The sequence below is a fragment of the Schistocerca nitens genome, chromosome 5 (assembly GCF_023898315.1).
Source record: "Schistocerca nitens isolate TAMUIC-IGC-003100 chromosome 5, iqSchNite1.1, whole genome shotgun sequence".
NCBI lineage: Eukaryota > Metazoa > Arthropoda > Insecta > Orthoptera > Acrididae > Schistocerca > Schistocerca nitens.
Window position 1 is genome coordinate 251,671,500 of NC_064618.1, and position 144,179 is coordinate 251,815,678.

At 42.0% G+C, this 144,179-nt stretch overlaps 1 protein-coding gene across 2 annotated transcripts; it reads right to left on the reverse strand.

Moving 5' to 3' along the window:
- Positions 1-36,801: 36,801 nt before the first annotated feature.
- LOC126259809 (histidine-rich glycoprotein-like) lies at positions 36,802-109,524 on the reverse strand. Of its 2 annotated transcripts, none has more exons than XM_049956840.1 (2): positions 109,485-109,524; positions 36,802-37,211 (listed from the first exon to the last, which is right to left on the reverse strand). In XM_049956840.1, exons 1-2 carry the CDS (start codon positions 109,497-109,499, stop codon positions 36,960-36,962), a joined length of 267 nt encoding a protein of 88 aa, XP_049812797.1. In that variant the 5' UTR covers positions 109,500-109,524; the 3' UTR covers positions 36,802-36,959. The 2 variants fall into 2 exon arrangements, with proteins under 2 accessions (XP_049812797.1, XP_049812796.1); XM_049956839.1 differs by lacking the exon at positions 109,485-109,524 and adding an exon at positions 42,093-42,163.
- Positions 109,525-144,179: the final 34,655 nt, after the last annotated feature.

Sequence of the window (144,179 nt, forward strand, 5' to 3'; positions counted from 1 at the left end):
TTAGAACCGCTCGGTCACAACGCCCGGCAAACAGCATTGGGAATTTATTTCGCTTCTCATAACTTCTACCTAGCCTAAGAATGAAAAATTAATATTTTCAAAATAATTTCTCGTGTCTGGATAACATATTTGCATACACTGATTTAAGATATACGCAGGTTTCAAGCGAATTATCCGAACCCATCTCAAAAAATCAGAAAAAAGTGTCGCATTACAGGAAACCTTATTCAGAGAACAGTCATGGTCACGTCTAAACGCAGTAACTCCTTTCTGTTACCAGCTGTCGAAGGTCACATGACCTATCATTACCTGTTCTACGCCAACAACAGCGCTCCAAAGCGACCAGTTTGCTATTCTAAAGGGGTGATTAATTTTTTGTCCCGTGGGTTTAATTACGTCGGTGAAGAGTTTGGTCTGTGTCGGTTCTGGACTAAAATTTTGATCCGTACGTAGGAAAGGAATGGTTCATTTTTATATTCTACATTTGCATTATAGACCGCAAGCCACCTATTGTTACGTAGCGTAGAGTATTTCTGGTCAGTGGTGGTTCAATGGAATGTGTGTTAAAGAGGCCGTCAGTTAAGTCACTTTCCTGAGATGGGCCATTTTTCTCTGCTCTCCAGTGACAACGTTGCCCTTGTAAGTCCACGAAAAGTGAGCAAATTTTGAAGGAGGGTGTTTTTAAATCTAAAAGAACCAACAGAAGGTCATTAATAAAACTTATAGAAAAAACTTCTGATGGATCTTCATACTACGTTGTTTTTGGATTCTCGAAAGCCACAATTTTCACCTGGTTACTTATAAACCTGTGAATAATTTTGTGGAATTTGTTGAATTACGTAGGTGTGGAGAAGGAAAGATAATATCTGGCAATATATGAGAAATGACATGAACCAAATGAACAACTACGAAAGTGAAAAGCGTGCATCTGCGTGATCTGTAAGCTTTTGACGAATATTAACAGTAAAATGGTTCACTACCAAGCAGCACAGTACGAGATTCGGCTTTAGAGGACTTGTCAGATTATACCAAGCAGCACAGTACGAGATTCGGCTTTAGAGGACTTGTCAGATTATACCATCATGCCGCTAAATATATCACCTATCGAGATATGCGGAAACTTACAGCGTTGATGAAGTCACACTTTTAACCTTTAGCTAGTTCTTCGCATATGAGGAACATAAAGTGAAGAACTACTTTCACTTAAAATAAATTAAAAATAGAAATGTATGACTAGTTTCCATCCTTGTACTGGTTTTATTTGAGGTTCTCTGCAAAGTAGACAGCCCAAGGAAATACATCCTTAAGCGGTATCACAAGAGCACACCCGGAGCGGTGGTCATAAACGTGCTTTAGATCTGACGTGACTTCTGCCCACCTGATATCACTTACACACCTTACACGACTAATAGTTGTTGTTTTAGAACTGACATACTAAATTTACACATACCTTTCAGAAGAGAAGCAACAGCTAAGAAAATAATCAAACGTAATTTTCGTTTAACTCTCTGAATATCACCTCCACAAACCAAACAACCTGTTTGTTCGTTATTTTTATTGATTCCACTGGAATCGACTCCACCTGCACTTAAATAATGTTATTTCTGCCTACGAAGATATCGTATTCGTCTATTATAAGTTTTATAAAATCGTTTTTCAGTATCTTAGTGATTCAGAAATAAAATACACCTGTGAGCCAAAACATTATTACCACTTGTTTCGTGCGGTAGCGTTCTCGCTTCCCACGCCCGGGTTCCCGGGTTCGATTCCCGGCAGGGTCAGGGATTTTCTCTGCCTCGTGATGGCTGGGTGTTGTGTGATGTCCTTAGGTTAGTTAGGTTTAAGTAGTTCTAAGTTCTAGGGGACTGATAACCATAGATGTTAAGTCCCGTAGTGCTCAGAGCCATTTGAACCATTTGAACCACTTGTTTGATAGTTGTTTGTCCGTCTTTTGAACGAAATACATCGCAGATTCTGCGTATCAGGGATCCGACAGTTTGTTGTATGTTTGTGGAGGTATGTGGCGTTAAATGTTTACGCGCATCATGTATTTCTCGTAAATAACAGGCCGCTGATTAGCGAATGCGGTGACGACGCCCAACACCGACCCAGCTGGATTTCATATGATTTGCATGAGGTGAGCTTGGTCGCCAAAACTATAATGCTCCTCAGACCACTTTAGCACGGTTCTGGCTCCAAGGCACGGACAATTACACTGCTGAAAAATGACATCGTCGTCCAGAACACATGAAGCATGAAAGAGCGCAGGTGGTTCGCAGCTGTCAGAATGTCTTTGATTACTACCACAGCATACAAACGCAGGAGAACGTCTCCCATAGCATAATACTGCTCCCACCAGCCTGCGTCCGTAGCGCGCTGCACGTTTCGAGCTGCAGTTTACCTTGATGACGGCATTTATGCAGACGAACAACGATCTAGCGTAGCAAAAATGTGATTCACCCGAAAAGCCGACACGTTTCCATTAACCGCCGGTTGAATACCGATGGTTCCGTTGGGTAAACACGTGAACATGTACGATCGTCTGCTTCAGAGCACCATGTTATGTACGATGAACGATGTGCTGCGAAACACTTGTGCGTGCACCAGAATTGTGCTCTTTCGGCAGAGACGCCACAGATCACCATCTATCCTATTTTACAGAGCGAAAAAGCCTCTGAAACTCACGTTCTGTAAAAAGTCTTTTATGTCCAACCATTTAGCGCCTGGTCGTATCTTCACTATCTTTCTACCTCTTTCTGTAGATGCTCACGAGAGTAGTAAGTGAACATTCGACCAGCTTCACTTTTTGAGAGACCCCTTTACAGGCTCCGTGTAATAATAATCTGTCATTTGTCAAAACAGCATATCACAATGGATTTCCCGACTTGCGTCCCATATCCTCGCTAGGGTGATCAGCTGTCCGTGTATGCCCCAGTTACATTCTTTCCTTACCGCGTCAATTGCCCGCAAAGTCGTAAGTCGCGGTGGGCAGTGGTCATAATGTTTTGGCGTATCAGTTTAAACGGGTTACATTGAGTTCATGAGATGATTCTTTCTATACTTGTAGATTAGCAGCTGTTGAACATTAGAATCTACACTGTCTGACAGAAAAGGAAAGTACGCAGAAAACGTAAACTGATGTCAATGTTAATTTGTAAACATACAGACCATCGACGCGTATATAAACGATTAGAGTAGCAATTCTTTGTGATAGGAATAACGGCGTTGATCAGTGTCATATTTGAATGATCACTAAGAAGAACATCCAGATGGCGCGAACTAGTCTGAGATAGCATTATCAGGACCTGACAGACCTTGAAAAGGTCCTCATTGTGGTTCTACATTTGGACGGCTGATCAAATGGCACAGTATATAAATTTATGGGGTATTCGGATGTGACAATGGCCAGATGCAGGGCTGCATGGTAACGTAAGGGCAGGCATACTGGCTGTCAAGGTTCTGGTGGACCGCACCTGACGAGGATCGTCGTGTCCTGCACCAAATACATTGTAGTCTCTTCATATCTGTGCCTGTTGTCTAAAGACAAATAATTGACTCCCTGCAATATTCTGTGTCGCCTCGCACGATTGGTCGATTCCTAACAGCAGGCGATATAGAGAAATATCACTCCATTTGTAGGCACCCTTTTACCCCACAACAGCAACGGCGGCGTTTGTAGTGATGGTATGATAGAGAAGTATGGACTGCTGATGAATGGCATGTGTTCTGCTCTACCCCAGATAACTGTCGTCATCACATATGGCGGCGACCTGGGAAGAGACCTCTTTCTTTCAATGTTTTGGAGGTGCAAAGCGGTGTTCCACCTGAATTCACAGTTCATGGTGTAGCGAGCTGTCGTGTATTACTTCAGATCACAGCTGGTAGTGATTGAGGGAACTGTGACAGTACAATGGTACGTCACGGACATTCTGAATTCTCATGTGTTACGTCTCACACGACAGCATCGTGGTGCCATGTTTCATCAGGACAATGCTCTTCAGCACATAGTACGTATCTCTATGAATTATCTGCCTGATGTTGACATTGTATGGCCAGCATGAGACACAGAGCTGCCTCCAGTACACTATCAGTGGTACCTGTTCACACGTCAACTCGATCCCATTGGCAGTATCCCGGATACCGAGAACGAGTTAAAAGAGTTATGGATCAGCTTGCCCCATGAGCGGAAACAACGGCTTTATACACCCTTCCCAACGGAATCAGTGCGTGCATAGGCGCCAGAGGTGGTGCAACATTATACTGATAACTGTTTCCTTACTGGAAAGTTATTTGTAAGTATGACTCCATTTTGTAGACACTGAAATAATATCATGTATCTTCTCAATCCGTGAAGTTTCAACACCCCTTCTGGGTGATTCACTGTTTTTGTTAGGCACTGTATTTGCAAGAAGTGACGCAGTTACACAGCTTACTTAAACCGATACAATGAGCGTCGTCATATATAAAATAAATTTCGCTTACTGAATAACGCGTCAACTAGAAACGAAGTACAGGAACTATTTTAAACGTCCTTACTTCATGTGGCGTAAATAATTAAAGCCGATGTCCTACTAAACTTTTTGTGGCACTGTTATACACGCGTGTGATGTATGGCCAACATGATACGGATACATGTAGCGCGAAACATGTGTTTTCAATAGCCAGAAATACCAGTCACATTCATTATGTTCTTGGTTGTTTGTCGAGTAACACTGGTCCGTGCGTATTTGCGTAGGGATGTTTTCTTTTATTTTTTTTTAAAACTGACATTCGGTCCGTGAACATACAGCCATCACACCAGCCGAAACACGATACGACAATGTGCTCTGACAATTCAAAATATTCACTAGTGTCAGGCCATACCCTGGTATGAAGTTAAGTAGGCTTAGACTTGTCGTGTGGCGCTATACAGACGATATTTGTGTCTGATACGATCATGTCAAAAGAAGGACTACACAGCTCCAAATTCCCAAACGGAGAAAATCTCCTTCCCAGCAGGGAATCGAACCCGGGCTCCTTTGGTTAGCAGTCTGCTCCGCTGACCCTGTAGCGGATGGGTGTTAAGGAACTGGAGTAGTGATCTGGAAAAGAGTACTTAAAATCCCAGTCAACCCATGGAGTTATCGGTTCCTTAAATCACTTTAGATAAACGCTGGGATGTTTCCTTTAGACTGACTTTCGTTTAGACAGACTATGGGCGATCTGCTATCCCATCAGTTTTACATACGAGTTTCTCCGTTGTTTGTGGTGCACCCGTGGGAAAGTGGTTATTAACTCGCTTTCCTTAAAAGCTACCGTGGTAGACTGAGGAGTGAATGGAGCTTCAAAGGTGTCATAATTTCTTATAAACTGAATCATCCAGGCTTGCACGTCAGCTTCATCATGATGTCATCAAAGGCAATGACTCGCTAACGAGTGTACCTCTTTGTCTTCACGTGTCCGTGAGCGTCTGAGGAGACCTATTCTGGAACCACATTTTTGCTAAGTTAGGTCATGTTTCGTCCATGCCAACCACGGGTTATTGCATATTGTTTGTTGCGGGCTTTTCTTCTCTTTCCTGCGCTTCCGCTTAGTCTTCGTCATTGCTGTTCAAAGTATTGTGAGCTGTCGTAAACTATCGGACACCGTGTTGGACGGTTGAAGGCAGTGGTTTCCCTGTTGTCCATGAAGACATCCCACGATTCTTGCCACGGTCGGCTTTACTCCCCGTTTTGAACATAGTTAAAATCAAAACATCTCGTAAGTTAGAGAACTCTGCAAGTATCCCGTCTTTACTAGATGCACTGTTGTTCTTCAGCTGATGAACAGTCTCTTCGACTTCCTGAACAGATGGAACGTAGCCGAGTTGACACTGAGTAGGCCTTTGACAAATTATATTGAATATGGAATCTAATCTGCGTTAGTAAGTGGTCTGAGCTCTGAAATGAACGTGCGAGCGCTACCAACTCAACAGCACAGTTAATGCATTTGCATATTACGCTTTATTCCACTTATTATTTGGCCACTACGCACAACGAAAACACTGTCACACTGAGACAACAGCTTAGTTACGTCTCCATTCAGCCATCCGATTAACTTGAATGGTTCGAGAATTTCCTCTAGATGGACATGGATGATTTCCTTACTCGTCGTCATCTGTCCTGTCCGAGCTAATGACCCCGTCGCTAATGACCCCGTTGTGACGGGACGTTAAAAACAAACCTTCCTTCCTTTGAAATCGTAGTAGGATTGAGTGACGTGTAGAAAGTGCTATATGTATAGGGGGTTTCCTATGAATGTGTTGACTATTTGCACAACAGTAATATAAATATAGAGCAATCAAATGGTTCAAATGGCTCTGAGCACCATGGGACTTAACATCTGAGGTCATTAGTCCACTAGAACTTAGAACTACTTAAACCTAACTAACCTAAGGACAACACTCACATACATGCCCGAGGCAGGATTCCAACCTGCGACCGTAGCAGTCACGCGATTCCGGACTGAAGCGCCTAGAACGGCTCGGCCACCGCGGCCGGCTATTATTGGTAGACATAGCGCACACAGTGTCTGGAAGGGAGGGGTGGGGTGGGGGGGAAGGAGATTGGGAGACGGGGGGGGGGGAGGCAGTACCCAGGATTGGATAGACAGAAATTCTTTGACATAGTACGAATTTTTTCATGCTTCAGGGAACCGAGAAGACGGGGTTCTAGTTGACATGCATGGTGAATAGGTACTTGTCTTAGCTGAAGCCAGGCACTTGGGAGCTCAGACACCTTGTGGTCGCACGTAGCGATCTGCGCAACGAAACAGCTACTTCAGCATTCGGCGAGTGGGCTCTGAGAACCTACCAAGACTGTCATCGATGTCTTGAGGAAATCTTTCCTGCCACAACTGTAGGAATCCGCTTTGTTAGGTGGGATTATTTCAACCACCTCCCACCAATTTGTATCGCCCGCATTTATTTGTGAAATAAGCGACCTGTACCAGTCATTCTACAGTTTACACGCTTTGGACAAAAATATGGAAACAGCGTGAGAAATGTATGCTTGAACATAAATGAAGACGCTAGCCAAATCTGCAGGTTGCGCTGCTCTATTTGACCACAAACGGCACTTGTGCAATGTGCTCATCAAGTTGCACATGTCAGTTCTAGTCACAACAGTTTGTAGTTGTGCGTGCATTATATTGGAGATCAGTGCATTCGAACATGGGCAAATTGTTGGCGCTCGGATGGTGGGTGCTTCCGTAACGAACGTAGCCGAGTTTTTGGCGCTTCAAGAGGTACCGCATCGAAGATTTATGCCGCACAGAAAGCGAATGAACATCATCCGCTAAGTGTAAACGCGACGAAAGTATGTGTTGAGTGATACTGACAGACGATAGTTAAAGAGGATTATGACGAACAATAGAAGGGCGACTACTGCGAAAGTCACTGCAGAACTGAATGTGGCACTCGCCAGGCCTGTCAGCACCAAAACACGACGAAAGGAACGCCATAAGTCTGGAACTGCAGAGCGAGCTGGAATCCCAAAACCATACGTCAGTGATGCAAATGGCTGTAATAGGAAAATGTGGTGGTGAAGCCATAAAACCTCTACTGTGGAGCAATGGAAGAAAGTTATTTGGTGGGACGAGTCTTGTTTAACATATTTTCCAATTTCTAACCGAGTTCACATGAGAAAAACATGGCGACGGCGGGGGAGGTTGAGCCCATTTTGGCTGATAGACTCCATCCAGTGGTACAATTTTGGTTCCCCATTGACAAAGCTGTGTCCGAAGACATCAGGGCCCCTGCTCACATAGCTCGCACCGTCCCGGATTGATTTTGCGAGCACGAGGATGAATAGTCAAATCTCGCCTCGCCACGATAATCAGCAGTCATTTGTGGTCTGTTTGCGGGAGACGGGTAGGTGATCGCTATCCATCTCCATCAACATTATCTGAAGTTGCCACTAGGAAGAATGGTTTAAGATTCCCTTAAAAACCATACAGGTCTTGTATTTATCCATTGCGTGACGACTGGAAGCTGTTTTGAATGCCAACAGTTTTTCTACGCCATGTTAGGCATGGTACTACGCTGTTTTTCTGGTGATTCCATATTTTTGCCAATCGCTTCTATTCTCCTCAACCTACGTGTCCTTTTTCAGAAGTTCATGAAAGTTGCTTTCCAGTGAGGGTTGATGGAGTAACCGTCTTTTCGGATTCTAGTACGAGATTTGGATAATAAGGAATTCTGACCTTTGGTGGTCGGACCACAGATAATTTTCGTGGAGCTGAAAAATGCTCAAATATTCTTACTATCAGCTAGTTTCTTCACTTCAAGTGACGTTCTTTTCCACTGTTCATTCTTAAGACCAAGTTATTCTTCGACTTCAGCGTTCACTGCTAGGTATCATAGTTTCTTGAGGACTGAATTGGGATCGTTCTGCGTGGCAATGCGATGTTGCCTCTCTTGGTCTATGAGACTGAATTTTAAGGTCGTTTCCATCGAACCAGTAGGAAGTCTCCTTCGAGTGTAGCAAACTTTTTTAGAAGACGAGAGAAGTACTTACTTGAACATAGACTAGTGCTGTTCACTTTCCCCCTGGTGTTTATCTGGAAGAGGATCTGACGAAACTGTGTTAGCACTTGTTTGTCTTTGAGCCATTGTGATCCGTTTTTGTGTGTTTGGTTCCTCAGTCTACTTCGTTTTGGAGAGACTTACAACGACATTACGGACCATATCAGCGTATGATCAGTACAACAATCATCAACACTGTCAAAACTCTAGCGACCATCATATAGCGCTGATCGCAGGCTCAAGAAATAGCATAATTAATCAGTTGCCAGTATTTCTATCTGAGGTGTTTCCAGGGCGTTTTGAACTCGTCCTTTTCTCGGAAGAGAATGTTTCTAATGACAAGATCAAGTTCCGAGGATTTAGATAGCATCACAGTTCTACTGGAACTACTCTTACTCCTCCTTATTTTCCAATGGTACTAGGCCACATGGTGCTGTCCTGGCATCCCCTAAAAATTGAAAATTTGTGGCAAGTTCCTATGGGATCAAACTGCTGAGGTCATCTGCCCCTAGGCTTACACTCTATTTAATCTAACTTACGCTAAAGACAACACACACACCCATGCCCAAGGGAGGATTCGAACCGCCAACTGGGCGAGCCGCGCGAACAGTAGCAAGGCGCCCAAGACCGCGTGGCTACCCCGCGCGGACTAAATCCCCTAAAAGTATGATTCTATTTCATTGGGGTATATTCCTTATCAGTATGTCAAGTTGAGAATAATATTTCTCCTTGTGATGGTCATCTGATGAAAGCGCTCGAGCATGAGCGATAACTGAGGTAGCTCGTTGATAGTTAATGAGTTTAGGGCGATGCGTCATGAGCCATTCACTTATTTCAGAGAGATGTTCGTGAGGGACATCAATGAATTCATCTTTTGTGGAAAATCCAGCTCCTCATATGCGATGGAACTTTTTCAGGGAGGACCGTTAGGTATTTCTTCTGAACAAATACGCTTATTAAACCTCTCAGCGACATTTGTTGAAAAAAATTAAAACTCTAGGCAAGTTCACATTGATTTTTTTTCTTTCGTAGGAGTATTGTTCATCGTTCTTCTCACTGTTCTGACATAGATCGCAATGAATACCTCAAATTTGCGTATTTCCTTATATCGAAGTAGATCTTGCAGCCAACGTCCTCAGTTAGGTATTGGATATTTTACAGAATTTTTGTCTTCTCCTAAACCTCCCTCTAGTTCCGTGGAAATTATTCTATAATGTCTTAACACAGGTCTTATGATCCTTTCTTCTTGACTTCACAGAAGGCAAAGGTTTGTCGTTCAAATTCCGGTCCGGGGTACAGTTTTAATCCGCCAGAAAGTTTCATATCAGCGCTCACTCTGCTGAAGAGTGAAAATTAACTCTGTAAACAATCTCATGCGCTGTGGCTAAGCCATGTCATGAAAGGCAAAGGTCCCAGGTTCTAATTCCAGTCTGGTACACAGCTGTAGTCTGCCAGGATATTCCACTACGATTGTTTTCATTTGAAGTTTGTCTACAGCCAATGGCTGACTTCCATACAACGTTGTTCCTCCGCGGTACATTCTCAGAAAATTCTTCCTCAATTAACGCCAACTTTAAATACCAATAGACTTCTCTGGATAGAAATGCCCTCTTTGCCTTTGCCAGTCTGCCCTTTATGTCCTCATTCCTTCGCCCACTATATGTTATTTTGCTTCCAAGGTAGCAGAACTGCTTTACTTCCTCTACTTCGTACTCCCGAATTCTAATGTTAAGTTTATCGCTAACCTTGTTTCTGCCACTTCTCATTACATTTTTCTCTCAATACATTTTATTCTATACGTCCTGCAGTCCTTCATTACTTGTCCTGAATACAACAATATCATATAGCAATGTCATCAGCGACTGTTACCATTGATATCCTTTTATTTTAATCCCACTCATTTATCGTTCTTTTAGATCTGTCGCTGTTTCTTCTGTCGACAGACTGAACAGTAGAGGTCAAAGACTGCATCACATTCTTACATACTTTTTAACCGGAGCAGTTCATTCTTGGTCTCCCTTTCTTATCTTTCCCTCATGGTTCTTGTAGATACTGTATATTACCCGTCTTTCACTGTAGCTTACACATATTTTTCTGATGATTTAGAACATTTTGGACCATTTGTCTTCAGTGTTATTAATGTAGAAAACTGAGAAACGTTGCAGCCACTCTGTACTGAAGCTAGAGGTTAGCTTGTTTTGTTGGAAAAAACGAATGCAGGAAGAAACCATAGTATTTCTCTAGACAATTCAAAATACAGAATCAATACAGTTGTATTTATCTACCACTCACGAATGGATTGTCTATTATCACATAACTGCCAAACTTGGAACTCATTGGGCTTATTTACTGACGTTATCGTTTCTTGAAGTAGGATATATTCACTATCATAATAGGTATGAATTAATCTGTGAACTTGAGAAGTAATAAAATCCATCGGATAGGACAAGTAATAAGAGTCATTGTACAGCTTTGTTTGGGCACAGCATGAAGTCACCATTTCTCACTAGTAACGATACAAGATTTGTGATTTTGACTTAGAGCATGCGGTACTCATACAACCGGTTTCTGAATCTTTCTCATCGCATGCAAATGTCTCATGATGGTGACGTTATCACAGTGAATCACATTTGCCAGTTCTCGAGTACACTGATGTGCATCATTGTGGATTGATGAGCTTAAAGACTTCATCAAACCCCGAGGTCATCCTCGATGTGGAGAGTCACTAACGTCAAATCGATCCTCCTTAAACCCTGGAAACCATTTTCTTGCCGTGGTCTGTCCGGCGGCATTATGCACATACATGGAAAAAATGTTTCTCGCTGCTTCCGTTGCTGCCATTCAGAAAATATGTCGGAAATGTTCCGATTTCTCCTCTTGGCACTCCAATTTCTAACGTCCACAGCTCCACTCACTATCTCCAAGTGTCAAAATGACGATACGTATGCTCAGGTAGCAACACTGAACCACAAATAAAAATGACATTCGACAAATAAACCCATAGCAACCGCCCCATAACAACATGCAAAACAAAAACGCTACGAACCTACATATCACCCTAATAATTTGTTCCATAGCAAGCGCATTAACAAATGATCTTGACATTGTAGCTTGTACCGTGCACTGAATGATGTAACGGTACACTACAGTGCCAGTTGTAATGTTATCCACTCTGGTGGCGGCTAAAACGACACATGCGTATATCTAAAAAACAAGAATACAGCAACGAGGTGTTCAAGTAGAGGTTTATGTCTCCATCCATGAAGTAACACCAAGATTGGGTTTTCCCAGCATGAAAGTAATACAATGGAAAGATTGGAGAATAATTTTATTGGAATCGTTATAATGAAGTGATTCAATACAAAAAATTTGAAATTCTTATTAAAGCAATTGGTAACATGAAATGTTTCAGAAAGTCAGTCCTATGCACACACAAATGTTGTGCCACGGATGTAATGGTTTCGAAAGTGCGTCTGTAGATTTACTTGTCATCGGCAAAATAAATTAACAGCCCCCCCCCCCCTTCCCCCGCCATGAATCATAGACCTTGCCGTTGGTGGGGAGGCTTGCGTGCCTCAGCGATACAGATAGCCGTACCGTAGATGCAACAGTAACGAAGGGGTATTGTTGAGAGGCCAGAGACAAACGTGTGGTTCCTCAAAAGGGTTATCAGCCTGCAGCTGCAGGGACAGCAAACTGGATGACTGATTGAACTGGCCTTGGAAAAAAAAAAAAAAAAAAAAAAAAAAAAAAAAAAAAAAAAAAGCGCGATGCTGTGCTGGTACTGCAAACGGCTGAAAGCAAAGGAAAACTACAGACGTAATTTTTCCCGAGGGCATGCAACTTTACTGTATGGTTAAATGATGTTGGCGACTTCTTGAGTAGTATATTCCTGCGGTAAAATAGTCCCCAGTTCGGATCTCCGGGCGGAGACTACTCAGGAGATCGTCGTTATCAGGAGAAACAAAACTGGCGTTCTGTGGATCGGAGTGTGGAATTTAAGAGCCCTTAATCGTACAGGTAGGTTAGAAAACTTAAACAGAGAAATGGATAGGTTAAAGTTAGATACAGTTGGAATTAGTGAATTACTGTGGCAGGAGGAACAGGACTTTTGCTATGGGGAATGTAGGGTTATAATTACAAAATAAAATAGGGGTAATGCAGGAGTAGGTTTAATAATGAATAAAAAAAAGGACGCGGATACGCTACTACGAACAGCATCGTGAACGCATTATTGTACCCAAGATAGACACAAAGCCCACGCCTAACACAGTAGTGCAAGTTTATATGCCAACCAGCTCCGCAGATGATGAAGAGACTGAAGAAATGTATGATGAGATAAGAGAAATTATTCAGATAGTTAAGGGAGATGAAAAATTAGTACTAATGGGGGACTGAAATTCGGTATTTGGGAAAGGAAGAGAAGGAAAAGTAGTGTGGACCGGGGGTAAAGATTGAAAGACGAAGCCGCCTATTAGGATATTGCACAGAGCACAATTTAATCATAATAACACTCGGTTTAAGAATCATGAAAGGAGGCTGTGCAGGTGGAAGAGATTTGGAGACGCCGTAAGGTTTCAGATCGATTCTATAATGATAAGGAAACAGGTTTAAACTGTGAGACATTTACAGGGGCAGATGTGGACTCTGACCACAACTTATTGGTTATGAACTGTAGATTAAAACTGAAGAATTTGCGAAAAGGTAGGAAATTAAGAAGACGGGACCAGAATAAACTGAAAGCACCAGCGGTTGTACAGGGTTTCATAGGGACGTTAGGGAAGGATTGACAAGAACAGGGCAAAGGGATACAGTAGAAGAAGAGTGGGTAGCTCTGAGAGATGAAATAGTGAAGGCAGCAGAGAATCAAGTAGGTAAAAAGACAAGGGTTAGGAGAAATCCTTGGGTAATACAAGAGATATTGAAATTAATTGATGAAAGGAGAAAATATAAAAATGCAGTAAGTGAATCAGGAGAGCAGGAGACAAGGAATGTAAACGTCTCAAATAACTTATCTTTGAAGAGAGGTTAGGGAAAGACAAACCTACATTTAAAGCATTTGTAGAAGTGCAAAATGGCAAAGCAGGAATGGCTAGAGATATGTAAGGATGTAGATGCGTATATCGCTAGGGATATGATACCTGTCCCCTATAGGAAAATTAAAGAGACCTTTAGGGAAAAGAGAACCACCTGTATGAATATCAAAAGCCGGCCGAAGTGGCCGTGCGGTTAAAGGCGCTGCAGTTTGGAACCGCAAGACCGCTACGGTCGCAGGTTCGAATCCTGCCTCGGGCATGGATGTTTGTGATGTCCTTAGGTTAGTTGGGTTTAACTAGTTCTAAGTTCTAGGGGACTAATAACCTCAGCAGTTGAGTCCCATAGTGCTCAGAGCCATTTAAACCATTTTTTGAATATCAAAAGCTCAGAGGGAAAACCACTCCTAAGCAAGTAAGGGAAAGCGGAAAGGTGGAATGTGTATATAGAGGGTCTGTACAAGGGCGATGTACTTGAGGGCAATGTTATGAAAATGGAAGAGGACGTAGATGAAGATGAGATGGTAGATATGATACTGCGTGAAGAATCTGACAGAGCACCGAAAGACGGAAGTCGAAACAAGGCCCCGTCTCTTCCGTTTGGTGAGCAAGACGTATGAGACAGGCGAAATACCCTCGGACTTCAAGAAGAATATAATAATTCCAGTTCCAAAGAAAGCAGATGCTGACAGGTGTGAGAATTACCGAACTATTAGTTTAATAAGTCACGGCTGCAAAATACTAACACGAATTCTATACAGACGAATGGAAAAACTGGTAGAAGCCGATCTCGGGGAAAATCAGTTTGTATTCCATAGAAATGTAGGAAATACTGACCGTACGAATTATGTTTGAAGAGAGGTAAAGTAAAGACCTACCTACATTTATGGCATTTGTGGACTTAGAGAAAGCTTTTAACACTGTTGACTAGAAAATTCTTTTCCAAATTCTGAAGGTAGCAGGGGTAAAATACAGGGAGCGAAAGGCTATTTACAATTTGAACAGCAACCAGATGGCAGTTTTAAGTGTCGAAGGGCACGAAAGGGAAGCAGTGGTTGGGAAGGGAGTGAGACAGGTTTGTAGCCTAACCCCAATGTTATTCAACCTGTATATGGAGCAATCAGTAAAGGAAACGAAAGAAAAATTTGAGTAGGAATTAAAATCCAGGGAGAGGAAAATAAGAACCTTGTGGTTTTTCGATGACACTGTAATTCCGTTAGAGACAACAAAGAACTAGAAAGAGCAGTTGAACGGAATGAACAGTGAGTTGAAAGGACAATATAAGATGAGCATCAACGAAAGGTAAACAGGGACAATGGCATTTAGTCGAATTAAATCTGGCGATGCCGAGCGAATTAGATTAGTAAATGAGACACTTAAAATAGTAGATGTTTTGCTATTTGGGCACCAAAATAACTGATGCTCGTCGATGTAGAGAGGATATAAAATGTAGACTGGTGATTTCGAAGAAGAGAAATTTGCTAACACCGAGTATAGATTTTAATGTCAGGAAGACTTTTCTGAAAATATTTGTATGGAGTGTAGCCATGTATGGAAGAGAAACATGGACGATAAACAGTGTAGACAAGAAGAGAATAGAAGCTTTTGAAATGTACTGCTACAGAAAAATGCTGAAGATTGAATGGGTAGATTACATATCTAATGAGGAGGTACTGAATGTAACTGGGGAGAAGAGGAATTTGTGGCACAACTTGACTAGAAGAAGGGATCGGTTGATAGGATACGTTCTGAGGCATCAAGGGATCATCAGTGTAGTACTGGAGGGAAGCGTGGAGGGTAAAAATAAGAGGGAGTCCAAGAGATGAATACACTAAGCAGATTCAGAAGGATGTAGGTTCCAGTAGTTACACCAAGATGAGGAGGCTTGCACTGGATAAAGTAGCGTGGACAGCTGCATCAAATGAGTCTTTGCACTGAAGACCACAGCAACAACAACAAAGCAACAGAATAAACATTAAAACTATAATAAATTAGAGTAAACGAGGCATTTACACCAGTCTTATCCAAAAGTACTAAATGAGGGTACTATTGACATCGATGTAGTTTTGGCAATTATCTTGAAACTAAGAATGGTAGCTACAATACTAATTTTCATTTGCAATCAACGAGTACCAATATTCTGATCATTTTGGTACTGTTAGTTTAAAGCTAAACTGTTAAAATCGAAGTGACGCATGTCTGAAGCAAGCAGATCTTTTATACTTTATAGTGTTATCTGCTGACACATCAGTATTCTGTCGAAGTCTGTGTGTGCTAAAGGAAAACTGACTAAGAGGTTCTTGAGATGCGCTGTTTTCTCTCGACGTCATACATTCTCGGTAGCCGCTCACTGCTGACAAACATTGCCTCAAGATACTGTTGTTGCCCAATGTAAACCACGGCTACCCTCTGGAGCAAATAGAAGTGCCTCTTGACCTATAGCAATTGCGGTGCCATTATGCAGAGCACACATTTTGCAATTTTTCCTCGAAGACGCCGGTGATGTTTCCTTTTCCTTTTTTAAGATCTAACCAAAGAATCTGTGGTTAGATAGCATAGACAAACAAGTTATTGCACAATGTTCTCCTAGCTAATGTGATGTCAATAAGTTTTCCATATCGAGTACCACTGCCACAAATTTATTATAAGGTATTGCCATTTGCACCTCTGGTGTATTTTGAGCACAGTAATTTATTATCACACTGTCAGTCGGATTTCAGCAATGAACCGTTTTCTGTATGTGTTTGTACATAACTGATTTGTATCGAAAAATCTGGTTATGAGCGACTCGCGCACCGAGGCCTCCTTACAAAATTAGTTATGTATACAGGTAGTTCATCCATCCCGGGAATCGAGAATTTCGACGATATTTTCCTTTTATCGGTACTGGCAAGATATCAAAGTATGTGCCATGAACGGCCGTGTCTTTTTGTTGCATTGACGTAGAAGCTTAACTTTTTCACACCGCTTGACCTTAGTATGCGACATAAATATCAAATGTCTCTAAGGACTACGAGGTTTAATATAAGAGGTCATTAGTTCCCTAGATTTAGAACTACTTAAACGTAACTAACCTAAGGACATGCCCCCGGTAGCTGAGTGGTACAGTTCGGCGCTAGCAGCCGTGCGAAGCGGAGGTCCGATACTTCCGCCTGTGCGGCGTGTGCGAGTGTTTGTTTACTTGTGGACTTAGTCTGCACGCGGGCTAGTAACACCGATCATGGCGAACAAGTACAGGAAAACTACATTACGATTCAATTTCTGCAAAGACTACGAACGACCAAAGGCTTTAGCAGTGGAACGATTCATTCGAGAGGACGTCAAGATACCGCCAAACGATATTATCGGAATTCACCTATCCATCGTTAGTCCCACGGTGTATGTTAAGATGGTAAATGACGCGGCGTGTGAGAGAATTCTACAGGCGACAAAAGCAGGTCTCCGATTTTGCCATAGTGACGGGAATGTCGGCACGGTAACTGTAGAACATGCTGGTCTGGGTATACGGACAATACGTGTTTTTGAGCTGCCATTTGAGCTCCCGGCTGACGAAGTTATCGAGGCTTTTAAGCCATATGGCACAGTACATGGTCACACAGCAGAACGCTGGACACAATTCGCCACATACCCCGTTCTTAACGGAGTGCGGCAGATCACTATTGATCTTCAGAAGCATGTACCGTCCTATCTGACAATTGGTGGTTGTCGGGCGGTGGTGATTTACGATGGTCAACCACGTACATGTTCTGGATGTGGCCAGGAGGGACACCTCAGGTCGAACTGTATGCAACGGCGGATTACGCAACTGCCTTCAGATGTGCGGGAGCCGTCGCCGGCGATGACAGTACTACCGATCACCTATGCCAAAGCCCTCACTGCGTCCGCTGATGACCGAAAGGACACAGCCCAGGTGGAAGATCAAGATGGCACTCTCCGAAACCTTGTCGCAGACGTCGGGATGACAGAGCATGCTGCTCCGTCGAGCATACAATCTACGGCGACAACATCAGATGAGACCGAACTCCCACCAAGCACACCGATAGTACAAGAAGCAGTTCCAGCCACTACGGATGCTGTTCCGTCTGAAACGCACTCTGAGACGACATCATTAGTTTCGACCGAACTCCCGCCAAGTTCAACGATGGGACTCGAAACACTTCCAGTTCCTACGGATGCTTTTCTTTCGGGCAGCCGTGATTCCCTGCAATCTGAAGACACGGACGGAAGATCACGCAAACAGCGTTCCCCGAAAAGGAGTAAACGGCGGCGTCGCACGACATCTCCTCGGGATGACTCCCCTTGCCCCGACGACGATGTGCCTGTGGACCAAGACGACACAACAGCCTCTACGAAACAGGATGAGGCACTGGGAACTATTCGATCCGACCCACAGCGGTCTGTCACATTGACGGTACCGGTACGTGGTGATGCTGAAGAGAAATCACAGCCAGTTGGCTCTCCAGACGCAGATGCTGTGGCTATGGACACGAATATATCACAGCCTGAAAAGATGTGGTATGAGGATATTGAGGAGGCGCCGGACGTCATACAGAGGCAGCCGGCACTCACGAAGACGGACTAATAATTGCTGAAGGTGAAGGGAGAGGGGCGAGAGAACGTCTTCTAACTCAACCCCCGGCGCCGGTGCAGGGAGATGTTTTTGCGCCTCGACAGAGTGGGATTCAACGCCATGCGAACCGTATTGCGACATTAAATGTCAATGACGTGCGTTCACCGGCCAAAATACACCTATTGAAGGAAACGGTTTGGGCATCTGATGTGGATATTGCTTTGCTGCAGGAAGTCCACATAGCTGCACTCCCATACATCGCAGGCTACCAATCCTATTCGTCACATGGAGATCACAATGGGAGTGGGGTGGCAGTTTACGTGCGAGATGGCTTCCCCGTGGAAAACGTGTGTTATCTTCCGTCGGCCAGGGGAATGGCTTTCACGACGTTTGGGACACGCATCATCAATCTTTATGCACCGTCGGGAAACAATCGGCGGCGGGAAAGGGCGCGATTTTATGCAGAAGACATTGCTCCACTATTCCATGGACGTTCTGAATGTGTAATAATTGGTGGAGATTTCAACTGTGTTCTCAGCCAGAAAGACCAATGGCCGCAAGCAAACATCAGCCAGGAGTTGCGAATCGTTGTCAACGACCTTGTACTTAGTGACACGTGGTAATTACGACATGGAGCTGCACCGGGATACACCTATGTGACAAGTCATTCGGCGAGCAGATTAGATCGCATTTATATCTCACGGGCTCATGCAAATGATGTCCAGGACGCGGAACGCTGGCCATTGGCATTTTCCGATCACAGCGCTTACATATGTACGGTGCTTCTTCCCCGTAGAGAGGTGTGGAAGAGTAAGGCCCCGTGGAAACTAAACATTCAACATCTACATGATCCTGAATGCCGTCAACGGATCCTTGAGACATGGACGATGTGCGAGCGAAGGGTTGGAAGGTATGCGACGAAGCTTGATTGGTGGCTGACTTGTGCTAAACCGGCACTTCGCCGTACGTTCATCTCATATAGCAGGGAAATGGCAGAATGGCGCCGCCGTACCACCGACTTTTATTTTGTAGCACTGCGCGACTTGGATGATGGCCCGCCGGGACAGGACATCTGGATCGAACGCAAAAGGATAAAAGCTAAACTAGTGGCTTTAGCTCGGAAACATCTTCAGGGAACCATGGTGCGCGCCAGATGTCACGATACGGTAAGGCACGAGATTCCTTCCATGCACCACGTCGTGAATGAACGAAAGCACCGACGACGCGTTTTGGTACGGGAGTTAATCACCCGCGAAGACCGAAGAGTGACGCGTCAAGCGGACATTGTCTCTGCATTCGTCGACCATTACCAACACATCTATCGGGAAGAAGCAGCCTCTTTCGATGACCTCGACCGTATAGCCACGTCCGTCTCCCGTACACTGACGGTGGAAGCCGCGGGAACCTTACTGGAAGCCATTAGCTGTGAGGAAGTACATGATGCGATCGCACAAGGTGCGTTGAATCGGTCCCCAGGCATTGATGGGCTTCCTGCTGAATTCTATCGCGAATTTCGCAACGCAATGGCACCGCGATGGACGGAAATGTACAACGAGATGTTAAATTCCGATGCGCCTATTCCACCGGCTTTTATGGAAGGCCTCCTGGTGCCAGTACATAAACCGAAGCCAGGAATTACGGTCACACATTATCGCCCCATCACCCTGCTTAATGCCGACTATAAGATCTTTGCACGGTTGCTAGCGTCCCGATGTCGTATGTTAATTCGTAGCGGTGAATGTGCAAACAGCTACTGGCGAATGCCGTGATGTGATAGCGCTGGCGGAGGAGTGCCGGCTTAAAGCGGCGATGGTGGCGGTTGATTTTGACAGTGCTTTTGATAAGGTGCGCCAGAACTATCTGTATGCTGTACTGGAACAAATGGGTTTTCCAGACCGTTTTACTGGTCTCATTACAAGGATTTACGGGGGCGCACAATCCTTGGTACAGGTTAATGGGCGTATAGCAGGGCCCATTCAAATTCGACGATCCATTCGCCAGGGCTGCCCTCTTTCGATGCTGCTGTTCGCGATAGCGTTGGAACCATTAATTGGGAGGCTCACCAATTCTCTTTCTGGGGTGGAGCTACGGGGCTACACCTTCAAATGTCGTGCCTATGCGGACGACCTCCTGCTGCTCGTTCGTTCTGAGGAAGAGGTGAAGACGGTCCTTGAACTGTTGTTGGACCACAGTGTGACGGCGGGTAGTGCAGTGAACATGAACAAATCGGCGGCAATGCCGGTGGGAAGGGGCCTTACGCCGGAAGAAATCAGTCCGTTTCCTTATGTGCAACGATTCCGCTATCTCGGCATAGACTTTACCTCATCTGTAAAACATACTCCAGCAGTTAACTACCGACGTATGTTACAGACAACACGTACCATGGTCCGACAACATCTCCTACGGCGCCTTGATCCTTTGCAGCGAGTCGAGTACCTGAACACTTATGTGGTTTCTCAAATGGTGCATATTTCGCAGAACCTGCCCCTACCACTCACGCTCGGACGTCGACTTCAATCAGCACTAGGCTATTTCGTGATGATTGCATCGCCCCTCAAGGTGCGATACGAAACGCTCACTCTCCCTACGGACAAGGGGGGACTCGGACTTACGAATGTTCACTGCCGTGCGACGGCGCTCCTTCTAGCCACAATGTATAAGCAATGGCGTAGCGGGCGTGATTCCCTTACATCCCGCCTACTGGATCTCCTGGTTCCAGCGTCCCTCACACCTCCGGTGGCGGTGGGCAACATTACGCCACATTTTGCGCATGTCTCAACATTTATCGTGGAACTTAGTTATGTCAGAGACGAGCTTCCGCGCACTAGACCGCCATGCGCGAAGGATTTTTATGTTTGGCTGCTACGACGGATAAGTTGTAATGTAATTGAACTGAAACACCACAGGTTGCATTGGCCGAAGATTTGGAGACATGTGCACCAAAAATTCTTTCCTACCTTCGTTCGGGCACTGTGGTTCTCTGTCGCCTGTGGCAAATTCAACACCCACCAACGGCTCCATGCAATTGGACTAGTGGACACTCCACTATGCCCGAAATGTCACCAAGTGGATGACGACCATCACCGCTTAACTTGTATCGCGGTGGAGGACGTCTGGCTCCTAGGAAGACAGATGGTGGCTTGCTACCTCCGTGTGACCCCGCAACATATTACACCTGCTTCCTTCTTACATCCGGAGAGTGACTACTTTCCGGCGACTAAATCACAGTCGATCATCTGGATCAAAGGTTGGACGATCGCGTACCTCTATGGGGATACTGCCACGTCGCGACTTGATTTTTGGTATTTCTTGCAGCAAGCCCACAGTGAGGTTCATAGATGGTCCCACTATCGGAAAACCTTTGCCAATTATCTTCAGGCAGTCTTCCTTAACCCCCCACGCAGTTGGAATGTGCCGGGTGCAGTCGGTGTGCACATTTGACAGCTGATGATGAACCTCACGCTTCTCTCACCACTCACTATGTAATGCACATACTATACGATGAAATGGTCTATATGTTCCTTTTAACAGAGTGATCCTTCTTGAAAATAAAAAAAAAAAGTGGTCAGCGTGACAGACTGTCAATCCAAAGGGCCCGGGTTCGATTCCCGGCTGGGTCTGAGATTTTCTCCACTCAGGGACTGGGTGTTGTGTTGTCCCAATCATCATCATTTCATCCCCATCGACGAGCAGGTCGCCGTAGTGGCGTCACATCGAAAGACCTGGACCAGGCGAACGGTCTACCCGATGGGAGGCCCTAGCCACACGACATTTCATTTAAAAAGAGGAAAAAGAAACAATAAAATAAAGGGGAAAAAAATTTAAAAAAAGTGGTCAGCGCGACAGAATGTCAATCCTAAGGGCGTGGGTTCGATTCCCGGCTGGGTCTGAGATTTTCTCAGCTCAGGGACTGGGTGTTGTGTTGTCCTAATCATCATCGTTTGACCCCCATCGACGCGCAAGTGATCAAAGTGGCGTCACATCGAAAGACTTGTACCCGGCGAACGGTGTACCCGACGGGAGGCCCTAGGCACTCGACGACCTAAGGACATCACACACATCCATGCCCAAGGCCGGATTCGAACTTGGGACCGTAGCAGCAGCGCGGTGCCGGACATAAATATCAGCTTCCCACACTCGTCCCAGAGAAAAAGGGTTTTTAACAGTCGGACAGACAGACAGACAGTGAGACGAACAAAAAGGTGGTCCAATAATTCTCTTTTTACCAATTAAGGTACGGATCATTAAAAATTAAGAAGTTATTTTGATACCACAGAGCTATGCTGCTCACCGCATCACCGCAAACAATAATGAGAAAATTAGAAAATAAATACTTCATTGAGAACTTTCTAAGTGCCATAGCAGGAAACGCACTGATATCAAGGCCAATAAAGTTCTTACAAATTGATTCTTGCGAAGAGGAAAACAGCGGTCAGCAGTTACAGCCTATTTTCTCTCAACAACTGTTGTGGACAACAGCAAATGTAATATAAAAATGAACAGCCACCTGAAGATGAAACTGTCGTTTCGAAACCGGTAACGGTTCTGTTTGTTTTAATAAATTAGTAGCAACTGCTTGCTGTTTTCTTTGCAAGAGTGAGATTGCATTTTGTACACGTCCACAGTCTGAAAAATGTCGATTTTCGACTAGCAGAGAGTAAAATTTTGTTTCAAGTGCCACTAATGCTGAACCGCTACGTTTTATTTGTGACAATACGCGGGGCGTTCAATAATAGTGTAACACATTTTTTTTCTGGAAAGAATATGCGTTCATTCAGGATTGTAATACACCATATTAGGACTTGTGATTTTGTTGCAGGATAATGCTTGCCTTCATACAGCTGGGAAAACAATCCGAATTGTACAGAAACCTAGTTTTTGAGCTGCTGATCATCCACCGTACAATACCGACCTAGCCGCAGCTGAATTTCAGCTTTTTGATCCGATGAAGGATCATCCATACTTTCGGTAGATGATGAGGTTGTGGAGCCGGCGGAAGAGTGAATGGGTGGCTTATAGCAAAGCTTGTCAAGAGTTGGATCAGCTGCACAGAGTTTTAGGAAGAGTGCCGGCCGTTGTGGTCGAGCGGTTCTAGGCGCTTCAGTCTGGAGCCGCGCTACTGCTACGGTCGCAGGTTCGAATCCTGCCTCGGGCGTGGATGTGTGTGATGTCCTTAGGTTAGTTAGGTTTAAGTAGTTCTAAGTTCTAGGGGACTGATGACCTCAGATGTTAAGTCCCATCGTGCTCAGAGCCATTTGCATCATTTTAGGAAGATTACGCTGAGAAATGATACTACTTGAAATTTCGTTTCCACAATAAAATATTTCATAAATATCTTGTGACTATTCCAGTGGTTATTTCCGTGCTTGCTAAGAAGAGTTGGAGAGGAATTCCGCCTTATGCAAGACTCCGTTTTGTAGTTTGCTTTTCATCCAGATATGTTTCAGCGGTTTTTGTACTTTCTTCAGTGGGTTTATTTATTTATTTTCTATCTCACATTAAGCTATTTATAGTTTAAGCTGGTACCTTTAGATTTACTCATAACTTACATCTCGTCCGAGTTTCTTGGTGTTGTGCTGTTCTTTCCTTTGTGTCGAGGTAAAACGCTTATTTCTTCCGCTGTTTTCGTTACACATGCAGTCGTCCTATGATGGAAACGCAGTGCTTGGCAGACAGATATTGGAATATGCATGTGTAATGATAACAACAAAACAAATCGTATTACCTGGACACGAACAAAGGAAAAAAAAACACAATAACATAAGAAAACTATGATATACTGTAAACTGTGTAGCAGATCTACAATTATCAGCAAAACCAATAGCTTCATGTGAGAAAGAAAATAACAAATAAATCTACTGAAGATAGCACAAAAAGTACTGCAACTTCTTGGGGAAAACAAAACCACAACGCGGTATGTTGCCTAAGGCGGAATTCATCTCCAAAATATTTCTTTATAAAAAATTGCTTTTCTTTTTTTTACTCGTTGCACTAATAACACGAAGTTTCGTAAGAGAGTTTTCGAAAATGTTCAGAAAACCCGATGTCCACTGACTCATTGACTTCCACTCATATTACACGGGGTCGTAGGTGACCGAAAGGGTGTAGGTGGGATGGGGGTGACAAGAAGGGGGAATCTACCCCCTTCTGCAATCTAGAGCATATTTGTTTTTATTCATAAGAGAATTCTCACGAATTTCTGCAATGCCTGTTTGCGACTCTCTGTGCATTCAACGTACCCGAGAGCAAGGGGAAATACTATGTTTATCGAGATCTTTTGATTGCCACTTCTCTTTGCGGGAAGTTATGTCGATTGTTTTATACGGCAGTGATTTCGTGCTATTATTGTGTCCTCCTAGTTCAGTCCGTCAATTCCTACGAGAAAAAAAGAAGAATGTGAAATTTCAAGGTCCAAAAGACGTCCACTCCACTTTCTCAAAGTAACTGGTGTACAACAGAGCACCACGTGCAGTCACAGAGCTATGAATTATGCATTTCATATGGCATGATGCGCTAACTGTAGATAGGAGGGGAGGCCGATTTGAGGGAGGTTTTGGAGACTCCGCACATTCATCAAGTCGCATACTGACCCTGAGACTCGATGCAAACGAGCATTAACCACGCTTGCTCGCTGCGAGATTGCGGTGTCAAAAATCGTTTCAGTGCACACACGACAGCGCCTCGTCGATAATCGCGCTGCAGTACTGAATCCAATGAGTCTGCAAGCAAGTGGAAGAAAGCAGGCAGTTTTTACTGTTTTCGTTTATCAACACATTAAGAAACTCAACACGAGGTTTTTCACTCAAGCTTCTGAAAGGAGCATTCGTAACACTGTTTATGGATTTAAGACAAGATGAAAGTAAACTCTTTGTTTTAGAATGCACGTACAGTCGTTTGATGAACACTGTAGCATCAACTGTTCGTCTTGTATCTGGGTGGTGTCTGCAGTCTAGTTAAACTGCATTATCAATACAGAATCGACCACAGAACAGTTTGTAAGATATGGTTGTTTGTAAATATGTGTGGGAATTCCAGCACTTACAGAAACTCACAGAAGGAAGATGGTTAGAAAATGCCAGGGGCTTTGAAAAGCTTGCTAAGTGATGTGGACAGTGAAATGCCATAACCCAAAAGCAAGTTCACGCAACACTAGAAGGAATTTTTTCACTGATCCCTTTATAGACAATCCTGGCAAAGTACCATGGTAAGACAAACGGATCTAAATTTGGCCGGTAGCAGTCATTGTGAATACAGAATCTATTTATTCCCGAACGTCAAAGACTGTTCAGTTTATTCCAGTACTGAGATGTGGACAATTATGTATTTTGTGGTAGCAATACAATAAATCATTGATTACTTTGAACCAGCTAAGATAACAGAATTTATTTTAAACTGTTCGTGATAATTGAAGATTTGTTCATCCAGATAAAAGAGTTCTCGCGAGGGAGCAAAGCGCTATTCCAAGTTTTAAAAGATCATGTGGTGTCACCGCCAGACACCACACTTGCTAGGTGATAACCTTTAAATCAGCCACGATCCGTTAGTATACGTCGGACCCGCGTGTCGCCACTATCAACGATTGCAGACCGAGCGCCGCCACACGGCACGTCTAGTCTAGAGAGACTCCCTAGCACTCGCCCCAGCTGTACAGCCGACTTTGCTAACGATGGTTCGTTGTCTACATACGCTCTCATTTGCAGAGACGACAGTTTAGCATAGCCTTCAGATACATCATTTGCTACGACCTAGCAAGACGCCATATTCAGTTACTATAATTACTTCAAGAATGTATTCTGAACAGATAATATTGTGAATCATGCACCGTCAAAAGCGACGTTCATCATTAATGGATTAAAGTTAAGTATGAAACTAATTACGTCCGCTTTCTGAATTCCCATTCCTTGTCACGTTCCAGACCTCACGTCAGTGTAGTTCTTCCCTCCTCACGCCAGCATGCGTCAGCTAAAACGCGTCCATTTCGGCCTCCACTCGCAACACGGTGTTGGCTTTTCTGCTAATACAAAAGATCACATTCGAGTAAAAACGCCAGTTGTAGAACACAAAAACGAAATAGTTTACAGTGATGTTTAGCTACATCATTTCTTCCCTGATTCGGTTTCGAAGCAAATCCCTTTCAAAACAATATACCACTTGAAACCATGAGAAGCTCTTCTCAATCATATCACGACAGCTCCTAGCGAGATTTGTCACATATTTCAGGGTATTTTTTCATCCCTTCGATGAACAGTTCCGCTCGGAACCGGCTGCATCCAAGGTAGACTGGCGGCAGCTATTGCTGGAGTTGAGAACCTCTGTGTGCTGTGTCCCATTCACCTACGACTGCTGCTTCGCGCCGATCGGCAAGATCTCGGCGATGTAAGAGTGGCGGGCGAGCGCAAGTCTCTCGCCGCATTAACGTGTATTCTCCATTGTTCCACATGTAATGCTAAAACGCGACAGAAAATGACACTGCGAACTCGCTATAGTAAATAGCTCGTTTGCATCCAGTCTGAATTACATTTTATACAATCAACCTAAAACACGTAGCTGACAAAACACAATTTGTTCAACTCTAGTTATACCAGTCTACATTCGGGAATAGAAATTACGAAAGTAACGTAATAAAATCATTAACATGATCGTCTGTAAAATTCTGTATGCAGCGAAGTGTCATCAGAGTTGAATAAGCGTGTTTGGTGTTTTTTCCACCTTCCTCCAATTTGAGGAGTATTAACGGGCATTTTGCTGGTTATTTTTTGTTCAGATTAAACAAGATTTTCTCGAGCGTTGTAACTTCCGTAATTTTAGATTTTTTAAATTTTCACTGTCAATCTAACATTATTAGAATACAAAAAACACTTCTGTGACCATCTTAACTAGTTGGATGCCGTAAATTTGTCATATGAGAATTGAGTTCGTTAAATCAGAAAGGTGGCATCCATATTCACACAAACAATCCGATAGATACATTTCGCATATGCTATTGAAATAAGCTCACCGTTTAGTTATCACAGCAGACTATCTTAAAACTACCAAGTGGGTAACCACCAATAGGTAGGGATAGAATAATTTGATCCATATCCTGTCAATATTACGTAGTTCTCGAGGCAGGACACGTTTTCCAACCTATCCGAGCCATATTTGAAAAATGGCTGTTCTAGAATCTTGAGGTGTCTTGGAAAAATTACTGCTACGTCCATGCGCGGTATGATCCTAAACAACCTGTACAAATACTCTGAGGTGAGTCTCCTGTCAATATAAGTTGGAAAACTTTATAGTACCTGAGTCATTCAGTATTCCTCAACTGCTCATATCTCAATTGGATTTAAATCTAAGCCTGTATATGATTAGAAATATACTCACTGATCGAAGGAGAAACATTATCGTCTAAAACCTCGTTGACGAAGAAGTCTGCATGACAGAGCAAGTAAGGGAAGGTAATCTGTCGTCTTCAATCAAAATTCTCCGTCCCGGCATTCGTCATATCCTATTTGCGAAACGACGGAATATTATATCTGGATGGATGATTGGGGTTTTGAACTTCGGGTCTCAATCGTGTGAATCCAGTGCCTTTACCATTGCGCCTCTTGGTTCGGTAGGCACTGACTGCGATGCAAATATATCCGTGTAGTAATGAAACCCAATCACTGTGCGCTGACGGCTTTTCAGAAGTTGCAATCACAACCAAATTTTAACGCTAGCGTATGCATATGCAAAAAACTTACACTGAAAAATAACAATGTTTCATTCTTTAAATTAGTTTAAGGGGGGTAACCAATGCTCGATTTGTCCGTCCTTTAAAAATTAAACTCCTTAAAATTACACACCGCCAAGGAATACTACGCTTGTTTCATCTAGCTGTGAGTGGCAGAACACTTGGTAATGACTTAAGCTGTAGCTGAAGTGAAACAAGCGCCATACCGGATATTCAGCGCCAGTTAACGTTTAGAGATGTCAGAGAAATATAAATTATAGATGAAAATATATAGCCGGCCGGAGTGGCCGTGCGATTCTAGGCGCTACAGTCTGGAACCGGACGACCGTTACGGTCGCTGGTTCGAATCCTGCCTCGGGCATGGATGTGTGTGATGTCCTTAGGTTAGTTAGGTTTAAGTAGTTCTAAGTTCTAGGCGACTGAAGACCTCAGAAGTTAAGTCGCATAGTGCTCAGACCCATTTGAACAATTTTGAAAATATATCTATGGGTAATCAAAGAAGGGTTGCAGACAAAATCGCCCCTTTCTTTTTTAGGCATGGAGATGATAGTCTATAATTAAATTGCTTTTTGTAAAAATTTTTATTCTGGTACGTAAGGAATTTAATTACTGAACTCGAGGGATTTAATGAAACTGTTACTACGGTTTTGCACTATCTAACTTGATTGTGAAGACTGAATTATCTGTAATTCGCTGGAAAGTGTCCATATACTTTCCCATTATATAGGAAGAAACGGTCCTGAATAATTTTTAATTACATTTAAATTCAACAAAACGTTGTAATGTTCTTACACGTATTTGTTTTATTCCGTCCTAACGACAGCAGACTAAATGTTCAACAAACTGATTTTCTGGGATTATGTACAGTATTCTGGGGGACGTGGCAAGAAGTATTGCTGGTGAAGATTCAAATGGTATTTTCCTGTAGAGTGAATATGAAAAGAATTGACTGTACCAGAAGTTGTGTTATACGGATACGCTCACTTGTAGCTGAGAATGTGGAAACGTACACGTATATTTCATTATGTGTCGGAGTACCAAACTGCACGTGTAGGGGTACGTCTGTCTGCAGGTTACGAGATTTTCAGGAACTGCGTTTTTTTCTGCCAGTGGTGGCATAAGATTCTGTCACAGATGCAAGAAAAAGTGGACGTCTTTAGTTTTGCTTGTCAATACAGAACAGACCCATGCATTTCCGAAATTCGAAGGAAATGAAGTTTTGTGGAGGGAACAATTATTTCTCTCTTGTGCCATCACTCTTTCAGCAAATAAGCGCCCGTTTTGTTTCTCCATTTCAGCTTTCTGTTGACAGAGACGCCCATTGATTTCCAATACAAGTTGATTGGCCACAGCTATCTTGGAGACGATAATGTCTACTCTTATTACGTAGGTTATGCTTCACGGACCAAGTCCGATCGTACTCCGTTGATCTTGTGACGTTACGAAATACATAATACCACAGCGTAAACATCGCTCGGGCAGAAGCTTCCTCCTCTAGCTTGTCTAACTTAGTCTTCTAAACGGCGTTAGGATTGTGCGAAGATCTTCGCTGGTTACATAACTACTCGTAATTCTCTTCATTGCACCCTAGTACCAAGCTAAAACTACTGTCAAAGTTTAAAAGGAAACTATCGGAGTGGGTATTTTCCTGAAGGCCTTTCTCTCAACTTCCGGCCCTATTTATCGACCCTCCCCCACCATAGACTGGCCATATTCTACGTACCTTCTGCAAATTTTTCATGAAGGAGACGCTTGGACGGTTGCTCACTCACTGCGATTCTGGCAGTCAATTCTGCTACAGGAGGGGGCCTTGACACATTCCTCAATACCCTCCCTGCTACCTGCTACGTACCGAACGAGGTGACACAGTGGCTAGCGCACTAAACTCGCGTGCGGGAAGACGACATTTCAAAAACCCGTCTGTTCATCCAGATTTAGGATTTCCGTAATTTCACTAAATCATTCCAAATAAATGCCGGGCTGGTTCCTTTAAAAGGGTACCGCCGATATCCTCCGCTGTTTTTTCATAATCCGAGCTTGTGCTCAATCTCAAATGCTTTCGCGGTCAATGGGAGATTTAAACTTCCTTCCCTCCATCCTCCTCCCTCTCCCCAACCCCCTGTTACATTCGTCTCAATGAAACGACTTCCTATGTACCACAGTAGTCATGACTCGAAAAAAGTAGCTATATTTCTGATTCTTGGTGAAAATTTACAGTTTTTGTGTAACTCTAACGAAATAAAGTAAGTTTCACACAAAAATGCCATGCTACAGACATTCAGGTACATATTTAGCTTACTTAATTCAAACACGAAAAGTTTCTAAGAATATTTTGCCTAGTAATACCCATTTCTAGAACGATCAATGTAAAGTCCCTAAGGTCTTGTTTTCTTATCAATCTACAAGTAAAATACATCAAACTACGTAAACTTCCACAATTATTATGCTCGTCCAACCATGATTTCCTGTCAGAAAGGCCACAGTTCATAATAATAGACGTAAAATAGAAAGAATATCTGGCGTTCCCCACGGGAGTGTCAAAGACCCTCTGTTTTTCCTGAGCCACAGAAACTATTTAGGAGACAATCTGAGTAGCTTTCTTATATTGTTTGTAAATAAAACTGTCATTTAGCGTGTTATAAAGTCACCAGATGATCAAAAGTAATTGCAAAATGATTTAGACAATATATTCATATGGCGCAAAAAGTAGCAATTGACTCAAAATAATGTAAACTGTGAAATCATCAGCACGAGTACTCAAAGGAATACTAAATTTATGTTACACCATGAATCACACAAACTTAAAGGCTGTAAACTCAGACAGATACTTAGGGATTACAATTACGAATAACTTTAACCGGGACGACCTTATAGATAATATTGAGCCGAAAGTAAACCAGAGTGTGTGATTTAGTTGCAGAGCACTTAGAGAGTGTAACAGGTTTTCTAAGGAGACAGCGTACATTAGGCTTGCCCTCCGTCCTCTAGAGTATTGCTGTGTGGTGTGCTATCTGGATCAGACAGTATTGACGCAGGACATCGAAAATGTTCAAACAAGGGTACCTCGTTTAGTACTATCGCGAAATAAGGCAGACAAATATGTTTCGAGTAAGTTCTTAAGGGATGGGAAAGACTCGCCATGGTTTAATTGCCGTGTTATAAACTGCTACGTAAACGAAGAGCACTTCATCTCAGATTCAAGAGAAGTATAAACCTAGATGATAAACAAAAAGTGAACGAAGCGAAAATGAGCGTTAAGAGAGCAATGAGAGATGACTTGGAAAGTAAAACTTTGTCGACCAATCTGAGTGAAAACCATAAGAGGTTTTGGTCGTACGTAAAATCAGTAAGTGGCTGAAATTCATCTATTATTTACTCAGTGACTATATTGGCACTGAAACGGAAGATAACAGAGGGAAGGCCGAAATACTGAATTCGGTCTTCCGATACTGTTTCACCGCGGAAGATCGTAACAATGTCCCTACTTTCAATCGTCGAAATGGCAGATATTGAGATAACCGATCGCGGAATAGAAAAACAACCACAATCGCTTAGTAGCGGAAAAGCGTCAGGACCAGATGACATACCTACATGATCCTACAAACATTATGTGAACAAACTTGAACCCTCTTCCAGGCACTTAACTGTAAATTGCAGAGTAATCGTGTAGATGTAGATGTAGACCACATAACGTTAAGAGCTTCAAGAGGGAATTTTAGCACCGAGAACATTCCTCAAACTTCTTCATCGGCCACTGAAAAAAATATTTCTTCAATAGCGAAAGCATCAGACCCCTAGACTATTTCCAGCGCCTGTCGTTAATATCAGTCTGAAGGGTAATATCAAAATCAGCTTTATTCTGTATTGGTTCCATTCTTCTCGGCAAAAGAACGAGTAGCTGATGTCCGTTGGTGGGGTTTATCTCGTTGTGTAAGTACGATAGCTATTGGTGGGAAACCTTGATATCTTACGTTTGTTACCGGCCAGACAGCTGACAAAGAAGCGGATGTTTCACGCAATGATGTATCTATTAAAGTCCGAAAAGCACTATAATAATGGGAAACTTCCTGTAGCCCTGATATTATCTTGTGAGATATTTCATCGAGTACTGAGTTTCTTTGGGCATGGGGTATCGTATGTAGAGGAAATATGCAGCGCATGTGTTGACATCCGAACATGTTTTCTTTCTGGAAGACAGGTCAAGCACACAAATTTCAAAGACTGTGTCGGTAACGGTGTTCATGATAGGAGCAATCTGATTAATTTTCAGGAAATACAGGTGCTGATGGGCTGAAGTCAACATTAGGATACGGCCACAAGTGAAATAGCCAATACGTATCTATTTTTATGTAGTTTTGCCTTTCTTACCTTTGTGCAATGACACTGCTATGAGAAATTCACATGGACGAGTGGCTGTAAATGCTTTCCATGCAATGAAGATTCTTGTGTTAAGATATGTCCAACGATGAAGGTATACAACCTCGAAACGCCTTGAATTATTGCTGTTGCATTGTCTGCGGCTGTGCGTGTTTTATATATATATATATATATATATATATATATATATATATATATATATATATATATATATATATATATATATATGGTTGCATATTGCTTCTCTCTCGGTGACGCACTTGCAGTGCTCTGCGGAATTCACTGATGTTTCGTCGATAATACAAGGAACATATCTGTCACCAGATCGAATGTCATCTATCTTCTGGCATGGGAAATTATAATCCAATTTGTTATCATTATTGATCATTCAAACATCATTCCTCCCACGCCCTCATCCTTAGCAGTGATTCCTATAAATATTTCCTTACATCATTCCTTACTAACCACCACCTCATGGTACTGATCAATTACATACTACACTGTAGAGTTAAAGAAACTGGTACACCTGCCTAATATCGTGTAGGGCCCCCGCGAGCACGGAGAAGTACCGTAACACTACGTGGAATGGACTCTACTAATGTCTGAAATAGTGCTGGAGGGAACTGATACCATGGATCGTGAAGAGCTGTCCACAAAATCGTGAGAGTACGAGGGAGTGGAGATCTCTTCTGAACAACGCATTGCAAGGTATCCCAGATAACTTTAATAATGTTCATGTCTAGGAAGTCTGGCGGCCAACAGAAGTGTTTAAACTGAGGAGAGGATTCCTGGAGCCACTCTGTAGCAGTTATGGACATGTGGGGTCCTTCCGGAATTGCCCAAGTCCGTCCGAATGCACAATAGACATGAATGGATGCAGGCGATCAGACAGAAAGCTTACGTACTTGTCACCTGTTAGAGTCGTATCTAGACGTATCAGGGATCCAATATCACTCCAACTACACACGCCCCACACCATTACAGAGTCTCTACTAGCGTGAACAGTTCCCTGCTGAAATGCAGGGTCCATGGATTCATGAGGTTGTCTCTGTGGTGTCACCGCCAGACACCACACTTGCTAGGTGGTAGCTTAAATCGGCCGCGGTCCATTAGTACATGTCGGACCCGCGTGTCGCCACTGTGTGATCGTAGACCGAGCGCCACCACACGGCAGGTCTAGAGAGACGTACGAGCACTCGCCCCAGTTGTACGACGACGTTGCTAGCGACTACACGTACGAAGCCTTTCTCTCATTTGCCGAGAGACAGAATAGCCTTCAGCTAAGTCCATGTCTACCACCTAGCAAGGCGCCAATTGTCACAGTGCATGTATCTTATGAGTCTCATTTGTATAGTCAAGAGAGATGTATCACAAGGAGTGATTAAAAGTTAAGTATATTCCAAAGCTACGTATTTTCTTTATAGCAGTCATAACGTATCCTGTTCCAGACTTGACGCCAGTCGGCGTGTGTGTACGTGTGCCTTTCGGCTTCCTTCTCAGTGTGGCGTAGCTCGCTTGTTACGCCACAACAGTCTCCATACCGGTACACTTCCATCCCCTCTATACAATTTGGAACAAGACTCGTCCGACCAGGCAACATATTTCCAGTCACCAACAGTCCAATGTCGATGATGACTGGCCCAAGTAAGGCGTAAAGCTAAGCTTTGTGTCGTGCGGTCATAAGGATACACGATTGGGCCCTCGGCTCCGAAATCCCATATCTATGATGTTTCGTTGAATGATCTGCATGCTGACACTTGTTGATGGCCCAGCATTGAAATGTGTAGCAATTTGTGGAAGGATTGCACTTCGGTCACACTGAATGTTCTCTTCAGTCGTCGTTCGTCACATTCTTGCAGGCTCTTTATACAGTCGCAGCGACGTCGGAGATCCGATGTTTTACCGGTTTCCTGGTGTTCACGGTTTAATGGTCGCACGGGAAAGACCCCACTCCACTGCTACCTCGGAGCTGCTGTGCCCCATCTTTCGTGAGGCCCACTATAACACCAGGTTCACACTCACTTAAATCTTGAATGTCTGTCATTGTAGCGGCAGTAACCGATCTGACAACTGCTCTGGACACTTGTCTTATATCGGCGTTGCCAGTCGCAGTGCCTATTCTGCCAGTTTACATATATATGTGGCCGTGCGGTTCTAGACGCTGCAGTCTGGAACCGCGAGACCGCTACGGTTGCAGGTTCGAATCCTGCCTCGGGCATGGATGTGTGTGATGCCTTTAGGTTAGTTAGGTTTAACTAGTTCTAAGTTCTAGAGGACTAATGACCTCAGAAGTTGAGTCCCATAGTGCTCAGAGCCATTCGAGACATACATATATACAGGGTGTTTCAAAAATGACCGGTATATTTGAAACGGCAATAAAAACTAAACGAGCAGCGATAGAAATACACCGTTTGTTGCAATATGCTTGGGACAACAGTACATTTTCAGGCGGACAAACTTTCGAAATTACAGTAGTTACAATTTTCAACAACAGATGGCGCTGCAAGTGATGTGAAAGATATAGAAGACAACGCAGTCTGTGGGTGCGCAATTCTGTACGTCGTCTTTCTGCTGTAAGCGTGTGCTGTTCACAACGTGCAAGTGTGCTGTGGACAACATGGTTTATTCCTTAGAACAGAGGATTTTTCTGGTGTTGGAATTCCACCGCCTAGAACACAGTGTTGTTGCAACAAGACGAAGTTTTCAACGGAGGTTTAATGTAACCAAAGGACCGAAAAGCGATACAATAAAGGATCTGTTTGCCAAATTTCAACGGACTGGGAACGTGACGGATGAACGTGCTGGAAAGGTAGGGCGACCGCGTACGGCAACCACAGAGGGCAACGCGCAGCTAGTGCAGCAGGTGATCCAACAGCGGCCTCGGGTTTCCGTTCGCCGTGTTGCAGCTGCGGTCCAAATGACACCAACGTCCACGAATCGTCTCATGCGCCAGAGTTTACACCTCTATCCATACAAAATTCAAACGCGGCAACCCCTCAGCGCCGCTACCATTGCTGCACGAGAGACATTCGCTAACGATATAGTGCACAGGATTGATGACGGCGATATGCATGTGGGCAGCATTTGGTTTACTGACGAAGCTTATTTTTACCTGGACGGCTTCATCAATAAACAGAACTGGCGCATATGGGGAACCGAAAAGCCCCATGTTGCAGTCCCATCGTCCCTGCATCCTCAAAAAGTACTGGTCTGGGCCGCCATGTCTTCCAACGGAATCATTGGCCCATTTTTCAGATCCGAAACGATTACTGCATCACGCTATCTGGACATTCTTCCTGAATTTGTGGCGGTACAAACTGCCTTAGACGACACTGCGAACACCCCATGGTTTAATGCAAGATGGTGCCCGGCCACATCGCACGGCCGACGTCTTTAATTTCCTGAATGAATATTTCGATGATCGTGTGATTGCTTTGGGCTATCCGAAACATACAGGAGGCGGCGTGGATTGGCCTCCCTATTCGCCAGACATGAACCCCTGTGACTTCTTTCTGTGGGGACACTTGAAAGACCAGGTGGACCGCCAGAATCCAGAAACAATTGACCAGCTGAAGCAGTACATCTCATCTGCATGTGAAGCCATTCCGCCAGACACGTTGTCAAAGGTTTCGGGTAATTTCATTCAGAGACTACGCCATATTATTGCTACGCATGGTGGATATGTGGAAAATATCGTACTATAGAGTGTCCCAGACAGTAGTTACAACGACAATTGTAACTACTGTAATTTCGAAAGTTTGTCTGCCTGAAAATGTACTGTTGTCCCAAGCATATTGCAACAAACGGTGTATTTCTATCGCTGCTCGTTTAGTTTGTATTGCCGTTTCAAATATACCGGTCATTTTTTAAACACCCTGTATGTATTTGAATACGCATGCCTGAATCAGTTACCCTGACGCTTTAGTGTAGATTGTATCAAACTGGTTGGAGAGGGAACCCTACACATCAGATATTGTAACGACGTTCATGTTAAAACTGTGAACATCTTTTTCGTTGACAAGAAAGTTACTTACATATGTAAAATGTCCCCGAAAACTCTTCAAATGTTTCGTCAAACATATGAGGTCTACACCACTCAAGTCAAAGATATTTTGAAATAATTAATTATAGTCACTATGTGGAGCGTATTAGTAATTGATACTTCAACCCAAAAAGTCGATATCATCGCCTGAATTTCTACTGACTGAATCTGTTAACTCTAGCGATGACTGACGAATAAGTAACTCAAAATAGGAAACGCCAACATCAGCACAGAAAATTCCTCTTCCTTCCATGAATTGCAGCTGTTCTGCTAACTGATATCACCTCTTTTCAAACGAGCTCAGTAATTTCTTACTGAAAGCTCCTTAAGCACACTTATTTGTGAATTTAATGTTGGATTCAAACGTTAGAGACTTCGTATAGCTATACAAATTTATAGAAATGTAGTTCTGTACTTCATAATGAATGCTCTATTGTAAAAATGCATTAATAAACTCACATTCTAAAGAGTACTGAAGCAATACAATGCATTTTGCATGAACAATTTCACATAAAAGATAACTCTGATTTGTAATTATTTATTGTAAACAATAATCAATTTGTACACATACATCGCATTGCCTAGCCAAGAATTATGTGGCCACCAGCAAGGTACTTCTGACCATCGGAATGACGAAATGCAGGTGAATGACACTGCGACAGCAGCTACTGGTCAGTCACTCAACCGTGATGGTGAGGAGGTCCATGGTGAGGAGGCCCATGGTGTGGTGGTCCATGGTGCGGTGGTCCATGGTGTGGTGGTCCATGATGTGGTGGTCCGTGGTGTGGTGGTCCATGGTGTGGTGGTCCATGGTGTGGGGGTCCATGGTGTGGTGGTCCATGGTGTCCGAACTGCGGTGCTGCGACAGCTACAGCCTCCGATGGTGAAGAGAATATGGCTACGACCAGCAACAACGCAGCGCCGAGAAAGACCTGAAGGAAATCGTTACGCTATAGTCTGAACATATTTTAGGACCAGAGTACCTGAAGAGTTTGGAAAGAGACGGAGTACTGTTATTTAATGTCGCTTATATATATATATATATATATCAAGTGGTCCACACTGAGAAGACCTGAACTTCGAGTAAAATGGAAAAAAAGAAAGGAGAAAAACAGTTACATTCTCAAAATTTCTCTTAAATTTTTGAAAAAATCTATCCATTATTACACTCATCAGTATACTTATTAAAATTTCCAAATATTACTTGATCTTCAAATATTAACTTAGTGCAGTTGGTAAAAGACATCGACTGTGGACTTTCTACATGATATTATATCTTCTGAGGAGATTTTATAATTTTTGCCTGTATTTCCGTCAGAAAACACATAAAAACGCAGAATTCTAGAAGATGTGGACCACAGAAATTGACAGTGTATTGTTAGTTATTTCACTTAAATACAGACTGCATTGTGTAACATTATCATTAACACCGTTCTATATTTACACGGTCTAAGAAATTTCTGGTTGCCGAACATGTCATTTATAATCATGTTGACCTTTTGTGGAAATACATTAGTCCTTTCGTTTGAACCCATAAGCTTATAGGAATAGGAAGTTCGGCCCTCCCGGGCGGGAAGGAGCGCCTGGTCCCCGGAAGGAATCCGCCCGGCGGATTTGGTTCGGGTCCGGTGAACCGGCCAGTCTGTGGATAGTTTTTAGGTGGTTTTCCATCTGCCTAGGTGAATGCCGGCTGGTTCCCCTTATTCCGCCTCAGTTACACTATGTCAGCGATTGCAGCGCAAACAAGTTTTCCACATACGCGTACCACACCATTACTCTACCACGCAAACATAGGGGTTACACTCGTCTGGTGTGAGACGTTCCCTGGGGGGCGGGTCCAGCGGGGGCCGAACCGCACAATAACCCTGGGTTCGGTGTGGGGCGGCGGAGTGGTGAAGTGGACTGCAGTAGTCATCGTGGGGTTGTGGAGCACTGCGGCTGTGGCGGGGACGGAGTCTCTCCATCGTCTCTAGGTCCCCGGTTAACATACAATACAATACAATATAGGAAGTTCATCATAAGATTCGTTATACTCTTCAAGTATGTGAGGAAAAACTTTTCTTATAGCACTCAATGGACTTTAGTGGGACAAATTCAATTGGACATGTTAGTCTGGAAGGTGGACTGGGCACAGGTCGTCCGGACTGAACCACATGGAAAGAATCTTGGATGATAGAATAAATGAAATCTCTGAGAATAATGCTAAAACACAGCTTGGCATTATAGATAAAATGCTTGAAGCTTCTGTGGTTAAATCGCATTTTGTGGCCTCATTGAACGCTTCTGTTAGCACTTTCTTCTGGTAAAGGATTTGGGACAAAGTTGTAAAATCAAAAAAGTTCTATGTCTACATTCCTTTGACAATAACCTTGTTGATTTTGTTGCAGTTTTCAATAATCTCTGAAGTCAGATGTACAGGGCTGACTTAGCCACACATCCTTAGCGACTGCCGGCCGGAGTGGCCGTGCGGTTCTAGGCGCTACAGTCTGGAACCGAGCGACCGCTACGGTCGCAGGTTAGAATCCTGCCTCGGGCGTGGATGTATGTGATGTCCTTAGGTTAGTTAGGTTTAATTAGTTCTACGTTCTAGGCGACTGATGACCTCATAAGTTAAGTCGCATAGTGCTCAGAGCCATTGGAACCATTTGAACCTTAGCGACTCCTTTACAAGACCAAAGCTCCTGTCGTAAGGAAGGGAAGAATTACGGCTGATTACAATGTTCTTCCAATTAGTGTACTAGTCGTCCTTCAGTCTTGCACGGTTCATGTCCGTTATCTTCCTATGAGCTACATTTCTAAGTCTCTTTTTAGGTTTTTAATCATTTTCTTCCACTAATAAGCAATAGTCTGTCATTCCTAACAGTTCTTAACAGATAAGTATCAGTGAGAAGGCATAAAGTGAAACCAGTCTTCGCGATTACAGTTGCTGGATATTCTCAACTTACTTGTGGATGTCCACACTCAGAAAGATTTGTCATCAGATATGTGTGCTAGACGAATGTAAAATTTCTAGTTTGAGAAAATCAGCAGTTAGTTAAAGACATAAATGAGGTTTTTGAAATAATTAACGTTGAAACTTCACAATATTACAAGGTGGAATGACTTTATGAATTTGATAGCCATACTGTTATTCACAGCGACGGGACTGGAGAAGTGTAGTTTCTTAGAAGAGAAAGTACTTTCAGTACACTCACATAGCAAATCTAAATATCGTTTGCACATGAAAAATGCTGTGTTGGCAGAAGAGCCAACACCGTGTTGCTAGAGGAGGCCCAAATGCACTCGTTTAATTACACGCAGACTGGCGTGAGGTCTGGAACAGTTAAGGGAATTTTTAGTAGCAAATAAAGTACGTAGTTGATGTAATACTTAACTTTAATCCATAACTGTAGAACATCGGTCTGACGGTACAGTAATAAGAAGCTCAATATAAATTGGTAATGGCGCCTTGCTAGGTCGTACCAAATAACGTAGCTGAAGGCTATGCTAACTATCGTCTCGGCAAATGAGAGCGTATTTGTCAGTGTAGCATCGCTAGCAAAGTCGGCTGTACAACTGGGCGAGTGCTAGGAAGTCTCTCTAGACCTGCCGTGTGGTGGCGCTCGGTTTGCAATCACTGACAGTGGCGACACGCGGGTCCGACGTATACTAATGGACCGCGGCCGATTTAAAGGCTACCACCTAGCAAGTGTGGTGTCTGGTGGTGACACCACAAAAAATTATTTCTCCCATTAAACTCGAGATGTAAAATACGTGTAGTGTTGGTTTTAGTGAACCTGTGTAAGTGAAATCTCTGGGTTAAGACTGTAAAAGGTAAAAGTCGGTGAAGTTCACGTTGTGGACCTAGACGTGTCAGCCGGTCCCGACCGACCACCGTGTCACCCTCTGTCATTGGCGTTATTCGATGTGGCATGGAGGGTATAGGGGCGTATAGACGGAATACGGCTCTCTCGGTCGTTGTACGGTTTCTCGACCTTGGAACTTCTACTAATCGGTCGAATACCTGCCCAGTTGTCTTCACAAAGGTGAGCGCACCCGCTGTACCACGCCTTCTACCAGGGAAAAATCTCCCCGTATAGCAGTCAACCACAGTGACCACGGAGGCGGACGGTTAATATAGTACTACACTGGTGTCCTAAAGCAGCTGAGTTAAATGTCCGTTCATTGATCGTGATTATTTCACGACAATGCAGAGTCTTCCTTAATAGAACCAGAGACGACTTCCGTCTTCATTCTCGCCTAAACCGAGTTCCAGCTCCGTCTCTAATAATCTCAATTTTTCTTTCTGGTTGTTTGTCGGGCAACGTGTACGTTAAAATGAATTAAATTGTTCAAATACATTTTCGTACAAAAAGCTCACTAAATAAGAAATAAAGAAAATTCCAACAAGGAATAAACTGATTGCATTCATCTCTTTTATGAAGATGAACAGAGTTGAAAAAGGAAATTACTGTAACACATGAGTGCAAATATAACATATGTTCAAAAGGAAATCGCATCTTTAAGTTTCAGTCACCACACGTCTAGAAAAAATAGTGAAATGTAAGCTGTTAAAGCGTAATGGATATATGTTTAGCCTTCATTTTTCAGCTGTGATATGATCGCCAGAGGAAGATATGCCACATTACTTATCTCTGACGGGTACCTCTGTCAGGTTTGAGCAACAGGACATTTCCTGCAGTAGAGGGTGTGTCAAACGTTTCTATTCTCTTCTGTACCGGTTTTCCCACTACCATACAATGGTGTGCTCAAAATGTACAGTGTCAGAAATTTTTTCCTTCAAATTTGAGCCTATGTTTGGTACTAGGGGACTTCTGTTGGCCAGCGAAATAAATAATCTCCATACGAATCATATACGGAAGAAGCAAAATCGCCCAACCATCGAGAAGACAGTTACAAATTTTCTTTTGTAAATACGAGGGAGGAGTCACGTCTGATAAATTTGTCATATTATTGTGAAACCATGCACAGGATCATTTAGTAATCGCGAAAGCGTTACGGAGATGATAGATAAACTCCAGTGGAAGACTCTGCAATAGATAACGCTCAGTAGCTCGGTACGGGCTTTTGTTGAAGTTTCGAGAACATACCTTCACGGAGGAGTCAAGCAGTATATTGCTCCCTCCTACGCATATCTCGCGAAGAGACCATGAGGATAAAATCAGAGAGATTAGAGCCCACACAGAGGCATACCGACAATCTTTCTTTCCACGAACAATACGTGACTGGAATAGAAGGGAGATCCGATAGAGGTACTCAAAGTAACCTCCGCCACACACCGTTAGGTGGCTTGCGGAGTATGGATGTAGATGTAGATGTAATACCACCTCTACAGACTGCACTGAAAAGAAATGAATAGTGTGGCTAGATTTACACATCTACAGAGAGGCATGAAATTTACGTACCCAGTAATACGGACTTAAAAAGTAGAATACTAAACTTATGTGTTCGTTCTTTAATAGGAGGAAGCAGGAAAAGTGACTTGATTATTGAATGAACAATATGAAAAATAATATTCACCTGTGACAAAATGTACGGCGATTACTGGGTATGACAAGTCATAGCAACGGAAAAGTTAACGTGAAAAACTTCAAAGTCTGTGGTGCTACTAATGGAGTACAGTTTAAGACACCAAATATTTGTTTGAGGCAGAGTTACATTAACTTCTATCTACATTTACTGTTTATAGCTTAGTGCAATATTTTACCGAAGAGATACCGATTTTCGTGACAGTGTGAGCACTTATCAATGCTGATTTGACATATGGAAATTAATAAATATCGGAAATTGCTTACAGCTCGACGAAGACTTACCAGAAACCTGTTCATATTTCAGCAGGTAGTCGCAAGCAGAACGGTAGGCACGACTGTGAGCCTCGTCTGGAACGCGGGTGTCTTTTATAGAGCGACGAGTTTGGAAAATGGAGGTCAGCAACCAGCTAGCTTCGCAGAATTATTCCGAGAGTCGCGAAGTACACATTCGGTGAAAGCGGTCCTCGCACACACTCAACGGTTCTGACGTCATGCGCTCGTTCTCAGCGCCCAGCCATTGACCTCGACAAACATTGGGAATTCACCGACAGAACGTACTGCCCACTGACATGCGCTGGCTTCTGATATTAGCGGGGAGCGACCATAGCACTCGGTCGGACGTTCTTACCTCCAACTCCAAGATGAAGTCACGAAGAACAAACGAAAAAACATTGTTTCGTCGGTACATGATGTATTATACAGAAGCGCCAGTTGTTCGGTATATGTATTAATCTTAAGCTTTATTAATAATATAAGAACCTGTTGTTATTATTCCACTTGTCGTATAATATTCACATGACCCTGTTTCTGACAGCAACCTGAAGAAAATGCATGTCACTTATTTCCGATCGAATGAAGCATTCATCATACGCCGCTGAATCAGACCATGAGTTCAGCATTACTATTTATTGTCCGCTGCTCGTGGTCGTGCGGTAGCGTTCTCGCTCCCCACGCCCGGGTTCCCGGGTTCGACTCCCGGCGGGGTCAGGGATTTTCTCTGCCTCGTGATGACTGAGTGTTGCGTGATGTCCTTAGGTTAGTTAGGATTAAGTAGTTCTAAGTTCTAGGGGACTGATGACCATAGATGTTAAGTCCCATAGTGCTCATAGCCATTTGAACCATTTTTTTACTATTTATTTCCAATGAATTTGCGCAGGTGTAATGTCCAGAAGAGGTATTTACGCAGTTACGTGTTGTGCAGGAGGGTTTTGTGTTACTCAGTTGCACTACACCAACGTGGTGTAAGGGAAAAACATGAAATTTAGAATAGAAGTTGCATAGATGGAGCTAACACGAATTCATCTTTCGTGTACCAAAGGTAAGGTGTACAACAACCATTCACAATGAAGATTCACGCAGAGCGAAGCAAATTGCCCAAAACGAATTAAAGTCTTGCTGTACTGGTTAGTATTTTTTTTCCCCCTACTGGCTCCAGTTCATTGTTCCCTTCGTTTTTCATTGCATCGCTAAAAAATTCGTGTCGTGTCTTCTCGAGGATTGTAATGTGACTCTAATGTTAGCTGTACTTTATTAAGGGATACTGGATGCTGAAGTATATGTCGAGTGGTACCAACGTGTAATCTTCCTTTAAAGGAAAAAGTGTGTTGTTCCTCAAACAAACAGTACAGCGAATTTCAACAATCTGATTACGGCATCGTGTCGAATATTTAGTACTGTTAAGAGTTCGTCAAGCGACTCTATTGCGCAACGATAATGATGGAAGCAAGAGAAATGAATTAAAATTTGTGCCACAGCCGGGACTTGAATCCGTGTTTTATTGCTTACTAGGTGGAAATGCTGACCATTACACGACCGATGCACGAATCATTATTATCAACATGATCGTAGATGAAGATGAGACATAAACGTCTCGGGAAAAATTTAATTTTAAGATCTATTGCGCTAGTTTGTCTAATGTGATGAACGTTTCGCTAGGGTGCTGTGTAGCCCAAATTTTCACTTTCACTTCACTCTCTCGCAAAACATTGGATGTTGACCCCTACCCTTTCCTAAAATACGATATTTTTTGGCGTTTTTTCCAACTAATTAGAACGTGAGCGACAAGCAATTCAAACAAAGAGAATAGAGCTTTTGAGATGTAGTGCTTCAGAAGAAGGCAGAACGTTACGTGAGTAGGACGACTAACTCATGAGGAAGTGCTGAATCAAATTTGTGAAAAACGTTTATGGAACAAATTGACTGAAAGAGGGCATAGGTTAATAGGATATTCCTGGGGCAACAACGATTGTTTATTTGGATAATAGAGGCAAATGTGGACGATCTATTAAAATTGTTGGAAGAGAGCTAGTCATCAATACAGTAAACATATTCAAATGGATATAGATTGTAGTACTTCTTCCGACACGAAGAGGATTTCTCAGGATATATCAGCTTGGAAAGCTGCATCAAACCATACTTCGGACAGAAGACCGCAACAACCACAACAAATTACTCATAAACTGTTTACAGAGTACCATTTACACCCAGCACCTTAAATAATACATTATTTTGTGTATTACAGTCCGTATACTTCTCTAACATTCAAGCCATTCCCAGTCCAAGATGCATACTTTCTAACACATGTCCTTCCAACGTGTCTCCCTTCTAACCTGGTGTTTCTGGTAGACTTGATTCAACACCTTACTTACACACTACGACTTTATGTGTTTGGCCTTTGCTCTTAGCTGTGATCATCCATCTGTACTGATGTATCCAAATTCTCTCAGACTGCGTGGTTCTGATTAATCCATTCTATACTTTTTCTGTGCACTAAATAGCATGTACACTTTCAGAAAATACTTCGCTTGTCTAAAAGCAACTGGTACTTTTCTCATTTACGTGCTTTCTTCTCTTATCCATTACTGCGATATCTCAGTGTAGAAAAAATGTGTGTAAATACGGGAGCATACGACTGCCATGTCTCTTGATAAAGTCGATAACAAGGTGGTCCTGACCCCTAAACACAACATAAGGAAAATGTTTGTATGACTATAAAGTATGTGACACTTCTGTTGCGTCTGTTTTGAGAGAAGCACTTCCTCGTAGCTCATGTCACACTGTCGCAGTTCAATCTAAGCACGAGCAGGCAGTGAACTGTGAATTTGTGAATTGTGGCTTATTTGTCTCATAACGTACATAATCTAAATCATTTGATTCAGGTACAGGAGACCCGTCAAAATTGCGGTATAATTTCACTGTATATACAGAACTGCTGATGTTAACAAACATCATCATAATAATAAACAATTTTTTTATATATACATACAATAAAATCTAACACTTAATTATGTCCCGCTCAAGTTATCATTTCATCCTCTATGAATTCTTCTATTGAATAGTAGCATTTCTCCCACAGAATCTGCTGTAGCCTAGTTTTTAAAATTTCTGGCTTCATGGTAAATATGTTTTTGCCCATTAACTTCTTGTATATTGTCATTCCCATACAATGTGTTGTCTGCGCATGCAATTTCAACTTGTGTGTGGGTAGCATGAAATTATTTTTATTTCTCGCTTTATATGTGCGGTTAAAATGCTTCTCCTCAAATAATCTTTGTCTGCTGTGTAGGAAGATTATAATTTCATGAATGTATATGGAGGAAAAGGTTAGGATTTTTAGTTTCCGAAATAATGGGCTAGAAGAATCTGTTTGCTACGCAGTATACATGTGTCTGACAATTTTCCTAGCAGTTTCAGTATTAGATATAGATTATTTGAACTTCCCCAGAAAATTATACCATATCTAATAACAGTTTCAAAATTACTATGATAAGCAACTTTTCGTGTTTTCAAGTCAGTGGAATTTGCTAATATCTGCACTGCAAATGCAAAACCGCACAGTTTTCAATTGGTAGGAAGTCAGCAAGTGTGCCGCTAAAGCTCAGGAACGAGTCTCGGTACGATGAAGGGAGATATGTGCTGTGGTAGCTCTCTATCCCAATCCATGAAGAAGGTTCTTGTTTTTGCCTGACGGGTGCGCTTTTGAAGATATGAAGGCTCGGAAGTTTCGCTCTTTAGAAATTTCTAGAACATTCCAGGGTATTCGAGAACATTCCACAACATCAGAAAGTATTCGAGAGCATTCCACAACATTACAGAACTGTGCCGAATGTTCCACAATATTCCAGGACGTTCTGGCAAGTTCAGAAATTGTCTGGAACATTCGGGAACGTTCTAGAATCTTAGGGAATATTCCGGGGCATCCCAGATCATTGCGGAACATTCGAGAACATTCCCCAATGATGTGGAATGTTCTGGAACGTTGTGGACCATTCGAAGCCTTTTTGATATGTTCTGGAATTCATACTGGTGGGGCCACCCATTGGTAGGGGCATAAAAAGCAAGACCCGTCGTGAGCTCGAACGACAGGTCCTACCAGTGACGAAGGGAGGAACCGAAAACTGAATATAAATTGAAAATAAACTGTATTTACAGTATTTGTTAATGAAAAATTGATGTGATTTATATTTTAGACAATGCCCAGACCCAAAAGAGGAGGAGATCTTGCCAGTTCTTAATTAAAACGGTGAAAACAAAAGGAACAGCGAAAAAACGAACTTTGTAATGGACCCGATCGACAACAACACTGACGGAATTGATTACTTGGACGTACCAGGTGGCCCGGGGATTACATTTCTAAGAAATCTACTGATGACATAAACACGTGCTAAACAACATATCACACTTGCTTCGCGGTATGAAAATCTCAGGGGCATCAGGACGGGGTGAACTTTTAAACCAAGCTGAAATTATCTTCCGGGACGAAAGCACAATGCCACATAAAAAATCACTCCACGCCATGGACAAAACACGGCAAGGCTTACGAGGAAACTCTGAAGTAATGGTAGGAGATCTACTAATATTCTTAGCAGATTTTCGACAAACACTTCTTATCCCCAAGTCAACACCAGCAGACGAGATCAATGCATGCTTTAAAAAAAATCACATCTCTGGCCGCACATACAAGTGCTGCGAATAACACGAAATATGAGAGCTGAACTATCGAAAGACAAAACAACAGCATGCACATTTTTCTCAACAACTTTTACAAGTAGCGAAGGCACATATCCTACTGACCAGACGACTGCCCTTATTAATCTCAGCAGGGATTTCTGCAACATAGCCATAGCTGTAAAGAAGCCCATCTACCAAGTTCACACAAATATGTTCACAAGTATACCATTCCTGACTGGCTATTTGCAAGGGCAGTTATGGCAACTATAAATAATAGTGTCGACGATCGCAACTTTCATATTGAAAAGAAAAGTCCCGGTGAAGAGAGAATACACAAATCGATCGACACGATGGTAAACTTTGAAGAACGAGTGGACTTCCCTACAGAATTTCTGAACTCTCTGCAAGTACAAGGAATGCCATTACACCGCCTTAGACTTAAAATTGTATCTCTGATCATACTACTCAGAAATCTTAACTCACCAAAACTAAGTAATGGAAGAAGGATGATCGTCGAACAGCTACCGAGTGACATCATCGAAGCCGAGCTTAAGAGGACACACCCTATGTATCTGCAGAATGCCCCTAATCTTTATTGAACTGCCATTCCAATTTAAAATAATGCAATTTCCAATCAAATTAAAATGCACATTTACCAATAACAAATCGCACCGACGAACTTTAAAATATTCTGCTATCAACCTCAAAGACTCCTGCTTTCTTCGTGGTCAACTATACTAGCTTGCTCTCTAGTGGGAAATCCGAAAAATGTAAATATGTACCCCAGTTAACAAAATGGAAAACGTTGCTTATGAACAACTATCGTAAATAGAATATATTGTCAATAAAAAAATTTTACCTCTTATACTTTAACAAGTGTTGTAAATAGAGTATATTTACCATAATTTTTTTTACCTTTTATACTTTAACGTTTATCCTTTTATTCCAACTGCCAAAAAGTCTCATATCAACTCCCTAAGCGAAGCCGGGTTCCCCAGCTTATAGACCATAATGAGTGGTTTATCCAGCAACCTAACTCCAGATTTGATCAGTGGACCACATGTGAGATGCATTTCCTGCAATTTAACATGCAAGCCAGGGTGCCCCTGCACCCGATGAAGCGTTAAATACCCAGTGCAACAATGTAAGAGTGCCTACAGTCCAGGTAGCAGTAGATGACGTTGAACCGAAGATGCACACCCGTTGTTATTTTTTCTTTTTTCTACCAGTATGCTGTGCATTTCCATATTCAGTAACTTACACAGAGAGAAGATGGCAAAGGAGTGTCCACATAAATGAAGTGATTAAAACATAGCGGAATGAAACAACTAGCAATTATCTGAATAGAGGTAACACTGCGGCTTTCGATATTGCACTACTGCGGAGAGGATATATCGAAATTGATGAAACGTGTTCACAAGTTGCCCTGATCGAGCATGTCTACTGCTGCTTTCGCTACATTTGTAGCCCTATGACGAATAAGGGAAGATAGTATGACAGCATAGTTACTGCTATTGTAAGGTGGGCATGTCATTTTGATTTATGTAAGCTATCGGTGTACACGTCAGAGAGAGAGAGAGAGAACAAGTTATGTTATTGTTAAACAGTCTTAGGTCTTGTTGTGGCGCAGAGTTTGCTTCGGTGCAGTCTGATACATTCTTAGTTGAAGCGTGGTAAGTGATGGACGTATCCAGTAGTGCTGTGTTGGCTTGTGATTGTATCTGTATGATGAAGAGAGATTTATTGTAAAGGTCAACATAGATGGATATGATGTATGTATTGAAGGCTGAAAAGAATATAAATACTGATTTTTTTAAAATTTTTTTAGAAGTTTGAGATAAGACTGCAGCACTGTGCGGCTAGTATATCTCAATGCTTATTGTCAGCTAATTAACTTTGTTCTTTGCTTAGAGCTGAAAGACTACCGACCGCCGGCCGGGGTGGCCGTGCGGTTCTAGGCGCTACAGTCTGAAGCTGCACGACCGCTACGGTCGCAGGTTCGAATCCTGCCTTGGGCATGGATGTGTGTGATGTCCTTAAGTTAGTTAGGTTTAAGTAGTTCTAAGTACTAGGAGACTGATGACCTCAGCAGTTAAGTCCCATAGTGTTCAGAGCCATTTTTTTTTAAATAGAGTCTCGCATCATTAGAGGAACTAGTGCCACAGTACCATGATAGTCAGAAGCTATAAGTGATGCTCGGTGAAGTTATACACATTTTTCAACCGACTCTAACGAGTCACAAACTCGTAACAGATCACCACTCACATGATTACCCACAGACTTGCGCACGTGCACGGGTCGTAAGCTCCTGTAATGTGCGTGCGAAGTCTGTAAGTGAGGTATACACCAATGGTTTGGAATGTTTCCGTGTTCAGAATTTCGAGGATTGTGGTCGGTTGAACGGGGAGGCCATACTAGCAGACGTTCTTGATCAATCCGTCACTAAGCAAGCAATTTTGCTAGGTAACGTCGTACAATGGCAAGGGTGACGCATCGATCGGTTGCGGAAGGGATACGTTTTATGCACTTGAAAGACCATCATTTCCCAATAGCGTAGTAATTGAAGCGTAGAGATTATTACTAAATAGTATCTCTTACTGTTAGACGTCAAGGGTACACACAATGACTCTGTCACCAATGGATACTATAACTACCCTGACAGCTTTCTTTACATAACCGCTCGAGGATTTACATCTGACCACACACCACTCTAAATCCCTCTCAATCCATAAATAAAATCCCAGTAATGTAGGTATGCTGTAACTCTTTTTTTAAACACTCTGCATAAAACGTGTTGAGTCAGCCACTAACTTCCATACGCATCGCATCATATCCGTAATACTAAAAATCTAAATAACCTTTCTATGGCATTTATACAGAGTGATTCAGCAGCAACAAAAAAATTTAGTAGAGCAAAATTGCTACGGCAGTAATTCATGGACTGGTCATTATTTTGTAATGATAAAATGTCTTTTCCGACTGATAGAGCGTTTTTTACTAAGATACGATACAGTTGTGCAAGGCGAAACGGGTGGATCATACAGCCACACGACGTTTTACTGGCTGTCCGCTTTATTTTATATTTGTGAAAACCAGACAGATTACTGAAATAACCTCTACGCTGGAATCTGTGTGTGAAATATGTAACTACTGTATATATATACACTACTGGAAATGGAAAAAAGAACACATTGACACCGGTGTGTCAGACCCACCATACTTGCTCCGGACACTGCGAGAGGGCTGTACAAGCAATGATCACACGCACGGCACAGCGGACACACCAGGAACCGCGGTGTTGGCCGTCGAATGGCGCTAGCTGCGCAGCATTTGTGCACCGCCGCCGTCAGTGTCCGCCAGTTTGCCGTGGCATACGGAGCTCCATCGCAGTCTTTAACACTGGTAGCATGCCGCGACAGCGTGGACGTGAACCGTATGTGCAGTTGACGGACTTTGAGCGAGGGCGTATAGTGGGCATGCGGGAGGCCGGGTGGACGTACCGCCGAATTGCTCAACACGTGGGGCGTGAGGTCTCCATAGTACATCGATGTTGTCGCCAGTGGTCGGCGGAAGGTGCACGTGCCCGTCGACCTGGGACCGGACCGCAGCGACGCACGGATGCACGCCAAGACCGTAGGATCCTACGCAGTGCCGTAGGGGACCGCACCGCCACTTCCCAGCAGATTAGGGACACTGTTGCTCCTGGGGTATCGGCGAGGACCATTCGCAACCGTCTCCATGAAGCTGGGCTACGGTCCCGCACACCGTTAGGCCGTCTTCCGCTCACGCCCCAACATCGTGCAGCCCGCCTCCAGTGGTGTCGCGACAGGCGTGAATGGAGGGACGAATGGAGACGTGTCGTCTTCAGCGATGAGAGTCGCTTCTGCCTTGGTGCCAATGATGGTCGTATGCGTGTTTGGCGCCGTGCAGGTGAGCGCCACAATCAGGACTGCATACGACCGAGGCACACAGGGCCAACAGCCGGCATCATGGTGTGGGGAGCGATCTCCTACACTGGCCGTACACCACTGGTGATCGTCGAGGGGACACTGAATAGTGCACGGTACATCCAAACCGTCATCGAACCCATCGTTCTACCATTCCTAGACCGGCAAGGGAACTTGCTGTTCCAACAGGACAATGCACGTCCGCATGTATCCCGTGCCATCCAACGTGCTCTAGAAGGTGTAAGTCAACCACCCTGGCCAGCAAGATCTCCGGATCTGTCCCCCATTGAGCATGTTTGGGACTGGATGAAGCGTCGTCTCACGCGGTCTGCACGTCCAGCACGAACGCTGGTCCAACTGAGGCGCCAGGTGGAAATGGCATGGCAAGCCGTTCCACAGGACTACATACAGCATCTCTACGATCGTCTCCATGGGAGAATAGCAGCCTGCATTGCTGCGAAAGGTGGATATACACTATACTAGTGCCGACATTGTGCATGCTCTGTTGCCTGTGTCTATGTGCCTGTGGTTCTGTCAGTGTGATCATGTGATGTATCTGACCCCAGGAATGTGTCAATAAAGTTTCCCCTTCCTGGGACAATGAATTCACGGTGTTCTTATTTCAATTTCCAGGAGTATATATATATATATATATATATATATATATATATATATATATATATATATATATATAATAAAAAATTCTCCTAATCGTCCATTTGCGTTCGCGTGATATACTCATCACACTTATCGCTGTTTTTTTCCAATCACTCGAACTTTACACCAGGCAGCTCTGCAATATTTCTTTCGCTCGCATATTATAAGTATTCGTCAGTTTAGTACGCAACTAATCCGTCGTTCTGATCAACATCAACCATCTGCCGTTGTTGTTATTCGATAATTGCTGAAATGGATAATAATGTACATCATGACGCGTACTGATGGTATGTTATAAATGTAACTCTGATTTACAAAAGAGGAGAAAATATTCTGATGATGTATCAGTTAATTACTGCACTACCAGTTCAGGGGTCATGCCAACTTACTACTCGAAATTTACTATAGTTCACACAGACATTTGGATTTTATCGTGGAAGCACCGTCTAGAAACAATCAAAACTCAAAAGTCAAAGTCAATGCTACGAGTATTAGGGTCAAAGAAATATCGTGCCCGCAGTAAAGTCCCAGTCGAGATACTTTGCTGTTGCCTAAAGCTAATATACAAACAAGACATCGGAAAACCTGTGCGGTCTGGTAAAGCTACACCTTCTGAGAAGTGATAACAACAGCGCCCTCCTTTAGAGCTGAAGTGTGAACAGGCTAACGCACGTCACACGTTCTGCCTACTACGGCGCCTTCCAGTGCAAGCTGTAAGTACATGTATAACAGCGAGCGTTAATTTCCGCCTCTGTAAATCAGGTTAATTTGCAAACGTCGCCGGGAATCTTACGCCTCACTTCAATCCAGTTTAACTCTCAATGGCAAGAAGACTTCTAAGATGACAACATTTATCGGTTTCTAGAGCAAGAAAAGATAGACAACTTTATCCCTCAAGTATGCGTAGACAACAAAAAACACGTTGTGTACTAATCGAAATCTATAGCTACAGAATTTTTTTCTTGAAACTCTAATTTAGAGATATTTAATGTTCATTTCCCAAACGCGGATAGAACTAACTTGGGGACCTCTTAACTTTTAACTTTCGAATTCGATGAACCGTCGAAAGTATTTACTGTTGCAGCTTCATATTCACTTCGTGTCCACTTTAGAACTTGGGATTTTGTAACAGAAAGAAACCAGTAATTTTAACACTTCCATTCTGTCAGTTGTTTAAAATGGCTGAACATTTTGTTTAGACGATAATGACACACTTCAAAAATTCATTAATTGTAGTATCTTATCACCTGGGTTCTTGAAATGGTTCGGAAGCGAATAAGCAACAGTCTAGTGTTTTTCTTCGAACACAAAAGTGTTGGTATTTTTTCAAATATTGCAAAAATTAAAATGATAGTTGGATAATGACTTGAATAGCACGACAGAGATGTAATCATTTACTGGATCTTTATTAATACACGATTAATCCATATTGCCCCTTTTCTTTCCTTTTATAGCTACTGGTAATGTTTCAGTATTAAAATGATGATAAATGTACTTTTCGTCTGTGGAATGTTTGAAACGAAGTTTCACTCAAATGGTTCAAATGGCTCAGAGCACTATGGGACTCAACTGCTGTGGTCATAAGTCCCCTAGAACTTAGAACTACTTGAACCTAACTAACCTAAGGACAGCACACAACACCCAGCCATCACGAGGCAGAGAAAATCCCTGTCCCCGCCGAGAATCGAACCCGGGAACCCGGGCGTGGGAAGCGAGAACGCTACCGCACGACCACGAGATGCGGGCGAAGTTTCACTCCTTTCTTGTCACAAACACTCTCGCGAACAGAGTATTTTGTAAAACGCAAGAGCAATTACAATTACTTACTGCAGACAAGAGCAGGATTAGTATAAAGGCTCAATGCATCCCTCACGATTAGAAAATCCACGATTACGGTAGTCACACAGTAGCAATAAAACAGCTCATCTTCTGTTTCACGCCGAAATAGATTCCTAATGACCGTCCAAGATTAAAAGTCTAAGTGTACTTCTGTGTTCAACAGGTAAATGCAAAGAAAATTTACACAAACTCTGGAGCATTGGGCAGGAAGGGAGGAAACGCTTGAAGCTCGCCAACCCTTCTATGTTTCAACAGGGATCTTCAGCTGATGAATCAATAACATTCCTCTTTGCACGAGGTATTCTGAAGTACTGAAAAAACAATCTGTGGCTGTCGAACATTTTTTTTAACACAGAAAATTTGATTGGTTAGGGAGTGAAGTATAGAAAAGTTCTCTTGCTGTGTCACATTCCTCTTTGTCGGAAGCTTGGGGTGCACTTTACGAGAAAGCAGTCGGACTAAGGGAGGAAATAAATTACTTCGTTACCTCGTTGTCGTTGATTTATTCTTGGCAGTAAACAAGCGTTCGGGATCTGCTCTCTGTTGGCACTAAGACCTAGAGACCAGAACAAGTCATTTCGGTGGTGATCCGTCCTACTGTAATTAGTAAACACAAACTGTCATAAATGCTCCTTGTTTTCGTTACCTCAATGCTAAAATGTCGCATAGCGCTAAAGCATACAGATGTGTCCATCTACTAAAACAATGCCAAAGAGCAGCAATACGGATTTGTTTAAAAAAATACCTAAACACAATATTCCTATACAATGTTGTAAAATATTAATAACGCAGCTATCTTTGTTTAGGATCACCGCCTAGGGACGTTACAACTTTTGTAAATTATCAGATTAACAACTTTCCCCGGCCGTGGTGGCCGAGCGGTTTTCCGCGCTACAGTCCGGAACCCCGCGACTGCTATGGTCGCAGGTTCGAATCCTGCCTCGGACATGAATGTGTCTGATGTCCCTAGGTTATTTAGGTTTAAGTAGTTCTAAGTTCTAGGGGACTGATGACCTCAGATGTTAAGTCCCGTAGTGCTCAGAGCCATTGCAACCATTTGAACAACCGTCCATCCAAAGCGGAATATCTTCCTCACATATCCATTGTATGGCTGCTTCTGTTCGACATAACTTTAATGAAGTACCTTCAACTGCATTAAGTTGCTGTAATACTTATTTCCTTGCAAATGATAGAAGCATAATTGTAACAGATCCATATCAGAAACACAGCAGTTGTTTTTCATGGACCGAAGCAAATCCCTCTTCATAAACAATAAACTGTCTGTTAACTGCAATAAATCATAATAATTCAGCTTCGTACACTATATTATACTTTTTGTTCATAAACTCTCATATAACGGAGAGACTGTTAATGAAGTAGAAGGGAAAGAGTGTATGTGATAGAGAAGAGCTGTCAGTTGTCAGATGATCACGTACTCGAGCAACAGATGAATATATATATATATATATATATATATATATATATATATATATATATTTTAACGATTGGAGTGTTACAGACGGAACCAGTGATACACTTGTGACGGAATGTCGGTGGTTGTTCTATCTGCCCAGCGTTTCACGACGGAAAAATGGAAGGTCATATTAGCACAATAGACCGTCATAGGGTAACACCATAAATAATGATGTGCAGTTCCGTACACAAATGTGATCTGCCCTTACTGTATATCGATAATGCGACTTCTACGTGCCCAACACGTTGTTGTTGTTGTTGTTGTTGTGTTCTTCGGCTTAAACAGTAGTGCGATGCATGTCTCCGTGCTTCATAGTCCTCTTTAATTCTTGATCCCTGCATGACTGCTGCAACCTACACCCACTTAATCCACTCTATGTAGCCAAGCCTTGATCATGCTCCACGATTTTTACTCTCATACTTCTCTCCATTACCAAATTGACAATTCGTTGATGCCTTGAAAGTGTCGTATCAGCCGATCCCTTCTATAAGTTTCGTTGGCTTCAGTACCTCCTCATTCGTTATTCTACATGTCCAACTAATTTCCAGCATTCTTCTTCAGCGTTACATTTCAAAAACTTCTACGCTCTTCTTATGTAAACGGTTTATAGTCCACTCCTTGCTTCCATACAATGTTACATTCCAGCCTAATATCTCAGTAAAGACTTCCTGACACTTAGATTTATATTTGAAGTTAACAAATACTTCTTTTACAGAAATAAATTTGTTGCTATTGCCCATCTGCCTTTTGTGTTCTAAGTAGAACACCTGAAACTTCCTGGCAGATTTAAACTGTGTGCCGGACCGAGACTCGAACTCGGGGCCTTTGCCTTTCGCTGGAAAGTGCTCTACCATCTGAGCTACCCAAGCACGACTCACGCCCCCTCCTCACAGCTTCACTTCTGCCAGTACCTCGTCTCCTACCTTCTACAACAACCGAAGTCAACTTTTTCCTGTCCGAGGATCAAAGCGCATCTACTGCTTTTACTACTAATTTTTTTCCCTCAGCATTGTCTGATTTATTTCGACAACATTCAGTTGTCTTTACTTCACTTTTGTTGATGATCATCTTATACCCTCCTTTTAAGACACTGTCCATTCGGTTTTTATGTCTGTGATTGGAGGTCTGAGGGGCTTCGACCGTCCACTTGTATAATACGTAAAATGGATGACCTACAGTCATCCTTATTATGTCTTTTATTATATGGCTCCCAGTTTCAGTCTTCAGTGCACCATCTTCTGGCCTTAAAAGACGCAGAGGGGGATAACATCATCCGTATACACGATTCTTCAGTGGCCAATATCTTTAACTGTTTTTCACATACTACCTGTAACAGTGATGATGTCCCTCCAATTGTTGCTGATAGTTGTGGTTGGAGAGATAACAACGCTTTTACAACCAGTCGGCGAAAACCAGTTTTAGATTTTGGTCACTGATGAATCGTGTATACGGATGGTGTTAGCACCTTCAGCGTCAGTTAAGGACTAAATATGGTGCAATGAAGCACCGAAAGTGGTAGCCATATAACAAATGACATCACAAGGACGGCTGTGGGTGTTCCAATAATAACACTGCCGATTTCGTTCTACTGCTCTTCGAAGCCCTTTGTCGTACTTGACAGAAATACAATACCATCGCAAGCCTAAAAGTTTATATTTCTACACCATTCACTTAGATTCCCTTTCCTATGTTCTCCTTGGTTTCCTTCACAGCTTGCTCAACGAACGAACTGAACACCAGCAGAAGAGACCTCATTATCCATCTCTGGAAACAGCAAGTAAGGGAGCAAGCCAGGTGTTCTGCTACGCCTCTGTTTATTTCTCTGAGAGGCAGTCAAACTGGTCAACCGTAGGGAATTTTTTCCCTTCCTGGTTCTAACATACACATATACAATAACACATAATTTGAGGATACTTGGAAATGGTATTTAAAAATTCATTTATGTTTGCGGATGTGGATATTCAGCGGCCAAATGATTGTTAAAATTCATGTTGAAACTGCTGCTGTCCTTTATTTTGCACAATTCGCTACAAGGTAAGCTGCCGTTCATGCCAGCTTCGCTTGATATGGTCATTTGACTGAAACTAGTAGCGAATTGTGCAGGATAAAGGACAGCAGATGGTTCACAATGAATATTAACAATTTAAAAATTCGGGTGAGAGTTGCTAGACTCTTATACAAAACCTTCTACAATGTCTGACCTACACTCAGATTATACACTTCCATTATTTTAATTTGCACTAAAGGTTGTCTGTTGGACTACTGTAGCATAAGAACGAACAAAACTTATGGTCGTATGCTCCTACTATAACGGGCTGTCCATCTTTGTGACTACACAAGAAGACCTCCTAGTCTAATGGAATGAAATCCATTCATCATGTGAATGGAAACTGGATCATTTTTTATTCATGCATATCCATCTCCGAATAACTACTGAAACCTACATCCTCCTCAATCTGCTTAGTGTACGCATCTCTTGGTCTTCCTTTACAAGTTTTACCCTACACCCTTCACTCCAGTACTAAATTGATGATCCCTTGATGCCTTAGAATGTGTCCTATCAACCGATCCCTTCTTCTACTCAAGTTGTGCCACAAATTCCTCTTTTCCCCAATTCCATTCAGTACCTCTACATTAGTTACGTGATCTACCCATTGAATCCTCAGCATTCTCCTGTAGCACCATATTTCGAAAGCTTCTGTTCTCTTCTTGTCTACTCTGTAAATCGTCCATGCTTCACTTCCATACACGGCTACACTCCGTACAAATACCTTCAGAAAAGTCTTCCTGCCACTTAAATATATAGGCGATGTCAACAAAGTTCTCATCTTCAGAAAAGCTTTCTTTGCCATTGCCATTCTACATTTTATATCCTCTCTGCTTCGACCGTCATCAGTTATTTTGCTCTCGAAACAGCAAACCTCATTTACCACTTTAAGTGTTTCATTTCCTAATGTAATTCACTCAGCATCACCTGATTTAATTTGACTACATTTTATTATCCTCGTTTTGCTTTTGTTCATCTTCATCTTATATCCTTCTTTCAAGACACTGTCCATTCCGTTCACTTGCTCTTTCAGGTCATTTGCTGTCTCTGACAGAATTACTATGTCATCGGCGAACCTCAAAGTTTTTATTTCTTCTCCATGTATTTTAATTCCTACTCAAAATTTTTCTTTTGTTTCCTTTACTGCTTGCTCAATATGCAGGTTGAAGAACATCGGGGATAGGCTACAACCCTTTCTCCCTCCCTTCTCAACCACTGCTTCCCTTTCATGCCCCTCGACTCTTATAACTGCCGTCTGATTGTTGTTGTTGTTGTTGTGGTCTTCAGTCCTGAGACGGGTTTGATGCAGCTCTCCATGTTACCCTATCCTGTGCAAGCTTCTTCATCTCCCAGTACTTACTGCAACCCACATCCTTCTGAATCTGCATCTCTTGGTCTCCCTCTACGATTTTTACCCTCCACGCTGCCCTCCAATGCTAAATTTTTGATCCTTTGATGCCTCAGAACATGTCCTACTAAACGGTCCCTTCTTTTTGTCAAGTTGTGCCACATACTCCTCTTCTCCCCAATTCTATTCATCAACTAATGATGATATGCCGTCTGGTATCTGTGCAAATTGTAAATAGCCTTTCGTTCCCTGTATTTGATCCCTGCCACCATCATAATTTGAAAGCATTCCAGTCAACATTATCAAAAGCTTTCTCTAAGTCTGCAAATGCTAAAAATGTCGGTATAGCTTTCCTTAACCTATCTTCTACGATAAGTCGTAGGATCAGTACTGCCTCACGTGTTCCAACATTTCTATGGAATCCAAATTGATCTTCCTCGAGATAAGCTTCAACGTTTTTCCATTCGTTTTTAAGGAATTCGTGTTAGTATTTTGCAACCATGACTTATTAAACTGATAGTTAGGTAATTTTCACAACTGTCAACACTTGATTTCTTTGGAATTGGAATTATTATATTCTTCTTGAAGGCACAGGGTATTTTACCTGTCTCATACATCGTGCTCACCAGATGGAAGAGTTTTGTCGTGGCTGGCTCTCGCGAGGCTATCAGTAATTCTAATGGAATGTTGTCTACTCCTACGTCTTGTTTCGACTTAGGTCTTTCAGTGTTGTGTCAAATTCTTCACACAGTATCATATCTCCCATTTCATCTTCATCTATGTCCTCTTCCATTTCCATAATATTGCCCTCAAGTATATAGCCCCTGTATAGACTCTCTATATACTCCTTCCACCTATCTGCTTCACGGCAACTAGGCATAAAATATGGTGCCCGTGGCAGCATGCCTCGAGTAAGCATAATGCGGTTGCTTGATAACTGACAAAATCCATTTAAGTTTTTTAAGTGGGAGACTGCTGCCCTGCACCGCGCACTTGTTAACATACATGCCACCACCTACATTGATCACTGTGTTGTTATTGAATATCTAATGTCGGATTGAACTCAGGGGTAATGGTCTAAGAAAGTTTGGGAACGACTGGTTTATTGGGACACGTACCATGTGTTGAAATGTGGCATCACGTTTCTGTCGAGTGGGAGGTAACACACAAGGACGCATGATACCAGTGACGCACTGTTGTGCCGTCACTACCAACCACGCCCTCAAGTCTCACTCGATGCCATTCCATCCATTCCATGACGCCATGAGGAACAACGCTGTGCCTCTCCAAAACAGAAGTATGGAACGTCTCGCCAGGTCGCCGCCATACTCGTCATCCGATGTAGTGACGTCAGTCAGTAGCAGCCGTGTGTCCCTCTAACAGCACCATTCCAGTCGTAGCCATTTGTGCTGCGATGTTAACGGCAACATATGATGCTAATTCCCTAGTTCGGCTTTTGCTAGGCTACCACCAATGGTGCTCGATGACAAAGAATGTCGTCGGATATGGGAAGAGGGAAGATGTGAAGATATTACGTAGCGCCTGGTGCACAATACGGTGTTCTTGCTTTGTGGTGGTAAGACGAGGGCGACCGGAACACTGTGGACGAGTATGCTAGCCCTAACGTTCCCGAGCAGTCCAACATCGGTCGACTGTCGCATCTTAGTGCACTACAAATATGTTGCACGACTCGACCAGCTGGCCAAACGGAGACCCAGAACGAGGTCCCTTTCAGTGTCTCAAATGCTGATAACGCTTTCTCACATGGGTACGCGGCATCTGCGTCTTCACACAGATTGTTCAACATATGAAGCTTTTCGCCAGGTCTGGCAACAGTACTCAAAGTAAACAACAGTTGATTTTCCACAGTTTTCGTTCGTTATTTATATTTTTTTTTCGTAAATACACTAACACAAAATGCGCTGCTGAACATTTTGTTTGTAATGTAGTGTGTATTAATACTTCCTATACTTAGAAAGTAATATTTTCCTAAATAGTGTAAGTTCCCCTCTATGTTCTCCTACATCAAATTTAACCCAAATTTACTTTCCACTCTATAAAATGTCTACGTATTACAAAACTATGTACCAACAAACTGTTATCCAACTTAAACTCGTACGCTAACCTTTAGCTAAACAGAACCTAATTTGAACTGAACTGTAACTGGTCTCAGTACAACTTCCCTTTATATTAAATGCGCATCTGAAGTAACACAATTATCTGGCCCTAATCAGAATTTCCACTCACCTCGCGTCTTGAAAACATTGTTGCCGATTACTCTAAAGCATAACAGCAAACAGCAAGAAGGCAGCGGCTAACCTAGATTTTCACTTTTTAAATAAATTTTCCAAACCGTATTCAATCTGTTGCATGCCACATGGTGCAGTGTGGTAAAGCGTATTGAGAAATCTTTTTGAAACAGTGGTATGGGGAGAGTAGCTATTCGAATGAAATGATAAAGACAACGATTTTGGAATGAAGTATGTACTCAAAATGATGGACAAAAACTTCGGGTGATGTTCACACATAACGTTGGTCTGAACAATACTGTAGTTAACAAGGCTAACAATGTTTTAAAAAGAGTACAGTATTAACAGGGAATTTATATAAAAAGAAACAGTTTAATCAGTTGATATCTTAATGCATGACTCAGGGAAGTGAGGTGGTCGGTGGTCTTTCTCTCAGCTCTCATCAAGTGAACAAAGTTAATTAGCCGACAATAAGCATTGAGATATAATAGCCGCACAATGCTGCAGTTTTACCTCAAACTTCTAAAAAAATCAGAATTTATATTCTTTTTACCTTTCAATATATACATCATATCCATCTTTGTTGACCATTACAATAAATCTTTCTTCATCTTAAGGATACAATCACAAGCCAACACAGCACTACTGGATACGTCCATCACCAACCGCGCTTCAACTAAGAATGTATCAGACTGCGCCGAAGCAAACTCTGCGTCACAACAAGACCAAAGATTTTTTAACAGTAACATAACTTGTTCTCTCTCTCTCTCTCTCTCTCTCTCTGACGTGCACACCTATAACCTGTGAAAATCAAAATGACACGCCCATCTTACGATAGCAGCAATTGTGCTGTCATACTATCTTCCGTTATTCGTCATAGGGCTGCTAATGTAGCGAAAGGAGCAGTAGACATGATAAGGGCAACATGTGAACACGTTTCATCAATTTCGATATATCCTCTCCGCAGTAGTTCAATATCGAAAGCCGCAGTGATACCTCTATTCAGATAATTGCTAGTTGTTTCATTCCTCTATGTTTTAATCACTTCATTGAAAGTCCACATTTGAATTTGGATAACAAACAAGGGGTTAATGTATGACAAAGCACTAATTCTACATAAAATGTTTAAGGGTAATCTTTAGCGTTTCCACAAATAAAATGACTTTGATGAGTTGTAGAAAGGACACGTCTCAACATTTTAAATTCTTTCTTACTAGGTGTTAGCTGTTCGAACTGAGGTTCTTTTCTTGTAAGTACTATCAATCTGTACGCTAGATGCATGTTCTGTATCCTAAAATTCAAAACAATCTTGGAAGCGGAGGACGCCACACCCATTCTCCGTTAATCGAAATGTAATACGTAGCCACAAATGATGACATAAACTACCATCTACTGTCGACTCATTGGTCGTCCAGTGATCATTGTAGGTAATTAAATAAACTAGGGCCCACCAATTGTAGCCATATGAATTTAACCAATACGATCACTTCTCCAGCACGAACGCCTGAAAACTCCCACTTTATAAGAGGACGCGACACTCGTCTCTGACAGTGTTCTAGTAGTAGTAGTGGACACCAGAAGATCCTGAGGAAGATCCCAGCAGAGGGGTCGAAACGTCGATTATTTTAGACGAAACATGACGCTGCCTAATAACCCAGAAGATTTTAGCTTCCGTGACAATGACCACGAGAGCCTGCAGACTTACATAAAACGCTTGTATGGGCAAGAGGCTTATACCACCATCAGAAGACTGGAGAACCTTAGCAGAAGAAGAGGTAAATTACTAAGCGATTTGGCCTTTCTGTCCCGGTGTCGTGATAATGAAGTTATTCCCAGATTGCAGCGAAATCCAGGCAGATCTGCAGAGGATAGGCACTTGGTGCAGGGAGTGGCAACTAACCCTTAACATAGACAAATGTAATGTATTTCGAATGCATAGAAAGAAGGATCCCTTATTGTATGATTATATGATAGCGGAACAAACACTGGTAGCAGTTACTTCTGTAAAATATCTGGGAGTATGCGTACGGAACGATTGGAAGTGGAATGATAAAAGTAAATTGTTGGTACGGCGGGTGCCAGGTTGAGATTCATTGGGAGAGTCCTTAGAAAATGTTGTCCATCAACAAAGGAGATGGCTTACAAAACACTCGTTCGACCTATACTTGAGTATTGCTCATCAGTGTGGGATCCGTACCAGGTCGGGTTGACGGAGGAGATAGAGAAGATCCAAAGAAGAGCGGCGCGTTTCGTCACGAGGTTATTTGGTAAACGTGATAGCGTTACGGAGATGTTTAGCAAACTGAAGTGGCAGACTCTGCAAGAGAGGCGCTCTGCATCGCGGTGTAGCTTGCTGGCCACGTTTCGAGAGGGTGCGTTTCTGGATGAGGTATCGAATATATTACTCCCCGCAACTTATACCTCCCGAGGTGATCACGAATGTAAAATTAGAGAGATTCGAGCGCGCACGGAGGCTTTCCGGCAGTCGTTCTTCTCGCGAACCATACGTGAGTGGAACAAGAAAGGGAGGTAATGACAGTGACACGTAAAGTGCCCTCCGCCTCCCACCGTTGGGTGGCTTGCGGAGTATAAATGTAGATGTAGATTCGCCAGAATTAGCCACCATGTGCAAACAGTGAAAGCCAGGAGAATCTGCCAAAGGGCCAGCCAAGCACTTCTCCGTGAAAGAATCCAGCAAATACGCAAAGACTTGAATTAGCTCCGTTTTAATTGATGCGCATTTTTCACTGGCGGCAACTCTCTCACCACAGGACTGGGATAAAGTGGACAGAATAACGTTTGATCATTCAACAAGGTTTTCAGATTTCAGTGCTATGAAACAAAAAGACAAGTTCGAGAAGATAGCGGTTAAAGTTCAGAAGGAAGACGCTACTGTGGTTCAAATGGCTCTGAGCACTATGGGACTTAACATCTTTGGTCATTAGTCCCCTAGAACTTAGAACTACTTAAACCTAACTAACCTAAGGACATCACACACATCCATGCCCGAGGCAGGATTCGAACCTGCAACCGTAGCAATCGTGCGGTTCCGGACTGAGCGCCTAGAACCGCTAGACCACCGCCGCTACTGTGGATCCGAAGCGAGTAGTGGTGAATCTCTCGTCAGAAGAACTCGATGAAGTAGCTATTTCAGTTGTGGGCAAAGGTCTGAATTTCGCAACTACACCGAAGAGAATACCTGTTGAAGAAATCGTAAGTGCCGTCGAAGCATCTTTGTTTCGTCTTCCGAAGGTGCAGGCCGAAGAAGTAAGACAAGATGTGTCGGGAGTTATACGGAAATCGAAACCCCCGAAAAGCAACATATCGGCGCAGGAAAGGAAATCTCTTATTGAACTCATTAGAAACGAAAGCATCGTTGTAACAAAATCGGATAAGGGGAATGCTGCTGTTGTTTTGGACGCTGTGGATTATCACAGGAAGATCCTGTGTATCATAAGTGAAAAAACCGATCCGACGAATAGAATCGTTAGAAAAGTAAAAAACCTGGCCTCAGACTCAAGACTGGACAGCACCATTACAAACAATCTAACACATCGATTACCGTGTCACCCAGAATATATGGACTACCGAAAATACATAATCGGTTACTTTGAGGCCTATAGTCACTGAGATTAACTCGCCGACTTATTTTTTAGCGCGTCATTTATCTGGAAAACTGAGACATCCAGTTGGTAAAACAAATACTTTTATAAAAGATTCGAAACATTTTTTTAGAAATTATATGCACACTGAAGATATCTGCAGGTGACATTCTTGTTAGCTTAGATGTGACTCGTCACTTAATTGAATTACGTCTTCGTTCGAGCTACTTTAAATACAATGGTGAAATCTATGAACAGGCTGACGGCCTTGCTGTGGGCACACCCATTTCGCCAGTGGCAGCTGACTTTTTATGAAACATTTTGAGCAACAGGCATTAAGTAGTGCTCCTTTGAAGCCTTCTTGATGGCTCCGCTATGTGGACGATACATTTGTTATATGGCCACACGGATAAGAAGAACTTCATACGTTCCACAGTTTCGTAAATGAAATTCACCCCAAAATCAAATTTACCTTGGAGGTTGAGAGTGAGGTCGGTCTCCCGTTCCTAGATGTGTTGGTATACAGAAGATCTGATAACACTCTAGGTCACAAAGTGAACTGAAAGCCGACTAACATAAACAGGTATTTAGATGCCACTTCGCAACGCCACCGAGCCCAGAAGCAAGCAGTTCTCAAACTCTGTCTGCACGTGTCTTCCGATCAGCCATGATGACAACATGGAATCGGAGGACATTGAAGGCAAATGGGTATGATAGTTATTCAATCGACAGCGCTTTTAGGCGGAACATTTAGACCGCTAATAAGATTGATGAGGAACCGCCTTCTCACTCTGTCAGGTTAGAGTTCGTTTCTGGGGTCACTGACCGCATAAGCAGAATTTTTAAGAAAATTGGTTTTCAGACATTTTTCTTTAGTCAAAACAAAATAAAAGATTTTTCCGACGGAAAACGGATGCACCTGATTGCCTCCTCAATGCAGGCGTCTGTCAAGTGACATGTGGCTGCGGCAAGGTGTATATAGGCGAAACGGGAAAAACTGTTACAGAACTCATTAAGGAACACGAACGGTACTTGCGGCTAAAAAAAGTGCAAAATCAGCAGTAGCTGAAGATTATGAGAACTGTGGCTCTGACACCGATTTTAATAACGTACGTGTACTGGCTAAGGGAACAAACATTTATAGAAGAAAGGTCCGAGAAATGGTTGAAATTTCTAAGAATGCATCTAATGTCAATAGAGAGGACGGCTATAGGCTTCCGGCATCGTGGCTCCCCGCCATCAAGGAAGTAAATACGCAGCCGCGGTGTGTGAACGGCATAAACAACGCGCTGCAATTCACCTCGGCCGACAATATTTTCGGTAAATATGCCCCCTCTCTTGATCTGTCCGTTTCGAATCTAGCCAATGATGACGACCAACCAATAGCGGTAGCAGAAATTTCAACGAATAATCGTTCTCCACTAGTAGCCATATGAATTTTAACCAATACTATCACTTCTCCAGTACGAACGCGTGAAAACTCCCCCTTTATGAGAGGACACGACACTCGTCTCTGACAGTGTTCTAGCAGTAGTGGATACCAGAAGATCCCGAGGAAGATCCAAGCAGAGGGGTCGAAACGTCTATCATTTTAGAAGAAACATGACGCGGCCTAATAACCCAAAAGATTTTAACTTGAATTAAATAAACCCCCTGCCGCTCTTCTTCCTACAGAAAAGCGCTTGCTTTCGGCGGTCGCGCTTGTTACAATTTCTTTTAATTTTTAAATGCTGTAGATTTTATTAAATTCTATATTTGGCCAAAATCACAATGAAGAAAACAGTGATTACCTGTTTCATCCGCTTAGACAGTTATCTTCAGATCAGGATACGAACATGCGGTGCCCAAATCAAGAGAAAATGTAACACACAGTGTAATTAAAGAGTTATCATTCTTAATTTTATTTGACGCTTTTGGCATGCGGTGTGAGCTTCTGGTTGCCCAGAGAAATATTTCCCTATGTCCAATAAAACTGCACTGACACCCAAATCTCCAGGCGTCAGACACTCAGATCGGTACCAAGCGTTGTGCTGTGTGTTGTCGTCCAGTAGAAGATACGTAAACGGTAATTAAAAGTAACACGAGAACTCGGAGTGTAGGGAAACAGTATATGTGAGCTACCATTCTGAAGCTCCGTGGCGACGTGATAGACGTCGGAAAAACAAACATCGCAAACACGAGTCAGGACGTACATACGAAGCAGGCCCCTCCAATAGAAGAACTGAGGGAAACGGTTGACCACCGTGGACCGCCTCGTCTGATGACACTGAATGTGATTAGTAGTACAACTGAATGACGCAGGCGCATAAAATCGCCACGCTCAATGTAAAGAGAATAGTTTCTGACATGAAGTTACAATCTCTGAAGGACTACATACACGCCGCCGATATTGGCATTGCGACGATACAAGAGGTAGTTACGACGAAAATAGCGGATGTGTACGGATATGAGGCAATCGTGAACATAGGTAATGAATGCGGAACGGCAATATTGTTCAGACGGGCATACCATGTACAGCACAAGCTATACTTGAACCTGGACGAGGAATAATTACAAAAATATATGAAAAAATGGTTCAAATGACTCTGAGCACTATGGGACTCAACATCTTAGGTCATAAGTCCCCTAGAACTTAGAACTACTTAAACCTAACTAACCTAAGGACATCACACACACCCATGCCCGAGGCAGGATTCGAACCTGCGACCGTAGCAGCCTCGCGGTTCCGGACTGCAGCGCCAGAACCGCACGGCCACCGCGGCCGGCAAAAATATATGATCTACTTCTTGTTAGTGTATGTGTTCCCTCCGGATCCAGCGGAAAACGAGCAAGGAGGAACCTGTTCCGGGACGAAATTGTCGCATTAATAACTGATTATTGATTCCACACAATTTTGGGTTGGGATTTTAACTGCGTAATGCGTCCAGAAGATCAAGTTCCGAACTTCAAATTTTGCTAGGAGCTGTTGTCGTTAACTAATGAACTTGATATGATAGATGGTAGGTGCCATCTTCGCCCGCACACCCGAGGATACGCGTACGTGTCCAGTAATTCAGCAAGCAGACTAGACACGCTGTATGTAACGAAAGGCTTTATCCATAAAGTAACTGATTGCAAAATTTGGCCCCATAACTTCATGGATCACTGCGCATTTCATATAACCGCGCAGCACACTAAACAAAAAAACATTTCTCGGAAGAGGCGTATGCCAGATAAAAGTGTGACTTTTGGAGGATGCAGAACTAAAACGCGAGATCCATGATACGGCGGTCCAAATATCCAACACGCATTATGTGAGGGCTACAGTCTGAAAAAACGCAGGCCTCCGCAAATTGGTAGCAAACAGCTCTTGAATAAAACGCAGTAAAGCAAGAATATCAGAGTGGGTACGACAATCGCTAGAGGGGAAAAAGATAGAGCGCGTTCTCCGATTGAACTGACGCAGGAGAATACGTCCGTATATCACATGGTCCGGGAAGCCAAGAGAGCTAAACAAAAGTTACTCCTCACTCTTAGTGAAGAACTGGGGAACGAATACGATCAACATACCCCAATAAACAACTACGTGGTGCAAAATTATACAGATTTTTACGCCAAGTCGGCAACTGATTCGACGGCAAGTGAGCCGCTTTTTCCTTACATTAGATCCACGCCAATACGAATGACAACGTCTACTTGTAGCTAACATAACCGATGAGTAAGTATTTACCATAAACAAAGGTTCGCCTACAAGGTAATCGGCTGGTTTAGATGGCCTACCTATAAAATTTTTTTCTTGGTTTTGGAACGTCATAGGACCAGAGTTCACCAAAATATTCAATGAATTATAGGGAGACATGCAGATGGCATCTCACTTTACAGAAGGACCGATTGTCCTGAGCCCACAAAGAACACGTAGCACTATGGTGAAGGATTTAAAACCACTGTTGTTGTTTTGGTCTTCAGTCCTGAGACTGGTTTGATGCAGCTCTCCATGCTACTCTATCCTGTGCAAGCTTCTTCAACTCCCAGTACTTACTGCAACCTACATCCTTCTGAATCTGCTTAGTGTATTCATCTCTTGGTCTCCCTCTACGATTTTTACCCTCCACGCTGCCCTCCAATGCTAAATTTGTGATCCCCTTGTAATATTATTGGTATTTCCGTCCTATGAAAGCTTTGAGTACCCTTTGAAAGACATTTGTTTTGTATAATTTACATAACTGTAAAGATGCGCATCTAGCGCGGACGCTAATACATCGATTGCGCAGTCAAAGAAACATTTTAACAGAAGCTGAACTGTCGTTCCGCTTCGATCTAAATAAAAGATGACAGTAAAAAACGTTTGCAGATCTTCAGATTTTTTTTAATGTACTTCTGCTTGTGATGTGAAAACGTAAAGGAGGTCGACTTTAAGCTAACAAAGTGAGCGGTCTTGCCAGCGTGCAGACAACATTATTAATTAATAACATTCAAGTAATTTATGTTCGAAACTGTAACTCGGCAAGCTATTGTTATCAGAGGGGTTGAACAGTGCAAGAATTGTCTTTAACGAAGGAGGAAAAGTTATTGTAATTTGTGACAAAAACGCGAACATAGGAGCTAGTACAGGATAGACTGAAATCTGCTCGCACCATGGAGTTAGATAATTACTTATGTAAGTTATGCTGTCTATAAAGTAGCTCTAATTGCTTGTGAGAATTATTAGAATATATTTAGTGTTTACCAGACTTCTTATTCTGTTTTTTTTTTCGTTTATACTTTTTTAATCTCCATGCCATATTATTTTTATGAATGTCAAACAGCTTTTACTACAGCAGAGAATACTGCGGCATCCTGGTCGTAGACAGAAGGCCGCTCCTTGTCTTCTATACAACTCATAGCTGCCCCATTTATTAATGATTACATTTGTAAATGCAATTTTTTTTTACTATTCATTGTTAAAGGTCCCTTAGGTAATTATAAAATTCATATTGATTACGCAAAGAAATCCGGGTTGTTCTTTTCCAAGTAATAGAAGTCTTTGCGTAATCAAAAACTAGCCTCCTTCTGACAACGATCAGGAGCCGACCAGAAGACGGACGTCTTCGACCGGTTTCGTGTCTCCTGTGGCAAAGCTGTGCCAAACTGGGAACACGACATTCTAGTATGAAACACAGATTTAAATTGATAGAATTGAGATATATTTAATAATAGTAATAATTTTTTTTAATCATACTAGATGTGGCGCCCGAACAGGGACCTGATAAATTTTTTTTAATCTGTTCTGTTATTGTTTCATGACATCATCCGTTGGACATCGGGGAGCCGTAAAGGAAGTACCGAACGAAACCGAGGAAGTATTAAAAAAAATTTTTTTTTCGGAAAATAACAGCAGTGCGCAAAACGACTGATGTAAGTACGGTTTTCATTACGCATAAAATCTCGCGTCTTGTATAAAAAAAAAACTGATTTCCGGAATTTCTTTCCTTACTGCTTCATTTTATCCTATCGCTGTTATTTCCTTGCAGAGTTGCTTATTTACGTAGTTAGAATTCATTTCTGATCTCTTCATGCAAAGTTTGTTTGTTAGCGTTATTAGCATCTTCATTGTTGCTACGGATAGGAACACAAGATGGATGCCATAATAGCTGGATTAAGTGCCTAGTAGGTGTTTGTCACTTATTTTCAAAGTTAGGTGCCATCTTGTCTTCTACCCGGTATAGCTCTGCAATTGTCACCTACCGCGGTGTGACGTTTGACTATCAGGAAGCGTCGCAGCGTGCGAATCTGAGAGTTGACGATCGGCGTGCTGCGAAAGATTTCTTTGAGCAGTTACGTCACAAACTTGAAAATAAACATGGCAGATGACAAAGGAAAGCCGACAAACAGTGTGGATGACGGTGATGACACTGTTGTCAAGTCATACCCACTACGTTCGCGAACGGGAACAGGCAGACCCGATTCGCGAATGGAGAGAACGGCAGACGATGATGGTGTGCGTGACGTATCGTCACAGCAATCATCGTCACAGCAAGCGGGAGAAAATTCGATGGTTGAAATGATGAGAATTTTTTTTTCAAGAAAGAGAACAGGAGAAAAGGGAAAGGGAAGCTTATAAATTACAAAAACAACGAGATAGACAAGAAAGGGAACAAAAAGAAAGGGAAAAGGAACGGGAGACAGAGCGAAAATGGTTTTACCTGAATACCATGATTGGTACAATGAAAAATAGGTTAGATAATATTGATGCCAACTTAGAGGCAAGAATAAGGACAGTCACGGTGGAATATATCTCGGAATTAAGTTTTAAAGTTAATGAAAGGATAGAAGGTATTCTGCAGAAGGTAGATGCATGTGAGAGTACTGTAGGTAATGTGCACAAAGACATTAAGGTACAAATCGAAAGTTGCCAGGCAGTTACAACAGAAGTTTCAAAAAAATCCGCTGAGGTCGGAGCTAAAGTAAACAAGCTTGCAGACAATGTCGTCACTCTGCAAGGCCAGGTCAATGACCTGACACAGGCGCTATCCGAAATAAACATTGAAAAGAGGGTGAATGATGCTGCAGCCAACGTACGTTCCACGATAGGAAAAGAATTTGTAGAATGGGTCGAGACTAAGGAACAGTATATAGAAAACAAGGTTCAACACGACTTAAAAGAAGCCGTTAAGTCAGCCACAGTTGAAGTTTTAGCTGCTCCAGGTACATCAGGAGATACGATTCTCACTGAATTAGGAGAGATTCGTAGAGTTTTTCACGAGATCTTCCCGAGTGGAAACGACACCTCACTGAGGAAATCGAGCAGTTGAAACAACAAGTCAATGATTTTCCTAATGACAATAGAAGTGAGCATTCACACTTGCTTTCTTCAGAACATGAATACAATAATAATCCCGTGTCTCGTGTAGAATTCTCCCCACTTGTACATGGACACAGCAGTAAGAATCCGTTAGTACGCAACCAGAATGATCAAGTAACTCTTGTCGACCTAATGAAAGAAGAAAGCGTTCTCAAGCACCGCGTGTTCCAGCCTTTTCTGCCAGAGAAACGCAACATCCACCCAATGGTTTTTCTGAAGTCATTTAATGGTGTTTTTCCTGAGAGCTGGGATGACAAGCAACGTATGCGCTTTATAGTAGGATACATTCAAGGAGAGGGTTCTGTCTGGGGAACAGAAGTAATCGAAAGATGTAATAATTACGCTGACTTCGAAAAGCAATTTCTGAACAAATTCTGGAGTTCAGGTATACAACAACGCCTTAGAAAGGAAGTATATAATGCTGAACCGTTTAACACGAGAAGTGCTGGTCTCCGTAGGTACTTTGAGAAATACCTGCGAAAAATACAATATTGGGACACGCCCATTTCCACGAAGGACGTAATTATGATCCGTAAGTCAAAGCTACCCGTATCAATCAGGGAGAAGTTAGTAAATGTCAGTGACGACGACACGGAGGCTTTTCTGTCAGTACTTGACAACCTTGACATGATTCAGGAAGACGTGCGTGCTAGTGCGCGGAGTAATTGTAATCTAGGCCCGCACACTACACAGCCGCACGGTGTAGGCGCAGACTCAGGTATGTCATACCAACCCAACAACAGTAAAGGACACGACGTTCCGTGCGATAATAACAACTACTATCGCCGTAAAGGGAAGCAGAAACATAAATTCCAGGATCAAAACAGGTACCACCCCATATACCAGACAACACAACAGCAATACGGTAATTCACCAGTTAATTACAATGATCGCTATCACTACAATAACGATCGCAAAGGCAATAATAATTTCAATGGAAAAGGACGTTGGATTAACACCAACAGTCAGCAGCAGTATGGTAACCAGCCTAGATTCCAGCACTGTTGTCAAGGGAGAAATGCTCCAGGTCCTTCCAAGCAATACAAACAACGGTATGCTCCAAACTTTAGGAATAGTCCTCCACCTTTTACTAACTATCGAAGTCAAAATCATGAACCTCAAAATTCTCGCATCTATTATGCCAGAGCAAACCCGCCAACACACACCATCTCGACTGAAATTCCGGGAAATAGCTCGCAACTTAGGTGGAATACGGAAGCAAACTTCGTACCGAGCGTACCGCCCGGTACTTCAAAGGTAATTGTGAGCGAAATTCAATCTAATGAACATGCAGAAAGCTAAAAGCACACTTCGACAGGTTTCACACCTTCAGCAACGAATAGACTGATCCTATCCCCAAGATACAAGGTCCAGAAGTCAATCTAGATAATAAGATAAGACAAGCCCTGATCTCTCTCACAACTCATGCCAATTTAAGAAAAAAGGCATTTGACAGGCATGTCAATAAAGTTCTGTCGTGTCGTTTGAACGAGCGTGTTCTTCTGAGGACACACTTCAAACCATCTCTCATCTTACGTAAAAATCGTAAGTGGCAACACCTATACGAAGGACCGCTTGTTATAGTCAGGAAGCCACATATTGGTTGTTACGTGTTGGCAGATCCAGTTAGCGGACGAATAAAGGGACTTTACCACCATGTAGACCTGAAGAAGTACCATGAAAAACATTAAAAAAAATATCATTTATTATGTTAAGCTGCAACTTGAAACAAAGTTTAGAAAGTATGTGAGTCAACAGCATGTACATGTATTCTGCAGGTGACGTAATCATTTGAGTGAGGTGGACACAAAGTAATGATGGAGCTTGAAAGATATGAAGTGATTGAAGAAGGTACTCTACGTATTTGGAAAATAAGATTTGCTTTAGTTTTAAGGTAGTTTTAAGTTTCTTGAGCAATAGAAGACTGCAGTCGTTGAATTGAGTAAGGGATGTGCCAAAGTGCCACCTGCTGCTTTAGTTTTAAGTTATGGCAAATCTCCTTTTTACCAAATAGTAAAGGTTTTCTTTAAATCCCTCATTCAGACCAGAATGTCCGTATATGTGAAGTATTAACCTAAGTTAAGCTTTCAAAGGATTGATATTTTAAGTCGCTAGAACCATGTACGATGCAAAACTGATACATTGTAATCTGTAGATTACACCGAGTATAAGCAGCAACATATAGCTAGTGTGCAAAGAAATGAATAATGGTACTCGCAACTGGAGAGCAACTTTAATTTATTTATTACTATGAGTCAACCAGTTAAGAAATTTGCATTTATAATAAGAATTAGGTCCTATATTGGAGAAACTTAGAGAGACTATTCCTATGTCACGAGTATTATACAGAAACCTTCGATATTAAGACACCTAGTTGAGGAATGAGATAATCTGCTTATATTCTTCTGCTATGTCCGCATGCCGTGATTTTGAGATATATTTGAAGATGCTTTAGAAGCGGATTTGTGCGACATTTTAATACTGAAGTCAAGTTATCCCACGAGGATGACACTAAAAACGGTGGAGCCGAAGAATGAATTTGCTCAACTGATTATTTCACCTATCTTCGTATCTTTCATTTCCTTGCACTATCCTATTGTAGTTTTCTTCTTTAGCGTTCTTACCTTTCTACCCTACCCGGTAGGGGAAGAAATTTGGAAATTAGTTCAAAAGACTTGACGTGTGTATATTGTGTGTATTGACGATCGTGGCTCGTTGGTTAATGCGTATCTGCAGTTACTTATCGAAACGTGATGTAAATCTGATTTGCTGTGAGCAAAAGCATCCTAGGAAATAGGAATAATTTTCCCGATTTCTGTTAGATGAATTTTTGGACGTGAACTGTTCGGCACGCCAAAGTGGGTATATTTTACTGATTATTGATGTAACCGAATAAATGAACAAAGAAACAAAAAAAAAAGAAGGCTGTTATAGAACAATAAGAAAAGGAAAAGAATCAGATTTAAAAAATATATAAAATCTAACGTGCTTCAGATGCACCATTCAGAATAGCAAACACGTTTTTCGTTAGGTCTTGGACAGTAATAAAAAAAAACCATGTATATTTTGTAAATGATCCTTTCATGATAAGTAATTTTAGCATTACCTGTGCTACTCTGTGGTATAGAGAGACCTATATGGACACGTATGGATTGATGCGTGTGACTCAGTGACAAAATAATGGACACGTGTGTAAAATCGTAATTTGACACATGTATGTACACGAACAACTAGTTATCTCTTGTGTGAATCAAAACTGTAATAAACTTATGGACACGTGTGATGTTCCGCGTGTGAAGTAACATTACAAGTATTCTCACGTTGCAACGACGATACAGTGACTATCAGTCAAAGGATAGACAAGCTATTGTACTTACTGCAATAGGTGACAGTAGTCATTTTCATCGATGACTGTTCTTCGTCGCTGGTGCAGTCAATTTACCGTCCAGGTTGACCATGTCACCTTGATGCGCTGCTCCAGTACCCATGATTCAACAAAATGCACAAGTTATAAAACGATTGGTAGCCACTGAACTGTCTGCCTCGTGCAGGACGCGGACTGCCAACGCTGTTAAACGGCCAGTTCGTTACCACGTGACTGTGAAGCACTGTGGCAACATTCAATGACTGCTCGCCGGCCCGTACTCAACAATAAGCATTCCTCTCCATAACGGGCGCGAGCGTGCTCCAGATTTGAGATGAAAATGGACATAAAAATAATAAAACGTTGATAAACTACCACGATTTTACTATATTTACATTAAAAGGACACTAATGATGACTTTTCCTTAACTATGAAAATTGTTACGGCAATATTGCTAAAAACCTTGCTTAAGAAAGACCTGTACAAGACGAAACGTGTTTTGCTAATATTTGCTAACGAAAGAATGTAAAACCTAGACACAAAATATGAATAATATATAATGTATATGTACATAGTCTATGTAGTAATTTTTATTGTCTTAAATTCTTACTCTATATTCCCTTAGATTAAGATGCTAGTTAATGAGCAAGTCCTAATACAGATTTCTTTTCTATATTTTCATGTGCTGAAACATGAATTGGAATGAGATTAAGACAGCCACCAAACTGACTCATTCGTCATTGAACCAGTCATCAACTTTCCTGATTCCCGACATGACCCGATGGATCGTCGAGTCAAGAAATATCACTTCCCCCTTCACATAGTGAAATTCCCAGTGTTTTCCACCAGAATGTGAAAAGGTGATCCCCAGTTTTAGTGCAGTGAAAAGTGAAAAGTGATGAAAGAATTCCCCTGTGAAAATGACCCGAGTTCATGGGAAATACTCCCAACTACAAAGTGAAGAGTGACGTCGCTACGAGAAAGACTGATAAAAGTTTTATGTTCTGTTCACAATTGGCGAAAATGCACCAATACTGTAATAGAATTTTTTTTTCTTATTGTCAATATTTATGTATATTTGTATGTGTATGTGTATTTAATTTGTACTTGTATCTATGTTAGTATTTCAATGTTTCAATTGACTGAATGAGAGTAATACTAAAAAAAAAAAAAAAAAGGAATCCTTGAACACTTATGATGGCATCATGCCACAACCAAGTTTGTTAATGATCAAGCAACTGTGAGTAGCTTTGACGACTTAGTGTGAAATGTATATAATTCTATGTGCCTTATGTTATGTTTGTTTTGCTCCCTACAAGGAGAGATCCTTAAATACTTCATTCACTAAGTACGTGCATCCAATAATATTACGACTGCGCGTGAGTCGTAACGGTCTTTCAGACTCATTACTCCTCACGCGGGAAGCGATGTAATATTATTGGTATTTCCGTCCTATGAAAGCTTTGAGTACCCTTTGAAAGACATTTGTTTTGTATAATTTACATAACTGTAAAGATGCGCATCTAGCGCGGACGCTAATACATCGATTGCGCAGTCAAAGAAACATTTTAACAGAAGCTGAACTGTCGTTCCGCTTCGATCTAAATAAAAGATGACAGTAAAAAACGTTTGCAGATCTTCAGATTTTTTTTAATGTACTTCTGCTTGTGATGTGAAAACGTAAAGGAGGTCGACTTTAAGCTAACAAAGTGAGCGGTCTTGCCAGCGTGCAGACAACATTATTAATTAATAACATTCAAGTAATTTATGTTCGAAACTGTAACTCGGCAAGCTATTGTTATCAGAGGGGTTGAACAGTGCAAGAATTGTCTTTAACGAAGGAGGAAAAGTTATTGTAATTTGTGACAAAAACGCGAACATAGGAGCTAGTACAGGATAGACTGAAATCTGCTCGCACCATGGAGTTAGATAATTACTTATGTAAGTTATGCTGTCTATAAAGTAGCTCTAATTGCTTGTGAGAATTATTAGAATATATTTAGTGTTTACCAGACTTCTTATTCTGTCTTTTTTTCGTTTATACTTTTTTAATCTCCATGCCATATTATTTTTATGAATGTCAAACAGCTTTTACTACAGCAGAGAATACTGCGGCATCCTGGTCGTAGACAGAAGGCCGCTCCTTGTCTTCTATACAACTCATAGCTGCCCCATTTATTAATGATTACATTTGTAAATGCAATTTTTTTTACTATTCATTGTTAAAGGTCCCTTAGGTAATTATAAAATTCATATTGATTACGTAAAGGAATCCGGGTTGTTCTTTTCCAAGTAATAGAAGTCTTTGCGTAATCAAAAACTAGCCTCCTCCTGACAACGATCAGGAGCCGACCAGAAGACGGACGTCTTCGACCGGTTTCGTGTCTCCTGTGGCAAAGCTGTGCCAAACTGGGAACACGACATTCTAGTATGAAACACAGATTTAAATTGATAGAACTGAGATATATTTAATAATAGTAATAATTTTTTTTTATCATACTAGACCCTGATGCCTCAGAATATGTCCTACCAACCGGTCCCTTCTTCTGGTCAAGTTGTGCCACAAACTCCTCTTCTCCCCAATTCTATTCAATACCTCCTCATTAGTTATGTGATCTACCCATGCAATCTTCAGCATTCTTCTGTAGCACCACATTTCGAAAGCTTCTATTCTCTTCTTGTCCAAACTATTTGTCGTCCATGTTTCACTTCCATACATGGCTACACTCCATACAAATACTTTCAGAAACGACTTCCTGACACTTAAATCTATACTCGATGTTAACAAATTTCTCTTCTTCAGAAACGCTTTCTTTGCCATTGCCAGTCTACATTTTATATCCTCTCTACTTCGACCATCATCAGTTATTTTGCTCCCCAAATATCAAAACTCCTTTACTACTTTAAGTGTCTCATTTCCTAATCTAATTCCCTCAGCATCATTCGACTTAATTCGACTACATTCCATTATCCTCGTTTTGCTTTTGTTGATGTTCATCTTATATTCGACCACTAACTCAATTCAGACTATAAAATCTTACCCGACTCATAAGTAGTGAATGAAGACGGTACTGCCGAAGATACTTGGCCCTTATCAAAAAAGTTCTGTCCCAGGGAGAACTATGTGAAATGCATTATGCGAATATAGGGATATTAGAAATTTGTTGTGGTTATCTAAATGCAGCGTTGGTCTTATGTTTGTAGACTCTGATAAGGCATTTGACCGCGTCAACCACCACTTTCTATTAGCCATAATGCAACGGATAGGGTTCAGTGCTCATTTTATTCAGATCATACGCAAATTTGTAGTCCGAGCTTCCTCTAGAATCAAAATTAATGGCCAGCTAAGTCCACCAGTCCCGATTAAGCAGTCACTGAGACAAGGCTGTCCCGTTTCTATAATACTGTACGCAATCGCCGTAGAACTATTACTGTTAAACCTGCGTCACAGGTAGCAATGTCTGCAAGTGTTGGCTACAAAAACCGCGTGTCATGCGTAGGTCGATGACATCAGTGTAATAGTTAACACGCAGTCAGACACTGAGGTCGTCCAACAAATAATCAATATTTACGTCACTTCCTCTGGAGCCAAACTCAATGAACACAAATCGAAAATTTTACCGGTCGGACCCCATATGAAGAACAGTCAAATAACATGGCTACAAAGGACATAGAAGACGAACCACTTAGGTATGATTTTAATGTCCAATCCACGAGAGATGACAGTTGCCAACTCGGACCATAAACTCAATATATTCAGGGCTACTCTCCGTGAACTCAAAACTAGAACGCTAAATCGGAGAGCTCTATTGATTAACAGCTATGCATTAAGCAAAATATAGCATATCGGAGCAGTGCTACCACTACCCAAGGATATAGCACACAAGATTTTAGCTGCAGCGTATTGGTTCATCTGGAGCGGAAATATCTTTAACGTCGCCATGCCATCCATGGTATTAACCTGATGGCGGTCTGGGCGTCGAAGACATCCAGAAAGAAAGCACTGCCGTATATATGGACCGTGTCCGCAAAATACTGCAGACATCCCATCCGACAGTTACAAAAACGTTATTCAACAGGTTAGCCCCAACGAGCGAAAAGGCTCCAGTCGATGATGGTCTCGCATCAGCGCTCAACTCGACTACGTCCGGACGTATACAGCATCAACGCCAGATAGACAAGTGTGTTATCAGAGAAACAGTTTGGTTTTGCTAGTGCAGAGACGTTGTTCAAAAATGGTTCAAATGGCTCTGAGCACTATGGGACTTAACATCTGAGGTCATCAGTCCCCTAGAACTTAGAACTACTTAAACCTAACTAACCTAAGGACATCACACACATCCATACCCGAGGCAGGATTCGAACCTGCGACCGTAGCGGTCGCGCGGTTCCAGACTGAAGATCCTAGAACCGCTCGGCCACACTGGCTGGCTGCAGAGACGTTCTAACAGTATGTTTACAAATCACAGAAAATAGACTGAAAACAAAGATATCTTTTAATTACAAGACAAATTCTTGCCGGCTGGTCGAGCGGTTCTAGGTGCTTCAGTCTGGAACCGCGCGACCGCTACGATGACAGGTTCGAATCCTGTCTCGGGCATGGATGTGTGTGATGTCCTTGGGTTAGTTAGGTTTAAGTAGTTCTAAGTTGTAGGGAACTGATGACCTCAGATGTTAAGTCCCATGGTGCTCAGAGCCAATTGAACTATTTGAACAATTATTATTATCACTGATTTTTGGGTTGCATTCTTCTTCTTGTTCGAGTGGCCATGATGCTAGCAAGACGCACTTTAATCTGCCGTCTATGATAATGTCTGGCATTATTACTATTATTTAAACTACCTATTGTAAATTATTGGAGAAAAATAGAGAATAATGTTGTTCAAGTTTGTCTCATATTTTCTGTAAGAATATTACTAATCTTGATCCTCTGCATTCCGTCTTTGCTCCGCTGTAGACTAGCTGCAACGCCACCGTTAGCGACAATATATTTATATGATTTTATTGGCAAGAGTTATAGTTTTAGTCCACACTGAAAATGCTGAGAACAATTATTTAATGCTGGTTATTTTTTTTTTCAAATCGAAGTTAGTTACTTATTTTCATGTAATCCAAACAGATCGATTCTGTGATACACCAATGTTCATTTATCTGCCGTCATTTCATGAAAGCTTTATGAGGCGTCTTTAAATTGCCGAATTATTCAGACATATATATTTGCCACTGTAAAATGAATCGTAAAGGTAACTTGATCGTATAGTATCAAAAGTAATGCTATGAGAAACTATTGTAACTTCTACCTTCTTTGCTGGTGTCAGAGCATAAAACTTTGTCAGCTATAGCTCAGATATCTTTTCAGTAAAATTCGCCGATTCCAGTATTGTGTGTCTCCGTGTTATAAAAGTGAAGTGATGTTCAAGAGTGAACTAAGTTCGTGTGAAAGTAGTCATCGAACCTTATTGAATACTTTTAAACAGATACACTTCTTCACAGACAACATACGAAAAACGGGTGTGTTTCAATTTAGTTTGCATTCATGCTCATGTCATATTCTAGCCGGGTAATGCAGTAATGAATGACGATTTAGAAATGTAGACATATTTAAATATTTATGTTGGACACTGATGAATTTACGCATTCACAACACGGTTTAAAGGACAGCACACGTACTACCTGGAATTATATTCAAATACTCCACTGCAGCTTAAGACCAGAAGGACGTATTACCACCTCACAAGACACCACAGGCCAAACTCCGTGGAAGTGAAATATGCAATGGTCAACTGGAGTAATGTCTGTTAAAATATTAGCAATCCTATCCTCCATTTCAGAATAGTGTCCACATGGTATGACGCAAACTAGATGGTCCCCACAGGTGAAAAACTGCAGAATATCAAATAGAAGCAGAGCCCGTACTGTGATCATTATCATACTGCAGATACCTTGGCACACATCCTAATTTGTGGAGATCAATTCCACATATGGAACTGGATTAGAAAAAAACTTGGAGCAATTACTATGTCTACAGAATCTGCTATGACACTTAAATAAATACTTCAACCAGACTGGCACTTCTTCGTGAAACAAAGAACAATAGCTCCACTTGGTTTATCGGTCAGTTCGCATATTTTGCAATTACGACTGAACGTGCGAGTGTAGACGAGTATATACAGTAAGTATTGGAAGAGCACCATAATCTTAAAAATAGTCCGAAATACAAAGTTTGGTTTCAAAAGTTCTTACTTCAGACTTTGCGTTAATGAAAAAGTGATTTGTGGTTGGCGCACAACACTAAACCGAGTGGATAAGAAGTTTGCATGTTCTTAATTAAGTTGGCAGAAATTTTTTTGTTAGTAATTCAAGTCAAGGTGCCCCAGGAAAACAAATTTTCACCGAAACCGTAACGGGGAAAAATAAATAACATATATGTATAAAATTTTTAGAAGTGTTTGATTGATTTGATTTATTCTGTTTTCGGATATTCAAAAGTTTGTTACGAAAAGAAATGTTATTTCGTTTCAGTAAAAAAAATAATGAAAGAAAGAAAAAAAAATTGGTTCGGGTGAAACTGGCGGTGGCACTGGTTTTGTTTTTGTTTAGGTTCAAATGGCTCTGGGCACTATGGGACTTAACATCTGAGGTCATCAGTCCCTACAACTTAGAACTACTTAAACATAACTAACCTAAGGACATCACACACATCCATGCCCGAGGCAGGATTCGAACCTACGACCGTAGCGGTCCACCGGTTCCAGACTGTAGCGCCTAGAACAGCACGGCCACTACAGCCGGCACTTCATGCGTTTCTTCATTTACTTGTCGATAGTTATAAATATGTTTTATTCTAATAATTACATTTAATTAAATTCACTAAAATGTCATGCAAATACATGTGATTTTTTAATTATATTACTTTTCAAATGTTATATAAATTAAATGATGTGACTAGCGATGAAAAATGTATAGATTGAAGATTACGTCTGAGCAGGAGTCGAATTGTTGCCTGATGTTCGTCTCACATAGCTCGAACGATAATCATTTGACCACCATGAACTCTAACGACCGGCACCTTCGGACAGATACATCAGATAGATAATAGACACGTAACACTTCTCTTGCAATGTTCTCCGAATTGCCAGAGTAGTGCATCTTACTACTTGAACATTATGTTGTTTTAATGACCTACTAAAGGTGTACAAAGATTGAAGTAAATCTATGATCCCAACGTCGTGGTCCCACTTGTAAGCGTAAAACTACCAACACATCGAAATAGAATAATTTGGCACACATGCCGTCAATATTAGTTTCTGGGGCAGGAGACATTTTCTAACCTATGCGAACCACATTAAAAATGGCAGTTTAAGAATCTTGACGGCTCTTGGAAAAATTTCTGCGGACGTCCATGCAGGGGCTTATCCTGAACTATCTGTCCAAATTCTTTGAGGTGGATCTTCCATCAACGTACGTTACAGGACTTCATAGGACCTGCATCTTCTGTAACAGCCCGTATCTCAAATGGATATCACTCAAAGTCCTTATGAGACTAGAAATATTGATCGAAGCAGGAACGTTACCGTCTAAACTCCCATTTACGACGAATTCTGCAGTCAGAGAAAATACAGGGGAGGTAGCCTGTTATCTTCAATCAAAAGGTCTCATTCTGACATTCATGATATCCGATTTATTAAAACGACAGAAAAATTTTATCTGGATGGATGACTGGGATTTTGAACCTCGGGTCTCTAGCATGTGAATCCGGTGTGTTCATCATTGCGCCTCTTGGCTCAGTAAGCACTGACTGTGATGCAAATACATTCCTCCAGTAGTGAAATCCAACGACTGACTTCTGACGGAGGCTCACAACTGTTCCTGACGGCAATTTGGAAGCTGCATTCACAAGAGATATTTTGACACTAACGTATGCAAATGCATATACTATCTCCATATACGACAACATATGCTGAGTAAGACTACAATGTTTCATTTTCTAAGCATATTAAAGGAGGGTAACGAATGCTCTGTTTGTCCATATTTTTACATTTAAACTCCTTTTTAAAATGGCACACCGCCAAGAAATACTACACTTGTTTCATCTAGTTGTGGGTGGCACAACGCTTTGTAGTAACTTAAGCTGCAGCTAAAGAGTACACACGCGCCTTGCCGGATATTCAGCGCCAGTTTAAGTTTAGAGATCTCAGAGATATGTAAATTAATAAAGAAAATATATCTTTGGTGAATCAATATAAGGGCTGCACACATTAAAATTGCCCCTTTCTTTCTTAGATATGGAGATGCTACAGTATAATTAATTTGCTTTTTTAAAAAATTGGTGCGTAAGGAAACGGGGGAACAGTTTTTGGTATCGCAAAACTTCAGAAATTTTGTAACAGATTATTTGTTTTCGTAATTACTGAACGCGAGGGATTTAATGAAACTCTTACTACAGACCTGGACTATCTAACGTGATTTTTGAAGGCCGAATTATCTGTTATTCCGTGGAAAGTGTCTACATACTTTCGCATTATATAGGATGAAGTGGTTCTGAATAATTTTTAATTACATTTCTATTCTACAAAGCATTGTAATATTGTTACACGTATTTGTTTTATTCCGTCCTAACTAATACAAAATACATGTTTAACAAACTAATTTTTCGGGGTTATGTACTCTGTTCTTGTGAACGTGTCCGGAAGTAATGTTGGTGAAGATTCAAATTGTGTTTTTCTACAGACTGAATATGAAAAGTATTGATTCTACAAGAAGTTTTGTTCTACGGATAGACTCATTTGAAGCTGATTCTATGGAAAAACACCTATATTTCATTATGCGTCGGAGTACGAAACTTCGCGTATATGAGTACATATGTTTGAAGGTTACGAGATTTGCAGGAATTGCGTTTCTTTCTGCCAGTGGTGGTATAAGATTCTGTCGCAAATGCGGGCAAAAAGTGCGCGAGTTGGGATTTTCTTGTCAAAACAGAACAGAACCACGCATTTAAGAAATTTGAATAAAATGAAGTTTTGTGGAGAGAGCAATTATTTTTCTGTTAAGCGATCACAGTTTCAACAAATAAGCGCCCGATTTTGTATCTCTATTTCAGCATTCTGTTGACAGAGATGCTCGTTGATTTCCGATACAAGTTGATTGGCCACAGCTATCTTGTAGAACGTAATGTCTACTTTTATTACCTAAGTTATTCTAAGCAGTAATTCGTTCGCTAAACGGATCGACTCCGATCGTACTCCGTTGGTCTTGCGAGCTTACGAAATACATAATACCACAGCGTAAACATCACTCGAGCTTTCTCTTCAAACGTTTCCATCTAACATAGGCTTCTAAACGGCGTTAGGACTGTGCGAACATCTTCGTTGGTTCCATAACTTCCGGTAACTCTCTTCAGTGCACTCTAGTAGCTAGCTAAAAGTACTGTCAACATTTGAAAGAAAACTACCGGAGTGGGTACATTCCTAAGGGCCTTTCTCTCAACTTCCGGCCGTATTTCTCCAACCTCCCCCGCCATAAATTGGACATATCCTGAATATCTTCTGTAAATCTTGCCTGAAGTGGACGGTTGGACGGTCGCACACTCACTGCGACTCTGCCAGACAATTATGCTACAGGAGGGGGCCTCGACACATTCCTCGGTACCTTCCCTGCTACCTGCTACGTACCGAACGGAGTAACGCAGTGGCTAGCACACTAGACTCGCGTACGGGAAGACGACGTTTCAAAAACCCATTCATCTATCCAGATTTAGGATTTCCGTAATTTCACTAAATGGCTCCAAGAAAATGCGGGGCTGGTTCCCTTCAAAAGGGCACCGCCGATTTCCTCCACCGTTCTTTCATAATCCAAGATCGTGTTCCGTTTAAAATGGTTCAAATGGCTCTGAGCGCTATGAGACTTAACTTCTGAGGTAATGAGGCCCCTAGAACTTAGAGCTACTTAAACCTAACCAAACTAAGGATATCACACACATCCATGCCCGAGGTAGGATTCGAACCTGCGACCGTAGCGGTCGCGGGTTCCAGACTGAAGCCCCTAGAACCGCTCGGCCACTCCAGCCGGCTGTGTGCCGTCTCAAATGTTTTCGTTGTCAATGAGACATTTAAACTTCCTTCCCCCCATCCTCCTCCCTCACCCCAACCCCCTGTTACATTCGTCTCGATGAAACGATTTGCATGTACCACACCACTCTCACTCGAAAACAATAGCTAGATTTCTGATTATTGGTGAATGTTTACAGTTTTCGTATAACTCTAGCGAAATAACGGAAAGTTCCGCGCAAAAATGCCATGATACATACATTCAGCTACCTATTTAGCTTACTTAACTTCAAACGCGAAAGGTTTCTAAGAGTATGTTGATCAGTGTTACTCAATTCTAGAATTATCAATGTTAAGTTCCTAATCTCTTGTCTCCTAAGCTATCTACAAGTAAAGTACATCAAACTACGTCAACTTCCACAATTATTTTGGTCGGTATAGCGTGATTTCCTTTTATAAAGGCCACAGTTCATAATAATTGACGGAAGGTCACCGAGCAAAATAGAAAGAAGATCTGGCGTTCCCCCAGGGGTTTTTAAAAGACCATCTGTTGCTTCTGATCTACAGAAACAATTTAGGAGACAATCTGAGCAGCTTTCTTAGATGTTTGGATATAAAACTGTCATTTAGCGTGTTATAAAGTCACCAGATGATCAAAAGTAATTGCAAAATGATTTAGACAAGATATTCGTATGGTGCAAAATGTAGGAATTGTCTTCAAGTAATGAAGACTGAGAAGTCATCCGCATGAGTACTCAACGGAATCTGCTAAATTTCTGTTACCCGATGAATCACACGAAGGCTGTAAACTCAGCTAAATACTTTGGGATTAAAATTACGAATAACTTAAACTGGGCCGATTTCATACATAATGTTGCGCCGATAGCAAACCATAGGCTGTGATTTACTGGCAGAACAGCTAGAAAGTGTAACAGGTTTTGTAAAGAGCTTGCGTATACTAGGCTTGTTCACCGTCCTCCAATTGCTATGTGGTGCGCTGTATGCATCAGATAGTATTGACGGAGGGTATCGAAAATGTTGAATGGTTCAAATGGTTCAAATGGATCTGAGCACTATGGGACTTAACATCTATGGTCATCAGTCCCCTAGAACTTAGAACTACTTAAACCTAACTAACATAAGGACATCAGACAACACCCAGTCATCACGAGGCAGAGAAAATCCCAGATCCCGGGAACCCGGGAACCCGGGCGTGGGAAGCGAGAAAATGTTGAATGAAGGGCATCTCGTTTTGTACTATGGCGACATCCCCATAAGGGATGGAAAAGACCCACCACGGTTTAATAGCCGTGTTAGAAAACTTTTACGTAAACGAAGAGAGCTTCATCTCAGAGTCAACAGAAGTAAAAACTAGCTGACAAACAAAAAGTGAATGAAGCGAAATTGAGAGCAAGGAGAGCAATGAGAGATGCTTTCAATGAATTTGAAAGTAGAACTTTGTCAGCCGATCTGAGTGAAAACCATTATAGGTGTTGGTCGTATGTAAAATCGGTAAGGGGTTGAAAATCATCTTTTCATTCAGCCAGTGAGTATACTGGCACCGAAACGGAAGATAACAGAGAGAAGGCCGAAATACTTAATTCGGTCTTCCGAAACTCTTTCACCACGGAAGATCGTCACACTGTCCCTCCTTTCAATCGTCGTACGAACATCGAAATCGCATATACTGAGAAAACCGAACCGCGTGGGATAGCCGCGCGCTCAGAGGTGCCTTGCCACAGTTCGCATGGCTCCCCCTGTCAGAGGTTCGAGTCCTTCATCGGACATGGGTACGGGTGTTGTACTTAGCGTAAGTAAGTTTAAGGTAGATTACGTAGCATGTAACCCTAGGGGCCGATGACCTCAGCAGTTTGGTCCCATAGGAACTTGCCACAAATTTCAATTTCAGTTGAGATAACCGATCGCAAAGTGGAAAAACAACGACAATCGCTTGGTTGTGGAAATTCGTCAGGACCAGATGACATACCTATAAGATTCTACAGAGATTATGCGAAAGCACTTGCTCCCCTACTAGCAGTAATTTATCTTAGATCGCTTGAGCAACGTAGAATGCCTAGAGATTGGAAGAAAGCGCAGGTCATTTCCGTCTTTAAGAATGGTCGTAAGACAGATGCACACAGTTACGGACGTATATCGTTGATGTTAATCTGTTATAGAATTATGGAATATGTTTTATGCTCAAGAATTATGACGTTCTTGGGGAAGGAAAATCTCCTCTATAAAAATCAGCTCGGCAAACCGGCCCGCGTTATCTGGCCGGCCATCCCCGGTATCCGGCCCGCCAAATATTTGAGGTGGTACCTATACTGCCAACAATTGAGTTTCGAGGCCTATCGCGACCAATACACCGCGACATTATCGGACACAATCACGCAACAGAACTATCAAATATATGCTGTGGCTCTGCTACTCGCTACAAGAGTACATAACTAAACTTATTGTTGCGCCGCTTGAAATAACAATGCGTTGATATTCTCTACCTCTTCGTCTTGTAGTAATAGTGTTGCTAACTATGATTTTGAGATTTCGTTAACTTTTCAGGACGCTTTCGTGAAGAATGTGCGGTGACATACTTTTTTGTCGGTGAAATTCGCCAGAATAAAATACGCCAGAATTTCGGTCAGGTACGTCCACCAATCAAAATTATGTAATTAAATAAAAATCGTAGTTCGTTTCAGTGTTAGCGATTTCATCTTTCCTTTAGCCTTACATTACGGTGATCATGGGGTGCTAGGGTGCTTTAGTCCCATTAGGAAGATCATGGCCCTTATGACTTCGTGGAGGAGTCAATGTGGCCCGCGGACTAAAAAGTTTGGGGACCCCTGCCGTAGACAATAAAGCTCAGGTAGATGCTGTGTTCCTTAACTTCAGAAAGGCATTTGACACCGTCCCGCACTGCCGTTTAGCGAAGAAATACAAGTTTATCGAGTATCGGATCAGATTTGTGACTGGATTCCAGACTTCCTTGCAGACATAACTCAAAACGTCGCTCTTAACGGAACAAAATCGCCAGAGGTAAAGGTAATTTCCGGTGTACCCAAGGGAAGTATGATAGGACCGTTACTGTTTACAATATATACAAATGATCGCTGTTCGCAGAAGGTGAGGTTGTCTGTAACAAAGTAGCAACGCCAGAAGATAGTAAGAGATAACCTCCAGAGAACTGACGAATTGTGCAGGCTCTGGCAGTTGACCCTGAACGTAAATAAGTGCAACACCTTGCGTATGGATGGGAAAAGAAATCCAGTGCTGAATAGCTACATTATTGATTACAGACAACTGGAAACTGTATCTGCTGTAAAATATCTAGGAGTAACTATACAGAGCAATCTGAAGTGGAGTGAACACCTAAAACAAATAGCGGGAAAAACAAATGTAAGACTCAGATCATAGGAAGAATCCTAAGAAAATGTAAATCATCCACGAAGGAAGTGGCTTATATGGCGCTTATTTGACCATTTCTCGAGTACTGTTCATCTGTCTGGTATCCCCACCAAATATGGCTGATAGAAGAGATAGAGAACATCCAAAGAAGAGCAGCGCGGTTCGTCACGGGATCGTTTAGTCGGCAGAAGAGCGTTACGGAGATGCTCAACAAACGCCATTGACAGACGTTACAAGAGAGGTGTTGTGCTTCACTGAGAGATTTACTACTGAAATTTCGAGAGAGCACTTTCCGGGAAGAGTCGGATAGTACATTACTTCCCGAGTGGAACATGGTTGGAGACCTCAGTTAGTAGTACAAAAATTACCCTCCGCCACACACGATTAGATGGCTTGCAGAGTATGGTGCAGATGGAGATGTAGAGTGCCACGGATATGATACACGGATTGGGGTGGCAGTTATTAATACAAGGGCGGTTTTCGTTATGGAAGGAACTTCTCATGAAATTTCAACCACCAACTTTCTCCTCAGAGTGTGAAAAAATTTTGCTGGCGCCCACCTGCATAGGGAGAAATGATCGTCATAAAAAAATAACAGAAATCAGAGCTTGCACGGAAAGATGTAAGTGTTCTCGCGCGCTGTTCGAGAGTGGAACGGTACAGAAGTTGCTTAAAAGCGGTTCGATGAACCGTTTTTCAGGCACTTCATTGTGAACTGCAGAGTAATCATGTAGATGTAGGTATAGACCAAATAAAGTTAAGGGTTTCAGGAGGGAAGTTTAGCACCGAGAACATTCCTCCAACTTACAACCTCGTCCGTCACTGAAAATAATATTTCTTAAGGGGACCACACCCTCCCTATCTAACCCAAGTTAATTTAGGCAAATATTTGACCCATTTCTGAAAAAAACTATTTGATGCAGGACCTTAATATTTTTACTGTATGCTGCATGCTGCTAATAGTCAACTGTACTAAAATTTACTTTATCCATTTTATAGTTTTTAAGAAATACTTTTTTAAACTTATTAACAAAAGATATTAAGTTTTTTGTGCAGAAAATATTTTTTATGAACTTCCTAATGTGGGAATATTAATGAATGTAGTCACAGAGGTGGCTTTTTATGTTATGCAGAGTCTCTGAAAATTTCATTCATTTATCTATGATAGTTTCTGATATAATGGGGCATTTGTACTGAAAATTTTAGTTTGCGAGAAATTCACTTTAGCGAAAAAACTTTTGAAATTTGTTACTTACTGTGCTGCTGCATCTGATAGACCTTCTTTGGCCTCTAGCAGGTCTTCCAGCTTCTTTTTCACCTTCCTGGATGTTAGTCTTGCTTCCTTGGCCATATTAGATGCAGACCTGTCTGCATCAGCTATCATCATTTTATCGCAATGTTGCAGCCCATTGATCATATTTTCACCAGGATTAATTCCCAGCTTTTTCAGTACCCAACACTTTCCAATATTACCATAATTGAATGTAATAACAGCATCATGAACTCCTAGTTTCATTGTATGCATGCCTACAAATACAGTTTTAGGAAGGCGGTTCCAAATTATGCTGTTGAAACATTCATTTGGATTCTGTGTCTGCCCATGCAGACATTTCCTTAGAAAGTAAGGACGAGCCAAGTCTCTGAAAATAGGTTTAATTGCTGTAATAATAGCAGCAGGAAGAGGATGCTGGTGAGAATAAGATTCTTCAGTTGCCTGAGCCGTATTGTATTTGCACCACGAATTTTCTCCTGATAGACACAACCCATGACATGGCTTATCATCAGTAGAGGACTTATGGAAGAATATGGCCCAAACATCTCTCTTCATTGCCTCCAGATTTCCTTTATTTCTCCTTAAAGTTTTCTATTCCAGTTTTAGTTAACCGACCCTGTCCGGTCAAACAGCAGAAACAAAAGAATACCGACCGTTGCATTCCAAGGATAGCCAACACACTCGGCAGTAAAAAAAAAAATCCCTAACGTGAAATGTAGTGGAGATAAAAATCTAAAATATATGCAGAAAAGTGGGTGACAGAAAAGCAAAATCCTTTTCAGATTACTTAAATAAAACCTTAATCTATCGAAATATGATGAAAAATGAAAATCGATTTTTTTCGACCTGGGGTCCCCTTAAATACCGAAAGCATCAGACCCCTAGACTATTTCCAGCAGCTGTCGTTAATAGCAGTGCGAGGGGTAAATCAAAATCAGCTTTGTCCTTTATTGGTTCCATTCTTCTTGGCGAAAGAACGAATAACTGATTTTCCGTGGTGTGATTTATCTCGCTGCGTAAATACTGTAGCTGTCGGCGGGAAACCTTGATTTCTTACCTTGATATTTCGGTCAGACATCTGACAAACTTCGACGCGCAAGTCGCCGAAGTGGCGTCAAATCGAAAGACTTGCACCCGGCGAACGGGCTACCCGACGGGAGGCCCTAGTCACACGACATTTTTATCTGACAAAGTAGAGGATTTTTCAAGCGATGATGTATCTATTAATGTCTGAAAAGCACCTTTATAATGGGACTTCCTAGAGCTCTGATACTGTCTCGTAAGACATTTAATCGAGTACAGACTTCCTTTGCGCATGGGGTATCGAATGTAGAGGAAATATGCAGCGCATATGTTGATATCCGAACATGTTTTCTTTCTGGAAGACAGGTGGAGCACACAACTTCAAACTCTGGGTCGGTAACAACGTTCATGCTAGGCGTAATCTGATTAAATTTGAGGAAATACAGGTCCTGATGGACTGAAGTCAACGTTAGGACATGGCTACAACCGAAATAACCTATACATACGTACTGAGTTTCACGTAGTCTTCCCTTTTTTACCTTTGTGCAACGACACTACTGTGAGAAATTCGCTTGGATTGCGATGGAGATTCTTGTGTGAAGATAAGTCCAACGATTAAGGTATACACCCTCGGAACGCGTTGAAATATTACTTTTGCATTGCGTGTGGTTGTGAGGGTTTCTTTTTTTCTTCTTTTGTTTTCATATTGCTTCTCTGTCGGTGACGCACTTGCAGTGGCACTGCTCTGAAGATTTCACTAATGTTTCTTCAATAATGTAAGGAACATATCTGTCACCAGATCGACCGTCCTCTATCTACTGGCATGGGAAATTATAATGCAATTTGCTATCATTATTGATTATTCAAATATCACTCCTCACACGCCTTCATCCTTAGCAGTGATTCTTACAAATACCTTCTAAAACAGTCCTCGCTAACCACCACTTCATGGTACTGATGAATTACGAGGCCTGTTCAGGAAGTAAGCTCCGATTGATTGCCAAATTGAAACCACAGTGAACATCAGAAATGTTTTACTTGTAACAATTAGCTACACCTTTCAGCTACTTCTCTACGTAGTCGCCGTTCTGACTTAGACTTTTGTCATAGCGTTGTACCAACTTTTCAATAGCCTCATCATAGAAGGCAGCCGCCAGTGCTTTCCGCCAATTCTCCACGCTGGCCTACACCTCGTTGTCTGTGTCAAAATGTTGTCTTCAAAGACAGCGGTTCATGTGACCAGAGAAGAAACTCAGGGGGAGACAATTGCGGACTGTATTGTGGGTAATCTCACATTTCCATTTGAAAACGATGCAGGAGCATCTTCATTGCCCCTGCAGAATGCGGCTGAGAATTGTCTTGAAGAAGAAACAGCACGACAGTTATGTAATGTTAGCTGCATAGCTTCAGGCGAAATTTCTCACCAGGCCCTCGTACTTGGCGGCAGACACTATTTTCTAGACATCTTTACGCACTCACTGCGAGCTCAGAAATGAGAAGAGCGACGTGATGCTAACTGGGGTTATACTAGAGACACTACCCAACACATCTGTGCAAAGCTTTATCGGATTTTCATAGTCGTTTCCATTTCGCGACCGATCGGAGCTTACTTTCTGAACGCCCCTCGTACTTACTACACTGAAGAGTCAAAGAAACTGGTACACCTGCCCAATATCGTGTAGGGGCCCCGTGAGCACGAGGAAGTGTCGTAGCACGACGTGGCATGGACGCGACTAATGTCTGAAGTACTGCTGGATGGAACTGACACCATAAATCCTGCAGAGCTGTCCAAAGATACGTAACAGAAAGAGCGAGTGGAGGTCTCTTCTGAAGAGCACGTTACAAGGTATCCTAGATATGCCCAATAATGTCCACGTCTGAAGAGTCTGGTGGCCAGTGGAAGTGTTTAAACTTTGAAGAGTGTTTCTGGAGCCATTCTGTAGCAATTCCGGACGTGTGGGGTGTCGCATTGTCCTGCTGGAATATCCCAAGTCCGTCGGAATGCACAATGGACATGAATGGATGCAGGTGATCAGACAGGATGCTTACGTACGTGTCACCTGTCAGAGTCGTATCTAGACGTATCAGGGATTCAATATCATTCCAACTGCACACATCCCACACAATCGCACCATTACAGAGCCTCCACGAACTTGAACAGTCCCCTGCTGACATGCATGGTCCATGGAATCACTAGGATGTCTCCATACCTGCACACGTCTATCTGCTTGATTCAATTTGAAACGAGACTATTCCAACCACCCAACATATTTCCAGTCATCAACTGTCCAATGCCGGTGTTGACGGGCCCAGGCGCGGCGTAAAGGTTTGTGTCGAGCAGTAGGCTCCGAAAGCCCATATCGATGATGTTTCCTTGAATGGTTCTCCCACTAACACTTGTTGATGGCCGAGGACTGAAATGCGCCGCAATTTGGGGAACGGTTGCATTTCTGTCACGCTAAGCGTTGTCTTCAGTCGCCGTTGGTACCTTTCTTGCAGGACCTTTTTCCGATCGCAGCGATGTCGGAGATTTGATGTTTTACCGGATTCCTGATATTCACGGTGCACTTGTGAAATGGTCGTACGGGAAAATCCATATTTCATCGCCACCTCGGAGATGCTGTTTCCCGTCGCTCGTGTATAACATCACGTTCAAACTCACTTAAGTCTTGGTAGCCTGCCATTGTAGCAGCAGTAACCGATCTAACAACTGCGCCAGAGACTTGTTGTCTTATATAGGCTTTGCCGAGCGCAGCGCCGTATTCTGCCTGTTTAAGTATCTCTGTATTTGAATACCCATACCTATACCAGTTTCTTTGACGCTTCAGTGTACTTCGTATCAAACTGGTTGGAGAGTAGACCCTACACATAAGCTGTTGTGACGACGCGCTTGTTAAAATTGTGAACATCTTTTTCATCCAAAATGTCCCCGAAAACTCTTCAAATGTCTCGTCAAACATATGAAATCTACACCACTCATGCCAAAGATGTTTTGAAGTTATTGTTTATAATTACTATGAGGAATGTATTAGTAGTTGATCAACTTATAAAGTGCACATCATCGTCTGAATTTCTCCTGACTGAACCAGCTAACTCAAGCGATGACTGACGAATCAGTAACTCAGGCAGAAAACGCCAGTCAGAATAGTAAACAAAATTATGATTTTAATGTCGATTCAAACGTCAAAGTTATTGTGTAGCTATACAAATTTATGGAAATGAACAGTAGTTTTGCACTTCATACTGAATCCTCTACTGTAGAAACACTCTTGTAAACTCACATTCTTCAAAGCACCGAAGCAGTCTAATGCATTTTGCATGATCAATTTCATATAATAGATAACTTTGATTTGTAATTATTTGTTGTAAACAATAACCAATTTGTACAAATACATCGTATTGCTTTGCCAACAATTATGTGGCCATCAGAAAGCTAGTTCTGATCACCAGAGTGATGAAACGCAGGTGAATGACACTGTTGCAGCAGCCATTTGTTAATCTCTCAACGATGACGGTGTGGTGGTCCTTGGTGTAGTGGCCCATGATGGTGTGGTGTTCGGTGGTGAGGTGGCCAATGGTGCTGCCACAGCTACAGCCTTCGCTGGTGATAAGCAAATGGCTACCACCAGCAACAACGCAGCGGCGACAAAAACCTGAAAGAGATCGTGACGCTGTAGTCTGAAGACATTTTAGCACCAAATTACCTGAAGTGTGTCGGAAGAGAGAGAGTACAGTTATTTAATGTCGTTTAAAAATATACCGGGTGTTCAAAAATCAGCATAAATTTGAAAACTGAATAAATCACGGAATAATGTAGATAGAGAGGTACACATGCTTGGAATGAAATAGGGTCTTACTAGAACCAAAAAAATACAAAAGTTCAAAAAATGTCCGACAGATGGCACTTCATCTGATCACAATAGCAATAATTAGCATAACAAAGTAAGACACAGCAAAGATGATGTTCTTTACAGGAAATGCTCAATATGTCCACCATCATTCCTCAACAATAGCTGTAGTCTAGGAATAATGTCGTGAACAGCACTGTAAACTTGTGAGGAGTTATAGTGTGGCATTGGCGTCGGATGTTGTCTTTCAGCATCCCTAGAGATGTCGGTCGATCACGATACACTTGCTACTTCAGGTAACCCCAAAGCCAATAACCGCACGGACTGAGGTCTGGGGACCTGTGAGGCCAAGCATGACGAAAGTGGCGGCTGAGCACACGATCATCACCAAACGACGCGCGCAAGAGATCTTTCACGCGTCTAGCAATATGGGGTGGTGCGCCATCCTGCATAAACATCGTACGTTCCAGCAGGTGTTTATCAGCCAGGCTGGGGATGATGCGATTCTGTAACATATCGGCGTACCTCTCACCCGTCACGGTAGCAGTTACAAAACCAGAATCACGCATTTCCTCGAAGAAAAAAGGCCCTATAACGGTAGATGTGGTAAATCCAACCCATACCGTGACTTTCTTGTCTTGCAATGGAGTTTCCACGACAGTTCTAGGATTTTCGGTAGCTCAAATTCTGCAGCTGTGGGCGTTGATAGACCCTCGGAGCGTGAAACGAGCTTCGTCGGTCCACAACACGTTACTCAACCAATCGTCATCTTCCGCCATCTTCTGAAACGCCCACACCGCAAATGCCCTCCGCTTCACTAAATCGCCAGGTAACAGTTCACGATGACGATGCATTTTGTACGGATAGCATCGGAGGGTACGTGTAAGTGCAAACCAAACAGTAGTGTTTGGAATGCCGGTGCGACGTGCGACAGCACGAGCGCTGACTTCCCCGTGCATAGACGAACCCGCTACAGTCTCCATTTCTTCCTGAACTGTCTCAGCAGCATTACGCCTTGTGCTCGGTCGGCCACTACGGGGTCTATCGTCTAAACAAACCGTGGCTTGGAACGTCGAAATCATTCTCGCCACAGCTGCATTTGTCAACGGACCTTTACCCTTTCGAATCCCTTCCTATGGCGATAGGGTCGTAACGCTGAACTAGCACATTCCCCATTCTGATCATACAGCTTCACTAAAAGCGCCTTTTCAGGTAACGTCAACATGCTGCGACTGCTGGCACATCTGATTCTCTCTCTCATTACAGCTACTTTTATACACGATTGTTATGCGCAGTCACTGACGTTTTGCTGTCCAGCACCGTTTGTGAACTTTATTTTTTTTTTTGTTCTAATAAAAACCCATGTCATTCCAAGCATGTGTATCAATTTTTACCTCTCTGTCTACATTATTCCGTGGTTTATTAAGTTTTCAAATTTATACTTGTAAGGTATATGCTTCGCCGGCGATGGGCGAGGCATGACAGAATCTCTGACCAGAGAGTAGTTTATTGTTAGTTGTTGCTTGTCGCGAGTCTGCGCTAGTCTGCGCGAGTCGACAGTAGTAGTCAGTCGGATACAGTAGTAGTCGGTCGGCTTTAGTAGCGAGTGGACGGTAGTAGTCCGCGGGAGTCGGCATGCGTCGGCGGTGTGCTCTGCTCGCGACTCTGGTCAGGATTCTGGACGATGAGTATTGTTGTAGAAGGTAAAGAAGCAGCATTGCGCATATTTAATAATGTATGTTAATTGTAATCTAATTTGTTCAGAAAAAATGCCTCAATAATAATTTTTATAATATAAAGTAACTCTTTCAATGAAAAGTATTCATTTCAATTTAAAGAATTTTTCCAATGCATTATCATTGCTTCCAAGAATCCAAAAAAATATATAGGCCAGCATTGCACGAAGCTGTGTCGAAGAATGTATACATAAGAGCAGATATATAATTGCAGTTTTTATTGAGGTAAGAATTTTGCTTTTGTTATTCAGAATACAGGGCCGAAGGTCAGCGCTGCTGTCCTTATAAAATTTACCAGATATTATTATTTCTGTTAGGAGGTTACATTTCGTTCATGGTTCATTATTTAACTGATATTACTGTGGGTTTTTGGTCAATTTTCATTTATCAATATTCTATGGGGAGTTTACGCTTGGCTCCATTTCACATTATTCATTTAATATATTTTCTGCTGGGAGGTTACACTTGGCGACATCCGGCCAGGATCGTATTTCTTTGTGAATCTTCTGAGAAGTAGTCATATATCTGCTCTTAATTACTTGAACGTAGTTAGCATCTGGCGCAACGCATTTTACTAATTTGTCACTCTTTCTTCCACAGATCATCGGCAATTTTTTGCTCTTTGTTGTATTCGTGTTTGTTGCATTTATGCATTGTGTTTGTTTCATTTGTGAATAATTTTGATTTTTTGTTTTGTGAAAAATGCCGCGAAAAACTGTTAACAGTACATCGCGATGTGTAATGAGTGAAATAACCGACTCGAATAATTTGACCGATAGTACTTGCGACACGCAGTGTAATGATGACAATCCTCCATTTGTAGACAATCAGTGCGTACCGACCACTAATATTGATTTTGATCCTAGTGATGAGCAAACGAATTCAGTTGTGTCGTCTGTTAATTTGACGGCAATTGATGACGCGGGACGTTCTATTACAATGAACGCTGCCCAGCTTGACACACCTGGTTTGCAAAATTTACGTAATGAACAGACAAATTTTTTTAACGAAAATGAACAGTTTAATGAGAGTGCGACAGATTTATTTGATTCCGGTGTAGTGACTAACAGTGCACATCCGATTGGCAAACATTTTCAAGAATCACAAAATAACCAAATGGATACACAAAACGTGACAATTGCAGGTATGCCATCAAATAGCACAGTGAATAGAGCCGATAATTGTAGCTGGGATCAAGTTATGGCATTTTTACGACAAATGAATGAAAAACAGGACAACAATTATAAACAACTTAATGAAAATTCCAAACAACAGAATGAGAGACAAGAGAGCAATCACAAACAACTTAATGAAAAATTAGACAACAATTCCAAGCAACTTAGTGAACAGATCAAACAACTTAATGAAAAGCATGACAATCTTAATGAAAAATTAGACAACAATTCCAGACAGCTTAGTGAACGGATTACAGCCGTTGCCGCGTAATGTCATGATATTAAAGAACAATTACGTGAGGAAATTGAGGTTTGTGCTAGGAAAAGTAGTGAAGAAATGAGATCTGTTGCTCAAGAATTAAGGAATACGCAAGCAGTTGCAACAGAATCACTTAGAGACGAAATTAGTGCAGTCGGTAAACAATGCTCTGAAAACACAACACAGTTACGCGAGGAGTTTAAATTAATGACAGCAGAACTTTCGCGCACACTGGATGCAAAGGTCGACGCGAAATTCGACCAACAGAACAGTCAAATTGACGAACGTTTTAATCACCACCTACAAAACAGTGAAACGCGTTTCCGTAAATTTATACAGGAACAAAATAAAGTAAAACGACAAGTCATGGAAACAATTACCGCACAGAGACAGGAAGATAAACGTAAATTGTTTACGAAAGCAAAAACATACGTAGACAACAATATTGCTACAGTATCGGACGAAATTAATACTATCAAACAATTGAACACCGAATTGCGTGATTAAATTACCGATCTCAAATCAAAAACAGATACACACACAGTAGACTTTCAGACAGTGACCGACAGACTTGAACAATTAGTACTAATTCAGGATCCTGAAGTCATCAAAGCAGACGTCAAAAAATTTAACGAAACCACACGTAAAATACAAAAACAGCTTAATGCTTCTGACACTAAAAACGATCATCAGGTAAAAATACAGACTGAAAAATATGATGAATTGGCCATTCGTATTGACGTTATTGAAAGTAATAATGACAGCAAATCAGACGATACTTCACCGATTTCGTTTAATCAAACACCTGAATTCCAAAATCTACAGCAGACATCAGTTAGATAGATTCGTCTAATAATACGTTACGTAGAAAATTGTCAACTTTACAGCAAGATGTAACAGAGATGAAAAATGTTTCAGTCACTAACACGTCACAGCATACAGCACATTCCGAACATTTGTTATACTCACACAGCCAGTATAACTTAAGCAATTTACAGAGACTATGCGACTTAAAATCTGAAAAGCTACGCGACTTAAAATCCGAAATGACACAGACAAACAGATTCTCACACAAACCTGAACCTGTTCACAAAGTCAGAGATGATAACCTAGATTACGAGCAATTTTTATCCGTAAGAAAATCTAAGGTATTTAAAAATGACAGAGCACAGGTACATGCTTTGAACCGTATACGACAATTTGTTTTTGTATTTTCAATAGCATTGCCTGTAGTACAGAAACTACAATTAGCATGGTTACAGCAATTTGTTTTTGAATTTTCACCGGCATTGCGTGAAACGCAAAAGCTGAAATTTATTTGTAGCGCGTAATTGACCTCAGTGGATTCATTACGCTTTAATGAGTATGTGGCGTAGCGTGCACAGGGCCTCGAGCCGTAGTAGTGCTGTTTCATCTTTAGTTTTCTGCACTGCTGCCTTCTTTTCTACTATCCTTTATATCTATCAAAACAGCTCTTTAACTATTGCTCTATCTAGGATTAAGAAATGAGTAAAGAAAACCTGATACGACAAATTTTACCGAAAGTGACAGTTCTCTTTAGACACTCCCGAAATGACAACTATCGCCGTAACTTTAATAACAGAGAAAATTTTAATCATCAGTATGTGTAAAAAAATTATCAGCAACAGGAACCACATTTTAGTAATAATAGACGTTTTTCACCGCAACAGCATGAAAGCCAGTCGGTTAACATACCTAACCAACAATGTAGTCTACAAGGTCAACCAAGCTTTAATGTTTCGCCGCGTACACGTATAGCATCAGCTCCAACAAATAGTAACGCACAGCAACAAGGGAATCAGTACGTACAGAAAACACACTATTTCAATTCCTATCGCAATGCGCCGTATAGAAATGACTATCACGATAGACGTAAAAATAATGAGCACAATTTTCAGCGTACATTTAATAACAGTCGATCTTATCAGCAGCAAAATCATCCGCAACAACATATTATCATGAATGAACCAGACAGTAGATATCATCCAGAGCGTAATACGTCTGGAAGAAATAACAGAACAGTTCAAATAGTCTAAATGCCACAGCATCCTCCAGAAAATAATAACACGTCAGATAGAATTTGACTAGATACTGTACAGATCGCATCTTCCAGCAACACAAGCACTACTTTTGACACGCAGAATGTTGTTCATGAAAATATTATTACTTTTGACAACTTCCGAGACACTCTTTTGCAGGAAAGACCAGTTGTTCAAAAAACCATTTCACACCCTGTCATCGAAATTAAAATTGGGTCATCGAAATTTTCAGCAGTAATCGATTCTGGATCACCTATGTCAGTTATAAATGAAGAAACTTTCAACGAGTGTAACAAAGAGAATACCTGTCCTACGTTACCATTAGGCAAAACGAAAGTAAAATGAGCAGTATCTAGTAAAGGAGTAGATGTAAAATTACAGACACATTTATCATTTTGTATTGCAGGTCATACGTTTCACTCAAATTTTTGGATTGTTCCCTTATTGACAACAGACGTTATTTTAGGTACGAATTTTCTGGTACAACACGATGCCATTATTGACTTTCAAAATTCCTATTTAATGTTGAACGATGAAAATGTACAACTAGCTTTAGAATTTCAACACTCTTTATCTGCAGAAGAACAATCAATTAATCGTACAGAGGTGATTTCCACATCACGTAACATAGACTGTAATTCCACATTGTTAACAGATACGTACGTACACAACTATAATACTCCAGACGAAGCCGACTATGACGTCATACAGATGATTTCTGATAAAGTTAAACAGAGCAGTGCAAATACAGACGACGAACGCACGCAACTACACAAAATTCTTTTACAGCAAGCTCCAGTTTTTGACAACGTTCCTGGTACTACGTCCGGTTTTATGTATGAATTTCAAGTTAAACAGCACGACACATTTAAAGCCAAGCCTTATCCCATTCCATATATTCACAGAGAACAAGTTAAGAAAGAATTGCAAGCTATGCTTGACCAAGGAATTATTGAACCGGCAGCTAGTCCGTACATAAACCCGCTCCGTATTGTTAAGAAAAAGGATGGTTCACTTCGCCTCGTGCTTGATTCGCGTCACATCAATGACATTATTATTAATGAAACATCGCCCACAGACATTAGAAGAAATTCTACAGAAATTTCATGGTACTGCTATTTATTCCACATTAGATTTGAAATCGGGATTTTGGCAAATTCAGCTCCATCCGAACTGCAGAAAGTACACAACATTTCTCTGTTTTGGTGACTGTTATCAATTTTGTAAATTACCATTCGGTTTAACTATTTCTTCAGCAGCGTTTATTCGCGGTTTGAATACAATACTTCCGACAGAACTTAAAGACAGAATTACAACGTGCGTAGACGACATTCTTATTGCAGAAGCTAACTGGTCTGAACACAATCTGATTCTTGAACAACTGTTGCAAACTTTTCGTGCACAAGGACTCACAGTTAATCTCAGTAAATCGCACTTTGGTAAAACTTCTATAAAATTTCTTGGACATATAATTTCAGCAGAAGGCATTACGCCTGACCCGGAAAAACTTCAAGCTTTACGTGACATTACTGTTCCAACGACGAAGAAACAACTACGCAGTTTTTTGGGTTTAATTAACTTTTTTCGTAAATTTATTCATTACTCTGCTTTAGACACCCCTACATTATGTCAATTGACAGGTAAAAACACTATTTGGTCTTGGGAGAGGCAAGCACATTCTGAATTTGTGAACCTGAAAGAAGCTTTGTTGAATGCACCACTTTTATCGCACCCAGATCTTACTAGAAACTTTTCCATTGCTGCCGACAGTTCTAACACCGCTTTAGGCGTACACATTTTTCAAGAAATTGAAGAAGATGGTTGCACAGTAATTAAAAACATCGCTTTTGCAAGTCGCATTCTGTCACCTGCTAAACGAAATTATTCTGTTACAGAACTTGAAACATTATGTGTTGTATGGGCTTTTACCAGATTTAGGCATTTTCTTTATGGAAGACACACTACAGTTTACACAGATCATAGAGCGATACAATTTTTACTTTCGGCTAAATTTACACACGACAGATTAAGTAGATGGAAACTTTATTTGCAGGAATTTAATTTTACGATTGTTCACATTCCCGGCACACAAAATATTGTAGCAGACGCACTATCCCGTTCTCTCAGCAACAATCAGCAAGACATCCCAACCAACTTCTGCAAAGCAAATTTCAGCGTCATATACATTCAACAAGTTGCATTTGAAAATTTCATTTCGTCGTCATTATAAGACATAGCACAAGAGCAGAGTAAAGACAACGTATGGAAAGAAATCAAACACCTTTGGCAAGATAGGAATAATGTTACCGTTAGAAACCATTACACTGTACGCAATGACATTCTGTTTCGCCACTCTCATCCTAACAGCAACAATTGGTTATTATGCATTCCTGACGAACTTGTTAACAAATTAATCTGGTATACTCATTTAAATTATGCACATTACGGAGCTAGAAAATGTTTTCTTATCCTGAGACAGAACTGTTATTTTACCAACATGGAGAAACGTATTCGACGAGTTTTAGCGTCATGTAAAATCTGCCAGAAAGCTAAATCAGATTCGACTTCACATATTCCTCCATTACATCCCATTGTACCTGTTAAATTAAGACACATGGCCGCTGTAGACATTTTTGGTCCGATTCCCACAACTAATAGAGGTTTTTGCTACATCTTTGTCGCTGTTGAACTCACTTCAAAATTTGTTACCTTCACCCCGTTACGAAAAGCTACTGCTAAAACTGTTTCGAAAGCATTTGTAAAACATTTTCTATTTCATGTAGGGCATGTATTGAAAGTAATTTCCGACAATGGACCACAGTTTCGATCTGCTATATGGACACGTATGTTACGAGCTAGAAACATTTCTCCGATCTATATATCCAGGTACCACCCTTGTGAACGATTAATGAAAGAAATTGGTAAACTGTGTAGAATTTACTGCCATAAAAAACATATTGATTGGGACACACACATACTCTCATTCCAAGATGTAATTAATTCCATACCGAATGAATCTACTATGCTATCTCCGTCTGTTATACTGAAAAATGTTGAACCACCTAACAAAATTAAAGAATTAGTAACATTTCCTACATCTCGTCGACTACGACACCATGAAATAATTGACATTGCGCTAAACAACATCAAACGTGCCGCAGAGCGCCGGAGAATACAGCAAAAACAGGTTTGTATACGCCGTGACTTTCACATTGGACAGAAGATATTAGTACGTACACACTATTTCTCCAACTAAGGGAAGAGTAAATGCAGTAAATTTGAGCTTCTATACGCAGGTCCATATCGGATTCGCAGCATTCCTCACCCCAATGTAGTACACGTCGAAACTTTGAGAACCAGAAATACCAAAGGGAACCACCACGTATCGAACGTCAAACCTTTTATTGAATGAAAATACTTTATGATTTATCACACTGTAATGCGATTTCCTAATTTTTTTATGACGGCTTATGCAATTATATTCACATGAACACCTACTGATGATTATCGTAATTTTGTTTTTGGCAAGTGCTCGGCAAGGTAAGGCTAGCAGGTCGCTCTTCTTGTCGTTACACATCAGACCGTGCAAATTTTTCCAGAAGAACTTACACATTTTATGACCAAATATGCAATTATATTTATGTGACTACTTACTGATGATTTTCGCATTTTTTTCTTGGCAAGTGCCCGGCAAGGTAAGGTTAGCAGGTCGCTTTTCTTGTCGTTAGACATTAGACAGTGCACATTTTCCAGATAAAATTACGTATCTTACGAATAATTATGCAATTCTATCTAGCGATATATTAATTTTATCAAATTTTCTCTGTATTAAAGTCTTCAATTCTCGCCTCTATTAACTACACAACATACAAGCTGTACACAAACAAGATCACATTTCTTGTCGTTATACACCTTAGACCGTGCATATTTTCCATTTTTATGTATGTATGATTGTTTTCCTGTTTTGTTTGTATGTACTATGAAATATTTAAGATATAAAAAACACTAGTTGACTTTAATATTTTGCCTTATGATAGCTATACATCGTGACTACTTTACTTTTTTTTTTTTTTGCTGCTACATTGTGATACACTGAGTACATTTTTGCTTTTGAACACTGTCGATGTTTTTTGACATATTACGTTTTCTGTCATGCTATGCTGTATGCTCAATTATGTTACTATAAACCAGTTTTTATCTAATGGGTATACGAATTAAATGCAAGACATTAATCTTTGTTCATCAATTTCAGAAAGAAATGACGTGTAAATGAAATAAATTAAACAGAAATGGGAATTTCACCTTCGGAATGAACGAAAGAGGATGCAAACCCTCGTGATGAATAGTAAATGGATCAGAATTAACAAGCATGAACAATAACATACTATACACATCGTAGAATAGCAGTCTTAAAAAAATGGCTCTGAGCACTATGGGACTCAACTGCTGAGGTCATTAGTCCCCTAGAACTTAGAACTAGTTAAACCTAACTAACCTAAGGACATCACAAACATCCATGCCCGAGGCAGGATTCGAACCTGCGACCGTAGCGGTCATGCGGTTCCAGACTGCAGCGCCTTTAACCGCACGGCCACTTCGGCCGGCTAGCAGTCTTAACTAATTTTTTCTTTCAGAATACGAGGCGATTGATGCAGGCTGTCAGACAGAACTACACATCTTAGTTTTAGTGATGAAATATGATAGTAATAAGGAATAGTTGTATAATGAATAATGAAGTGACTCTTTTGCAGATGATAATTATTGGTGATGAATAATGATGAAGAATATGCTACTATGGATAATGAAGTTTTTCTTTACAGGTGACGATAATAATGGAGTTATGGTGATATGGATAATGAAGTTTTTCTTTGCAGATGAAAATAATGATGAAGTTTATACAGTTGCAGTTCGTTTTGACAGTATGTCTTATATCGCATGGTATAATGACTGAAGGTTTTGGAAAGGACAGCTAGAGAACATATATATTTTTACACACATTTCACTACCTGTTAATTCGAAGTTCACTACTTTTCAACATAATATGCATTTCTTCTTTCAGTTTCATAATCCATTTTGTATATTTTGCAGGAGAAATTATTCATGAAATTAATGTGCTATAAATAGTTGTTTATTAAACCTATGTCGTTTATGAATGTGATCACATATACTCTACTTGTTTCATAACCTTGCTAAAGCTGACTCATGACGAATGACGTTACACATCTTCATTTGCAGCAATAATTCAAAAGCAAACAAAGGAATTACCAGTCCCAAATAATGCTACTAGTTTAAGAGAGTTCTGAATTATACTGATCAGCTCTGAATAGTATGTCACTTCAATAATGACTTCTGAATAATACAAAGAAAAATGCTTTGTAACTGGCCAATGAATGCCACTGTTTATTGTAATAAAATTACCTATGATGCCAATGATTGCTATAATTAGATTAATTATGTATAATTGCTATGCCAATAATTAACTCATTTTGAGTAATGACTTCTGAATAATACAAAAAAAGAAAAAATGCTTTGTAGCTGGGCAATGAATGCCAATGTTTATTGTAATAAGATTACCTATGATACCAATGATTACTATAATTAAGTGAATTATGTTAATATTATGGCATTCATTAGCTTCTGTTTTGAATGATGACTTCTGATGGTTTGTAACTGGGCAATGAGTGCCAATAATTACTATATTCAGATAATTTTATGAACATTATTCTGTAATACTACATACATGGTACAGAAATGTTCAGTAACTGGGCGATGAGTGCCACCAATTACTCAAATCAGTTGTTAGACTAGTGTAATTCTCAATGAAGACTACTATGTGACTTAATGTCCTTCACCTTCTGACCTAATTACCAGAAATTACTGCAATATCCATTTGTCCTGTCTATCCTCATGATCATGGAGCACTATATTTGGTTTTTGCACTAATTCTACGTTGGTCTACTTTACAAGAACATGGTGTTGACACGACATGCTGTCCACCACCTTGAGCGATGGAGATGTTATTATGGTCCCACTGTTTGGTGTACCTAGTGTACTATCAAAATGATAGCATGGAATATTATTATGACATTTCAGTGTCTTGGCTACACTGATTAATACTTCAAGGAAAAGAGCTTCAGATTGTCTCACTTGGTGTTGTGCTTCTGTAGAAAGATATGGACTTTCAGTGCAGCTGTGTGCAACCTAAAGTGCTACAACTATGCGTGTGCACTTCCTTTTATTTGTTAATAAGATCAGTTGTCCTGAAAATACTAAGGACTTCTATAGTGCATGTGCACTTTATTTCACTCCTTGATATGTTTATTTGTTGTAAAAAAAATGCTAGAGGATTTTACAGTGCGTGTGCACTCTATGCCATTTGTTAACATGATTTGTACTCATTTTGTGATTCCGGATATGTTCTGTACTACAGTATGTGTGCACTTTTGCCAGTTGTTAAATTGATTTGTACTCATTCCGTATACATTTTGTGATTCCCAGATATGTTCTGAACTTCAGTGCGTTTGCACTTTTGTCATTTGTCAATATGATTTGTACTCATTATGTTTATTTGTTGTAAAAATATTAGAGAGTCTTACAGTGCGTGTGCACTTTATGCCATTTGGTAATATGATTTGTACTCATTACGTATACATTTTGTGATTCCCAGATATGTTCTGTTCTACAGTGCGTGTGCACTTTCGTCATTTTGTTAACATGATTTGTATTCATTGCTTATACATTTTGTGATTTGCTGATATGTTCTGAACTACAGTGCGTGTGCACTTTTGTCATTTCTCAATATGATTTGCACTCGTTGCCTATACATTTGTGATTTCCTGATATGTTCACTACTACAGTGCATGTGCACTTTTGCCATTTGTTAATATGTTTTGTACTCATTGTGTATACATTTTGCCATTGCTTGATGTGTCTGTACTCAGTGCATGTGCACTATATTTTATTTCATGTTCTGCACTTATATATCTGTAAATATTGTGTGATTGTAAAGTTAATTAATTGACTCACCATCCCTGCCAAATTTTCGCCCCCCCCCCCCCCCTCCCCAGTGGAGGGTTATGTAAGGTGTATGCTTCGCCGGCGATGGGCGAGGCATGACAGAATCTCTGACCAGAGAGTAGTTTATTGTTAGTTGTTGCTTGTCGCGAGTCTGCGCTAGTCTGCGCGAGTCGACAGTAGTAGTCAGTCGGATACAGTAGTAGTCGGTCGGCTTTAGTAGCGAGTGGACGGTAGTAGTCTGCGGGTGTCGGCATGCGTCGGCTGTGTGCTCTGCTCGCGACTCTGGTCAGGATTCTGGACGATGAGTATTGTTGTAGAAGGTAAAGAAGCAGCATTGCGCATATTTAATAATGTATGTTAATTGTAATCTAATTTGTTCAGAAAAAATGCCCCAATAATAATTTTTATAATATAAAGTAACTATTTTAAAGAAAAGTATTCATTTCAATTTAAAGAATTTTTCCAATGCATTATCACGGCTTCCAAGAATCCAAAAAAATATATAGGCCAGCATTGCACGAAGCTGTGTCGAAGAATGTATACATAAGAGCAGATATATAATTGCAGTTTTTATTGAGTTAAGAATTTTTGCATTTGTTATTCAGAATACAGGGCCGAAGGTCAGCGCTGCTGTCCTTATAAAATTTACCAGATATTATTATTTCTGTTAGGAGGTTACATTTCGTTCATGGTTCATTATTTAATTGATATTATTGTGGGTTTTTGGTCAATTTTCATTTATCAATATTCTGTGGGGAGTTTACGCTTGGCTCCATTACACATTATTCATTTAATATATTTTCTGCTGGGACGTTACATACTGGCTTTTTGATCACCCGGTTTGTGAACTAGTCCACACTGGGAAGGCCTCAACTTCGAGTAAAGTGGAAAAAGAAAGAAGAAAAGCAGTTACATCTTTTAAAATTTCTCTTAAGTTTCCTTTTTTTTAAAAAAAAAACTTTCTAGTATTACTCTCATCAGGATACTTATTATAATTTCCAAACATTACTTGATCTTCAAGTAGCTTACTGCGGTTGGTGAAAGACACAGACTGGGGACTCTCTGCGTGATACGACATATTTTATGATATCTTTTAATTTTTGCCTGTATTTCGGCCAGAAAACAATTGGAAAACACAGAGTTCCAGGAGTGGTGTACCACACAAATTTACAGTGGATTGCTAGTAATTTCAGTTAAATACGGTCTGCGTAGTGTAACATTATCGTGAACACCATCCTAATTTACATGCTCTTTCAAATTCCTAGTTGCCGAACATAAAATTTATAATTATGTTGACTAGCTGTGAAAAAAAAAGTCCCCGCTAGTTGTCTCGCGGTATCATTCTCGCTTTCCGAGCACGGGGTCCCGGGTTCTATTCCGGGTGGGGTCAGCAATTTTCACCTGCCTCAAGATGACTGTGTGTTGGTGTGTCGTCTTCATCATCATTCGTCCCTATTACGGTCGGAGGCAGGCAACGGGAAACCACCTCCATTAGCACCTTGCCTAGTACGTTGTTGTGTGTCTCCCGCATCGTTCTCAGAAGAAAATGTACTTTCAGTGCACTCAAGTAGCAAACCTTTCGGTATCGTTTGCACATCAAACATTATTGCCCACGTTAAACACGAGAGATGAAATACCTGCAGTGTTGGCTTTGGAAAGGTAAAAGTAAGTGAAGTTCCGTGTTCTGGTTCTAGATAGGTCAATCGGTCACTTCCGAGCGCCGTGTCATCCTCTGGCGTTACTGGATGCGTTATGGAGGGTGGAGGTGTGTGGAGACAGAACACGGCTCTCCCGGTCTTTCTCCGGTTACTTGACCCTCAAACCTCTACCCATCGATAGAGTAGCTATGCAGCTGTCCTCACGAAGCTGAGTGCAACCCCCTCCGAAGCCCACTACCAAGGAAAAACCTTCCAGTATGGCAGACACTCACGGTGAAAACGGATGCGAATGGTTTTAAGACAGTACACTGGTGTTCTACAGGAGTTGAGTCAAATATCCGGCCACTGATCGTCTGCAACTCGTGGTCTTGTGCCTAACGTTGCTGCCTCTGGATCGCAGCGTCACCTGGTTGATTTCCAGCATAGTCGTAGATTTTCTCCACCCGGGGATTGGGTGCTTGTGTTCACCTCATCCTTTTTTTACTTCTTCGGGAAAGTTGTGAGACTGGACAGTAAATAGACTGGGAATTTGCGTGGGTGCTGATGACAGCGCAGTTGATGGCCCCACAAACCAAATATAGTCATTATCGTCCACCGATCATAGTTATTTCAGGAGAAAGCTGAGTCTTCCCTCGTAAAACCACAAACCACTTTTTTTGGCATCCTCGACCACCCTGAGATCCAGCTCCCTCTCTAATAATATCCGAGTTTTATTTCTGGTTGATTCTCAGGCACGTGGACCTTAAAATGACGTTTATCAAATTATTACAATATATTTTTATACAAGAAACTCACTAAATATGGCAATGAAAAATCCAGTAACGAATGAAGTACTTGCATTCAGTATCTTTTAAGAAACTGAGAAAAGATGTAAATGGAAACTATTGTAAGACATGAGTACAAATATAGCACTCGTTCGTAAGAGTGTCCCAACTGTAATTTTCATTTACCACACGTCTTAAAACAATAGGTTAATGAATGCCTTTAAAGCATAAGGAACATATGTTTATCCTTTATTTTTCAGCACAGATATAATCGCCAGTGATAACTAAATTACATTACTGTTCTCTGACAGGTCCCTCTATTACTTTTGAGCAACAGGAACTTTTTTGTGACAGGAGGTGTGACAAAAACTTCGTTCGTCTTCTGCACCGGTTCTTCCACAGTCCATATTTCACTACCATGCAATGTTGTGCTCCAAACGTACATTCTCAGAAATTTTTTCCCGAAATTTGAGCCTGTGTTTGGTACTAGTAGACTTCTCCTGGCCAACGAAATAACCTCCATACCAATCGTTATCGGAAAAAGAAAAATCTTCGAACTACGGAGCAGACACAAGTTTTCTTTTGTAAATACGAGGAAGGAATCAAGTCTGATAAATGTGTCATAGTTTTGAAGAGCCATACATGGGTAAGCCATACTGTACAGACAGTGCAGAAAAGAAATAAATAGTGTGGCTAGATTTACGCATCTACAGAGATGCATGAAATTTACGTATCTAATAATACGGATTTAAAAAGGGGAATAGAAGATAGTTGACATTGAACTCATTACGTGTTTGTTATTTTATCGGAGGAAGCAAGAAAAGTGACTTAGTTATTGATGTACAATATGAAGACTAAGAATCACCATTGACAAAATGTATGTGCGGTTACTGAATGTGAGAAGTCACACTCGCGGAAAATTCGACGTGAAAACTTCAAAGTATTTGGTGCTACTAATAGAATAAAATATTTGCTTGAAACAGAGTTACCTTAACTTCTATGTTCTACTGAAAGGATAGCGATTTTCGTGACGGTGTGCGGACTTAGAAATCCTGACGGAAATTCATAAATACTGGAAATTCCTTACAGCCTGTTGGCTCTGCGAAGACTTACCAGAAACCTGTTCATATTTCAGCAGGTAGTCGCAAGCAGAGCGGTCGGTACAACTGTGAGCCTCGTCTGTAACGCGTGTCGTTTACAGCGCGACAAGTTTGGAACGTGAAGGTCAGCAGCAGCTAGCTTTGCAGAATTATTCAGAGAGTCGCGAAGTCCGCAGTCGGTGAAGCACGTCCTCGCACAGACTCAAGGGTTCCGTCACGCGCTCGTTCTCAGCGCCCAGCCATTAACTTGGACAAACATCGGGAATTGTCCGCCGGTAGCTGAGTGGTCAGCGCTACAGAATGTCAATCCTAAGGGCCCGGGTACGATTCCCGGCTGGGTCGGAGATTTTCTCCGTTCAGGGTCTGGGTCTTGTGTTGTCCTAATCACCATTATTTCGTCCCCATCGACTCAAGTCGATGAACTGCGTCAAATCGAAATACTTGCACCCGGCGAACGGTCTACCCGACAGGAGGCCCTAGACACACGACATTTACGTTTATCTGGAATTTACCGACGACAACGTACTGCCCACTGCCGTGTGCTGGTTTCTAATATCAGCGGGGAGCGACCGTAGCACTCGTCCGGATCTTCTTAGCTCCAACTCAGGATGAAGTCAGGAAGAACGAAGGAAAAAAAAAAAATTGGTCTGGACATGACTTACCATACAGAAGTGGCAGTTGTTCGATCTAAGCATTGATCTTAACAACTTTATTAATAGTATAAGACTGTCGCGGTTATGATTCCACCTGTCGTATAACAGTCGCATGCCCTGTTTCTGACAGCAATCAGAAGAAAATGACTGAATCAAATCGTAAGTTGAGCATCATTGTTTATCCCCAATGAATTTGTGTAGGTGTGACGCCCCGAAAACCCGCCCGGTTAGCCGTGCGGTCTAACTCACTGCTTTCCGGGCAGGAAAGCGTGCCGGTCCCCGGCACGAATCCGCCCAGCGGATTAGTGTCGAGGTCCGGTGTGCCGGCCAGGCTGTGGATGGTTTTTAAGGCGGTTTTCCATCCGCCTCGGCGAATGCGGGCTGGTTCCCCTTATTCCGCCTCAGTTACACTATGTCATCGATTGTCGCACAAACACGTACTACATGTGCGTGTACACTATAATTACTTTACAACACAAACATTAGGGTTACACTCGTCTGGTGTGACACGCTCACGGGAGGGGCGGGGGGGGGGGGGGGGAGGGGGTTACACTGGGTGCCGAACCGCACAATAACCCTGGGTTGGGTGTGGGGCGGCGGTGTGGTGAGTTGACTGTTGTAGCCTGTTGTTTCTGGGTCCCCAGTTGCATGCAGTACAATACAATACAACGCCCCGAAGGCGTATTTACGCAGTTACATATTGTGCAGGCGGGTTTCCCGTGACTCAGTTGAGCTACACCGACGTGGGGTAAGGGAACAGAATGAAATTTTGGATAGCATTGGTGTACACTGAGCTACGAATTCATCTTCGTCTACCAAAGATACGATGTACAACAACCATTCAGGATGAAGCTTTACGCCACAGGAAACAAATTGCTCAAATCGATGTAAACTCTTGCTGAGCTGCCGGCCGCGGTGGCCGTGCGGTTCTGGCGCTGCAGTCCGGAACCGCGGGACTGCTACGGTCGCAGGTTCGAATCCTGCCTCGGGCATGGGTGTGTTTGATGTCCTTAGGTTAGTTAGGTTTAAGTAGTTCTAAGTTCTAGGGGACTTATGACCTAAGATGTTGAGTCCCATTGTGCTCAGAGCCATTTGAACAATTAGAACCTTGCTGATCTGCTTAGTGTTTTTTTTTTTTTTCTTCTGGCTGCAGTTCTATTGTTCTTGCCGTTTTTCATCGCATCGCTAAAAAATTCGCGACGTATTTTCCGGAGGATTATTATGTGATTTTAATGTTAGCCGTGCTTTACTAAGGGATTTTGGATGTTGAAGTATATTTCAAGAGGTACCAACGAGTAACGTTTCTTTAAAGAAATAAGTATGTTGTTGATCAAATGACTAGTACAGCGAGTTTTTCACAGTCGGACTACGGCATCGTGTCGAATATTTAGTACTCCTGAGAGTTCGTCAAGCTGAACAAATGAATTAACATTTGTATCATAACCGGGATTGAACCTGGATCAGGAATGCTGACCATTACACCAGTGCAGCACTATGATCAACACTGCTGCACGAACTATTATTATTATCACTATCGTAGGTAAAGATGAGACTTCAGTGTCTTAGGGATAATTTAATTATAAGATCTATTGCGCCAGTTTCTCCAATATGATGAACGTTTCTCTAGGGTGCCCTCAGCTCAAACTTTCACTTTCTCTTCGCTCACTCGCGAAACACTTGATGTTGACCCCTACCCTTTCTAACAATACCATACCTTTTTGGACTTTTTTTTCAAGTAATTAGGACGTGAGCGACATGCAATTGAAACAAAGAGAATGCAGCTTTTGAGATGTAGTGCTTCAGAAGAACGCTGAATGTTAAGTGAGTAGGACGACTAATGAATGAGGAAGTGCTGAATCAAATTTGGGAAAAAAAGTTTATGGAATAACTTGACTGAAAGAAGGCATCTGTTGATAGGACGCGTCCTGAGCCAACAACGATTATTTATTTGTGTAACAGGGCAAGTGTGAAGGAGCGATTAAAATTGTTGGAAGAGACCTAGGCATCAATACAGTAAACAGATTCAAACGGATGTAGATTGTAGTACCTATTCGGAGATGAAAAGGATTTCCCAGGATATACCAGATTGAAAAGCTGCACCAAACCAGACTTCGGACAGAAAACCGCGACAACAACAACAAAAACAGCAACAACAACAACATACTCATAAACTGTTTACAGTATACCTTTTACACCCATCGGCCTCAATATACACCGTTTTGTGTATCACATCAGTATACATCTGTAGAGATGTGATCGTCTAACGTTCACGCCATTCCCAGTCCGTGATGTATACTTCTTAGTACATGTCCTTCCAGCGTGGCGCCGTCCTTGTGTTTCTGGTAGACTTTGTTCAACACCTTGCCAACACGCTACGACTTTCTTTGTTTGGCCTTTGCTCTTAGCCGTCTGTACTGATGTATCCAAATTTTCTCAGACTGTGTGGTTCTGATTAATCCATTCTGTACTTTTTCTGTCCACGAAATAGCATCTATACTTTCAGAAAATGTTTCGTTTGTCTAAAAGCGACTGGTTCTATTCTCATTTACTTGCTTTCTTCCCGTTCTCTTATTCATTACTACGGTACCTCAGTGTACGAAAAATGTGTGTAAATAAGGGAGAATACGACTGATATGTGTCTTGATAAAGTCGATAACAAGGTGGTTCTGACCCTCAAATGTCATTTTTATAGACTCGTTGTTGATACTCCTAAGCATAAGATAAGGGAAAACGTTTATGTAACTATAAAGTATGTGACATTTCTTTTACGTCTTTTGTGAGAGACGCACTTCCTTCTAACTCATACCACGCCGTATTTCGATCTAAGCGCAAGTGGGCAGCGAATTGTGAATTGTGGTTTATTTGCCTCAATACGTACATTTCGTTAAGGTACAGGAGACACGTCAAAATTTTGGTAAAATTTCACCATAAATACAGAACAGCTCAGACTCTCATTTCATCCTCTATGAATTCTTCTGTAGAATAGTAGCATTTCTGCCACAAAACCTGCAATATTCTCATTTTTAAAATTTCTGACTTCATATTAAGTATGTTTTTGCATATTAACTTGTATATTGTCATCCCCATATACTGTGGAGTCGGCGCATGTAATTTAGACTTGTGTGTGGGTAGCATAAATTTATTTTTGTTTCCCATGTGTGGTTAAAATGATTCTCGTCAAAGTGTGTAGGAAGATTGTAATTTCATAAATGTATATGGAGGGAACAGTTAGGATTTTTAATTTCCGAAATAATGGGCGAGAAGACTCTGTTTGCTACGTAGTACGCATGTATCTGCCAATTTTCTTTTGCAGTTTCAGTATTCGAGATACATTTCTTGAGCAAATAATAGATTCAGATTTGCTATTATTTGTATCGCAAATGCAAACTGTATGGTTTGAAATTGATAGGAAGTCAATACTTGTGCCGCTAAAACTCAGAAATGAGTCCCGGTACGATCAAGGGAGTTATATGGTGTGGTACCTCTCTGTCCCACATCCATGAAGAAGGATCCTGTTTTAACCTGAAGGGCGTGGTTTTGAAGATATAAAGGCTGGGAAGTTTCGCCTTTTAGAAATTTCTATAATACTCCAGAACATTCAAGAGTATTCGAGAACATTCGAGAGTATTCGAGAGCATTTTATAACATTCGAGAGTATTCTAGAGCATTTCACAACATTCCAGAATGATTCGGAATGTTCCACAATGACCCGGACGTTCTGGAATGTTCGGGAATTGTCTGGAACATTCGAGAAGATTCCAGTGTATTCGGAAATATCCCGGAAAATCCCAAATCATTGTGGAACATTCCAGAACTCTCTCTAATGCTGTGGAATGTTCTGGAACGTTGTGAACCATTCGAAGCCTTTTTGGTATCTTCTGAAATTCACCACTGTTGGGGCTACCCATTGGTAGGGGTATATAAAGCAAGATCCGCGGTGGGTTCGAACGTCGGCTTCTATCAGTGACGGAGGAACCGAAAACCGAATATAAATCGAACATAAAGTGTGTAAAGTGTATTTACTGTATTTGTTAATGAAAAGTTGATATGATCTATATTTTAGACAATGCCCAAACACAAAAGAGGAGGAGATCTTGCCAGTTCTGAAGAAAAACGACGAAGACAAAAAGGACAGCGAAAAAACGAACTTCGTCAAGGACCCGATCGACAACACTGGTGGAATTATTTACTTGGACGTATCAGGCGGCACCGGGAAAACTTTTCTAAGAAATCTGCTGATGTCTGAAATACGAGCTAAGCAACGCATCACACTTGCTTCCCGGTATGTAAAATCTCAAAGGCGTTAGGACGGAGTGAACTTTTAAAGCAAGCTAAAATTATCTTCTGAGACGAATGCACAGCGGCACATAAATCACTCGAAACCATGGACAGATCATTACAAGGCTTACGAAGAAAATCGGAAGTAATGGGAGGAGCTCTACTTATATTCGCAGGAGATTTTCAACAAACACTTCATTATCCCTAAGTCAACACCAGCAGACGAGATCAATGTATGCTTAAAAAAATCACTTCTCTGGCCGCACATACAAATGCTACGACTAACCAAAAATATGAGAGTTGAACTATCGAAAGATGAAACAACAGCACATTTTGCTCAACACCTTTTACAAGTAGCGAAGGCACATATCCTACTTACCAGACGGCCGGTCTCATTGAGCTCAGTAGTGATTTCTGCAACATAACCACTGCTGAACAGAAACCCATGCACCAAATTTATAGAAATATTGTTCACGACTGTACCAATCCGGACTGGCTATTTGGAAGAGAAATTTTGGCACCTGTATATAATAGTGTCGACGATATCAACTTTCATATTCAAAAGAAAAGTCCGGGTGAAGAAAGAATATACAAATCGATCGACACGATGGTAGAAGCTGAAGAAAGTATGGACTTCAATACAGAATTTCTAAACTCTCTGTAAGTACCAGGAATACCATTATACTGCCTTAGACTTAAAATTGTATCTCTTATCATACTACTCAGAAATCTCAGCTCAGTAAAACTATGTAATGGAACAAGGATGATCGTCGAATAGCTATAGAATAACGTCATCGAAGCCGAACTTAAGAGTGGAAAGTACAAAGGACATACTATTTATCCCCAGAATACCACTGAACTCTACTGAGGTGCCATTCCAGTTTAAAAGACTGCAAACACTCTTGTTTCTCCCACGGTCAACTATACGAAGCTTGCTGTCGAGTAGGAAATTCGAAACATATGTAAATATATACCTCGGATAACCAAAATAAAAATTTTGTTTATAAAAAAGTGTTGTAAATAGTTAGAATATTATTTCAATAAAAAATTTTACCTCTTATACTTCAACAAGTATTGCAAATGGTTATATGTATTCAGTACAATTTTTTACCTCATTAAAGATTATCCTTTTATTCCAGCAGGCCACTGTGGCCAAACGGTTCTAAGCGCTTCAGTCCGGAACCGCGCGACTGCTACGGTCGCAGTTTCGAATATTGCCTCGGGTGTGGATGTGTGTGATGTCCTTAGGTTAGTTAGGTTTAAGTAGTTCTAAGTTCTAGGGGACTGATGACCTCAGATGTCTCATAGTGCATAGAGCCGTTTGAACCATTTGAACCAATGGATCCTAAAACGACCCTGATTGCTTTCTTTAAATAATCTCTCGGGAATTTACACCTGACAAAACACCACCCTGTGTAAATCCCTCTTAATCCCTGAATAAAATCGCAGTACTGTATGTATGCTGTAATAATAAGGCACAGTTTCTTAAACACCCTGCATAAAAGTTGTTGTGTCAGTCACTAACTTTCATACGTATCGCATCGTCTCTGTAATACTAAAAATCTAAATAATCTTTTTATGACATTCGTACTGAGCGATTCAGCAGCAACACAAAAATTTTGTAAACAAAATTGCTACCGCAGTAATTCATGGACTGGTAATTTTTTCTAATGATGAAATATTTTAACGTAAAGTTATCTTCTTTTCCGCCAGAGAGTTTTTTACTATGATATGATACAACTGTGTAGAGCGAAAAGAGTGGACGACGTTTATACTGACTGTCACTGTATTTTATACTTGTGAAACTCAACCACATTACTTAAACAACTACGGAAATCAGCTAACGGGCCTCTACGCTGGAATCTCTATGTGAAATATGTACCTACTCTGATGATATATATATATATATATATATATATATATATATATATATATATATATATATATATGTTCATTATAAAAATTTTTCCTAATCGTCCATTTGAGTTCGCGTGATACGCTCATCACACTTATCGTTTTTTTTCCAATCACTCGAACTTTACACAGGAAGCTCTGCAATATTCCTCTCGCTCGCATATTCTAAGTATTCGTCAGTTTAGTACGGAACTAATTCGTCGTTCTAATCAACATCAACCATCTGCCGTTATTGTTATTCAATGATTGCTGAACTGGATAATGCTGTACATCATGATACCTATTGGTGGTGTAATATAAATGCAACTTTCAATAATAAAAGAAGAGAAAAAATTCTGATAATGTATGAGTTAATTACTGGACGACCAATGACGTAAGGTACGGGGTCGTGCCAACTCACTGCTCGAAATTTACTATAATCCAAGCAAATATTAGGTTTTTCTCGTGGAAGGACCGTTTAGCAACAGTTAAAACTAAAATTCAACGTTATGATACGAGTATTAAGGTTAACTGAAGAAATGTCGTGCCAACAGAGAAGTCCCTGTCGAGATACTTTGCTGTTGCCAAAAGCTAATAGACAAACAAGATATCGGCAAAACCACTGCGGTCTCGTAAAACTCTGCCTTCTCAGAAGTAATGACTACAACGCCCTCCTTTCGAGCTAAAGTGTGAACAGGCTGACTCACGTCGCACCTTCTTCCTGTTATGGCACCTTCCGGTGCAAGCTGTAAGTACATGCATAATAATGACCGTTAATTTTCGGCTCTGTAGATCAGGCTGAGTTGCAGATTTCACCGGGAATCTGATGTCTCACTTGAATCCAGTTTAACTCACGATGGCAAAAAGACCTGCAAGATGAACATATTTATCAGTTTCTAGAGCATGAAAATATAGACAACTTTCTCCCTCGAGTACGTGTAGACAACAAAAACACATACTGCACTAATGGAAATCTATAACTACAGAATTTTCTTCTTGAAGCTCTAGTTTATAGATTTTTATCGTTCGTTTCCCGAACGCGGTAAAACTAACTTGGGGACCTCTTTAAGTTTTAACTTTCGAATTCGATGCCCCCCCGAAATTTATTACTGTTGCAGGAACAAGTTCACTGTTTCACCTTCAGATCCACTTCGTGTTCACTTAAGAATTTTTGATTTTGCTACAGAAAGAGACAAGTAATTTTAACACTTCAATTTTGTCGATTGTTTATAACGGCTGAACATTTTATTTAGAGGAATCTCACACTTCAAAAATTCATTAATTATAATAACTTATCACAAAAACCTGGGTTCTTGAGATTTTTCGGAAGCGAATATGCAACAGTCTCGTGTCTTTCATTGAACACAAACGTGTGGCTATTTTTTCAACAACTGCAAAAATTAAAGTGATACATGGATAATAACTTGAGTAGCGTGGCACAGATGTAATCAAATACTAATCCATACTGCCCCTTCTCTTTCTTTTTATAACTACTGGTAAAATTTCAATACTAAAATGATGCTAAATGTATTTTCGTTCGTGGAATGTATGAAACTAAGTTTCCTCATTTTTGTGACAAACACTCTCTCTACCAGAGAATTCTGTAAAACGCAAGAGCAATTACAATTACTTACCGCAGACGAGAGCAGGATCAGTATAAAGGCTCAATGCAGCCGCTCACGATTAGAAAATCCATGATTACGATAGTCACACCAGTAGTAATAAAACAGCTCACTTCTCTGTTAGGTCGAAATAGATTACTATTTAATGACTGATCAAGATTAAAGGTCTAAGTGTATTTCTGTGTTCAACGGATAAATGCAAAGAAAATTTACACCAACTGTGGAGCATTTAAAGGCACATTGTTAGCCATAGCATGTAAATCTATTTTTTTAAATCAGAGAACCCTGTTTAATAAAGCATTAAAGCCAATGCAAGTTATCTTGTGCGCAATCACATTTCATCGCTGGTGAGACACACAAAGGATGTCTAGTCTTTTGTTAACTACTTCTTCTGTTATCTGTTCTGGAATGGAGTCGAGGGAGTGCATCGCGCGTTAGACTGGCCACTCTAATTTAAACTCTTTAATTTTATAAAAAGTCACTGCGTACTGCAGGGCGCATACTCGTGCATACTAGTAATTATGTAAGGAAAGTTCCACTGCTCACAGACGAGATACCGACGTGCGGATAATCAACATATCGCTAGTGATTAATATTGTATTCCCAATGTAAGTAGCACAGTGCACTTCAGTAATTATAGTTATCATTAACGCTATTGTTATTTCATTATTTGTTTAATCCATGATCCTAAAATTTTAACATTATATGTAAACTGTGTTTTCAGTATTTATCTCATTTTAGCTCAGAAATAACGTGGCCCACGAACCTCCTTCTTACGGCGACGAAATTCTCAAAGTATATGTCCTATGCCGCCTTATCATGGTTTAAATATATTCACCGAGTTTTTTAAAATATTTACATCCATCTCAATTTAGTTCAACAAAAATTATATATATATATATATATATATATATATATATATATATATATATAATTATTTACAAGCAATGGGCAGGAAGCGATGAAGTTGACCAACCCTATTACGTTTCAACGGAGATCTTCAGTTGATGAATCAATAACGTACCTCTATGCACGAGGTATTCTGAAGTACTGAAAATACAATCTGTGGTTGTCGAGCACTTTTTTTAACACAGAAAATTTGATTGGTTAGGGCGGGGATTATAGAAAAGTTCTCTTGTTGTGTCACATTCCTCTTTTTTGGAAGCTCTGGGTTAGAATTCACGAGAAAGCAAGGGAGGAAATTAATTACCTCGTTACCTCGTTGTCGTTGATTTGTTCTTGGCAGTAAACACGCTTTCGGGATCTGCTCTCTGCTGGCATTAGACCTAGAGACCAGAACGTGTCATTTTGGCAGTGATCCGTCCTACTGTAACTACACTCCTGGAAATTGAAATAAGAACACCGTGAATTCATTGTCCCAGGAAGGGGAAACTTTATTGACACATTCCTGGGCTCAGATACATCACATGATCACACTGACAGAACCACAGGCACATAGACACAGGCAACAGAGCATGCACAATGTCGGCACTAGTACAGTGTATATCCACCTTTCGCAGCAATGCAGGCTGCTATTCTCCCATGGAGACGAGTAGAGATGCTGGATGTAGTCCTGTGGAACGGCTTGCCATGCCATTTCCACCTGGCGCCTCAGTTGGACCAGCGTTCGTGCTGGACGTGCAGACCGCGTGAGACGACGCTTCATCCAGTCCCAAACATGCTCAATGGGGGACAGATCCGGAGATCTTGCTGGCCAGGGTAGTTGACTTACACCTTCATGAGCACGTTGGGTGGCACGGGATACATGCGGACGTGCATTGTCCTGTTGGAACAGCAAGTTCCCTTGCCGGTCTAGGAATGGTAGAACGATGGGTTCGATGACGGTTTGGATGTACCGCGCACTATTCAGTGTCCCTTCGACGATCACCAGTGGTGTACGGCCAGTGTAGGAGATCGCTCCCCACACCATGATGCCGGGTGTTGGCCCTGTGTGCCTCGGTCGTATGCAGTCCTGATTGTGGCGGTCACCTGCACGGCGCCAAACACGCATACGACCATCATTGGCACCAAGGCAGAAGCGACTCTCATCGCTGAAGACGACACGTCTCCATTCGTCCCTCCATTCACGCCTGTCGCGACACCACTGGAGGCGGACTGCACGATGTTGGGGCGTGAGCGGAAGACGGCCTAACGGTGTGCGGGACCGTAGCCCAGCTTCATGGAGACGGTTGCGAATGGTCCTCGCCGATACCCCAGGAGCAACAGTGTCCCTAATTTGCTGGGAAGTGGCGGTGCGGTCCCCTACGGCACTGCATAGGATCCTACGGTCTTGGCGTGCATCCGTGCGTCGCTGCGGTCCGGTCCCAGGTCGACGGGCACGTGCACCTTCCGCCGACCACTGGCGACAACATAGATGTACTGTGGAGACCTCACGCCCCACGTGTTGAGCAATTCGGCGGTACGTCCACCCGGCCTCCCGCATGCCCACTATACGCCCTCGCTCAAAGTCCGTCAACTGCACATACGGTTCACGTCCACGCTGTCGCGGCATGCTACCAGTGTTAAAGACTGCGATGGAGCTCCGTATGCCACGGCAAACTGGCTGACACTGACGGCGGCGGTGCACAAATGCTGCGCAGCTAGCGCCATTCGACGGCCAACACCGCGGTTCCTGGTGTGTCCGCTGTGCCGTGCGTGTGATCATTGCTTGTACAGCCCTCTCGCAGTGTCCGGAGCAAGTATGGTGGGTCTGACACACCGGTGTCAATGTGTTCTTTTTTCCATTTCCAGGAGTGTAGTAACAGAAACTGTTATAAAGCCTCCTTGTTTTTGTGAAGGACGATAACTGCGTTTCCTCAATGTTAAAACGTCGCAAAGCGCTAAAGCACACAGATGAGTCCATCTACTACACCAATGCCAAAGAGCAACAATACGGATTTGTTAAAAAAATACCCAAACAAAAACTCATAAACAACGTTGTAAAGTATTAATAAAGCAGCTATCATTGTTTAGTATTACTGTGTAACTGGAAAGGGTCACTGCTTAGGGAGGTTACAACTGTTGTAAAAATATCAGATGAACAACCTTCCCTCCGCAGCGTAATATGTTCCTCACGGATGCATTCTATGTCCGCTTCTGTTCGAGGTAACTTAAATGAAGTGCCTTTAATTACAATAAATGCGTGTAAAACTTTCTGACTTGCGAATGATTGAAGCGTAATTGTCACAGATCCAGATCAGAAACACAGCAACTGTTTTTCATGGACAGAAGCAAATCCTTCTTCATAAACTATAAACTGAATTCACTTTCTTATACAAAATTCTGTGTTTGCTCACTGTTAATGAAGTAGAAGAGTATGGGACAGAGAAGAGCTGTCAGTCCTCAGATGATAACACAGTCCAGCAAGAGATGAATATATATCTTAACAATTGGAGTGTTGCAGACGGAACCAGTGATACACTTGTGACGGAATGTTGGTGTTTGGTCTGTCTGCACAACGTTTCACGACGGAAAAATGGAAGGCCATATTAGCACAATACGTCGTAATAGGACAACATCAGAAATAATAATGTGCAGTTCTGTACACAAATATGATCTGCTTTTACTGTATATCGATAATGCGACTTCTAGGTGCCCGACACGTTGTTGTTATTGTGGTCTTCAGTCTGAAGAGTAGTTTGATACAGGTCTCCATGCTTCATAGTCCGTTCTCTGTAACTCTTGATCTTTGGAGCACTCATGTAACCTAGACCCACTTAATCTTCTTTATGTAGTCAAGCCTTGATCATCCTCCACAATTTTTGCTCTCATACTTCTCTCCATTACCAAACTGACAATTCGTTGAGCCCTTGAAAGTGTCACATCAACCGATCCCTTCAATAAGTTAACTCTTTTCTCCCCAATTAGATTCAGTACCTCCTCATTTCTTATTCTATATGTCCATCTAATTTTCAGCATTCTTCTTCGGATTTACATTTCAAAAACTTCTACTCTCTTCTTATCTGAACGGTTTATCGTCCACTTTTTACTTTCCATGCAAGCCTACACTCTAGCCAAATATCTAAGAAAAGACTTCTTGACACTTAGATTTATATTTGAAGTTAACAAATACTTCTTTATACAAAACAAGTTTATTGCTGTTTCCCATCCACTTTCTATATTCTAACAAGATCGGTCGAAGTCTACTTTTTCCTGTCCAAATAGCAAAACTCATCTACTACTTTCACTGCTAACCTATATCCCTCAGCATTGCCTGATTTATTTCGACTACATTCAGTCACCCTTGTTTGACTTTTATTAATATTCATCTTATACCCTCCTTTCACAACACTGTCCATTCCGTTTTTCATGTCTACCCTTGCGATTGGATATCTGAGGGACTTTGGTCGTTCACTTATGTAATAAAATGGAACATCCAAAGTCATCCTTATGGTGTCTTTTATTATATGTCTACCATTTGTGATGCTTCATTGCACCATATTCAGGCCACTGATGAATCGTGTATACGGATGGTGTTAACAACCTCAGCGTCACTTAAGGCCTGAGAATAGTGCAATGAAGCACCAAAATTGGTAGCCATGTAATAAATGACATCACAAAGACGGCTCTAGGTGTTCCATTTTACTACACTGTGCATTCAATTCTACTGCTTTTCCAAGCCCTTTGTCGTATTTGACACAAACACAATACCATCGCGAGCCAAAAGTTTATATTTCTACACCATTCACTTACATTCCCTTTCCTACTTTCTGCTTGGTTTCCTTCACAGCTTGGCAACGAACAAATTGAATACCTCCAAGATGAGCCCTCATTATCCATCTCTGGAAACAGCAAGCAAGTGAGCAGGCCAGGTGTTCTGCTACGCCTCCGTTTATTTCTCTGAGAGGCAGTCAAAAACTGATCAACTGTAGGGAATTTTTTCCCTTCCTGCTTCTTAAAAAACACATATACAGTAAGACATAATTTGAGGACACTTTGAAATGGTATTTAAAAGTTCATTTATGTTTGCTGGTGGGGATATTCAGCCACCTAAAAATTGTTAAAATTCATGGTGAACCTGCAGCTGTCCTTTATTTTGCGCAATTCGCTACTAGTTTCGGTCAAATAATCACTGTCAAACTAAGCTGCCACTTATGCCAGCTTAACTTGATAATGGTCATTTGCCTGAAACTACAGCGAGCTGTGCAGAATAAAGGCAGATGAAGGTTCGCCATGAATTTTAACAATTTAAAAAGTCAGTTGAGAATTGCTGGAATCGTACATAACGCCTTCTACAACGTCTGGCCTACGCTGAGATTATACACGTCCATTAAATTCTACTGTCCCATTCTATTAGTGGTAACTAAGCATAAAATATGGTGCCCGTAGCAGCATGCCTCGAGTAAGGATCATGCGGATGCTTGATAACTCACAAAACCCATCTAAGTTTTTTAAGTGGGAGATTGCTGCCCCGCACCTCGTATTTGTAAATATACATGTCACACGAAGAGACTCTCAGATCTCTTAATTCGTCTGCAAGCCCCACCACCTACTTTGATCACTGTGTTGTTATTGAATGCCATTTTGCTATTTACAGTTTAAGCCCTAACATGTCTGGGGAAGCTTTCTTCATACTGCAGCTCTTCTCTTCAACCAAAGTGTTAACTCACCTTTCGATATCTCAGACCGCTGTTAAGAAAACACTACGTTCCCCAAATAACTGCAGCCAAAGAGCCATCATCTCCGTCGAACCGACGATCGAAACAATCACAACGGATGTTTGAGGACATAGTAGTACGGAAATAAACCCAGCTAATGGGACCATAAGTGAATAAAAATAATTTTACAATATGTAGATGCTTCTGTTTTACCACGAATGAAACTCCGAATTCCTGTAAAACAGGCTTTTAAAGGTTAATGAATGCAAAGAAAACAGAAGCACATGTTGCCGAAGAAGCAAAAAGAACAATGTTATGCCCAACAGATTCGCAAGTGTCATAAATGAGGTACTGTTTGGCAGAAAATGTAAACTTTTGCTTGAAACAACATGCAGTGTCTGACGACGAAAGTGAAGAATCCCGATGAGGCGGAGGATACGAAATGAAACTTTATGGGTTCAGTGGATACATGATGTTATTTCAGTGATTAAATCTGGTCAATTTACAAAGAAGTTGACAACATAATCGCACTATCAGTATGACCCTGTACTCTCACTGGCCTGCATGCACACACTGTTACGGTTAGGAGGAGTGTCTTAGAGCCTTTGTATCCTCTCCTGAGGCAGGCTCATCCACAGCTGTTGTAACTGGTCCTCCACATCCTGGATATTGACACTGAGATGGAGTCGACGTCCAAGATAGTAGTTCCATCTTCTGTTGGGGACGGATTTCGGTATCTTGCTTGCAACGGAAGTGCCTCAACATCACGTATACAGTTTATAGTAGTTGTTCCCAACCTGGGTGTAATTACTCCCTGAGGGGTTAAGTGAATTTTTCTGAGGGGTAAAAACTAAACGTTTCGATTTTGTTTTAGTCATGAAACTAAATTATTTTGAAAAGATCGTTACTACTATCACAATCTTGTAAGACTCTAATACTTATTATACACTACTGGCCATTAAAATTGCTACACCAAGAAGAAATGCAGATGATAAACGGGTATTCATTGGACGAATATATTATACTAGAACTGACACGTGATTACATTTTCACGCGATTTGGGCGGATAGATCATGAGAAATCAGTACCCAGAACAACCACCTCTGGCCGTAGTAACGGCTTGATACGCCTGGGCATTGAGTCAAACACAGCTTGAATGGCGTGTACAGGTACAGCTGCCCATACAGCATCAACACGATACCGCGGTTCATCAAGAGTAGTGACTGGCGTATTGTGACGAGCCAGTTGCTCGGCCACCATTGACCAGACGTTTTCAATTGGTGAGAGATCTGGAGAATGTGCTGGCCAGGGCAGCAGTCGAACATTTTCTGTATCCAGAAAGGCCCGTACTGGACCTGCAACATGCGGTCGTGCATTATACCGCTGAAATGTAGGGTTTCGCAGGGATCGAATGAAGGGTAGAGCCACGGGTCGTAACACATCTGAAATGTAACGTCCACTGTTGAAAGTGCCGTTAATGCGAACAAGAGGTGACCGAGACGTGTAACCCATGGCACCCCATTCCTTCATCCCGGGTGATACGCCAGTATGGCGATGACGAATACACACTTCCAATGTGCGTACACCGCGATGTCGCCATACACGGATGCGACCATCATGATGCTGTAAATAGAACCTGGATTCATACGAAAAAATTACGTTTTGCCATTCGTGCACCCAGGTTCGTCGTTGAGTACACCATCGCTGGCGCTCCTGTCTGTGATGCAGCGTCAAGGGTAACCGCAGCCATGGTCTCCGAGCTGCTGCAAACGTCGTCGAACTGTTCGTGCAGATGGTTATTGTCTTGCAAACGTCCCCATCTGTTGACTCAGGGATTGAGACGTGGTTGCACGATCCGTTACAGCCATGCGGATAAGATGCCTGTCTTCTCGACTGCTTGTGATACTAGGCCGTTGGGATCCAGCACGGCGAACCGTATTACCCTCCAGAACCCACCGATTCTATTTTCTGCTAACAGTCATTGGATCTCGACCAACGCGAGCAGCAATGTCGCTATACGATAAACCACAATCGCGATAGGCGATAGGCGGAAGTCGGAAACATGATGGTACGCATTTCTCCTCCTTACACGAGACATCACAACAACGTTTTACCAGGTAACGCCGGTCAACTGCAGTTTGTGTGTGAGATATCGGTTGGAAACTTTCCTCATGTCAGCACGTTGTAAGTGTCGCCGCCGGCGCCAACCTTGTGTGAATGCTCTGAAAAGCCAATCATTTGCATATGACAGCATCTTCTTCCTGTCGGTTATATTTCGCGTCTGTAGCTCGTCATCTTCGTGATGTAGCAATTTTAATGTCTATTAGTGTATAAGTTATGAATAATTACTTTTTCTCAGATAGTAACATTAATGCGGTGAAGGTTACAGGTTCCTCACATAGTTCAGCCACTACAAATATATGTCGCGCTTTGTCTTGTGAAACACATACGTAACAAATGCTAAATATCTAGAGAAAATGTCTAAGTTGTAGATAGTATCTGCAGTAATCCAGAAATCGCTTCGAAACAGATAAATGAATTAATTGACAGCACGACACAGCAGTAACTACACTCCTGGAAATGGAAAAAAGAACACATTGACACCGGTGTGTCAGACCCACCATACTTGCTCCGGACACTGCAAGAGGGCTGTACAAGCAATGATCACACGCACGGCACAGCGGACACACCAGGAACCGCGGTGTTGGCCGTCGAATGGCGCTAGCTGCGCAGCATTTGTGCACCGCCGCCGTCAGTGTCAGCCAGTTTGCCGTGGCATACGGAGCTCCATCGCAGTCTTTAACACTGGTAGCATGCCGCGACAGCGTGGACGTGAACCGTATGTGCAGTTGACGGACTTTGAGCGAGGGCGTATAGTGGGCATGCGGGAGGCCGGGTGGACGTACCGCCGAATTGCTCAACACGTGGGGCGTGAGGTCTCCACAGTACATCTATGTTGTCGCCAGTGGTCGGCGGAAGGTGCACGTGCCCGTCGACCTGGGACCGGACCGCAGCGACGCACGGATGCACGCCAAGACCGTAGGATCCTACGCAGTGCCGTAGGGGACCGCACCGCCACTTCCCAGCAAATTAGGGACACTGTTGCTCCTGGGGTATCGGCGAGGACCATTCGCAACCGTCTCCATGAAGCTGGGCTACGGTCCCGCACACCGTTAGGCCGTCTTCCGCTCACGCCCCAACATCGTGCAGCCCGCCTCCAGTGGTGTCGCGACAGGCGTGAATGGAGGGACGAATGGAGACGTGTCGTCTTCAGCGATGAGAGTCGCTTCTGCCTTGGTGCCAATGATGGTCGTATGCGTGTTTGGCGCCGTGCAGGTGACCGCCACAATCAGGACTGCATACGACCGAGGCACACAGGGCCAACACCCGGCATCATGGTGTGGGGAGCGATCTCCTACACTGGCCGTACACCACTGGTGATCGTCGAGGGGACACTGAATAGTGCACGGTACATCCAAACCGTCATCGAACCCATCGTTCTACCATTCCTAGACCGGCAAGGGAACTTGCTGTTCCAACAGGACAATGCATGTCCGCATGTATCCCGTGCCACCCAACGTGCTCTAGAAGGTGTACGTCAACTACCCTGGCCAGCAAGATCTCCGGATCTGTCCCCCATTGAGCATGTTTGGGACTGGATGAAGCGTCGTCTCACGCGGTCTGCACGTCCAGCACGAACGCTGGTCCAACTGAGGCGCCAGGTGGAAATGGCATGGCAAGCCGTTCCACAGGACTACATCTAGCATCTCTACGATCGTCTCCATGGGAGAATAGCAGCCTGCATTGCTGCGAAAGGTGGATATACACTGTACTAGTGCCGACATTGTGCATGCTCTGTTGCCTGTGTCTATGTGCCTGTGGTTCTGTCAGTGTGATCATGTGATGTATCTGACCCCAGGAATGTGTCAATAAAGTTTCCCCTTCCTGGGACAATGAATTCACGGTGTTCTTACTTCAATTTCCAGGAGTGTATATAAGGGCTACTATAGTGTTGTACACAGTTTTATTATTTTTATGATTATTATTATTAGAGTGATTAGACACTTAGTATGAACTGCCTGAAGTCCTCCAATTTCTGCCAGTTTAGAAGTAGGGAGTGCAGCAATGATGTAATTTACGAACTGTAAGTATAGGGCACACATGGGAAATAGCTTGATTTTAAATGGGGTTGCAGTGTGAAACTCCAGCAAGTGCCGCAATGGAGAGGAATAATGTAGGGGAAGCATTTTTTGTAACAAATGTGTGTCCTCACTTTTGCAAACCCTAGTCGTCAGTTTTGTAAAGGCCTCGTCGCTACTGCGGTGAAGGCCGAGCTGCCACTGTTGTTACGGTAGGCCGAGTTTGTGAGTTCGTGAAACGGCTTCTGGTATAGTACACCACTAACACAATTTCTTCCTGCCACTATTACACAGCTATGCCCCATGGTCTGGTAACAGGATAGGAGAACGAACGTTCTACAACACTACAACAAATTAGTAACAAAGTCACACAAATAAGTTAAATAGGTTTACTTATCTTAATGACTCGTTGAATTATTAAGTCTGCAACATTGCTTATAATGTAACACAAAAAAGGCCCTCAATAGCTAAGTGCTAATAGTCGTAGGTAAACTTCACGGTACACAGCAAATGCTATTTACAACTGTCTGTTCCCTTCTAAGAGTTCACTAAACGACGTTTCTTATCTAAGTCAGTCCTGGACGATGATCTGTCACCAAGCGGGAGAGACCTGCTCTTCTGTCTTCCGAGTAGGCTTCTGTCCTTTGTTGTCCGGTCATTTGCGGATTGTAGTCGACCGGCAGCTGGCGAGGCGAAATTGATATCATCATCCTCAGTGCCGCCCGTGGCACTGGTGGAACTCGTGTAAGTGGCGAGTCACTATGGCAATGGTACTAGCTCGCATCTTTACGCCTGTGGTGCTTTTGCCCTGGCTGCGTCTTATTCGAACGACACAGCACTCACTGTGCATAGTTAGCTTTCTTTACTGAGAAGGAGTTGTAGGTAGCACTTGCAATGCATCACGCATGCTTTCGTCATTCATTCTAACACACAAACACACACTCACACACACACACACACACAAACACACACAAAATGGCTCTGAGCACTATGGGACTTAACTTCTGAGGTCATCAGTCCCCTAGAAGTTATAACTACTTAAACCTAACTAACCTAAGGATATCACACACATCCATGTCCGAGGCAGGATTCGAACCTGCGACCGTAGCGGTCGCGCGGTTCCAGACTGTAGCGCCTAGAACCTCTCTGCCACACCGGCCGGCAGACACACGAACATAATGTTATTCATGTTTTATCATTTTAAAAATAAGTCTTTCTTTCTACAGTTTAGTTAAGTGCTAAAGTTGGTGTAAAGTGGGGCAGGGGGTGGGGGGAGCAACAGACGGCGGCGCGGCGGGGGGGGGGGGGGGTCATAGACGGTAGACGGGGGTACTTGCTGATGTCTGACTGAACGCAGGGGTAATGGTCTAAGAAAGGTTGGGAACTACTGGTTTTGAGGGACACGTGCCATGTGTTGAAAAATGGGATCACGATACTGTCGCATGTGAGATAACACACAGTGACTCTGGATATCAGTGAGGTAATGTTGTGCCGTCACTACGAACCATGGTCGATGACACCAGGAGAAACACTGCTGTTCCTCTCCAAAACATTAGAGGTGTGGAACGGCTCGCCAGGTTGCCGCCATACTCCCCAATGATGATCATCCAGTTAGTGATGTCACTCATTAGCAGTCAGTGTTTACCGAGCGAGGTAGCGCAGTGGTTAGACACTGGACTCGCATTCGGGAGGACGACGGTTCAATCCCGCGTCCAGCTATTCTGATTTAGGTTTTCCGTGATTTCCCTAAATCGCTCCAGGCAAATGCCGGGATGGTTCCTTTGAAAGGGCACGGCCGACTTTCTTCCCCGTCCTTCCCTAATCCGATGAGACCGATGACCTCGACGTCTGGTCTTCTTCCCCAAAGAACCCAACCCCCCAATCAGTGTTTCCCGCTAACAGCACCACTCCAATCACAGCCATTTGTGCTACTGTGTTAACGGCAACCTAGGACGGTAATTCACTAGTTCGGCTGCTGCTGGGCTGCGCCCAATGGTGCTTGATGACATACAATGATCTCGGATATGGGAAGAGGGAAGATGTGAAGTGGTTACGATGGGATTGGTGGCAATGCAGCGTTCCTGTTTTGTGGTGGTCGGACGTGGTCGAGCGGAACACTGAGGGCGAGTATGCGAGCCGTTACGTTCCCGAGCAGTCCAACATCGGACGACTGTCGCATCCTAGTGCACCACAAATATATATGTTGCACGAGACGACCAGCAGGCCAAATGAAGACCCAGAATGAGGCCCCTTTCTACGTGTCAAATGCTGATAACGCTTTTTCATATGAGTACGCGGCATCTGCTTCTTCTTCACAGTGATCGCTCAACATCTGAAGTCTTTCACCAGGTCTGGTATCAATACCCAACATGAACAACATTAACTAACCCTAGTGATCGTATATTAGTTGATTTTCCACCATTTTCGTTCCGTAGCTGGCCAAATAGAGAGCCAGAACGAATGGAGACCCAGAATGAGGCCCGTTTCTAGGTGTCAAATGCTGATAACGCTTTTCATATGAGTACGGGGCATCTCTTATTCTTCATAGTTATCGCTCAACATCTGACGTCTTTCGCCATGTCTGGTAACAATACTCAACATGAACAACAGTAACGAACCCTGGTGGTCGTACGTTAGTTGATTTTCCACCGTTTTCGTTCCCTAATTGAACATTTTGTTTACCAGGATGTGTGTACTAACATTTGCTTTGCTTAGAGAGTCAAATTTTCCAAAATAGTGTAGTTTCCCCACTGTGTGTTTCTGTATGAAATTTAACCAAAATTTACCACCCACTCTATAAAAAGTCTACGTATTACCAAAACTACACTATGTACCGACAAGCCGTTGTCCAACTTAAATTCGTATGCTACCCTTCAACTAAACAGAATCTAATTTGAACTGAACTGTAACTGGTCTCAGTATAACATGTCTTTATATTAAATGCGCAACTGAAGTAAACAATTATTGGCCATAATCAAAATTTCCACATACCTCGCGTCTTGACAACATCGTCGCAAATTACACTAAAGCACAACCGCAAACAGCAAGGAAGCAGCGATTAAGCTAGATTTTAATTTTTTAAATAACATTTAGAAATGCCACATGGTGCAATGTGGTAAAGCGTAATGATAAATATCCTTTAAACAGTGGGATGTGGAGAGTAACTATTCCTATGATATGATATTCCAACACAACGATTTTGGAATGAAGTATGTATTCAAAATGACAGAGAAAAACTTCGGGTGATCTTCATACGTAAGGCTGATCTGAACAATACTGTGCTTAACGAAGTTAACAATGATTTAAAAAGAGTACAGTATTAACAGAACATTTCTGTGAAAACCGAACAGTTTAATCAGTTGATACGTTACTGCATGACTCACGGAAATCGCGAGAACTTTCTCTCAGTTCTGAGCAACCGAACAAAGTTAACTGGCTGACAATAATCATTGAGACAAACTAGCTGCGCAGTGCTCTACAGTCTTACCTCAAACTTCCACAAAAAAAAGCATTCAAAATGTATACCCTTTTCGCTTTTCAGTATATACATCGTATTCAACTTTTCTGTCCTTTACACTCTAACAGATACAATTACAAGTCAACACAGCACTACCGGATACGTCCATCACACACCACATTTCAACTAACAAGGGAACCTCCCCATCGCACCCCCCTCAGATTTAGTTATAAGTTGTCACAGTGGATAGGGCTTGAAAAACTGAACACAGATCAATCGAGAAAACAGGAAGAAGTTGTGTGGAACTACGAAAAAAATTAGTAAAATATACAAACTGAGTCGTCCATGCGCTAGATATGCAACAATTAGGAGGATGTGAACTCAGGAGCGCCGTGGTCCCGTGGTTAGCGTGAGTAGATGCGGAACGAAAGGTTCTTTGTTCAAGTCTTCCCTCGACTGAAAATTTTACTTTCTTTATTTTCGCAAAGTTATGATCTGTCCGTTCGTTCATTGACGTCTTTGTTCACTTTAATAAGTTTAGTGTCTGTGTTTTGCGACCGCACCGCAAAACCGTGCGATTAGTAGACGAAAGGACGTGCCTCTCCAATGGGAACCGAAAACTTTTGATCACAAGGTCATAGGTCAACCGATTCCTCCACAGGAAAACACGTCTGATATATTCTATACAACACTGGTGACGGCATGTGTGTCACATGACAGGAATATGTTGTCGACCTACCTAACTTGTACACTTAGCGAATGGGTAAAAAGATTCTTCTACCTTGCCCGATTTAGGTTTTCTTGTGGATGTGATAATCACTCCCAAAAAAGTGATGAAAACATAAGAGTTTGTCACATAAACTGAAAATAAAAAATTAAAACTTTCACTCGAGGGAAGACTTGAACCAAGGACCTCTCGTTCCGTAGCTGCTCTCGCTAACCAGGAGACCACGGCGCTCCTTGACTCCCATTGTCCTTGATGTTGCCTATCGTCGCATGGACTACTCCGTTTGTATATTTTATTAATTTGTTTCATAGTTTCACAGAACTTCTTCCTGTTTTCTCGATTGATCTGTGTTCAGTTTTTCAAGGCCTATCCACTGTGCCAACTTATAACTAAATCTGAGGGGGGTGCGATGGGGAGGTTCCCTTGTAAGAAGCTATCAGACTGCGGAGAAGCAAAGACTGCGCCACAACACGACCAAAGATTGTTTAACAATAACATAACTTGTTCTCTCTCTGACGTGCACATCAATAACTTTCAGAAATCAAAATGACATGCCACCTTACAATAGCAGCAACTGTGCTGTCATTCTATCTTCCCTTGTCCGTCATAGGGCTGCAAATGCAGCGAAAGGAGGAGTAGACATGCTTGACCAGCGCAACATGTGAACATATTTCATCAATTTCGATGTATCCTTTTCTCAGTAGTAAAATATCTAAAGCCACAGTGATACCTTATCTCAGATAATTGCTATCTATTTCATTCCGCTATGCTTTAATCACTTCATTGAAACTCCACATTTGAATTTCGATAACGAATAAGGGATTAATTTATGACAAAGCAGCTATTCGGCACAAGTTGTATCAGGGAAATCTTTAGAGTTTCGTCAAATAAAACGTCAATTAAGATTCAGTTATCTACTGGTCACGATTGTCTGTTACAAGATATTGTGTCTTCAGACTATTTAAATCTCACATACTTATTTTGTACAAAAGCAGTTATAGCGATAAATGACGTCGATGAGTTGTAGAATGGAGACATCTTAGTGTTTTAAAATAATTTTTATTCGGTGTTAGCTGTTCGAGCTGATGTTCTTCTCTTGTAAATACTATCAATCTGTATACTGGATTCATGTTCTGTATCCTAAAGTTTAGAATCGTCTTGGAAGTTGAGAACGCAACACCCATTCTCCGTTAATCGAAATGTAATAAGTAGCAAGAAATGAAGACATAAAGTACAATCTACTGTCAACTTTTTGACCGTCCAGTGATCGTGGTAGGTAATTAAATTAGCTGCCTACCGCTTTTATTCCTACGGAAAAGCATGTGTTTTCAGCAGTTGCACTCGTTACAATTGTTTCTTTTTTTAAATTTTGAAATGTTGTAGATTTTATTAATTTCTATATTTGGCCTATATCACAACATAGAAAACAATGATTACTTGTTTCAACCGCTTAGACGGTCGTCTTCAGATCAGGATACGAAAATGCGGTGTCTAAATCAAGAGAAAACGCAAACAGTGTTAACATCCTTAATTTTATTTGATGCTTTAGACATACGGTCCGAGCTTCTGGTGGCTATAATAAATACACTGAAGAGCCAATGAAACTGGTACAGCTGCCTAATATAGTGCAGGACCCCATCGAGCCTGCAAAAGTGCCGCAATACGACGTAACATGCACTCGACTACTGTCTGAAGTAGTGCTGGAGGGAACTGACATCGTGACTCCTACAGCGCTGTCCATAAATCCGTAAGAGTACGAGGGGGTGGAGCACAAGCGCGTTGCAAGGATTCCCAGATATGCTCGGTAATGTTCATGTCTGGGGAGTTTGGTGGCTAGAAAAAGTGTTAAAACTCAGAAGAGTGTTCCTGGAGCCACTCTGTTGCAAATCTGGACTTCTGGGGTGCCGCATTGTCCTGCTGGAATTCCCCAAGTCCAGCGGAATCCACAATGGTCATGAATGGACGCAGGTGATCAGAGAGAATGCTTACGTACGTGTCACCTGTCAAACTCGTATCTAGACGTATCAGGGGTCCTATATCACTCAAACTGCACTAGCCCCACATCATTACACAGCCTCCACCAGCTTGAACAGTCCCCTGCTGACATGCAGGGTCCATGGATTCATGAGGTTGTCTCCATAACTGTAAATCATCCTGTCGATACAATTTGAAACGAGACTCGTCTGACCAGGCATCAACAACATCAACAACACAATGTCGGTGTTGACAGGTCCAGGCAAAGCGTAAAGCTTTCTTTCGTGCAGTCATTAAGGGTACAGAAGTGGGTCTTTGGCTGCGAAAGCCCTTACCGATGATGTTTCGTAGAATGGTTCGCACGCTAACGCTTGTTGATGGCCCAGCATTGAAATCTGCAACAATTTCCGGTAGGATTGCACTTCTGTCACGTTGAACAATTCCCTTCAGTCATCGTTGGCCCCGTTCTTGCAGGATCTTTCTCCGGCTGCACAGATGTTGAAGAATGGATGTTTTGCCGGATTCCTGATATTCACGGTGTTGTGGATTGGCCAGAGCGCCAACCCACAATGAGAGGGAGCCGAAAAGCGTTTAAGCTCACGCAGGATGGCGTGAGGTCTGGATCAGGACAAGTAATGAAGACTAGCAATTAAAGTACGTAGCTTCTGGAATACTTAACTTTAATCCATAATTGGTGAACATCGGTCTGACGGTACATGCATCGCAAGATAAATAGCAAATGATAATGGCGCCTTGCTAGGTCGTAGCAAATGACGTAGCTGAAGGCTATGCTAACTATCGTCTCGGCAATTGAGAGCGTAATTTGTCAGTGAACCATTGCTAGCAAAGTCGGCTGTACAACTGGGGCGAGTGCAAGGAAATCTCTCTAGACCTGCCGTGTGGCGGCGCTCGGTCTGCAATCACTGATAGTGGCGACACGCGGGTCCGACGTATGCTAGCGGACCGCGGCCGATTTAAAGGCTACCACCTAGCAAGTGTGGTGTCTGGCGGTGACACCACACACGGTACACTCGTGAAATGGTCGCACGGGAAAATCCCCACTTCATAGCTATCGCGGAGATGCTGAGTCCCGTCGCTCGTGCGCGACTATAACACCACGCTCAGAGTCAGTTAAATCTTGATAATCTTCCATCTCAGTTGCTCGGTACGGGCTTTTGTTGAAGTTTCGAGAACATACCTTCACCGAGGAGTGCATTGTGCATGTTAGTATATCTCTGTATTTGAATACGCATGCCTTTACCAGTTTCTTTGGCGCTTCAGTGTATATCACTAATGGCCAATAAAACTGCTCTGAGAAATATTACCTTGCTTGCCATTGCAATCGCGACGCTGGGGAGTATAGCAAATAACGAAGTTTTTTTATTGTATGTATACAGTGTAGTACGAACAATACATGATTACATTTGTAGGTTATTAGGTTGCGCAGGGTACGAAATTTATTAGATACAGTTAGCGGCTTTGGTACAACAACGGCTCTGTCCCGGTCGGACATCGGTAGAACAGAGCTTGGATGAGAGATTCCATTCCTCTTGAACTCCTTCCCAAAATTAATCAACCGCAGTGCCTAGCAAGCAGCGGAGTGTTGGTCTCCCAGCAACCCATGGCCAGGTGTTTGTAGTAGGTGACAGATAATGGAGAGTAGGTAGGTCAGAACAGCAGGGGCAACACGCAGCCTGTGCTTTGTCTTGTTGAGTGATGACGCGACGTAGACCTCGAATATACGAAACTGTCTCAATAGAATGATGTTTTAACGAATGTTGTGCTAATTACCGGAATTAGGGATCAGAGGTCATCATGTTGTGAGCACAACGTTACTCCATACCATCATGCCAGTTGCTGCCCCACATGACGACGACAAGGGCGGTCTGGCGACGTTTTGTTTCCTCCGAGGAGTACGGAGAACCAGAAATCGTCTGAAGAGACGACATTCCTGAGTCCAGTGTCGTAGTTGGCGCGGTTCCCTCTGCTGTGGCATCAAGAGAAGCCGCAACGTCGGCCACCATCCTCACATTCCATGGTGTCCCAGACGGCGCTGCACTGCCCGTGCTTTGCTGCAAAGAAACCCATTTCATCACTGAAAGTGTGTGATTCACTGTGAGGTTGAGGCACCGAAGACAGGCCACCCCAAACACACCTAGAATGAAAACATATGTCGAGATGAGGTTTTCGCCAAGTTATAGCGTATAGTATGTCAAATTTCCTGACGTTCACAAGTAACTTTCATCGTTTATAGTCGCCGAATTATCACATCGAGATTACTTTTCTTGTTCTATTGCAAGGTCTATTTACATTCTTCCTGCGTATCAAAGGCTTTTGAGTACACAGTCTACGAACAGCTTACCGATTGTTTAACATCAAATAATCTTTAAGATGAATACTATTCCGGCTTCCGGAAAAATCGTAGCATGATGACCGCTCTTGTAAAAGCGACCGACAGATGAAACGAGGTATGAACGAACAACAGGCGACTATTATGTGATTCTTGGATTTCAACAAAGCTTTCGACATTGCTGAGTTTGACATTCTAGTTGCTACGCTTAGAAGTCAAAGTCTTTCTTCAAGTGGTTCCACTCATACTTTACAACCCGTCCACTGTGTGTAATGATTGCAAGTAAAATGTCGCAATGAAGGATGTAGTAAAAGGTTACTACGAGGATCAATATTGGGACCATGCCTTTTCTTCTTATATGTTAATGATGTGTCACCTACTCTCCCGCACTGAAAATTTCACCTATACGCCGACGGCCTTCCGCTATATATCCGTGCAGGTTCAATAAACTGTGCACAGCCATCCAGCACGTATGTACTTGCCTTATGTGAGTGCGTGCAGAAGCTTGAAGCATCTAAAACGCAACCAATCTTAGTCGCCCACTAAAGTACGAAAGACTTATTACGACGCAGTTAAGGGCATCTCTTCCACCATTAACCATAAATGGCACAATATAAACTTTTCCTCGTCTGAACAGAACTTTCGCTTAATTCTCGACCATCACTTAGACTAGACTGAACACACAACTACAGTCTGTAAGAAGGTGTCAGCGCCCTTCATTCACTATACAAATATATAAAAAAGTATTTCCTTTCGAGCATGAAAAGAAGTTCGTAGGGTCACTAATACTACCCAGACTTGAATATTGCGATGCTATTCTCTAAGAACTACCGTGCGTAAGTTCACGCAGGCAAGAACTGCAGACGAATGTTTGCGTGAGATACGTTTGTGACGTACACCGTTTCTGCCTTACGAACAATTATATTTGCTGCGTGCCGGTAAGCGTGTGAGGTATTATACTCCATGTCTGCTCTAACGTCTTCTCAATAATTGCACTCCATCTTGCCTTCAACCCTTTCACTGCTATGTTCTCAACACAGTAAAATCTCTGTGTGCCATCACATAACACTATCATGTCCTCTAAATCATTTTCTGTGTCAGGAACATGACTTTGGAATCATGTTCCTACAAAAATCAGAGAAATTAAATTCCTTCAAAACTTCAAAAGAAAGTTAATTGTTCATCTTCTGTCAAAATAGTCATCTCTCCCATATACTAGTCTGCAACTCATTCTCGTCTCTCCCCCCTCCCACACGACTTTTCCCTCCCCCACGTTCAGACGTATTTGCTTAAATTCTGTTATTTCCTAAAAGCCTTTGTCACTGTCATTTCAAACTTCCCCTCATCCTTTATTCTTCCCACTTCATAAAACACCGAAAACGGCTTCAAATTAGCTAAGCCATCTGTACTTTTCCAATTGCTCTTTATTATTATTGTTATTATCATTATTAGCGTCGATTATTATTTTTGTTATTAATATTATTCCTTTGATTGTTTTTGCAATATCTTTGGCGTGTGTTATTCCTGGTCAGCTGTGAGACAGGGCCTTAAGGCCCTAATCTGGTCAAGCTAAAAAATTAATAATTGAATAAATATACCAAGTGCTCGAAATGATGGCCTTGAGCATTATTGCACCCTATAAAGTGAGTCTTGAGAAACCATGTGGCACTTTGAATTTTATTCGAGTTAACGGTAGCACAGACCCGTGTTATAAGGGAGTCATCATGTTTCCTAAGAGATCTCTTGTTTTAATTTTCGTCACAGACAAAAGTGTACATCTACATCCACATTTATACGCCGCAAGCCACCGAACGGTGTCTGGCGGAGGGCACTTTACGTGCCAGTCATTACCTCCCTTTCCTGTTCCAGTCGCGTATGGTTCGCGGGAAGAACGACTGTCTGAAAGCCTCCGTGCGCGCTCGAATCTCTCTAATTTTACATTCGTGATCTCCTCGGGAGGTATAAGTAGGGGGAAGCAATATATTCGATACCTCATCCAGAAACGCACCCTCTCGAAACCTGGCGAGCAAGCTACACCGCGATACAGAGCGCCTCTCTTGCAGAGTCTGCCACTTGAGTTTGCTAAACATCTCCGTAACGCTATCACGCTTACCAAATAACCCTGTGACGAAACGCGCCGCTCTTCTTTGGATCTTCTCTATCTCCTCCGTCAACCCGATCTGGTACGGATCCCACACTGATGAGCAATACTCAAGTATAGGTCGAACGAGTGTTTTGGAAGCCACTTCCTTTGTTGATGGACTACATTTTCTAAGGACTCTCCCAATGAATCTCAACCTGGTACCCGCATTACCAACAATTAATTTTATATGGTCATTCCACTTCAAATCGTTCCGTACGCATACTCCCAGATATTTTACAGAAGTAACTGCTACCTGTGTGTGTTCCGCTATCATATAATCATACAATAAAGGATCCTTCTTTCTATGTATTCGCAATACATTACATTTGTCTATGTTAAGAGTCAGTTGCCACTCCCTGCACCAAGTGCCTATCCGCTGCAGATCTTCCTGCATTTCGCTACAATTTTCTAATGCTGCAACTTCTCTGTATACTACAGCATCATCCGCGAAAAGCCGCATGGAACTTCCGACACTATCTACTAGGTCATTTATATATATTGTGAAAAGCAATGGTCCCATAACACTCCCCTGTGGGCCGGCCGAAGTGGCCGTGCGGTTAAAGGCGCTGCAGTCTGGAACCGCAAGACCGCTACGGTCGCAGGTTCGAATCCTGACTCGGGCATGGATGTTTGTGATGTCCTTAGGTTAGTTAGGTTTAACTAGTTCTAAGTTCTAGGGGACTAATGACCTCAGCAGTTGAGTCCCATAGTGCTCAGAGCCATTTGAACCAACTCCCCTGTGGCACGCCAGAGGTTACTTTAACGTCTGTAGACACTTCTCCATTGATAAAAACATGCTGTGTTTTGTTTGCTAAAAACTCTTCAATCCAGCCACACAGCTGGTCTGATATTCCGTAGGCTCTTACTTTGTTTATCAGGCGACAGTGCGGAACTGTATGGAACGCCTTCCGGAAGTCAAGGAAAATGGCATCTACCTGGGAGCCTGTATCTAATATTTTCTGGGTCTCATGAACAAATAAAGCGAGTTGGGTCTCACACGATCGCTGTTTCCGGAATCCATGTTGATTCCTACAGAGTAGATTCTGGGTTTCCAAAAACATCATGATACGCGAGCAAAAAACATGTTCTAAAATTCTACAACAGATCGACGTCAGAGATATAGGTCTATAGTTTTGCGCATCTGCTCGACGACCCGTCTTGAAGACTGGGACTACCTGTGCTCTTTTCCAACCATTTGGAACCTTCCATTCCTCTAGAGACTTGAGGTACACGGCTGTTAAAATGGGGGCAAGTTCTTTCGCGTACTCTGTGTAGAATCGAATTGGTATCCCGTCTGGTCCAGTGGACTTTCCTCTGTTGAGTGATTCCAGTTGCTTTTCTGTTCCTTGGACACTTATTTCGATGTCAGCCATTTTTTCGTTTGCGCGAGGATTTAGAGAAGGGATTGCAGTGCGGTCTTCCTCTGTGAAACAGCTTTGGAAAAAGGTGTTTAGTATTTCAGCTTTACTCGTGTCATCCTCTGTTTCAATGCCATCATCATCCCGGAGTGCCTGGATATGCTGTTTCGAGCCACTTACTGATTTAACGTAAGACCAGAACTTCCTAGGATTTTCTGTCAAGTCGGTACATAGAATTTTACTTTCGAATTCAGTGAACGCTTCACGCATAGCCCTCCTTACGCTAACTTTGACATCGTTTAGCTTCTGTTTGTCTGAGAGGTTTTGGCTGCGTTTAAACTTGAAGTGAAGCTCTCTTTGCTTTCGCAGTAGTTTCCTAACTTTGTTGTTGAACCACGGTGGGTTTTTCCCGTCCCTCACAGTTTTATTCGGCACGTACCTGTCTAAAACGCATTTAACGACTGCCTTGAATTTTTTCCATAAACACTCAACATTGTCAGTGTCGGAACAGAAATTTTCGTTTTGTTCTGTTAGGTAGTCTGAAATCTGCCTTCTATTACTCTTGCTAAACAGATAAACCTTCATCCCTTTTTTTATATTCCTATTAACTTCCATATTCAGGGATGCTGCAACGGCCTTAAGATCACTGATTCCCTGTTCTGCATTTACAGAGTCGAAAAGTTCGGGTCTGTTTGTTATCAGTGATAAGTTCTGTAAAGTGTGCAGACCATTTTGCATTTCCAGAACGACATTTCCAGCGACCTCCATATGTTAAGGGGGTCTGTCATTATATGTTCGGAATGGCAGCAACATCCGCTCTATTGATACCACACTGATTGCCTCATTGCTAGCGGGTCGTCTTCCAATAGCTGCGGCAGCAGCACATTAAAATGTAATTCCTAAAGGAACCCGGTATATTTGAATGTATTTATATTCCCATAAAGAGAACAGGGAAGAATGTTGCGGCTCTTGAAAAACAAACACCAAACTTTGATAGACCCAGAGCGTTGTTTTCATCCACTTCTTTGAATCAGAGGGGATTTTCGACTGACTGTTAGTGCATATTGCGAAGACTGTTTTGACGATGCTTCTTCCTGAAACAAAATTCTACATAGATAGGCTGCATCACCTTGCACTCTTCGTAAATAACATTCGGCGAAATGCAACCAATTTTGGAAGTCATTGCCATGAAGATGTAGCTATATGTGAAGAGGAAGAAATGCGGTGGAATGTATTGTTCGCAGAATACTCGTTTGGTTGATCCCTCTCGTACGTCCGAGATGCCTCTAAGTGACATTTACATTATGTTATCGCTCTTAAATATTATTGTCATTTCTTCCATCAGTTGCTCTATTCTCTCCTTGTTGTATTTTAGTCTCGACACTTCCTATTCCTAGAACTCCGTCTATAATATCAGGTAAAGACGTCAGTGAGTGACTGGCATGATCTGGATATTCTTCAGCGTAGAACTATGTCTGCTCTAATAGTTTCGTGACATTCGCCATGAACTATATCACTGTTTCGACTGTCGCATACATTGTCTCGATAGCTTTACGTGCAAGTTATCTGACTGCCACAACAGCGGAATATTGGCTGAACAGCTTCAGACACACACACAAACACAAGAATCACGTTAGAGTTCTGTGGTTGCTTTTAGTGTAACAGAGCAGACGTCTGTGGGACCTCTTGTACTGGCGGCGGGACAGTGGTTCGCGGAGCTGTTATCTTAATACTACACTGAAGAGCCAAATAAACTGGTACACCTGCCTAATATCGTGTAGAGCCCCCATGAGTACGCAGAAGTGCAGCAGTACGACGTGGCATGGAGTCGACTAATGTCTGAAGTAGCGCTGGAGGGAACTGAGAGCGTGAATCATGAAGGGCTGTCCATAAATCCGTTAGAGTCTGAGGGGGTGGAGGTCTCTTCTGAACAGCACGTTGTAAAGAATCCCAGATATGCTAAATAATGTTCATGTCTGGGGCGTTTGGTGGCCAGCAGAAGTGTTTAAAGTCTGAAGAGAGTTCCTTGAGCCACTCTGTAGCAATTATGGACATGTGGGGTGTCGTATTGTCTTGCTGAAATTGACCAAGTCCGGCGGAATTCACAATGGACATGAGTCGGTGCAGGTGATGAGATACGATGCTTAAATACGTGTCAGCAGTGAAAGTCGTATCTAGACGTATCAGGTGTTCCATATCACTCTGACTACACACGCCCCATACCTTTACAGAGCCTCCACCAGCTTGAAGAGTCCCCTGTTGATATGCAGGGTCAATGGATTCATGAGGTTATCTCCATACCCATACACGTCCATCTTCTCTATTCAATTTGAAGCAATACTCGTCCGATAAGGCAACATATTTTCAGTCATCTACAGTCCAATATCGGCGAAGACGAGCCCAGGCGAGGCGTAAAATTTCTGTCGCACAGTCATCAAGGCTACACGAGTGGGTCTTCGGCTCCGAAAGCACATATCGATGATGTTTCGTCAAATGGTTCGCACGCTGACACTTGTTGATGGCCCAGCATTGAAATCTGCAGAATTTTGCGGAAGGGTTGCATTTCTGTCACGTTGAACGTTCTCTCTTCAGTCGTCATTGGTCCCGTTCCTGCAGGATCATTCTCCGGCCGCAGCGATGTCGGCGATGTTTTACCGAATTCCTGATATTCACGGTACATTCGTGAAATGATCATACAGGAAATCCCCACTTCATTGTTACCTCGGAGATGTTGAGTCTCATCGGTCGAGCGCCGACTGTAACACCACTTTCAGACTCACTTAAATCTTGATAACCTGCCATTGTAGCAGCAGTAACCGATCTAACAACTGGGCCGAACACTTGTTGTCTTATATAGACGTTGCCGACAGCAAGGGCGTATTCTTCTTCTTTACATATCTCAGTATTCGGATACTCTTGCCTGTACCAGTTTCTTTAGCGCTTCACTGTAGGTAGGACTGTGGATAGAACACTGTACAGGAGCTCAGGGATGCAGAGTTCAAGGAACCTTTTGCCAGTTGTTACGTTTTTCATTATTTCCCTAGATTTTCTCTGCTCAAGGACAGCGTCGTGCGTTTCACGAGAGTCCTGAAAATTTTCTGCTCAATTTTGTGCAGTTGCGATCCATTACTCAGTTTTCGATGACCTCGATGCCTACGACAGGCAAAACAGTACTCTTCTTTCATTCATCTTGACTCGATTTAGCTGAGGCTGGAATATTTGCGCGTCATCTGGTGGTCGTGTGGAGGAGGAGCGCTTTTATAATTTTGGAACCGCCAAAATATGACGTCACGCTCGAAGTCGATTCCAGGAATTCTGTGAGAATTACGTGCAAAATGTTAAGAGGGGGAAGATGATAAATGGTAGTTGCTCACACGCACGGCTATTGGTGCTCGAGGTCACGTGTTCTCGTAAGTATTTCACAAACGTAAGAACTTAACCGGTTCGTGGGCTGCGTTGGCCTTGAAGATTCTGCTACCATGACAAGAGCGTGCGTCTCAGGCGACCTTCAGAGCCACACTCACGTTTTCCAAAACCGGTCACCTAGCCCTTTTACGATACGGCGTCATTGGAACGCGGAAGTAGCTCATCTCATAAAAGGCCTGTGTAGTTTACAGATTGCAAAGAATTATCGGACAAGGTGTATCAGTATCTCAGCGAATGTAACTTTTTTTTTGAGTCATCAGTCTTATGACGGGTTTGATGCGACCCGCTATGAATTGCTCTCCTAAGCCAACGTCTTTATCTGAGAATAGCACATTAAACCTACGTCTTCAATCATTTCTCTGGACGTATTCCAATATGATAAATTTGCTTTAGACAGGAAAGCTTTTAGCAACAAATCAGCGTGCATTTAGAAAGCATCGTCTGTGCGAAAGCATCACTCGTGCGAAACTTCTTGCCCTTTTCTTCCACACGACTCATGGATAATGAGCAGGTTCATCATTCCTTGATTTCCTGAAAGCGTTTACTACGGTACCCCACTGCAGACTGTTAACTATGTTCCCAGCATGAGGATTCGCTCTAAGACTTCTTAAGAGTCAGAACCAAGCACGTAGTCCTGGAAGAGGAATGTTCAGCAGAGACAAGTTAGGAATGCCTCAGGGATGTGTGATATGACAGACTTGTATTCGATGTACACAAATGAACTGACGGACACGGTGAGCAGCAAACTGCGGTGGTTGATAATGATGCTGTCGTGCCCGGGAAAGAGTCGTTGTTGAGTGGCTATAGGAGGATATGGGATGCCCTGAACAGAATTTGTATCTGGTATAATGAATGGCAGCTTGCTCTAACAGTAGAAAAATGTAAGTCAATGCAGATGAGTATCGAAACAATCCTATAATATTCGATTACAGTATAGTGATGTGCTGCTTGATACAAAGACGTCGATTACATATCTAAGCATAAAGTCGCAAAGTGACATGTAATGAAACAAGGACGTAAGCTTGGTAGTAGGGAAGCCAAATGGTTGACCTCAATGAACTGTAAGAATTTAGGAAACAGTGCACGTATAA